General features: G+C 39.1%; 2 protein-coding genes and 1 pseudogene across 4 annotated transcripts; 2 read left to right on the top strand and 1 right to left on the bottom strand.

The window, feature by feature from the left end:
* Window positions 1-2,213: 2,213 nt before the first annotated feature.
* On the bottom strand, window positions 2,214-105,214 carry Trpm7 (transient receptor potential cation channel subfamily M member 7). Of its 3 annotated transcripts, none has more exons than XM_028892731.2 (39): window positions 104,927-105,214; window positions 80,692-80,771; window positions 74,925-74,963; window positions 73,825-74,023; window positions 70,844-71,057; window positions 68,579-68,703; window positions 67,389-67,560; window positions 64,740-64,914; window positions 63,229-63,352; window positions 61,116-61,188; window positions 56,414-56,514; window positions 53,975-54,109; window positions 52,197-52,250; window positions 50,531-50,671; window positions 49,547-49,681; window positions 48,153-48,433; window positions 46,063-46,291; window positions 44,397-44,552; window positions 44,176-44,319; window positions 42,141-42,269; window positions 39,215-39,493; window positions 38,062-38,236; window positions 34,422-34,548; window positions 32,000-32,184; window positions 29,366-29,498; window positions 27,533-28,245; window positions 24,823-24,890; window positions 21,814-21,907; window positions 18,046-18,113; window positions 15,468-15,502; window positions 14,047-14,072; window positions 12,199-12,249; window positions 12,054-12,119; window positions 10,584-10,867; window positions 10,376-10,458; window positions 10,033-10,238; window positions 6,750-6,801; window positions 6,544-6,650; window positions 2,214-3,641 (listed from the first exon to the last, which is right to left on the bottom strand). In XM_028892731.2, the coding sequence occupies exons 1-39, from the start codon at window positions 104,927-104,929 to the stop codon at window positions 3,511-3,513; spliced, it is 5,592 nt and encodes a 1,863-aa protein (XP_028748564.1). In that variant the 5' UTR covers window positions 104,930-105,214; the 3' UTR covers window positions 2,214-3,510. The 3 variants fall into 3 exon arrangements, 2 of the variants coding, with proteins under 2 accessions (XP_028748564.1, XP_028748563.1); XM_028892730.2 differs by having other exon boundaries at window positions 18,046-18,116; XR_003736881.2 differs by lacking the exons at window positions 2,214-3,641; window positions 6,544-6,650; window positions 6,750-6,801; window positions 10,033-10,238; window positions 10,376-10,458 and adding an exon at window positions 13,207-13,255 and having other exon boundaries at window positions 10,726-10,867; window positions 18,046-18,116; window positions 104,927-105,196.
* LOC114709086 (guanine nucleotide-binding protein G(I)/G(S)/G(O) subunit gamma-5-like) lies at window positions 37,284-37,721 on the top strand. The gene has a single exon (XM_037205198.1). The coding sequence runs from the start codon at window positions 37,284-37,286 to the stop codon at window positions 37,488-37,490; it is 207 nt and encodes a 68-aa protein (XP_037061093.1). The 3' UTR covers window positions 37,491-37,721.
* Window positions 83,260-87,673, top strand: LOC114709084 (annotated as a pseudogene).
* Window positions 105,215-126,051: the final 20,837 nt, after the last annotated feature.

The raw sequence follows: 126,051 nt of genomic DNA on the forward strand, positions 1-126,051 counted from the left end.
CAGTCACCACATCCACAGTCATGCAGGAGTGACTGCCCTGTGCTCAGCAGCCCTCCTACTCTACAGAGTCCAGAGCCCCAGAGCAGAGAACGGCTGGAACTCCCACATCAAGTAAGACAATCCCCCATAGACACGCCCAGAGGCCAACCTGAGCTAGGCAATTCTTCAGCTGAACTCTCTTCCCAGGGGGTTCTAAGTTGTGTCAAAGTTGACAGTTAAAAGTAACCATCAGCCTCGCGGCAGTGGCGCACGCCTTTAATCCCAGCACTTGGAAGGCAGAGCCAGGCGGATCTCTGAGTTTATGGCCAGCCTGGTCTACAGAGCAAGATCCAGGACAGGCTCCAGGCACCAAAACTACACAGAGAAACCCTGTCTTGAAAAACCAAAAAAAAAAAAAAAAAAAAAAAAAAAAAAAAAAAAAAAAAAAGGAACCATCAATGATTATTGGGTTTGACAATCAGTACAGGATACTGCTTAAAGGTATGGGAAAACTAACACAGCTACAGTCTAAAAACTGTATAGTAACCTTGATTTCTTCTGCCTACAAAACAGACTAGCATCTACTTTATAGGACTGTGGCAAGGATTAAGTACAATAACAGACATGGTGTAATGGGGAAGGGTGCTGGCCACTAAGCAATGGGACCACAAGGGGGAAGGAGAACTGACTCCTGTAAGCTCTGAGGTTAGATCCCCAGAATCCACGTGAAAGCCAGCTGCAGTGTGCACCCGTAACCCACAGTGTACTACAGAGAGACGTGAAAGCCAGCTGCAGTGTGCACCTGTAACCCCACAGTGCACTACACAGAGACGTGAAAGCCAGCTGCAGTGTGCACCCGTAACCCCACAGTGTACTACAGAGAGACGTGAAAGCCAGCTGCAGTGTGCACCCGTAACCCCACAGTGTACTACACAGATGTGAAAGCCAGCTGCAGTGTGCACCCGTAACCCAGAGTGCACTACAGAGAGACGTGAAAGCCAGCTGCAGTGTGCACCGTAACCCCACAGTGTACTACACAGATGTGAAAGCCAGCTGCAGTGTGCACCCGTAACCCAGAGTGCACTACAGAGACGTGAAAGCCAGCTGCAGTGTGTACCTGTAACCCCACAGTGTACTACACAGAGACGTGAAAGCCAGCTGCAGTGTGCACCCGTAACCCCACAGTGCACTACACAGAGACGTGAAAGCCAGCTGCAGTGTGCACCCGTAACCCCACAGTGTACTACACAGAGACGTGAAAGCCAGCTGCAGTGTGCACCTGTAACCCAGAGTGTATTACACAGAGACTTGAAAGCCAGCTGCAGTGTGCACCTGTAACCCATAGTGCACTACACAGATGTGAAAGCCAGCTGCAGTGTGCACCTTTAACCCAGAGTGCACTACACAGATGTGAAAGCCAGCTGCAGTGTGCACCTGTAACCCAGAGTGTATTACATAGAGACTTGAAAGCCAGCTGCAGTGTGCACCTGTAACCCAGAGTGCACTACACAGATGTGAAAGCCAGCTGCAGTGTGCACCTTTAACCCAGAGTGCACTACACAGATGTGAAAGCCAGCTGCAGTGTGCACCTGTAACCCAGAGTGTACTACACAGAGACTTGAAAGCCAGCTGCAGTGTGCACCTGTAACCCAGAGTGCACTACACAGACGTGAAAGCCAGCTGCAGTGTGCACCTTTAACCCAGAGTGCACTACACAGATGTGAAAGCCAGCTGCAGTGTGTACCTGTAACCCATAGTGCACTACACAGACGTGAAAGCCAGCTGCAGTGTGCACCTGTAACCCAGAGTGCACTACGGGAGAGATGGAAGGAAAAGACAGAGTAATCCCTGGACACATGAGGGCCAGCTGCCCTGTGCACACAGTGCTCAAAGCCAAGAGGCCCTGTCTAAACAAGGCTGAGGCAGCTGGCAAGGCAGCAGCAGGTAATGCTTGCCGGAACCCAGTTGTTTGATCCCTGGAACCTACATGGTGGAAAGAAAGAACCGACTCCTGCAAGTTATTCTCTGACCTCTACATGCACACCATAAGATGTACATGTCTCCCAGCCAAAATAGATAGATAAATGTAAAAAAAATTACTCTTAAGGTGAAAGGAGAGGACTGACCCCTGAAGTTGTCCTCTAACCACACACAATCCATGGCAAGCCACATGGACACACCCACACAAACTGACACTGAAAAAAAAATCACGCATTTCATAATGAGTAAACTCATTCAACATCTGTAAACAAGAATAAATTTAATTTCTTTTAAAGATTTAATGATATACAAAATGTATATGGTATAGTATCTTTAAGTAATACACTTTTTCTCTCCACATCAACATTAAACACTATTTAAACAGCTTATCTCTGCTTGCCTTGTCTGTATCTATGAGATACACTATTGAATACAAATAAGCTTTACACTGCTCCCTTCCAAATTAAAATTAAAATTAGTACCTAGCAAATGAAAAGAAAGAGAAAGCATAAAACTTGAGACAAATGATAAGCTTTTCTTGTTGGTGAATATGCAAAAATATCTGGGCAATTAAGTTACATTTTCTTGGCATAAAGTTGGATTGTGATCTCCTTATACTGTATAAGGATAATCCAACAACTGATTTCTTAAATAAGTACCAAAAACAGAATTCACATTGACACATTCCTACACAATTTTAATGTGAGCGCTCCCACGACACTCTGATTGGATACACTACGTCAGTAAATCTTTGGAGATGTATGCAGCTGCAGGTTGTTACAACTGTGACCTTCCTCACAGGAGACACCCATTGAGCAGTGGGCTAGTTCTCATTTACCATGGCTTTCTTTGACTTAACATTGATAAAATAATGTAAAAAACCCTTTTGCACAATTCAGGCTTTGTTTAACAAGAAACTGGCTGTATCCATAAACAGAATCTAAAGTTGATTCTTAAATAAAATCCCTCTTACAAAACGGTCTTCATGAGGCCCTGGATTTGATACTCAACACTAAGGAAGGTGAGAGGGAAGACACATGGTTGTCAGTGCAGGCTTTTTAAGATGCCCGGGAAGCTAGAAGAGTCAGGAGTCATTTTTCCTGTGGCCACAAATTTAGTTGAAAGCTAGTATCATTACCATGCAGCACACCAAACTGAGGAAGACTTCTGCCATTTAACCAAAATGCTGCGTGATTTCCTTTCTTTAGCTGAATGGCTGTAACCGAGCAGCCAATACAATTCAGAGACACTTGACTTTGGTTAATAGTACTGCACCGAGTGACAGGGAATCACTACCCTTGACAGGAACAAAGTTTCAGATCCCCTGCCATAAAAGCCCTTCACCAGTTGAAAGCACTAACTTTCTATCACTGTTAACATTTCCCAGTTGCAGTTGTATCAAGGCGCTTTTCAATGAGAACATTAACCTCTAAACTATGTGTGGGCCAGCAAGCTCAGTTTGCACACACATTTCTTAATCATCAATTCCTTCCTGAAGGAAAAATGACAGTCACACTTTTGTGAAGTGTAGGCAAAATCAATAATTCGGTACTATAACATCAGACGTACAGAATTTGTTGCTTCTGATTCTTTGGTGGAATTTCCAGACTGAAGATTCAAATCTGATGACTCATCCTGAGGAAATATAATCTTATCCGGTGTATAGTCATTCCTCTTCAGATCTACATTCACAACCCCAGCAGGGAGGAAAAAGTCAGTATATTTACAAATGAAAAGTTAAGAACATTTTCTACATCAATTTTCCTCTAACCATGTCAGATCTATTTCCTTTAATCTTATACTTAATAGGCATACATTTCTATACAGTTATTACATGAGGACCACAAATTAGTAAACCACATAAGTATGACAATACAGTAATGAACACAGTATAAAAGGTCCTGCTTTTGTGAAGCTTGGGAGGTCCAAGTCTTATACCAGAAAACCTCCCATGCTCATGGACTGTTATGGTAAGATTGCAAAAATGGCTATCCTACCAAAAGCTATCTACAGATCCAATCTGTAATCTCCATCAAAATTCCAACACAGTTCTTGACAGAAACTGAAAAAGAATCTTATTTTTATTTATTTACTTATTTTTGGGTTTTGCATGTATGTCTGTGTGAGGATGCCAGGTCGTCTGGAACTAGAGTTACAGACAATTGTGAGCTGCCATGTAGGTGCTGGGAATTGAACCTGGATCCTCTGGAAGAGCAGCCAGTGCTCTTAACTGCTGAGCCATCTCTCCAGCCCAAAAAAGAATCTTAAATTTCATAGGGAAACATAAATGAGAGCAAAACCTTCTCCTCCTCTACCATCATGAGAAAAAAAAAAAATCACCCTCCAGATTTCAAGTGATACACTACAGAGCTATAGTAATATAAACACCACGGGACCAGCACAGACCAGACCCACAGATCAATGGACACATTTAAGTGTACACTCCTATAGTCACCTGATTTTTGACAAAGAGGCCAACAAGACTCACTGGAGAGAAGAGGGCATATTCAAAAAATGGTGCTTTCAGACTGGATAACTACATGTAAAAGAATGAAATTTGATCCCTCTCTCTCATCCAGCACAAAACAACTCCAAACCGAACAAGGAGCTCAACAGAAGACCGGATGCCCTGAATCAGGTATAGGATAGAACTGGGAATAGGCTTGAATTTACTGGCACAGGACAGGACTTTTCTAAACAGGACCTCAGCAGTGCAGACAATAAGACCAACAATTAATAAATAGGACTTCATGAAATTAAAAAGTTTCTAAAAAGCATGAAACATCATCATTCGAGTGAAGAGAGCCAAAGAATGGGAATTATCTTTAACAATTACATATCTGACAGAGGGTTGGTATCTTGAATACACACACACACACACACACACCACCAAGCGACATAATACATTGTAGAACAAAGGGCTAAGACTTTAAAAGCCAGAGGAGGTGGATGAACACAAGGAAATGGTGTCTGTCACATACAAAAGAGCAGCAGCATGTAAGAACTCATGGGTTTGAACAATATGCACAAGCCCCATGCAGACTAATGTCAACAGGAGAGGGGAGGTAGCTATCCAGGTCTACCCAGTCAAGGAACTATCTGAGAGTCAGTTTTAAAAAAAAAAAAAGAAGAAGAAGAAGCTGTTTCTGGGTTGCAGAGACGGCTCAGTCAGTAAAATACTTGCCACATAAGCATGAGGACCCGAGCTCTAATCTCAGAACCCACATAAAGAAAAAAAAAATCAGTCAGATGTGGCTGGGTGGGAAGCAGAGGCAGACAGATCTCTATGAGTTCAGGGCCAGCCTGGTCTACATAGCAATTCCCAGAACAGCAAAGGGTACAAGTGAGAACCTGACTCCAAAAATAAATAAAATACAGTCCCTGGTGAGTTAACCATACTTCAGGGGAAGGCGACACATCCAGGAATATCTGGGTAGCACAAACAGACTTCATAGGTTAAAGAAAAAAGGAAGAGGACACACAGGCAGGAGAGAAGGAGGTGAAGGGCAGGCGGTGGGGAGTGTGATCCACAGCCACTGTGTGGAACTCTCAAAGAACAAATAACCTCCCCTTTGGGAGAGAGGGTTTATGTAGCCTTTGTTAACCTGGAATTCCCTGTGTAGCCCAGGCTGGTCCTGAACTCAGAGACCCACCAGCCTGTTTCCTGAAGGCTGCTGGGATTAAGGTGTGCATAACTATGCCTACCAAAACAACAGTCTTAAGAAACAAAAAGAAATTTTCTCAATCTAATCCAAGTGCAAAAATACAGTTAACATCTTTAATATAAAATTTATTTTTTAAAAAATAAAATCATTTTCTCCCTCTAAGCCTTGTTTACTTTTGTGTGTGTACAACAAGTGTTTTGCTTGTGTGTATGTATGTGCATTACATGTTGTGTCTGGTGCCCTGTCCTTCCTTTGGAACTGGAGTTATGGATAGCTATAAGCTTATACATGCTGGTGTTGAGAACTGAACCTAGGTCCTCCGCAAGACCCAAAGTCTTACTACTGATGGACAGCCTCTCTAACCCCACTTAACATTATCTTAATATTGGAAAACTCAATGCTTCCAGGACCAAGGTAAGAGATATCTGTCCTTGCAGTACCCATCTTAGCACTGCACTGGAAAGCCTAGTCAGTGTAAGACCTCAAAGGTAAAAACAAGGCACACAGTACAGAAAAGTAATGAAATTATCTTTATTAACTATACAGATCATCTCAGAGTGTGAATCAAGAAACAATTCACGACTTTACCACCAAACCTAGAATGATTTCTGGCATTCTTCAGACATAGTAAATAAATGAAATGGATGAGCTTTGTTTTTATAAGTAATGAATAGGAGTTCATGTGTGTATATATATAAGGAGCTGCCATAGGAATTCCAGACCAATTAACCAAATCTTTCTACCTATAGCCTTATTATTGTAAACAACTCAAATAACAATGTATATGCCATATGGACTAAAAACACACAAGCCAGGGACAAATGTATAATTACAGTACCCCAGAGATTAAGGCGATTGAATCACCAGTTCAAAGCTAACTTGGACTACATAACAACATAAAAGGAGTGAACATTCTTACCTGGAAGTTTCAGTTTTCGACAGCAAGAATTACAGTGATGTTTGGCTCTGAAGTTTTTTATTGCATCTTCTCCTAGATTGGCAGGGCCAAAAACCATGTCACAGGATCTGCAGAATTGGCAAGTAAAGAAGGGAGGTTATTCAAGTGGAAACATGGAGTTTAAAAACAGCAAATTATACCTCAATGAAATGGTTAAATCTTCTTACCTTTTTTCTTCAGCTTTTATCACAGATGGGTCAGTCAAGTTTTCACCCACACCTTTAAGTGTAGACATAAAAAAGACAACATGTATTACGCAATCGATATAAGCACTTATGTTTACATAATAAAAAGGTTTGGAGAGTTTTATAGCATCATTCTTAATTACATTGTTAAATTATTCAAAGTAGTACTTTTCTCTCTTGATATTTCACAACTTAATATTTTAGCACTCCACCACATCTGAGATATGCTTAAAATTACATCTGAGTGGGTGAGGTGGGCACAATGTTGATATTTGAGATACTTGATTACACTGTGTAAAGATGTGTCACTGTGACTCGCCTAATAAAAAGCTAAATGGCCGATAGCTAGGCAGGAGGTACAGCAGGGACTTCTGGACAGAGAGAGCTCTGGGAAGAAAATGGAGTCGCTAGTCAGACTCTAAGGAAGCAAGATGGGCAGAGTGGAGATGAGGGAGGAGTGCGTGGAAGAGCAGATAGAGCACACACAAAGGCTCTGGTGGTTCCCAGCATCCCCACAAGCTGCCTTGCGCTCACTTCTACTAGTAAAGTGTGCTTTGCTACTTGAAGGCTTTTAAAAAGTCCTATGGAACATTTATTTGGCATTTAAGAAAAGTTTTGGTTTTTTATTTTTACCTTCAGCCTTCCCTAGAGGTATTAAAAAAGAAGTTGGTTGAATCTTTTAAAAATAATCACAAATACGTAAACCCATTACAGTGAAACCCAATTAAAATGGTCCAGTTTTACAAGTGGAAAATCTAGAATTAAAACTTGATACCAGGGCTCAGCTGGTAGAGTGTCTGCCCAGCATACACAAATCTCTGCATGTAAGCCTCAGCAATGAATAAACTGTGAAGGTAGCACACATCTGTATTCAAGGTCATTCTTGAACACAGTGAATTAGCCGTCAGCCTGGGATAAATGAGACCCTATTTCACAAACACAAGTAACAAAATAACAGGACAAAAAAAGCAAAGCAAAACAAAACAAACACCAACAATATATTTCTATTTTATAAAAATGTTCTGAAGAACATTTAGAGTTTGTGTAAATATGTATATGCTACGGTGCATGTACAGAGGTCAGGCGACAACTTTCAGAAGTCAGTTCTCTGTCTCCACTATACAGATTCTTCAGATCAAAATCATCTGTCAGGCTTGGCAGTTCAGTCATCTCCTGGGACCCCAATACTGCTACTTTTTACCCAATGGACTGGAAAAGACTGAAAATGCTCAGTACTCTATCAATAGTGGATAGATGGACCTAGAACCTTTTATGAAAGTAATCTGGTAGTGCTTGACTGAAATCAAAACTGCACTAGTCTCTACACTAAGCCAGTTTAGTCTACCGACGTAGGCACACATCATGCACCTCCACACTTCAAAACAGTAATCATCTGTGAGCATAGATGGGAGAGATGAGTGGCAGTTTCTGTATGTCTTCACAAGAGCAACCCAAATGGGAATACCTGGGTCTTTCTGTCTTCTGTATCATGAAATTGTCCTAGTAATCATCTAAAATATTATACAAAAGTGGCTCAGTTGGGCCTCAGGGCACAGGACTGTAATCTCAGCTACTTGAGTTGCAGAGGCAGAAGAGCGCACAACTCAAGGCCTAACTAGACTAAAGAATGAGCTCACGGCCAGCTTGACAACTTAGGGAAACACTATCTAAAAGGAGAAATAAAGAGATGGTGCAGCAGTTAAGAATACTTGCTGCTCTTCCAGAAGAACTGTGTCTTTATAAACTGAACCAGGGTTCAGTTCTCAGCACATATACGGGAGTTTACTACTGTCTGTAACTCCCAATTACAGGAGATTCAATGACCTCCTCTGACCTCCACGGACACCAGGAACACATGTAGTGCTTAGATATCATGGAGGTAAAACTCATACACATAAAACAAAAATTAAAAATCTTTAAAAATTAAAGATAAAATGGGTGTCCATGATGGGGGACCAGCAAGATGGGCTTAGGAGTTTGCTACCTGAAGATACAAGCCTGAGAACTTCAGTTTGATTCCAGAATCTGGGAAAAGACCGAGGCAAAGAACCAACTCCACAAAGTTGTCCTCTGACATGTGTGTCGCCACACACACACACACACACACACACACACACACACACACACACACACACACCACTCAGATGGTGATGCACACCTTTAAGCCCAGCACTCAGAGGACAGAGTGTTCCAGGCTAGTTAGAGGTTCACAGTGAAATCCTGTCTCAAGAAAAACGAAACAACTCAAAAAGTCTAAACACATATACACACAATTTTTAAAAGAAGAGTGGTAATTTGCTTAGCATGTTTTGAAAAATCACATGTGAGGGAGAGAAACCGGGTTGAAAGAATCTCGAACAAACTCTTAGGAGTTCTAGCACTCTACCACTAGGTGTAATGGTGTGCACTTTTAATTACAGCCCTCGGGAAGCAAAGGAAGGTGGAAAGGTGGATGGATCTCTTGGGTTTAAGTTTGTAGACCAGTCCAGTCTACACAGTGGGCTCCAGGTCAGACAAGGATATAAGTACAAGGATACATAGTGAGTCTGTCAAAAAAACAAACAAACAACTAGAACAGGGAAAGTTTGAGCTTTTTCTCTTGGTAAAAGCAGCTGCCCCGCAAGAAGTCAACTACCTAAAACCATCCTACTAAAGGAAAGCCCGTGCCACCACCATCTGGCAGAAAAAAATTTTTATACCTAGGATAGGAAATACTAAAGGCTGGACACCTTGTAGTATAGTAGTAAGAGTTCACAAGAACATGCATCACCCCAACAATTATTAAGATAATCAGGCTGGGTGTGGTGACACGTCCCTTTAGTCCCAGCACTCAGAAGACTCAGACAGGAAAAATCACAAGTATTAAGCCAGCTTGGGATGCAAAGTAAAACACCACCTTAATAAAAGGAAAGACAACTAGATTTAAAACCCCAATGACTCCGGGCGGTGGTGGCGCACGCCTTTAATCCCAGCACTGAGGAGGCAGAGGCAGGCGGGTCTCTGTGAGTTCGAGGCCAGCCTGGTCTACAGAGTGAGTTCCAGGACAGTCAGGACTGTTTCACAGAGAAACCCTGTTTCAAAACAAACAAACAAACAAACAACAAAACACCAACGACTAGACTGCTATGATTGTGACTTATTTTACACTTCCTATCAGCCTAAGATTTTAATTGACCAGATTTCTGTATATCATGTGTAATATATGAATAGGTGAGAACCTACCACACAATTTCACCTTAGTAATTCAATCAGTAATAGATTTTACCTTGTAAGTCAAGTACCAGCAACTCCCCTCTGGTATATTCATACGTCCAGTGGCTAAAGGCTAGCATGATCTCTTCCAGAGTATTTGTTGGAATGATCTCATCACCATTATTATTGTTGTATTTTCTAAATTCTCCAGTCATGCATTCTTCTACAGCAAACCACTGCCCTGCTGAATGGCAGTACAGTAGGAAAACCTCAAGGAACCTTATAGAAAAGTCACAAACATCACCAGGAAATTTGTCAGTAAGATTCTAATTAATAAATACTCAACATCAATAATGAGTGCCAAAAAAAGACTGCTATCTAATAATAGTAAGTCTTCACCAAGTGTTAAGATTTACCTCGGAGAGTAAGGTATGGACTTGGGTTTCATCTGATTGAAGGCAAACGTGAGCTTTTGCGCTGCTCTCTGTTGTTGTATTTCCTACAGGAGAGGAGAAATCTCTCGATTAGTATTTAAACTAAGATTGCATTTGGTTTATTCACACTTTAAAAGTTAAAACAGCAAAGTCAGACCGCAGCTTCAGTCACGTGTTTACTCATACTTACTCGAAGACAGAGATGCAGAACTGTGTCTTCTTTATAAATACTGGACCATGTGTTGACCACCTCAGGAAGGAAAGACTTGATGATATAAAGATGCCCTGATTTCAGGATATCATGCTCTGACCAGGTACACTGTACTTTGACTGCTCTTCGTAAACCTCCTCCCATTTCCTCTTTACTTAAAAACTCTATTTTGGCACAGAGGCCTAGCTGAGACCAAGAAGACATGCTATTATTCAGTATACTGGGAGAACTCTCCTCCAGACGATACACTGTGACAGGCTCACCTGCAAGATGAACGGACACAGTTTTAAGATTAAAGTATAACAACAAATTAAAATAAATATTTGTAAGTATCTATGGTTAATATTAAGCAAGGAATAGAAGATAAAACCAAAGTTGCAATTTTATAAAAAGTGATAAATAACAGGAAACAAAAATACACTTCTTTGAGAGGGGATGTGGCTCACAGCTCACTGGATAAAATCATTGGTGGGGCAATCATGAGGGAGGTCCTGAGTGCAAACCTCCAGAGCCCATATAAAATGCCAGTACATGGGCACCTGGAACCCCAGTGCTACTTAGAACTCTGGGCTCTGTGAGCTGCCAACCTCATTCCAGGTGCAATGGGATCCTGTCTCACAGAAATAAGGCAAGGAATAATAGAGTATAACACCCAACGTTTTCCTCTGGTCTCCGTGGGCGCGCACGCACACGCACACGCACACACACACACACCTCACAAACATTTATTCGAACTAATAAACTTAGAAACCAATTCAGTGTCACTGAACTCATGTTGAAAGACGCATGTTTCAAATTAAAGATATTTTAAAGACAAACTGTGTGGGGGAGTACATATACACATGAGCAAGTGGGTGCCAGAAGGCAACTTGATTATTAGGCTATAATTTCTCAGCAGCCACCCACTTGACTTCTTGGAGCAGGGTCTCTCCCTGGCCTGGAGCTCAGTGATTAGGCTACACTGGCTGGTCAGAGTGCCCCAAAATGATAATACATGCTGGCACACCTGGTTCTTCACATGGGTTTTGGGGAATGAACTTATCTTCTTATTGACTGAATCATCTTCTTAGCTCTCAAGGATACATTTTTAGAAAGCAAGTAAAACTTCAAATAGTTCTACACAGGAGGTTAGAGCAATCTGTCTCACATGCTCTGATGTCAATTTTCCTACACATCTGCTACCTGATCAATGTTTCTGAAATAGAACGGTTTCTTCTAATGCCTGCCCCTACCTCACTTGAGTATACCCTGCCCTTCTAGTCTGAATGAAAACAGAGCATGGTTTCTAGTGCTCCCTCCTATTCAGTATACCTGCCCTTCTAGTAGGCAAAGAAGGTGCATGAAGCTGTTATTTCTTCATAGGAATCCTTCTCAATCTGTCCTGACCCATGTTCTAAGTTATGATTAGACATCACTGAGTGTTGCTTCATATTTATTTTTGGGATTTACCTCGTGGAGGTACAGGCACGAAGGGAATACTCTGTGACAGCCTCATCAGGTTATTTCTTTCCACAGCTGCATTGAAATAGAGAGAAATCATGAAATCTCTAATGATTCAAATATCAGTAAATTTTGTTTTTTCAGTATCACTGACCTGAATAATAGTAATTTGTATCCATAACGGGCTTAAATGGAGAAGCAAGACCTAAAATTGTAAATAAATTATACTGTTTAAAAAGCACTTGTGCAGCATAAATTTATGCTCAGACATTCTCAAATAATAATCTTAAATTTCTTTCATAACCTCTCCTAACCAAGGAGGAAAAAAAGGGAAGGTAACAAAACTATTAATACATATCACATGACCCCATTTCATTGAGGCAAAACAGTGGCCGCTGTGCCCCAAACACCTGGGAAGAAGCACATGATGCTCCACTCTCCAGCTCTTGACATAAATTGCACCTTCACACCTGCCACTCAAAAAGAAAAAATGTTCTGTTTCTGGCCTTTTGGGTTGGGGACAGTAACTACCTAACCATTTTAGGTGACCTAACGTGAGAAGTGAGATTCTGGAATGTAAAGAGACTCCAGACCCTCTCCTCTGGTATCTGTATTTTACGTATTTATCTATTTTGAAGATTTTTACTTTTAACAATAGGAAGAAGAGATGGGAGAATAACAGATCTATGATGTGCTAAGTTTTAGAATATAAATGAGAAGGAATCTACTATTACATAGGGAATAAAAGCCAACAGTTTTAGCACTGTGTTACTATAAAAAGATATACAGACACCTATACACAAACACTTGCATCATGAGGACTACAAAGGAGGGTAATTAAGGCTGCCTGGTTAATCAGGGTAGAGGCTACCTCACACGGGGGAAGAAACAGCAATCTGCAAGGCAGTGGATTTTTAGGGATACATGTACAAAAATATCTGAAGTGCTATCGTACATGCTACATTTGAGAAACCCAAGGCAGTTTAGTATGAATGACTACTTAAGAATACAATCAGTATAGTCTGTGGAGCTTTCTGAACATCACCCACTGATACTCCATCCACAATATCTAATTCCACAGGTATGTGGTATCACAGATGACTCTACAGTGATTTGATATGCAACCAAGATTGCAAATTAACGAGCAAGAGCATAAGCATACCTGAAGGAGGTGAAGCTACAGAAGCAGGCAATATCAAATTGTGAAGAGCCTAATATGTCATGCAAAGAAAGGACACTGCATTTTACTGAATGACAATGGGAAAAATGTAAAGCAGAGGAGTGGCAAGATCAAATCTTTCAGAATTATTTTGGTGGCAGAAGACAGACTAGCAGTTAACTACAGGCAGGAAGTCAGCCTGGAATAACTACTCTGAAAACCTATCTGGCAGGCAGTAACTACTGAATATGAACATATGCATAAGCTATGACCCAGCAATTCTACCCTTAGGCATATAACCAATGGAAAGCAAATTTATGTTTACCAAACAACATGAAAAAGAATGTTCACAGCAACAGAAAGCATAATGGTTACACATTGGAAGCTACTGAAATGTCCATCAAATAGAATGGATAAATTCAATATATTCCAAAAAGAAAATACTATGAACTACTAACAATGCACAAACTACACTAATACAATACAATAATACTGATGAATCTCTGTATAACAATTACATCTCTATGACTCCATTTATATTGTACCATAAAGTAAGCCACTGTGTTAGTTAGGATGGAGGCCACAGCAAGAGCCTGGCTTATTAGCAATTTTCTGGTTTTGGGTGCTGGTTAAGTGGGGAGTGGTGACAGAAAAGTGGCCATCATAATTCACAGGGTGGGTCATGTGTTTGTAAAACATCAATACTAAAGATAAGGGAACAGTTTTCCAACTACCTTGGCTTTTTAATATTTGAAGTCTAAAATGTCTTGCCTATGATAATGTGGTAAATGGTTTAATTATGACCTTTTAATTTTTCATACCAAATCTACTACATGGACTCACCATTTAATGTTCCTCCTTCAGATGGCCTAAGGAAATAAAAAAATAATATAAGCTGTGCAACAACCTTAGTTCTGAGTATCATTTAACTTGTGATTTTTTATAAGGTTACCATACTTATTTAATGAAATGCAATTAAAGGAATAAAGATATTCAGATCTGTATGTCTGAATACTTGCCATTCTCCTACTCCATATACAGACATGCATATATTTACATGTACTCATGTTACCAACAACTTGTACCTATACTTTATGGCTACATAAATATTATTTTGGAGTCAAAATGATGGCTACTAGATCTAAATAGAATAATATTTTATCTCATGGCTCAGTATTTGTGGAGACTCACTCAGTACTGTGACAATGCAGGGAAATGATTTTCTATGATTCTAGAAGTATTCACACGGACTGATAGGAAAAGGACTGAGGCATTATTTTGCAAGATTCAATATCCAATCCATTTATTTATAACAAGTCTTGATTCCAAGTGGGAGTTCTTTGAATTCTAAGGATTCCTATGCAAATGAGATAGATATAATAAAAAGGGGAGTGGGATTTGACCAGGATGAATTCCAGGCTTAGTTCTCCCACTATGCAGCTGAGCCTCACTTGCGACCTAAAGTTCAAGATCCAAAAGGACCCTGTAAACATAGAATGACCATGGCCTCTTCCCAGTTCCCACATTCCATATGGCCCCAAAAGTTATCTTCACTTTAGTAAGGTAAAGATATTTTTGTAAGGAATATTTTGATCCAGCATTATTCACTTTTCTGCTGCTAGCGAGTCACTCTTTTCTCAGTACTTGACTCAATCCCCAAAACCAAAAGAGAAAAAAGAAAAATCAAAAACAAAAACAAAACTTCTTCTGTTTTTATCTCCTAAAGCTTTGGTTATAAAGACACAATCCCAGAAGGGGATTAAAAATAGTTAAGTCTTAATTTATTTATGCCAACACCATTTACTTTCCTCTGTGTTCATACCTACTTCAGATTCACAAAGTGGAGACCCTGATATGTGTTGCTTGAAAATGGCCTCTCTTCCCCAGTCGTACTTATCTGGGTGCACTGACAAATGGGGGTCAGCCATTGAGGGGCAATTACCCATCAGACTGCTTTTTGTTTCTCTTTTGGTCCTGGAGTTATCACGTTCATTAAATAACTTTTCAGTACCAAAGCTTTCTCAAGTATACTGTGTACTATTGCTCTAATCATCAAGGTATTTTCCAACAGCAGTTATAATGCTTAATTAGAATGACTGACAAATATGTTAATATTAACCAAGTTCCTCCAATTTCCTCTCTGTAAAAATGGGAAATGCTACAAGTATCTTAAAAGGAGTATAAAAGAGGTAAGACAGAGAAGAACAAATATGGTACTCATTAATTCAGATACTTTTCAGGCCATTAAGAAAAAACTTACTTACATTTCTCTGTTTGATGGTCTATCTCGTAACCAATCCTTTAGTCAAAAACAAACACAAAAATTTAAATATAGAAGCAGTTCTCTAGAGGCAATGTTAACTATTTAACACTTTTTTTTTTTTTTAAAATTCTTTAAAAATGAAAGGCTGAGAACTTAATATGAAGTCCTTGTTTCATACAACTAACTAAATAACCACAAAGAGGAATAAACAAATTCAGGAACGTTATTTTCTCCAAGAGTTGTGTTTGTGTCTCTCTGTGCACCCATGTGGGTATTATCTTCCTTTAACCCATGCTTGGTTTCACATGGCTGCTAGTAATCTGAAACCAGGCCATGAGGCTTGTACAGAGAGCACTTTACCTACTGACTCAATGCCCCAGCCTCCAGGATTTCTAGTTCTTCAAATTCTTTGTTTCTGATGACAATCTTATTCTCCGAGCATGTGTCTGATTCTAAAAATAATTTGTGCTTCTTGCCAAAAGAACATCAAAGTATAAATAGAATTAAAATCACACCAAGTAAATACAAATAAAATGATGGAAACACAAGCATTAAGACACTGCAGCCATTTTATACACCCATTCATATGGCTTCTATTCAGTAAATTTAGTCATGTTTCTAGACATATTTAGCTTCCCTAGACTGGGATTCATATTTTCTGAATTTGAATTTTTATATATTAATTTTAAAAATCCAATTCATTTACAGTTCTTCAAATTCTACTTTCTCACAGTCAATTAATTAGATGTACTTCCCTGGTCTTTTTTTTCTTTTCCATCTAAATGTACTTAATCTGTGCTGCATTCTGGCCTTACTTAGTAAATCTCTCTTCAGAGTGCCTCACCTGTTACCCAACAGAAACATCTGGTCTTTAATCTTGACCATCACTGTGTAGCCAGGAAAGGTGGTCTGGAATTTGCTAACCTTAAACATGCTCCCTCTAGTCTTTGTCCCCAGGTACTAAGATTACAGGCATGTGTTCTATACCACAAAGTATTTGTTGTTGCTGTTGTTTTCTTTTTTTGGTTTTGTGAGACAGGGTCTCATGGTGTGGCCCTGGCTGTTCTGGAACTCATTTTGTAGACCAGGCTGACCCTGACCTCCCAGAGATCTACATCTGCTGAGTACTAAGATTATAAGATGTGTCAACATGCCTGTTGACTATTTTACTTCTTTCTCTACATATTTTTGAAATTGCTAATATTTTTGAATAGTATCTTTTCTTTACCTAATGTTTTAGTATTATAATCATTTTTTTCTATTTTTAGTAAGAATAATTGAGGTTGAATAAAGTCTCTGTAGTTAGGAAATCATCTTAATAGAACTTTGTTGCAGTATTGTACAACTTAGATTCAACAGACTCCTAGAGAATAGGACTGGTCACAGTGAAATTCTATTAACAAACTCTTTTTCCTAATGATACAACTTTTTTTGTTTTTTTTTGAGACTAACCTCAAACATGAGATCATCTGCCTCAATATGTGGATTATTGAGATTACAGTATTGGGATTGTAGATTTGTACAAAAAAAATCAAACAAACTGTGCTTAATAACATGCGTTTTGTTTGTTTTTTGTTTTGCAGTTTTGCAAGACAAGGTTTCTCTGTATAACAGTCCTGGTTTTCCTGGAACTTGCTCTGTAGACCAGGCTGGCCTCGAACTCACAGAGATCCACATGCTTCTGCCTCCCAAGTGCTGGGATTAATATCGCCTGATTTAATAACATGATTCTTAACAACCCGACCATGTAAGTTATAGTTCTATTTGTATGAGCACTGATTTCTAGATACTTATCTGCCTTTGCCTAAGCTAGTGGTCTTGGTTGTTCACCTGCTTTTAAGGAGAGTTTACAAAAACCAAACATACCACAAGTGGCTGGGAATGAATTCATGTAATTAGCTTCAATTCAAACAAGAAGTCTTGCTTTTCCTCTGTGTAAACTTTTTGAATGTTCATAACAGGATGTGGTGATATTTTGTTTGTACTCTAATCAAATAAAAGTTGCCTGAAGACCAGAGGACAGAGGCAGCTTAAACATAGAGGCAAGACAATGGTGGCACACACCTTTAATCCCAGCACTTGGGAGGCATAGACAGAGATCCATCTGGATTTCTGTGAGTTCAAGGCCACACAGAGCTACATGAGATTAATCCAGTCTAAAAGAAGAGCCAGGCAATGGTGACACACACCTTTAATCCCAGCACCAGGAAGGATGAAATAGGAAGTGATAGTCTGGGTGGAGAAAGGAATATAAGGTGGGAGGAGACAGGAATTCAAGCTCTTTCAGGCTAAGGATTTGGTGAGGTAAGAGGTGGTGGCTGTGGCTTGCTATGCTTCTCTGATCTTTTAGCTTTCATCCTGATACCCGGCTCCAGTTTTTTATTAAGACCAATTAGGATTAATGCAACAGCAGGAGGAGACTCTTAAACTGCCACCATGTACTGAGGTCAGTTTTCTAAGGAAACTGTTTTTAAGGCTTGATATAATTGCCCATAAAATACTACTCACAACTTTTAAATATTCATTAGTAAGTATGTATATGTTCTTGCCAATATGCTACTCAACTGAAATATACAAACCGGTAACAAAGCTGCTTTGGAATCTACTTCCGGGGAATCTTCTGTAGACATTCTTCTACTACTGCTTTCTGCTACGAGAATATAAAAAAATAAAAATAAAAAAAACCATTTGAACTAAATTTTTTTTTTCCGTTTTTTTTGAGACAAAGTTTCTCTCTATAGTCCTGTCCTGGAACTCACTCTGTAGCCCAGGCTGGCCTCGAACTCACAGAGATCCACCTGCCTCTGCCTCCCGAGTGCTGGGATTAAAGGCGTGCGCCACTATTCCCCAGCTAAACAACTAACAAAGCAAAGTGCTTCTAGGTAGAGTATAACCTCATAAGATGGTTTCTTCTCTTCAACAAAGCTGAACCCAAGAGTTATAAGAGGCCTATAAATCTCTAAGCCATAAAATTTATTCTAAGTAAATTATTCAATTTATTGTGAAAACCCAGTAAGAAGCAAAATATACAACAAGTCCTCTCCTATTCTCAAATCACCCCTATTGACAGCCAAGGTTATGTGTTTCTTGTGCATCTCTGGAGAGTGTTTCAGTTAGTTTAAGTATGTACTAAATAGCACCTACCACTTTACACAAACTGCAGCATATCACATACTTTGAGGGTACCTTTTTTGTTTTAATGGTCAGGTGGTCTTGTTTTCAGATATGAGTGTCTGTGCATGATGCCCAGGCTGTCCTGGGCTTAAAAAATGACTCTGCTACCTCTGCCACCCAAGTACCCGTAACTTTTGGTTGTGATACTGTGCATGGTTTGGTTAGGGTTTTTAACTTTAAGCTCAGAGATGTTCCATGGAAGTACACAGGGTTTCTCTATTATTATTTATTATTATTATTATTATTATTTTAGAAGGGGGTCCCACTTTGTAGCCTTGGCTAGCCTGGAACCTGCTATGTAAAACACACTTGCTTCCCAGAGGTCTACCTGACTTTGGTCTTATTATCATTAAATTTTTAAAGATAATTAAGATTCTCTGAGGCTGTTGTTACATATGGTGGTGAGCCAATATGTGGGTTCCAGAAATCAAATCTGGATCCTCTTAGGATCACCCAGTGCCCTTCATGGCTGAACCATCTCTCCAGCCCACCTATTTTTTTATATTAACTTTAATTTCACAGTACAGATGTATAATAACAAAGCTAGACAAACTACTGGTTGACACTGCCCTGTTCCTAATGCTTTACTCTGATAATAATAAAGAGTGCTATATTATTCTTCCCACTCTTGACTTAAGATGATGTCCTTGTTGTCACAATCCTAAATGAACTCTTTTTTGAAAGATCAAAAAATGAAAAATCTCAGAAAAAAAGTTCTGTGCCAAAAGCACAGAGAACAGTTAGTCATGGCAGCACACTCCTTCCCTTTCAGCACTTAGGAGGCTGAGCCAAGATGAATGAAAGCCTTGAGTTCAAGGGCCATAAGAAGACCCATTCTCACAGGAAGGTGAGACATATCCTAACACTCAGGGGAAACTTTTTAGTAACCTGAAAATGATAGAATATATGTTACTCTGAGTCTCTCAAAGAAAATTCAGTTAAGTACCAAAGAATTTAGGATGCTGATTTAAATAACCTCGTGACATGACCACACTATTAGGAAAGAGTGAAGGCCTGTGTATTTGTGTGTATGTATTCAGTCTGGAAATGGTGGAAAAAAGAGAGTATAGTCTACGCTTAGTTAAGAAAGCTAAGAGCTAGGCATAGTGGTGCACACCTTTAATCTCAGTTCTTGAGAGGAATGGGCAGGAATTCCTGTCAGAGGCCAACCCAGTCTAGATCTATATAGCAAGTTCTAGGACAGCCAGGGATACATAGAGAGACCCTATCTCAAGAAACAAACAAACAAATAAATAAAATAAAAAAGCAAGCAAGCAAACAAGAGATGTGACATAAAATGAAATAAGACAGAGAACATAATTGTTTTATTTTTAGAAACAATACACACATTACCCTAAAGTACTATCTGACAGTTTCACCTTTTCCTTGATAATTACTTCCATCATTTCTCTTACTGACTTTATTTCCAGGACTAGAATATAAAATATACATAGCTACAATTCATTTTTGATACGTTTTTACAGATTACTTTTATTGTAATTTAAAAACTCCATTCTTACATTACTAAGTTTTATTCATGAACAGATGGCTCAATTTTATCAAATGCCTTTTCTGCAGCTATTGATATAATTTTTAGGCTTGAATCTGCTACTATCACTCACTGTAGTAATTATTTGGTTGCCAAGCCAACCCGAATTCCTACAGTAATATATACTGTTGAACTCAGTGACAGAAAGAGATTTTAAAAAGTGATGGTGAGGGGACAAAAAAAAGCACTGTTTTTAAAAGGAAAGCTTCACTGCTGTGGGTCTGTATGTCAAATGCTCTGATTGGTCAATAAATAAAACACTGATTGGCCAGTGGCCAGGCAGGAAGTATAGGCGGGACTAACAGAGAGGAGAATTGAGAGAACAGGAAGGCGGAGGGAGACACTGACAGCCTACACCATGACAAGCAGCATGTGAAGATGCCAGTAAGCCACATGGAAAGATACAGAATTATAGAAATGGATTAATTTAAGATGTAAGAACTAGATAGCTAGAAGCCTGAGCCATTAGGCCCAAACGGTTTAAACAATATAAGTCTCTGTGTTTACTTGGTTGGGTCTGAGCGGCTGTGGGACTGGCGGGTGAGAGAGATTTGTCCTAACTGTGGGCCAGGCAGGAAAACTCGAGCTACACTTTACAATTATTCAACCTTTCAATTATAGGTATTTATATAAAAACAAAACCAGGTATGGTGGTATGCACCTGTAGTACAAGAACTAGGGACACTGAGGCAAGAGGACTACTTGAGTCTAAAAGTTTGAGACCAGCTTGGGCTACAGTGAAGTCTGGTCTCAAAAACAAGGATGCTAAGCATGGTGACCTATCTGTAATCCCAGCCCTAGGAGGCTGAGGCAGAAGAATTAGCAATTCAAGATACCCTCAGCTACACAGGGAATTTGAGGCCAGTCCGGGAAACATGATTTTGTTTCAAACAACCAAACAAACAAAAAAAAAAGAAGAAGAAAATATCTGATATGGAAATATCACCATGATACAGAAAATGAAAAACTAATAGTAGAAAAGTACAATATGCTATTTTTTGTATAAATTATGAGAAATAGGAAAACATATATTGTTATAAATGACTGCATAAGCATAAAGACTAGCAGACACGCCCACCTTTGACACTGAGATATAATGTAGTCATTTGCCAAGTTCATGTTTAAGAATTGCATAATTAAGCTAAAAAAAAAAAAAACCATCAAAACTCTTATGCTTTACTATTTTGTGTTGGCCTGTATTTGTAGCTATCCATGGCTGCATATGACCTGCAGGCCACAAAATGGATATAATGGCTAAACACAGATAAAAATAATAGTGGTTCCATGTGTGGTTGGGTGAGAGGTAGTAATTGTTCAAAGTATATTTTAATTTCAACAGAATTTAACCAAGTTAAACTAGAAAAATGTGTTGAAAACTGATACATTCTGCAAATGTTCAAGTTAGATTCAAAAGACCTTTAAATTTCATCTGATCTTTTCATCTGATTATATATTATATATAAATGTAAGGATTATATTACTCATTTCCAAGGTTATATTAACTATTATCGACCAGGATTTTCACCTTTTGACTCACATACCATTTACTACTAAGGTACTTGGCAAATATATACTTAAAGCTTAGTATGTTTGCTAACAGATTTCATAAGGTCAAAACACTCACCTTGTTCTGTGTGAAGAGAAGTGGATGTCTTGTGACACTCACTATATCCAGCAGCACTTACATGTTTCAAAGTGTTTTCAGAGGGAGTATCAATCTGTATAGATTGTATATATACATAAATTTAAAAAACAATTGAATTTCAGGTCATTGTTCAACATAGAAACTCTTGATCTACTTCAATATGCTTTATTCTACTTCAGCATTAAAAGGTATGTAACAGAGATCTGGTTACTTAGTGTGAATCTCAAAAATACTTGAAACTACCTACTCATCAGAATGAATCCTTTTTATACTAATATACATTCTCAAGATGTTTGGGAAAATATAGAAAATTGGGGAAAAACAAACAAAAACCATTATTACTTTAAAAAGAAAAAAAAGTAGACACCACCGTGGTTTAATACATACTGCTTTGTAGGAGGTATGTGTCAAACCTTAATTTCTCTTTGAATTTGTTCTGACACATGGATACAGTATTTTAATCTCTCTGAAGCCTTCCTTTTGTTTTGAATTACTCATACCTTTAAAAAGGCCTGCTGCTTTTCTAGGTTAATAATTATTTTACATTTTTATTAAAATTTTCTATGATTAGATTTTTTTATATTTAGCTCTGGAATTCATCCAAATTTATGAAATCATGATGACATACGTCTTTTTGAATTTCTACCCAATTCTCCAATTTATACTAACAAAGCACTTCCTTCATCAATTTCAAATTCAGCCCTCCTACTAAATTGCTTTGTTCAAGATTTATTTCAACACCAATGACATTTCATTAGATATTTATGTTTCAACTATTCTAGCTACAAAATACTTTATTATCTAACAGCTACCTCTCTCTGATTTTCTTCTTTCCAGACTAGTGAGTCACATTAAACAATTTGGGAAAGGCATCACACCAATTTTTTTTCAAGATTTATTTTTATGTATGTTTCTATGTACATGCCATATATGTGGCTACACACAAAGGCCAAAAGAGAACATGGGATCTCCTGGAGCTGACTGTGATATAGGTACTAGGATCCTTTGGGAGAGCATCAAGTGCTCCTAACCAGTGAGCAATCTCTCCAGCCCCATACTGTTTACTTTATCAACTACAACACTATTGTACAACCTTTAAACTATTTCCGAACCTTGACCACCAAAACATTACTGCTGCAATAATCTACTATTTTCAATTAAAATATTACCTCAAAAAACTAAGCATCTCTGGCTTTGATGCTGCACACTCTTCACACTGTAGCTAATTTTACACAGCAATGCTGTGAGTCTTGATTTAGGTCTTATAGTCTGTGTTATCTTACCCTGAACTTCATGTTCTACGTATAGGAAGTGCTTCAAACAGCAAAATAATGCCATATAACTACATTAATGTAATTTATTTGCATATATGAATAGAAAATATGACAAGGAAATATACTAATTTTAAATAATTTCAGATTATAACAGCTTTCCTAAGACTTATAAATATCCATAGAGTACTTCATTTACATAAAATCCACTTCAGCTGGAACCGGTTCAATAAAAACCTTAAATCAAGTAAGACACAGCACATGGCATATCTTCCACTACAATAATTCTAAAATTAGCTCCAGTAATCTATTTCTTGTGCTCTTTCTCTTTTCATTATCATGTGCCAGCTAAGGCTACCTAAATGAATCCAACCCACTTACCTAACTTTCTCCTTCAAAATCATCACATATAATAAAAATATGCAGAACTTTAGAAGTATGCCAACAGAATTAAAATGGATAGAAAATACTGTGCAAAGAGGCTGATGTGATAGCACATGCCTGCAATTCAGTTCTTAGAAAGTAGAGGCAAGGCAGCTAAGGATTTAGAAACCAGCCTGAGCTTAGGCTATGTGAGGTTGTCTCAAACTACCATTAAGATTTAAAATGGGGGTGAGGAGGGACTGTGAGTAAAAACAGTCTCAGGGCTGGTACACTAAACTTACAGATTGCCTCATTTAAAGGCTTATGTGAAGACTAAGCTGAGCTTCTGACTCCTGTGCACTAATGAGTTCTTACTGGATATCCAGGCACCTCTGAATACACCATGATTATGTTTTAGGTATCATCCCACTGTTTCTCCTTTGAAGCAAGAAAATCATACAACTATTTTCATACTTGAAAGGCAAATAGAAAACAAGTACAGAATCATCACTTCTCAATGTGCATATATTCACCAACTATATTCTAAGTTGACAGCATCTACTTAGTGCATGCCATGTCCACCATTTTCGTACACTGCATCTGAGTCTGACTTCAATGCAGGCAGTATACAACATGCCTGACATCAACGACACAGTTAAATTTGATCGTATGAGGACTGAGGACTCAGAGAGCATGTCAGTTATTATATCTTTGGGAGCAAATCTTGTGTCCCTGTATTTGTCATTTGATCATTTCTAAAATGTAAGTTCACTGAGGGACAGAGGAGTTAAAGCACTTCAAAGCTCATGGTGTAGCTACATCACTGTTCTGGAGGTGATGAGTAGCTACAGGCAATTTATGAAAGCAACAGAAATAAAAACTAATTTTCAGGCAAGAAATACCTTTAAAAAAAATTTTTTTGCCAGTTGTTGCATATACTCATTAGACATCATAAGAATTTATTTAATCCTCTACATATGTACATTATAAATAGCTTTTTTACGTCTAGATTCCAAGTTCTTTGAGAGCAAGGATCACGTTCTAATAAACTTTGGATCCTGAAGAAAAGTTAAGCTCATTAATTACTCCATAGAAAAATGGAACAGGGAAAAGCATTTTTAAAAAGAAAAATGTTAAACATTTTATTTTAGTTAACAAAAATGCAAGCTAGTTTGAACTTTTTCATGTTTCTCTGTGAAACATAACAGTTTCAAGTATCTGGGGTAATCATAGCAATGACAATCGCTGCTAACCTATACTTTTTACTGAAGAAAAATAAGTTTAGTTCTATTTAGAAGAAATGATCACAAAAGTGAAATTACATTTAATTGTGCTGTTATAAAGTGTCACTTACGGATAACAGTTCTTTTATTTTGTTTGATGTTTCTTTAAACCTCTGTAAATCCATACTATCTCTGTGTCCTTAACAGGGGAAAAGGAAAAAAGGTTACAATGAAAATTTTTTCTTCCCTAATAGATGAAGTAAAAATCTTAGAAACAAATGATCTTTCAAGTAGTTTTCAGGCTCTGAAAAACTTTCCTTTAGTTCTTTTTATAAGTCATACTGAAAATATCTACCAAGAAGGTATCTAATGGCAAACAACAAAGACCTCCTTTTGAGAACACCACAAACAGTCTAAGTCAACCTCAGAATGAAAAGGGGACACTTTACTCTTCATAATGAAATATACAATAGATGGAGCCAGGCATAGTCGAACACTGTAACCCCAGCAGCTGGGAGGTGGCGGCAGGAGCAACACGATCTTCAAATATGCTGGACTTCGTTAGGTTGGGATAGATTTAATGGAGGAAATGTTATTCAATTCTCCACATAAGCTAATAGTAAATATCAGTAATCTAATACCTAGATAACATGCCAGGTTGGACTTAATATGGATATTCTACATGGTCTTATTAACTGATTCTCCAGATAATCATTAGTGTCCACAACTAGGTAAATTTGTAGGCTGGGAAAGCTAGAAAAGCAGTTAAAGACTACAGTAGGAAGCCAATGGACAAAGTCAGATATGAAAAGGCAAAAGGCCTCAGGCAGGCCTTGTAATAGTATAAATATAATTCTAAAAGAGGAGATTATTACAAAAACCTCTCTAGTTAAATACTTTCACACTCTATCAGGAGACAATTAGACGACTATCCTCTCCCAAATCACAGAGTTCAGCTAGCCCTATGATACTCTGGCTCTTCAGTTCTTTATTCTCCTCTACGGCATGCTGTCAGCATTTAAATATGCTTAGGTCTATATTACCATTTAAAACAAAACCATCTGCCCAGTATGACAGACTATGCTTATAATAATGCCAGACTGGGGAAGCTGAGGCATGAAAATTCCAAGTTCAAGGATAACTTAGGCTATACAACTAGATCCTGTCTCAAAAAAAAAAAAAAAAAAATCCAAATAAAACATCCTAAGCATAAAAAACCAGTGTCAGTTACAACTCTTCTTCCTGTCATGATCAAGCTTTTCAGGGAATTGTCCAACTACCCTTTTATACTCTCCTCACACTTAGGTTTTATTACTAAAGTCTAGCTCCCCATCACTTCCCTGGCCAAATCATTTTCACAAATGTTATTAACATGATCACTGTCGAAACAGGTTTTTTTTTTCTCTCCCATTACTTTACTCAAACTATCACAAGTACAAGACTTTTCTTTTGTACCATTCTTTTCTGGTGTAATACTGGCATGATTGTTATAGATTCAAGTGCTTTCTAATGGACCTGAGGCTTGCTCCACAGACATCCTTGCCTGATAGTGTAAACCCAGGTCTGTTACTTTGCTAACTGTTCTAAATGTCTGTCTGTACCCACAGACCTGGGCCGCCCTCAACCGTGGTCAGAGAAGTGTCTTTTTGCAGTGGGCAGCAGTCAGTGCAGAGACTCCTAACTAGTTAAGGAGCTGAGAATACATGACTGTGAGTGCTAACCTTAAATGAGACATGGTATTAACCCACTAGCCAATAATGATCAGGGAACAGTGTGGAAAAGGAGGTGCAAAGAATTTAAAAGGTACCTCCTTTGTGCTGGTTCTTTAGTGCACAAGAGGGCTGATAAAAGTAGGAAAGAGGGCTGGAGAGATGGCTCAGCAATTAAGAACACTTGTTGGGGGCTGGAGAGATAGCTCAGAGGTCCTGAGTTCAATTCCCAGCAACCACATGGTGGCTTACAACCATTTATAATGGGATCTGGTGCCCTCTTCTGGTGTGCAGGCGTACATGCAGGCAGAATAATGTATATATAATAAATAAATAAGTCTTAAAAATAAATAAATAAATCTTTAAAAAACAAAAACAAAAAAACACTTGTTGGTCTTGAAGAGGATGCAGGTTCAGTTCCCAGCACCCACGTAATGGCTTACAACAATCCATTAACTCTGCTTTCAGGGAACCTGATATCCTCTACTGACCTGTGGGCAACAGACACACACCCATGGTGCACAGCCATATATGAAGGGAAAAACTCATACACATAAAATAAAGAAAAATTAAAAAAAAAATGTTTCTAGAAATGTTCTCATCTTGAGATATGTAATTAAGTAGACCACAAACACAGACACAGTTTTTATTAAACAGCTTTTCATAGGATCATCATATTGCCTAGTGTATCATTGTTAACTAATGAATGAACTATAATCCTAACGTAATGACTTGTAGTGCGTCTCTCACTTTCAACACTGTCCTGGTTTATATACAAAATTACACATTGGCCCTATTCATATTGGTGTCTGTATGCAGCTTCTAACCTCCCTTGTACCTCTTGACTTTTACCCTAGCATCTACTACTCATGAATCACTCAGATCCTTCCAACAGTTGACCAATCCAACTGAAGATATATTTAAATTCAATGGCACCAAACAGGTATATAACAATGGAACTCTTACAGCCCAATTCAATTATTTTCGACTGCTTCTGATTCCTTTAGAAGACTATATGACAAGACCATCTGTTATACCGTATATTTTCATTAATTAGCTAATTACTTTTCTAAGGTAGTGTTTCTGACATCAAAAGCAACACTAACATGCAGTAAGAGTTTGCCAAACTTACCCACAAATGCTCCAAATTCTATGTTATCTCCTTCTGCAGCTTTATAGAAAACAGGTTCTGGATCTTTGGTTGCAGATTCCAAGTGGCTTTTGCAACTTGGCTGGGATGGAGTACTCACAGAAAATTTGGTTGGTGGGGATGACATATGTGGTGAACTATTAGGCGAACTTCCTAATTTCTGATTTTTATTAAATATTTTTAAGATTTCTACCCCATGTCGTCTCTGTCGTAATTCTGGGGGAGAAATAGCACTTGGGAATAAGGCACCACAGGAGGAACCAGCCTCTGGAATGTTGAATTCTTTTCTCTGGGGTATCACAGGCAAATCTTGACCAAACAAGTTATACTGGGGGTCTTTTTCATCTTTCATAGAAATGTTACAAAGAAAAGGATTACTACTTTCACGATCACCTTGAGGAAGAGAGGAGCTCAGTGTATTTACAACGCTATGCTTCTTCCACACTGATCTCATAGGAACGTCATCAATAAGATTCTGGGCCAAGTGTTTGGAAATACTCAGTTCTCGAGTGATCTCATTATGGACTTTGCTAGCTTCTGAAGCTTTCTGGGCTGTAAGTGTTTTTAATGTATCTACTGTCAGGGCTGAGAGATCTTGCAGATGACCAATTTGAGAATCTAAAGACTGTAATGATCTTTTTATGTAGTTGACACGATCTCCAACTTCTTTAATCTGAATGCACATCTGCTCCACTCTGTAGGGCAATAAAAAGGGCATTTTACAGATGTTAAAATTAATGTAGATGGGACAGGGAGATGGCTCAATGGAGACTGGAGTTCAAGCTCAGGAACCCAGTCAGGAGAGAATGTTTCTGACAAGGCTGTCCTCTAATGTCTACACTCAAGCCACGGTGCATGTGCTACCCACATGTCATGCAAACACAGGGAAAATAATTTTTTTGTTTCTAAGACAGGGTTTATCTGTGTTGTTCCGGCTGTCCTGGAACCGGTTCTATAGACCAGGCTGATCTCGAACTCACAGAGATCTGCCTGTTTCTGCCTCCCAAATGCTGGAATTAAAGGCGTGTACCACCATGCCTGGCTTAAAACACCAAGTTTTACAAACAAATTTTGTTCCATAGGCTATCTGAGTCTACTCCGGACAAAATGTATATAGAACTACATATACAAAGGACTACCATCAGTGTCATACACAAATACCACATGCTTCTAACATGAGATAGAAACAATGTAAAAAAACAAAAGCTTTAAAATAGTTATGATAGCTTTATTTTTACCTTCTTGCATAGTTAAGAACACCAATTCTTCTCTCCTTTGTAACTATGTCAAGACAGTAGTGCCGAGGACTAGACTCAGACGTATAAGCACTTTTCTAGTAAGTGTGAGGTCTAAACTTGACTCCCAGCACCACTAAAGAATAGTCAGGGGCTAGACAGGTGGCTCGGTGGTTAAGAGAACTTAGGGTTTGAATCCCATCAACCCCATGGCGGCTCATAATGTCTGTAACTCCAGTTTCAGGGGATCTAATGCTCTCTTCTGACCTCCACAAGAAACACGCATGTACATGGTACACACACACACACACACACACACACACACACACACACACACACACAGGCAAAACACTCATACACATAAAAAATAAAATAAAATTTAAAAATATTTATGAAAAGTAAAATAAAAGCTTGTAACAAGAGATCTACTGGATTACATGTAATAAATGCAAAGAACTAACCTGATTTTTCAATGTGTAATATAAAACTTTTTGGTAAAATAAACTGAACAGTGAACATGTATTAACTAACAGGATCCATTCTAACATATAGTTAGTGATAATTAAAGAGCATTATCTACCTTTCAAAAGTGACACGGATTCTCTCTTCACTCCCAGAATGGAATTTGTCGTCCTTTTCATCAAAATACATCTCAACACACTGCTCTTCAAAGTCATGGAGTTTCTTTTGATCTTCTTCTGTTAAGAAAAGTTCTAAGGAGGAGAAGGCCAAAAAGAAATTAGAACACAATACAATGAAAGCTACCCACCAGGTTTTCAAACTTCAGCTCTTGCGTCTTTTTCTCTTTCTACTTATTTATTTTTATGGACAGTGCCCCTCCACACAGCTTGCATATTTATTTGTTTATTTAATAGACAGGATCTGTAGTGGGTACCTGTTCCACATATGAACTTGAAGTTCCAGCTCCTAGGGCATGGCCTCGGGGCTAGCTTAAGCTGAGGGGCATGTAAGCTTAGCCCACTTGCTCCCTTGTGGGCTTGGTGGGTGTGGACTGACTCAGGCAGCAGGAGCCGCATAGGACAGGACACTGGCCTTCCAGGACCCTACCACTTTGCCTATTCTGTTTAGTGAGTTGTTTTCTCCAATTTATGTCCTAATAAACTGCCTATACCCCTTAAGCAGACTCTCTTGGATTTCTCAATATAAAGGTCTAAATAAATATCCCTGGAACTCATAGACATCTCCCTGCCTCTGCCTCCCAAGTGCTGGGATTAAAGGCGTACAGACCAGGCCTATCAAGTTTTAGATATTTGGTCTCCTTTTAATTCCTTTTTTTGTACTATGTCTTTTCTATTTCTTGCTTAGCTCTCTTGTCAAGTACCTTATTGGAGAAATTTAAGGAATAATTTTATGAGAAATAAAACCATAAAAAATTTAAGCACAACTGAGGTGATTTATCTCAGGTTATATAAAGATGCATTAATTTTGTCTGTTTATAGAATGTTAAGAATGGCTTCTTGGGGTTGGGGGTTTAGCTCAGTGGTAGAGCTCTTGCCTAGCAAGCGCAAGGCCCTGGGTTCGGTCCTCAGCTGGGGGGGTGGGGAGAGGATGGCTTCTTAGGGGCTAGAAAGATGGCTTAGAAGTTAAGAGCACTGACTGCTCTTCCAGAGGTCCTGAGTTCAATTCCCAGCACCCACATGGTGGTTTACAACTGGATCTGATGCTCTCTTCTGGTGTACAGATGTACATGCAGACAAAACACCCATATACATAAAATACATGAAAAAAATCTTTAAAAAAAAAAAAGAATGGCTTTTTAGAACAGGTCAAATGACACAGCTTATATAACCATTTTAACAAGAATAACAAAAACGCCTAAGTGCCATTCCCCAAAAGAAGTTAAATATTAAATTGATTTTTATGTATCATACTATTTTGCTTTTAATTGAATGATCAATAGTTTATTCTGAGGCCAAATATGAATTACCATGGCCCAGAAATAGAGATTTAGATTATGCAAATTCTATGTTCAAACATGGAAGCTGTTTCATGAAGTTACAGAACAGAGAAAGTCATAAACCAAGGCACTTTTCAAATATACAGAACAGACATCTCATCTATGTGATCTGATGACACTTAGCTTTTTGATTAGTAGAAAGTTAGAATGTTGTTAAAGTTAACACATTTTTAAAAGTTTTATCTGTAGTCAGGATGTTAGGTCCAACACAGGGTGGAAAGTGGAGGGGGGCTGCAAGAACAGCTACTTAGTGAACTAAAGATTGCCCAAGATAAATAAATTGTAATTAGGCTCTGGACCTGAACATTCAAACCTCTGTACAGTCACCGAGGTTTTAATCAGTCAGTCAGTCCTTGGAGATACCACCTCTTTCCAGGAATTCTCGTTCACTGTCTGCTGTTGTTGATACATCACATTTTGTGCACATGGAAAGGTGGTCATATATCATTATTAAATATAGCCATAAATTCCCACATAACTAGGAAGGGGTATTCATAATATCTGATATAGATGAGGCTGAATAGTAGGGAAGACAGCAAATCCCGATCCAGGTCTGACTTTTTTTTTCTTTTTGGTTTAACTAGAGTTTCTCTGTGTAGCCCTGGCTGTTCTGGAACTCACTCCATAGACAAGGTCGACTTCAAAGTCACAGAGAGCCACCTGCCTCTTGCCTCCCAAGTTGAGGGATTAAAGGGATGAACCACCACACCCAGCTGAAAAAAACCTTTTGTTCTCTGTATTTGACATAATATTTATATGTGACATATAAAAGGACTACTATACTTGAAATTAATCAAGAACACTGTTTGGCCTAATAAAGTGAAAGTAGCACATGAGGAGTAGGTACCCTAATCAAAATATCCTCGACACGGGTCATCTTACTCTTTAACCAAACTGATGTGTCTAGTTATTTGCACTTTATGAAACATTTGCTGTTTGAAGCACTTGTAATGATTTACTACTATCTTTTAATTCTGGTCTTCTTCTGGCCAGTTTGATTTCATAGCTATCACTTTATATGCTTGTTCTAATTCTGAAAAAGACTGGTTTTTAATATCCAAATTATCATAGTTCTTATTTGCAGACTCAAATTGTACCTAAAATTGTTTTATGTTGAGGCAAATTTTAAGTTTTCACAATAACTAATCCAACAGGCTGTCTGTAAAATCAATACTAAGCATTCAAGTTCAATATTGAGGAGCAAGAAAAACATTTCCCAAAATTTATTTTACTTACTTGGTCCATCAGAAGTCTTATCTTTCTTTCTTCTTTTACATACACAGCAAAACAGAGAAACTATATGGCTAAGAATGATAAGTGGAGGAGGCAGAACTGGTTTTTCATGATAAGCCATGATAAAATGATAACGCTGATACTTCCATACAATATTGGAAATTGCCTTCACTTGTAAATATACATTACTAGAATAATGAACAAAAATAAAGCAAACAATTATATCCTGAAAATTTAAATGCTAAATATTTCACTTTAATTTTGCACTACATACTCCAGTACACTTTCATTGAAGAAAAGTAAATGAATAACTATAACAAATTTATGCCACACAAAAGGTTGATATTGTTGAGGACCTTAATAAGGACCTCAGAAAAATGGGAAGGAAAGGAGTAACTTGAGGCTTTTACAAAATTTTATGTAATGGAAAAAACATTTTTTTTGATAGAACAGTCTTTAATTCTAGCACTTGGGAGATAGAAGTAGACAGATAACTGTGAGTTTGAGGCTAGCCTGGTTTACATAGTTCCAAGACAGCTAAGGCTATGTAGAGAAAGACCTTGTCTCAAAACATGAATTTAAAAACAAACAAACAAAAATACTTGATATGCAAACATAAGAACCTGAGTTCAAATCTGACACCCATGTGTAAATAAGGTGTGGCTGCGCATGCATGTAACCCCAGTGTTGTGGGACTGAGAAAATGCATCCTAAGATTGTACCAGTCAGCCAGTCTAGGTGAAATGGTAAGCCTCAGGTTCAGTGAAAGACCCTGTCTCAAGGGAGTAAGATGGACAGCTATGTGTGCACAGACCAGAACACATGCACATACATACACATACCTCTACCCCCAAAAATTAACCTTAGTCTGGGCTACATACAGACACTCTAACTTAAAAAATAAATGATAGTTAATACTAATTGAGTAAAAATAAAATCTAGATTCTTTTATATTACCGTCAAAATTGGAAACTAATAAGAAACAAATTGGATACAAATAAGAAATATAATACTAAGTATCAGCAGGAAGTTAGGGATACAACCTTATTTTGATTTAAAGCCAAAAGCCCTAGAAGTATATATATATCCTCAACAGTTCTGAACATTTAGAGAGACAGGGAAAAATACATTTTGAAGAAATGTTTTGTAGCAAAAAATTATAATCTAATTGAGCAGTTTAATATACTGGCTTGAAATATGGTCTAGATCATAGAGAATGACATACATTAAGAACTATTAAATAAACATGAAGTTTTGCTTTAAAAAATATAAAACTGCCAGGTGTAGTAGTGCACACCTTTACTCCCATCACTTGGGAGGCAGAGGCAGGTGGACCTCTGTGAGTTCCAGGACACCCAGAGCTGCAGAGAAACACTGTCTCAAACAACAACAACAACAAAAAAAAAAAACCCAAACAAACAAAAAATAATACACACAAAGATTATTTTGAAAACCACAATTTATACATTCACCAAAATGGTTTATGGATGTCACCTAGATATCAATTGTAATTACTACTGATAAGTACTGTGTTTTTCTATAATTCTCTAGCAACCTAGGAAAAAAATCTCAGGTAAAAATTAAAAAATTTAAAACTTTTTTTCCCTATGTGTGTCATGCACAGCTGCATGCACAGAGGTCTCCTCACCATGTAGTTCCTAGGGAAATGTTCAGGTCATCGGACTTGTTAATAAGTACCCAGTCTTTTGTCTTTTTTGTTTTCCAAGAGATTATATTTATAAACAAAGTACATGTTGAGAGGTGAGATGGCAGACCACACAGGCTCACTGGCTAGCCAGACTGACCAGACTGACAACCTCCAGATTCAGTGAGACCTTTTCTTTAAAAATAAGGTGGAGGGCTAGAGAGATGGCTTAGCAGTTAACAACACTGGCTGCTCTTTCACAGAGTTTGGTTCTCAGCACTCACAAAAGTTTGTAACTCCAGTTCCATGGGATCTGATGCTCCCTTCTGGTCATTGTGGGCACTGCATGAATGTGGTACTGACACACACACACTCGAATTTTTTGTTGAAAATAATAAAACCTAACCTTTAAAATTCCTTTGATTTGAAAATTCATGTCTTATTTGTAGTTTTTAAAAAATAATTTATTACTTTAAGTTTCAATAAAATTGAGATTTTTAAAACTCAGTATTTCGCCGGGGGGTGGTGGTGGTGGTGGTGGTGGTGGTGGTGGTGGTGGTGGTACACGCCTTTAATCCCAGCACTCAGGAGGCAGAGGCAGGCGGATCTCTGTGAGTTCGAGGCCAGCCTGGGCTACAAAGCAAGTTCCAGGAAAGGTGCAAAGTTACACAGAGAAACCCTGTCTCGAAAAACAAAAAAAAAATAAAAAAAAAAAAACTCAGTATCTCATTCAAAGTGTGAACTGTGTACCAAATAAATATAAGTGAATAAAATTCTTACTTGAAAAATGCGATAAGAAGATTAACCATAATGATATACTGTACAAAGAGGTAGACTGCTTGAAGAAATGGAGTCAACCATGTGCCAGGACCACAGATTTCCTTGATAGTGGAATCATTTGCACACACTTTGGGAAGAGAGAAAAGAATTTTAAATATAATAGTTCAGTGTTTCAGGTTCTTTGTCTCAACAGAAAATGTTGAGCGCATGCAAATCTGCTTAAGAGTTTAAATGACAAAAATAATAAACTTATAAACTCAAGTTCCAGTTGCTTTTGGGATATTATCTTACAAGGACTCCAAGTACAGTATGGCTCGTTAAGGAAGGGAATGGCTCAGTTGCCTTTAGCCTACTGGCTATGGGTGAGATAGGACCTCTGTTGGTCTTTTCTTTATCGAACACACAGATTGCAAGCCCAGTGCCACTTTGAGATCTTTGGCAGCATTTAACCATGCAGCTCACACATGATTGAGCCTGTATGATAATGAGTATTCAGAGACGGGTAATGCCTGGGGGGCACTCACTCACCAACCTAAGACAGAGCACCTGTGTGGCCTTGGCAGGCGTCTCCATGATGGGTAAGGTGACTTGCTGACGTCCCACGCAACCCAAGTCAGAAGCTCATTTTTTAATAAAAGGGGGACCTGCAGGGCCCTGGCCCCCGTTTTGGGTAACTGTTGCCTTGCTTGCGGACCTTGACCTTGATATCCTCCCAATGCTAATTCCCTGCCAGGTTCCACCCTCCTGAATGCTTAAGGGAAGTTAATTGTCTGTATATCCTGAATAATGGGCATTAACAGCTTAGATGCAAGATTGTAAAACATCAGTAGCGAACTTCTGCCCTCCGGGGTCCTCCCATTGTGCTGTAAGCCTGTATTTAACCTCCTACCCCTTTCAAGAAATGACATTCAACATTTAAAATTTTATATATATATATATATAATTGAATGAATACTGCGAATGTAATCTATGAATACCACAAATGTGATTAATATCATGAGTGGAAGTAATGAATATCATGAGTGTAATTTAAAAAAATTAAAAAAACAACAAAAAAGAAGTAAAAAAAGAGTTTAAATGACAAGGATCTCTGAGATGTGGCCATTGGAGCTCTGCTTTACAAGCACTCTGACACTGAGGGCTATGGGGTCTTCTGTTCTGTCACAACGACATACAAACAAGGAGTATTACATGTTATATCTCTCCTAAGGCAGGCTTAGACTGAGGGTAAAGGCAGATAAAAACCCCTAGATACAGTGAAATTTTAAATTTACATGAGAAAAATATCTAACCCTAAAAAGTATATGACAGATCTATAGTAAACCCTATGAAGTTACAGACTTCACTGTGTCTCCAAAGAGTACTAAAATACACTTTAAATATAAAATTATTAGATTTGGGATCTGGAGAGATAGATAAATGGTTAAAAGTGAGGATCTGAGTTCAGTTCCCAACACTCAAGCTGGGTGACTCAGAACCACCTGTAACTGCAGCTTTGAATGGATCCCATGTTTCTGGCCTTCAGAGGCACCTGCACTTAGGGGCACATTGCCCACACACAGAAAAACAAATATGTATTTTAAAATGACAAGATCTGAATTCCCTGTTTTCCATTACTTATACCTGAAATCTTTTCAAAACTACGACATAGCTAAACACAAGCAAGGAAAGGCACAGTTTTAATATCCAAAACAGTTACAATAAATAACACAAAATTTAATTGGGTAGGGAAGGGATGAAACCATCAAGAATTAGAGATAATTCTATATATATAAAATTATAGTACACTTACAGTTAATATTTAGTCACTATTTTAAAATGTGTATATAACTGAGGTTCTCATCATCATCACTATGTAGACGAGGCTGGCCTCAAATTCACAGATATCCTTTCTCTGCCTCCCAAGTGTTGGGATTAAAGGTGTATTACAGCCTGGCAGTGGATTAAAGGCGTGAGCCACCACTGCCCAGCATGGCACACACTTTTAATCCCAGCACTTGGGAGGCAGAGACAAGCGGATCTATAAAACAAGACAAGCCTGGTCTACTGAGTAAGTTCCAGGACAGGCTCCAAAGCTACAGAGAAACCCTGTCTCAAAAAACCATATTTTATAACAACCACACAGTCAGACACCATTAGAGAAACAGCAGGCAAAAAAACCCTGAAAAATGACACTGAACGAGAAGCCATTAAATAAACATTTTGACAGGTATGCAAAGCATCACTATTTTAGCCACTAGGGGTGTGTTGAGAGATATAAGTGTGGGACAGGGAAGAATGGGGGAGAGGGAGAGGGAGAGGGAGAGAGAGAGAGAGAGAGAGAGAGAGAGAGAGAGAGGGAGAGGGAGAGGAGAGGGAGAGGGAGAGGGAGGGAGAGGGAGGGAGGGAGGGAGGGAGAGGAGAGAGAGAGAGAGAGAGAGAGAGAGAGAGAGAGAGAGAGAGAGAGAGAGAGAGAGAGAGAACGAAACACAGTGCACTCTACATCTCAGATGCAGAGGTCAGCACACCCTGAAAGCTACTGCCAATCAGCCATGCTCAAAAATTATCTCACAGAAATGTGTAACAGACATAATGCTTTTACTAAGAAGGGGTTGAACAGAGAGGGGTGCTTCATTTATTAGTTTACTTAGGCTTTCAAAATTTTGATATAAACTTGAAAAAAAAATCAATTATCCCCTTCAAAAGCTATCATCATGTAAGCTTTTTCATGTTCACACAGGACCGTTACTTTTGTCAGTAACACTGTGCTTGATCCAACACCAATCCACCCTAACTTGGTCTAGATACCCTCATCCCTTGAGAGGTAACCTTTGAAGAGATAAGTCAAGAGTCGAAGGAGTTGGCACGGCTGTCCTGAGCGCCATGTCGGATTCTTCCAGTGTCACTGCCATGAAGAAGGTGGTTCAGCAGCTCCGGCTGGAGGCCGGGCTCAACCATGTGAAGGTTTCCCAGGCAGCTGCAGACTTGAAACAGTTTTGTCTGCAGAATGCTCAACATGACCCTCTGCTAACTGGAGTGTCTTCAAGTACAAATGCCTTCAGACCCCAGAAAGTCTGCTCCTTTTTGTAGTCATGTATCTTGAGGTTTCTCAAACCACTTTTCATGAACCAGTGGATATTCAAGAGAACTAAATTTGGAGTCTGTACAAAAGCTTCTCTATAACGCGTGCCATAATATACAATCTTCTACTTGTCAGATCTTAACATCTACCTCTCTGAATTTTCATGGATTTCTGTTTCACAAGGTTTAACTATTTTATATACACTGGCTGTAGCATACAATAAAACAGCATACAAATTAAAAAAAAAAAAAAAGTTGACATAAACTAGTAGGATGGAAAGACAGGTTTCTCCTCTAAAGAGATTTCTTCCTCTATGAGTCCTTAGCTATGAATAAACCAACCCTAAACACTACTCTACTTCTGAAACTTTCTATTTATGAGTTAATAATTATCCTCACTGTCTAAGAATTTAGGACAGATTCCTACTACACATGGTTGAACAGCTTTCAAAACACTTTTCAATCCATATTTTGCTTTTTCTACTGTTAACTATTGTAAGGAAAATATGCAATACTTTTAGAATGCAATTCTGACTTTATAAGATAACCAAAAGATGATTTTGCAAACAAAAATCCTTACCATCAATTTCATATGCATAAACTTCACCAAAAATCATCCAGTATGGATGAAAAACTATATCTTTAGCAAGAGACCAAGATGGTGCTTCGTGAGGATAAAGTATTGCCTTCCTGGGAACACCAAAACTAAGTAATACAAGAGCCATTATCACTACAATGTAGAACATATTGGCCACCTGTTTAAAAAAAAAAAAAAAAAAAGACAAAAACAAGGTCACTGTTAAGACACAAGAGAATTTAATTCCTGTAACAAATTTCATCCTAAAAAGTGTTTCTAATGTTGTATTAGATAGTAGAATATTTGAGTTTCCATTTATTGCTGATAATAGCATTTAGGAAAATGTTATTGCTACATAAACCTTATGAACGAGATTGTATTTTAAAATGACCAGTGAAGCCAAGCAAGTCACAGGCGTCTTTGTCTCTATAATAAACTGTATTAGTAGTTCAAAATATACCCTATCTGACAAATATATCAAAAAACTATAGTTACATGGATAAATTTGGAGACTTAATTTCAGTAAATGCCAACTTTTAAAGCTTGTCAATTAACAATGGAGATACAGACTTTCTTCTACGTTGCCTCATATATCTGTACTTTGCTCACGTCACAGAAGGTGGGACTAGAGACATACCACCACACAAATCTTCAAGAGAAAGAAATGTAAAAGCCCCTGTGAGTACAGTATAGATAAGAGGCCAAGAACATAAAGCTTAAATGTAAAAGATGCGAATCTATAATTATCTCAAAATTAAAGAAAAATGGCAGGAGCAGGACAGAGAGAGGGAGGAGGAATGGATAGAAGCTGCATAGGAGAGAGTGGAGGGAAGGAGAGAAGGAAGGGAAGAAGAAAAGGCTTAGTGTCAGTGAGAGCCCTTGTCTGCAAGGAGTAAGATGAGGCGAACACAAGATATCTACTGTCATCTTTTGTCCACTACGTATGTGCATATGCACACCCACACGCCACAAACCCACTCTACATAAGCATACACACACATTGATGAAGTATGCTTAAGAAATGGCAGATTCACAGTATGAGGCAAATAAACCTAACTAAGAGATCTTTGTAGGTCCAAGTAAAGCTATATTAAAATGTTTTTATAATTTTAAAGAAACAATTAATTCATGCATATCAGCAGACATTTCAACTTACCATTTTTCCAATCATCATTACATAAGGTCCTGCCTGTTGATTTACAGCTAGAAAATCTAGCAAACGCACATACCAAAATATTATATTAAGACAGTAAATTAATCTTCCAGCCACAAAAACATGATTATCATATGCATTCATAAAGTTCCATTTTGCTCCAAATCTTAGTCCAAATCCAATGAAGAAAGAAACTATGGCAATTGTGTCACTGACGTTGAAGTAGTCACTAAACCACACTTTGATCTTCTGGCTGATTTTCCCAGCTTCAGACATAAAGACCTAAAGGTTTAGCAAGGAAAAAAATTAAATTCTTCCTATTAAAACACATATACACTCCAATTATAACATCAGAGAGGAATTTTAGCTATGTTTTAGTTTCAAAGTATCTGAGATCTCTTGTATCTGAAGATGTACTTAATAATAAAACAGTACAATAACAGATAAAAGACTCCTTACAGGGTCAGGCATGGTGGCAAATAAATTTAATCCCAGCACCTAGGAGGCAGAGACAGGCAGAACTGGCAGTCAGGGTTATATAGTGAGAGCCTGTCACAAAAACCAAAAACCACACAAACAAAAAAAGACTTCTTATAAATGAATGACTTGCTCAACAAGGCGATATAACTAGGAAGCTGGAATGTGAAATGTTTTTGAAATGTTCTTTTCAAATCAAAGCAGTATTTGAACACACTGGTAGTACATTCCAAAGATGCCTTATTTGCAGAAAATAAATAATTCAATGGTTGAAGTAGCTGTGTATATCTAACTTATTAAAAATATCTACTGCCCAAGTAATTAAAACAATTACCTTTTGAGTAATGTATTCATGGCTACAAAATAAAAGTGTTCCCCAACAGTGAAGCCTGCTTTTTTGCTTTCCTCTCAGGCAATTTCCCTTCCCAGTAAAGGCAGATACAAATAGTACTATATTCACAAATACATGCAAAAAGTGTTATGAATATGTTATCATGAAACAAATTAATTTCAATCATGCTGACAAAATAACAGATTTCAAAAACACATGCAGTAGCAAAGCAGGAGGGAAAATACTATGCCTAACTACTTCTTCAGACATGGAATAACTTAGAACTATTCACGAGTGTGTTACAAGAATATAGCTGCTGTAGGATGTTCTGTATGTTCCATGGGAGCCAGTTCTTGGGTTCCTCGTGGCTTTACCCAGCAGGTCCCAATAGAGGATGATTAGGACCACGGCCTGAGTGCAGGTGTCTGAGATGGTCTGCACTTGGCTGTGCTGGGGGATGGTCTGTATGGCAAATGTGTTGCTCTGATTGGTTAGTAAATAAAACACTGATTGGCCCGTGGCTAGGCAGGAAGTATAGGCGGGACTAACAGAGAGAAAAGAAAGAACAGGAAGGCAGAAGGAGTCACTGCCAGCCACCGCCAGGACAAGCAGAATGTGAAGATGCCGGTAAGCCACGAGCTACGTGGCAAGGTGTAGATTTGTAGAAATGGACTAATTTAAGCTATAAGAACAGTTAGCAAGAAGCCTGCCACGGCCATACAGTTTGTAAGCAATATAAGTCTCTGTGTTTACTTGGTTGGGTCTGAGCGACTGTGGGACTGGCAGATGACAGATTTGTCCTGACCATGGGCCAGGCAGGAAAACTCTAGCTACATATAGCTACTAGTTTAAATAGAAAATACTCAGGCATGAACATAGTACATATTCATATATTACAAACAAAACACTCATAACATAAAAAAAGAGTCTTTTGGGCTAGAGAGGTGGCTCAGTGCTAAAGAACACTGGCTACTCTTCCAGAGGACCCAGGTTTGATTGCCAGCACCTACATGGCAGCACATACCTCAAACTCATCTAGGAGATCTGATGCCCTTTTTTGGCTTCTGTGGGCACCAAGCACACACATCATACACAGACCCAAGCACAGTTAAAACACTCCACACATAAAATAAAATAATGTAAATAGCTAGGCGGTGATGGCACATGCCTTTAATCTCAGTGTTTAGGAGGCAGAGGCAGGCAGAACTCTGAGTTTGAGACCACCAGCCTTGTCTACAGAGTGAGTTCTAGGACAGGCTCCAAAGCAACACAGAGAAACTTAGTCTCAACAAACAAACAAACAAGTAAATAAATTGTTTGTTTTTATTTTTTAAACAGGGTTTCAAGTAGCCCAGATAGGCCCTCAAATACACCTTACAGCAGAGGATGACCCTGCACACCTAAACCATTGAGCCTGCTTCCCAATGCTGAGATTATAGATGTATACCACCATTCCTCACCTTTGGGTTTTTTTTTTTTTTTTTTTTTTTTTAAAGGAAAGAACCTCCCTCTCCCAACTTAGGGTGTTATAAAGTTGACAATTTTAAAGTGGAAAAATAAGAGACACAGGAATAAACCCAACTGGTGACTTAGGGCAACAAAGGACACTTGAGTGGGTATACAGCATAAGTGCACAATGGAAACCTACCTTTTATTTACCTGACTACTGACATGCATAGTCATTATTTCTGAGGAGTGTCAGAGATCATGTGAAACTTGAGAAAGTAAGAAACCTATGCTTTGTTTCTGAGACAAACTATTATATTTGTAATGGTGGCAAAGTGAACATAAACTAGTAATAACTACTTTGTTTATTTTTCCGAGAGAAGATTTCTCTGTGTAGCCATGGTTATCCTGGAACTTCCTTTGTAGGCCAGGCTGGCCTTGAATTCAGAGATTTGCCTGCTTCTGTCTCCAGAGTGCTGAGATTAAAATATGTACCACCACCACCCAGCTGAACCACTTTTTTTTTAAAAACCATGGTTTTCATCATGGCAAAATAAACATGCTCCAGACTTTTATGTATCACTATTGAAATTACAGTAACATAACCACACACAACAAAATTAAAGAATCCTGCATACATACGTAAGTTACTGGTAAGAAAAACTGTAGACATACCTCACGGACTTTCTCAATAGCATAGGTAAAAATATAAGCGATAACAATCCATTCTTGAACTGAAGGTAACTGTTCCATTTGTACAAGAACTACAAATGTATAAAGCATCAGAAATCCTAAGTATGCCAACTAATAAAAAAGAAATAAAAGTTACATGAATAAAATTGATTACAAAATAAAACATTATGGCTATTTTTCATGTACACACAAAATCTAATTTGAGCTATGGTAGGCTAGAGAAATGTAAAGACAGCTATACATGTGGCAACCTGGGCTGGCTGTTTTAAGCAGCCACTCACATAAATGCAAATGTAAGCAATTCTCATTATTTCCATTAGTGGGGCAGAATTTGGGGATCAGATAATAGAGGTATTTGCATTATCTGCATCTAGAAGGAACAAGAAATTTTCATATACAGAAGAAATGCAATAAATTAATCTCGGGGTAATAAGGTGTGAATATGAATAAGAAAGCAATGAACAAACTCAAATATTCTTCCTAACATGAGACCATTTGTCAACTCTGGCAAATATCTAATACTGATAAATGTGAACAAATACCATTACTTTGTTTTCCTGGGAAAGGCAATAAAAACTCACTCTCTCAAGCAAGGTACAGTGGTACATGCCAACATATACAAGCATCAGGAATTTCTAAGCCCAGCACTTGTGAGGTAGAGGCAGGAGAATCAAGAGTTCAAGGCCAGCCTTGTTTACATAGCAAGTTCAAGATCAGTCTGGCTACATGAAGCCCTCCCTGTTTCAAATAACCCCAAATCATCTTCTCAGACAAAGCCTGTGGTTTGAAGGAGAAGCTAATTTCATGTGTTTCTTCAGACATGTTCCTTCCTAGAGGATGCCAACAAGACAGTCAACTAGATGTTCCTAACTAGAGAACCAACAATGAGTAAGAACTACATTTCAACATATGGATACATTCTTCTATGGATTTATGCTTTTGTCAATACATTATTCCTACAGATTAAGAGAAAGGCCAATGCAAGAAAGCAATGGAGCACATGACTAAAGAAATGGCCACTGTAAATAAAGCCATGAGAGTGATCATCTGGATTACTCTCTGCCTTCCATTTTAAAGCAGCAGACTTATTATTTCTGAACCTTTCTGCTATCTGCACAACACTAAAACACAGATTACAAAGTTTTTTTGTTTTGAGTTAACCTTTCAGGATTATTTTTATTATGATGTGTGTGTATGTGTCACACAGTGCACATGTGAAGGTCAGAAAGCAACACTGTGGATTTGGTTCTTCACTACCTTTACAGCCATGTTGCCAGCTATCAGCATTACTTTAGATTTTTCCCAACATCCATCAAGTACTGGAGGTTAAACGCAGTGTCTCACACATACTAAGCATATAGCTCTACTACTGGGCTATATTCACAACTTTATTTTTAGTAGAAAATTTTCATTTGTTACCTTCTTTTCGTTTGTTTTTTGAAGACTGTCCTGAAACTTTCTATGTAGACTAAGCTGTCCTTGAACTCCCAAGGATCCACCTGTTGGGATTAAAGGCACGTGCCACCACAATCAGCTTATACTTGCTCTCTTTTAGAAAGGTGTATGCTTATTACATTATTTAATAAAATTTTAATTTCTAATCCGAACTAAAATTTGTTAGTGCTTATTATTCTAGACATTGGCAGCATACATGAAGTAAGCCAAATGTAATGCTCTTTTAATAAGGAATGTATTTTCAGTGACCTAAATTATATGAAGATTAATATGGATTCCAGACTAAAAGTTTTCTAAAAAGCAACTTTTGGCTGGGCAGTGGTGGTGCATGCCTTTAATCTCAGCACTTGGGAGATAGAAGCAGGTAGATCTCAGTTTGAGGCCAGCCCTGGACTACAGAATGAGTTCCAAGACAGCCAAAGCTACACAGAGAAACCCTGTCATGAAACATCCCCGGACCCCAAAAAGCATCTTTTAAAAATACCATGCTTTCCCCAGAACTAAAAACAAATCAACAAACTCCACCAAACCAAACCATGAACATAGCAATTTAAAAACATACCGTGTTAAACCAGAACTTTACAATTGGTGCATGATAAAAGGCATAAAACTTTCGTGTGATTGGAAGTTTTTTTGATTTAATATGTATCTCCATTTCATTCTTTCCTTCACTGTTGTCCAAAATTCGTACTTCTTTAAACACTTCCTAAAATTAAAAATATGTATTTACTTTCTATTTACTCATAACAAACTTACATCTGCTCTGAAGTCTTCCACCCTTACCATGGGTATCTCTTCTGTTATGTTGTGGAAATTGTTTTCGCTGTCCTCCATTGTCATCTGATGAGCATCTTGAGATTGTGGGATATGGGACATTTCAGCTTTGGTTTTATACTCTAGCATTAATATGGCAGGTGGAACTAAAATGCTTAATATGACCTAGAGTTTTTAGAAACAAAAAGTTTGCATTTTAAAACGTTTGAGACTAAAACAGCAAGTTATGCATTAGATATCTTTCGATTGCTACCCATTTTGCCCTAAAAACTGTAGGGAAAAATTAAAAATTCATTTTTCTTTACATACTGTATCATCTTAGCATTATGATAGTGACAGCATAGGTTTAATAACCTATGTACAAACTGGTCCTTTAAATAAAACCATTATAAGCCGAGTGGTGGCGCACACCTTTAATCCCAACACTTGGGAGGCAGAGGCAGGCAGATCTCTGTGAGTTCGAGGCCAGCCTGGGCTACAGAGTGAGTTCCAGAACAGCCAGGACTGTTTCACAGAGAAGTTCTGTTTCAAAAAACCAATAAACAAACAAACAAACAAACAATCATTATAATTTGTTAAGAAAAATATCTTTAGCAAAACTTCAGCATTATGAAGGTGCTGTTGTTATTTTACCTGAGATCTCTCTTTAAGTGCCCTATGCTATAGCATGATGATTCATTATACAACTATAAACCACGACTGGAGAGACTGCTCAGCGGTTAAGAGCACTGACTGCTCTTCTCGAGGATCTGGGTTCAATTCCCAACACTCACATGGCAGCTCACAACTGTCTGTATTTCCAGTTCTAGGGGATCTGAAATCCTCACATAGACATGCAGGCAGGCAAAATACCAATGCATATACAATAAAAAATTTTAAAAATCACTAAAAAACAAAAAAAAAAACAAAACAAAAAAAAACTTTACATATCATTCTTATCCAACCTTCTGCCTTCTAATTTTTTACTGTATTAAAAGATGTAAGAGAGAATAAAAAAGGAAGTTTAAAGTAGTATCTTTTATACAATGACAAACTAAAAGGAATAGCCATTTTACCCAAATTCTTAACCTTAAATTCTGCATAAATTGATACACTAATCTATACTATAAACTAGGCACATGGATACATGTATTCAGTATACTTTAGTAACACATTAAGTTAGTAGATGATAGCTCTGGAATTTTACAAATTAGTAATCACTCATTTCATCATGTTCTAATTGCCTTCTATTATCCTTACAGATCATTTTACTACGGATGTGTAAGCTAATTTGTTCATACTTTTGTGGAAGCCCACAGTGGTTTCCTAGTGAGATCTGAGCTTGCTTTACCAACAGGGCTGCATAAAGGGATGATTGGATCACGCGCCTGGGTACTAGGTGTTTGGAAGGGTCTGCACTTGGCTATATCTAGCAACAGTGAGGTCTTTTGAATCACCCAGTGGCATTGTTATAAAAAGCCATTTTGAATAAAGCTCTGGGCCGTTGAATATTGATCCAAGTCCTCCTGAAGCTATCCTGTGTCTTTTTTCTTCTTCTTGGCTAGGCCTATCATTCTATCTATCATTCCTTATTCCTCTCACATCTTCATAGGAACCCTGGAAAAGGTGAGGGTGGGTCCCCCATATACTTTGAATCTCATTATATACTTTAAATCTAGTTATTTTTAAGATATACCTTATACCAGGAGTTTTTTCTCATATTCAGCCGTCCCATCCACATATCAGATAACAACATCTGTGTACAGGTGTGAGCCACAAAAGGTCTGAGTCTTGAAGAAACTGCTAATTTAAGGCAGGTTGAATTACTCCAGTTTTTCAGTTCATACGTGAGTAATTTCATAGCCATGGTTTCATCTTGCCTGAAGGACTGTTCCAATAATTCAACTGCCAGTTGGCCAAAATCACTACAAAACAAACAAACAAACAAAAACCCACTAAAGTATATACAGGTAAAGAACCTATAAGGCTATTTTGTTTTTGTTGAGAATCAAACATCTTTAAGCATGTTAGTTGGAAACTCTAATACCCTCTCCAAACAAAAGAATTAATAAAATATAATTTAAAAAATTAAGAGCTGGAGAGATGGCTCAGCAGTTAAGAGCACACTAGCAGCTCTTCCAGAGGGCCTAGCACCCACATGATGACTCACAATGGTATGGAACTCTGTCCTAGGGGATATGACACCCTTTTCTGGACTCCTTGGGCATCAGGCACACAAGAGGTATACAGACATATATGGAAGCAAAATACCCATACACATAAATTGAAAACAATATTTTAAAGATACTCTACTACTGAGTTTACACACACACACCCAGTCTACAAGTGCACTTTTAACCAACTACTCAAACTACCCTTTAACTTTATTGTTTTAATATTGATTTTTAATGTAATTTTTATAGGTATGTGTGTGCCTAAGAATATGTATGTGCACTGAAAGTGAGCAGAGCCCACAGAGGTCAGAAGAAAGCATCAGATCCCCTGGAACTGCAGTTACTGTGGGTGCTGCAAACTGAACCCAGGTCCTCCACAAGTGCAGACAGTGCCCTTAATCACTAAGCCATTGCTCCAGCCCCTCTACATTGTATTTCTAAACTTGGAAACAGGAACAATGTATCTAGGGTCTACTTCCATCATGAGAAATAACATGAACTGTAAATTCCCACTAAGTGGAAAAAGAATCCCTATGAGAGTTTTCAGCAACAACTGTTAATTAATCTCTTCCAAAACTGGCTTTACTTGGAGACAGGAAGAAGAACTAAACATCTATTATAAAACTTCTAAAAAAAATTAGCTTTCCAGATTGATATGAACACTATCTCCCAAAGCAAACTATAAACTTGTAAACTATTTTATTCTTTAGTACTTGTGATTCCATCATCCAAAATGGATTCCCTGTTTAAATTCAGTTCATTTCTCTCTCTCTTTTTTTTTTTTTTTTGGTTTTTCGAGACAGGGTTTCTCTGTGTAGCTTTTCCTGAACTCACTTGTAGCCCAGGCTGCTCGAACTCACAGAGATCTGCCTGCCTCGCCTCCCGAGTGCTGGGATTAAAGGCGTGCGCCACCACCGGCCGGCTTAAATTCAGTTCATTTCTCAAAAACACACCTCAAGCGAGGTGTTGGCGGCGCATGCCTTTAATACCAGCACTTGGGAGGCAGGGGCAGGCGGATCTCTGTGAGTTCCAGGAAAGGTGCAAAGCTACACAGAGAAACCCTGTCTAGAAAAAAACAAAAAAACAAAAAACAAACAAAAAAAAAGAAAAACCACCTCAAACCAAATATTCTTTTTAAAAAAAAATTATTTTTATTTTATGTACATTGGTGTTTGCCTGTATATATGTCTGTATGAGGGTGTTGGATTCTCTGAAACAGGAGGTATAGGCAGTTGTGAGCTGCCATGTGGGAGTTGAGAATTGAACCCAGGTCCTCTGGAAGAGCAGACAGTTCTATTAAGTGTTGAGCCATCTCTCCAGCCCCTCGTTCTTTTTTTTTTTATATTCCAAACAGAATTCTTAATGTAATTGCTACTATGTATACTTATTTAACTTCTCCCATTTATTTCTTGATTTCTGAAATTTTTAACACATCAAATAGCAAATTTCTTTTCAAATTTTAAAAGTACATAATGCACCTAAAATATTTTTGTCTTAGTTACACCAATAAACTCAATATGCCCCTCAACCCTACATACATCCCTGTTAAAGACATAGCAGCACCGGATGGAGCATGCAGACAAACACTTTAATGTGTTAAAATGTCACTCACTTGGAATACTGTTTGAGTTCCTCTGAAGTATCATCTACCAGGTCACTCTGCTTTGCTTCGTAAGCCATGGAACGATAGATCTTACAGGCAACTAAGGCTTTAGCCATTGATTCTTCACCATGCTGCCATAGAAAGCGGGCCATGACCTGCCTCTTCATAAGGCAAGCCCAAATTAATAATTCATTAAGAGGATAAGGAAAGCGCTTGGTTTCTGGATCATCAATATCTACAATTTCATCTTTGGTTCTTTTCTTCTTCCCTTCTTCCATAGCCGTATCCATCTTCAAGGGAAAAAAAATACTGTAAGACTCATAGTAAGGCCACATGAGGAGGCTGGGGACATAACTCTGTGGGACACAGCCTGCCTACTAGGCAAAGAGGTTTGGACCTGACCTCTAGCATCTTAAACCAGTAGTGGCGGTAATAAGAAGGCCATATGACAATTTTCTTTGTGTAGCCTGGGCTGTCCTGGAACTCGCTCTGTAGACCAGGCTGGCCTCAAACTCACAGAGATCCGTTTGCCTCTGCCTCCCTGAGTGCTGGGATTAAAGGCATATGCCACCACTGCCTGGCTTAGTGAAGCTTTTAAATAAATATCCTTTACTCAACTCATAATATAAACTTCATAAACTTTATTTTTTTATTATAATTCATAATTCATCTTATAAAAATGTCAATTCAACAAAAAGGCTGAGGCATGGTCATAATATTTGAACTAATATCTGGTAAAATATAAATTTAGTAAAAGTTTAGATAATACTTTTTTTTTTTTTTTTTTTTTGGTTTTTCGAGACAAGGTTTCTCTGTGTAGCTTTGCGCCTTTCCTGGAACTCACTTGGTAGCCCAGGCTGGCCTCGAACTCACAGAGATCCGCCTGCCTCTGCCTCCCAAGTGCTGGGATTAAAGGCATGCGCCACTACCGCCCAGCTTAGATAATACTTTTGTTGTGTATACTAGAATAAAAATTAAAGTCAGTTAAAAAAATTTTAAATCTGGCTATTATCACAGCTAAAATTGGACAAATTTAATAGAATCATAATTAATAATTCTCTTTCTTTGTGGAAAAGTGAAGTCAAAGACATAAAAAAAAGTCCCAAACCAAAAGATAATTCTCACTAAATCCAAGTTTTTACTTAATAATACTAATTAGTAAAAAGCAAAATTTAGAAAGGAAAATATTTCCATCTTTAATATGCTTTACAAACCTTCTTTGAGGGGAGGGTTTTCAAGACAGGATTTCTCTGTGTAGCCCTGGCTGTCCTGGAACTTGCTCTGTACATCAGGGTGGCCTTGAACTCAGAAATCCACCTGCCTCTGCCTCCTGAGTGCTATTAAAGGTGTGCACCACTACTGCCGGCCCAAACCTATTTTCTTTAAAGAATAAAACAACATACCTTTGGTCTGTAGGGTTGGGCTGTTTTAATGAAGTGATTGTGTCTCATTTTTTCCTTTTTATCAGCTCTATTGCCAAAAGTTTCGTGACTCTTTCTCAACTGAGGAGTGCTGCTGGAGGTGTTTCGACCTGATCTCTGAAATGAGAGCTTAATTTTTAAAAAAAAATTTTAAAATGCTGATATGTTACAAAAAATTTCAGGATGATTTATAAACATTTATAAATGTTTGTCTATGTGTAAAAATAGTTGGTTTAGGATTTCTTCCCTTTGTTCTTTTGAAATATCTGTCTCACTATGTAGCCTAGGCTGGTCTTGAACTTGTGACTCTTGCTTCTGGCCCCAAAGAGCAAGGATTACATGTGTATCACAACAAATGCACTCATCCAGCCTCTGGCTGTAGTCTCCTTTCTTTCTCTGACAGAGCTCTCTCTAACATTGCCAAGCTTGGCTCAGCCACCCAAGCAACTGGTACTACAAGTACGTACATGCTACTTATCCATGAATGTCAGGTTTAGTTTTATGACATAAAGTAGCCCTGGCTGGCCTGGAACTCTTTGTAGATCAGGCTGACACTGAACTCACAGAGGTCCTCCTGCTTCTGCTGAATGAATGCTGGGATGAAAGGTGTGCACTGTTATACCAACTGATATCTCACATTCAAAGACAATTATCACTGTCACTATTCTAATAAAACTAACACTTTGTCCTTTTTATGATGCTGGGCGTCTAATTTAGGAAGTGACTGATACAAACTAGGGAATCATTCTACCTTGGAAATCCCCTTAATTTTTTGGTTGTTGCTTTGAGACGGGGTTTCAGCTGCAGTCCTGGTTAACCTATAACTTACTAGGTAAACCACGCTGGCCTAAAACTCATAGCCAGCCTCCTGCACCTGCCTCTCAAATGCTAGGATTATAGGTATGCCCCATCAAACTCAGCTCATATACCTAATTCTTAACATTTAACCACCAAAATTATACATACCCGGTTATTCCCTCCAAGACTATTATATATTAATCGAAAACGTTTTCGTGTGTATGTGCATCTGTAGGTTCCTCCCATGAGATATTCAATCACAAGTCCTATATCAATTAGAGTGATCTTGTATCCTGGAGGAAGATTACCCTGGAAACAAAATATTAAACAGACAGGATGGTATGAGTCAGTCTAACCTAACAAAGAAAGACACCTTGTTTTTACAACCTCTAATATTGCATACACAGGGGCTATAACTATGAAACCAAAATACAGTACATATCACAAACTGGCCACTTCTTTAAAGTTTAAGTTTTTCCTATATTATTACATAAAACCACATAATTCCTATATTATTACATCAAAAACCACAGAAATGACATTTTTTTGTTTATGAAGTTTGGTTTATTGCCAAGTATGGTGATAAACACCTTTAATCCCAGCACTCATGAGGTAGAAGCAGGTGGATCTCTGAGTCCAAGGCCATTCTGGTCTACATAGTGAGTTCCAAGAAAGCCAGGGCTATTTAGAGATTCTTTCTCAAAAAGAAAAATGATTTATTAATAGTACACTAACAGAACATCAAAGTTTGACAAAATAAATTTTAAAAAGTATTTTAAGCTGGATGTAGTGGCACATGGCTTTAATCCTAGCACTCAGGAGGCAAGAGGCAGGCGGATCTCTTGTGAGTCCAGCCTGATCTACATAGTGAGTTCCAGGACAGCCAGAGCTACATAGTTACACCCTGTCTCAAGAAAACAAAATCCTAGCACTCCAGAAGCACAGGCAAGCAGATCTCTGTGAGTTTGAAGCCAGCCAGGCCTACAAATCGAGTTCCAGGACAGCCAGAGCTGTTACACAGAGAAATCCTGTCTCAAAAAACATAACAATTAAAAAAAAAAAAAAAAAGGAAAGGAAGAAAAAAAAACGTATTTGACACCAATAATTTGACTCTAAAATTAGTTGACAAACAATTAAAATGACTAATTCACAAAGAACATCAAGAGAAGAAAGGTATCATGCTTCATATATCCAGGGTGACAACTGCTAGCATGAATGTTAAAAGCACTTGGCTTTTCTTCAGCTCTGAATATCATCACCGTTCAGTGTCCTTTAACACTGAGACATATTTCTAGGTAAGATATTTCTGATAAGAGAAAGATGATATATCCTATCATTGACCTTCCTCTTCTAGATCAATTAACATTATAAAATATATTGTGTTCTATCTGCTATGAGTAGAAGCTTAGGAAATTGGGATTCATTTCATGTTTTCTTTTTTCTTGGTTTGGACACAATAAGTTCTTTATTATAGAGTTTTTTAAAAATTTATGTGTATGAATATTTTGTCTACATGTGTGTCTGTGAATCACATGTGTACGTACTGCCCAGAAGCCAGAAAAGGGACCAGAAGCCCAGGAACTGGAGTTACAATTAGGCCTCATGTGGGTGCTAGGAAAAGAATTTGAGTTCTCTTCAGTGCTCTTCTAGCTGATCCATCTCTGCAGTTCTAAGTTATTTACTTTTATGACAAAGATAGTTCTTATTTTATCTTGTACAAAAAGCTGTTGTTTCTATTCTCATTTTAAAAAACCGGACTTAGGTGTTTTGAGGGCAAAAATAAAGTGCAAATGACTAAAAGGTATAGTTTTCCTATAACAGAGATATCTCTTACCTGTTTGACATCTCGAATGAGATGGAACAGCATTGGATTGGTCGGACCTTGTTTCTTAAGGAAAAACAAGAGGAAACTATTAGCTTTGGTCTAAAATAAATAAGCTCCCTTTTTGTTACTTATAGTACTTACTGTTACAGTACTTACAAAGAGCCTCTTGAACAAATTCTAAAGACTTCCTTGCTAATGGGTTCAATTTTAATTTTTACTGTTTTATTTTTGGTTTATATTTCAGGGAGAAACTTATCAACGAGTAATCCTTTTAATTTTTACACCAATTAACAAGAGACAGGACACAAATAAGGTTCATGGTAATTATACTAGATGGTAATAATGGATAAAACCAAAATAAGGCTATAAACTATTTAAAGGAAATTTATAACCCATGCGGGAAGATACAATTCCTCTTAACTAGTCTAGATTTATTGAAAGCTATGGGATATGTGAGCTGCTTTAAGCACAGAATAAAATTTCAATAAATGAAGACTAGATAGGCAGAAAAACGCAGACCAGCACATTAAGTAATCAATGCTTTACTAAGTAGTTTGTGTGTTAAGAAAATGGTAGGTAATATACTCAGCATACACACAGCATCTGAGGTTGGAGGTACCACATGAAAAGACTAAGTAAGAAAGGTAGGTAGGGTGAAAATATGGCTACTATCTAGCATAATGACATAGGCCTTTAACCCTAACTCTCTAGAGGCAGAAGCAGCCCAACTTTTATGAGTTCTAGACCAGCCTGGTCTATACTGAGAGTTGCAGGTAAGCCTTGTCAACATAGTAAGACCCTGTATCAGAAATTTAAAATCACCAGTGTCTATTTCTGAAAACAATCAAGCTATATGGTGAGGATACTAAACAGCACCAAAGATTTCTAAACTACAGAAACATATAGCAAAGTATGTTATTATAAAACCTAAAGAATTTGATCAAGGAAAGAGATTAAAGAAATATAGATAAGAAAATTAAAATGATGAACAGTGGTAGTGAACTCAATTAAAAATGACCAAGTAGTACAAAGCTATCAGGAATAAAAAAGTAGTAGAAATTGATGAATTAGTATTGAGTTTTCTAGAAGTTATAAAGCTTGGCTTTGTTCAGTATTCCTCATAGCATAGCTCAATTAAATTTGCACTGGATCCACAGAAAACTATGAGGAAGTGTTTACCCTTCCCAGTGGTACTAACATGAAATAAAAAGAGAGAGAGAGGGGGGTGGCGCAGCTAATCCAGCACTGGAGCAGAGAGGGATCTCTTGAGTTCGAGCAGCTACAAGTAGCTCAGAAAGCGCAAATACGCAGAGAATGTTCGAAAAAAAAAAAAAAAAAAAAAAGAGAGAGAGAGAGAGAGAATATTAAGTTTTTACAAGAAAAAATTCACCAAAAGAAATATACCAGAAGGTCAACAACCATAAATTTAAGAAATAAGAAAGAAAACTATTATGTACATTTTCCAATAATGAAAAAATAAAAAACCAAACTAAAACATCATCCTTTAAGTGAGAAGTGGATCCTATGCTTTTAAAAGGTAAGAAGGGAAAGAAAAGATGGGTTATGATGTCAACATCACTTTTTCCACATGGCTACATCAATAGAGAAGGGCTTCTAAAACCGGAGAGTGGTTTCAGACTGTCAAACAAGAATCCATAGTAAGAAACTGCACTTCTCCCCCATAGCAACTAAGACACTGAAAACTATCAAAAGGAGTGCATATTTTCAGATAAAATGACATTTTCAAAGACAATGAAACAGTGAACAAAGATTTTTATCAGACTTACAGTGTTATAAAGTTCTTCCAGTCTCGGAATGGTAAGGAATTTATGCATGCTTACTCCATTTTCAATAAGAAGTTTTACAAATGAAACTCTATCCATTACAAGAGCATCAAGCATAGCTTGTTCCAAGGATCCAACCTAGAGTATCAAATTAATAAATACATTTCACATGTTCCAACTATCAATTCCTTAAATACAAGTCCTTATGACTTATACCTAAATGTTCTCAAAGTGTGGGAACAAAATGAGATGCAAAACAGTTACCTAAGGTATTTAGAGAATGTATAAAAAGACCCACCTTACACAGGAGTCCCTAAATAATGTTGCATAAATGCTCTATCTGTAAGACAGCAAATGTTGTATGGGGGTGGGAGAAAGGAGCTCCGAAATACATCACCAATTAGATTGAGAAAACAGGGCTGGAGATGCTCAGTGGGTAGGTGCCTGCTTGCTGCCTCCAGCTCGAGAGCTGGAATTACAGAAGCCTGTCACCCACTCAGTTTATGCAGTGCTGGAATGGAACCCAGGGCTTCCTACAAACTAGACAAGCACTCTACCTACTAGACTACATCCCAGTTCTACTTTTAATACTACATCATTAGATGCTTAAAAAGAACTCTTTGTAGTAAAAATTAATTTGGAAATCACCATGTTTACATTGCTGTTTTAATATTGTTCTGATTCTGTCCTCAAAGGTGTACCACACAACTACACACTTTCCCTTCTAGTATCACTACCTCCAATTCAGCCTCTGTTCTTTACCTGGAGAAGGCTATGGTCTCTAATATTTTTTTTGTTTTTTTAAATGATTTTTTCCCCCTCTTTGGTTTCTCAAGACAAGGTTTCTCTGTGTAGCCTTGGCTGTCCTGGAACTTATTCTGTAGCCCAGCTGGCCTCAAACTCATAGAGATCTGTGGTGATATTGTGTTCCCCAAAATATTGTGCACCCTAATAAACTTATCTGGGGTCAGAGAACAGAACAGCCACTAGATACAGAGGCCAGAAAATGGTGGCACACACACCTTTAATCCTAGCATTCCAAAGGCAGAGATCCATCCAGATCTCTGTGAGTTCAAAGTCACACTGGAAACAACCAGGCATGATGACTCAAGCCTTTAATCCTAGGAAGTGATGGCAGGAAGCAGAAAAGTATTTAAGGAGTGAAAACCAGAAACTAGAGCCTGGTTAAGCTTTTAGGCTTTTGAGCAACAAACAGTTCAGCTGAGATTCATTCAGATGAAGACACAGAGGCTTGCAGTCTGAGGAAACAGGATCAGCTGAGGAATTGGTGAGGTGAGGTGGCTGTGTCTTGTGCTGCTTTCTGATCTTCCAGCTTTAACACCAATACCTGGCTCCGGGTTTGTTTTAATTAATAAAACCTTTTAAGATTTGTGCTACAGAGATCCACCTGCCTACCAAGTGTTGGGATTAAAGGCATGGGCCACCACTGCCTGGCCTCTAATATACTCTATTTACCTAGTAAATACACATATTTGCTATACATGATGAAATTTCAAGACAGAAGCAAGGTTTTTAAAAAAATACTTTTCACTACTCAGTTTTGTGACAAGAAAAATATTTTGATGTTACATTCAAAAATAAAGTCAAACATACAAGAATGTAAATTTTTCTCTGAATTAACAGCTTATAATTTATCATGGATGTTATCCCTATTTAAGTAAGATTATTTTCTATCACAACATACAATTATGTTATTACTTAATAGAACATTTACATTCTAATCTATACCATTTTCCCTCTGCTCTATTCTACACATTATATTTACCCTGTCTCCCTTGTAATTAGACAGTTTACAGGCAGTGAATAGAGTAGAGGGTATCCTAAAAAATACTCTTGCCCTCACAAAATTTATTTTCTAGGAGTAGAAAGATAAATCATGAATAAACAGTAAATAGAGGGACTGCACAGGAACCGGACTAAAACAAAGGCATGTCACAGTGAGTTCTGTACACAGAGCAAGAGTTCCAAGACTCTACAGATATTATTAAAATACCTTAATAAAAAAACAAAGTTATTAAACAAATACACCTTACTAATATTTACACTTGGGGCAGAAAGGTAAAATGTGAGTATAAATCACAGTCCCAATATATACTTTCTTACACTTTTTCCTTTCTGCAGTTGGAGGGACTAGTTCCAAGAATATCTTGTGATACAAAATTCACAGATGCTCAGCTTTTGACAAAATGATGTATGCTGTCTATGGAAACACAAATATCCTATCTCTAGATTACTCAAAAAATTTAATAGAGCAGATATTAACATTATATTGATTATGGAATAAAAAAGGAAACTTCTATACAGCCTAATTACATAGTACTCATTTTGTGGTTGGGGGAATCCATGGATATAAAACCTTTAGCTACTAAGTGTCCATTGTAGTTAACTTCATTATATGGTGTACTTAGATTATCCACATACCAGCCACTGCTGTCCATAAACAAATACATGATTTTTGGCAATATCAACTCTGTCCCATGCCAGTGTAAGGATAAGCTGGTCAAATGCAGATGCATTAGTACCTAATTGAATAAAGAAAACAGTTGGTGAGTATATCTCTATCACTTTGTAAGCATTTACAAACTGTCCATAGAACCCTTTAATTTACACAGCTGGTGTCTACCACAATGGAGCATTTGTATTTTCAAGTATAAAAACTACATTGCCTCAGAATGTAGGAACCGAGGAACCAAAGATGATTTGTTTCTACCACAGGCATAGTACTTCAACGATTCTGAAAGATGTTTTTACGGGTACTTTTCTGCACATATATAAGTATAGCCATATACTTAAAATTACTAAGAAAGGAATAGACAATACATTAGTAAGTGGGATCTGAGCTGGGGAGATGGCTCAGTGGGTAAAGATACCCACTCCCAAGCCTGTCAACCCGAGTTCTGTCTCCTGGTCCCCATGGTAAACAAGTGTTCTCCAACCTCTACACGTGCATCACAGCATCACAAATGTGAGTGGGTTACACACCACACATAAATAAATAAAGAAATGTAATTTTTTTTAAAGACTGAATAAGCAGGATCAGGGATGAGAAGATGGCAGAGTAGATAAAGTATGTGCTCTGCGAACATGAAAACCTGGAGTTCCGATCCCTATCACCTTTGAAGAAAAAAAATGATGGTGAATGTAGCCTTATGGCATGGATGAGGAGAGAGAGAGACAAGTGGATTTCTGGAGTTTGCTTGCCAACTAGTCTCAATGGATCAGTGAACTAAACACACATACATACATACACACACACACACACACACACACACACACACACACAGAGAGACAGAGAGACAGAGACAGAGAGAGACAGAGAGAGATGGGGTCAGAGATGAGCATGACATGTAACATCTGTAATATTAGCATTGGGATGCTGCATCAGGAGGACTGCAATGAGATTAAAGCCAAGTAAATCTACAGAGCAAGTCTGACTAAAAACCTAAGTTTAGTAGCTGCCTTATGAGACTCACTCTACATGGCTTTCTTAACAAAATACTGTGGTGGTATTGTGTTCCCCAAAATACTGTGCACCCTAATACACTTATCTGGGGTCAGAGACAGAACAGCCACTAGATACAAAGGCTAGAAAATGTGGCACTCACACCTTTAATCCTAGCACTCCAGAGGTAGAAATCCCTCTGGATCTCTGTGAGTCCAAGGCCACATTGGAAACAGCCATGGTGACTCACACCTTTAATCCCAGAAAGCAAGCGAGCCTTTAATCCCAGGCAGTGGTGGTAGAAAGCAGAAAGGTATGTAAGGCGTGAGGACCAGAAACTAGAAGCATTTTGGCCTGGTTAAGCATTTGGCTGGTTAAGCTTTTAGGTTTTGAGCAGCACAGTTTAGCTGAGAGCCATTCGGATATGAGGACACAGAGGCTTCCAGTCTGAGGAAACAAGACCAGCTGAGAAGTTGGCCAGATGAGGTTAGCTGTGGCTTGTTCTGTCTCTCTGATCTTCCAGCTTCACCCCAATATTTGGCTCCAGGTTTGATTTTATTAATAAGAACTTTTTTTTTTTTTTTTTTTTTTGGTTTTTTGAGACAGGGTTTCTCTGTGTAGCTTTGCACCTTTCCTGGAGCTCACTTGGTAGCCCAGGCTGGCCTCGAACTCACAGAGATCCGCCTGGCTCTGCCTCCCGAGTGCTGGGATTAAAGGCGTGCGCCACCAACGCCCAGCTAATAAGAACTTTTAAGATTCATGCTACAGAATACTTTACTTTGTATGTAATAATCTTTAAAGTATGAAATAGTTAAAACATTCTAGTACATAGATATTTAGGTTACTCTGAAAATTTTCAAGTATATTTTAGTTCATGTTTGATTATTTAAATACAACGATTCTCTAGAGGCTAATTTTCTGGATATAAGAATATGACTTTAAACGAGGTGGTGATGGGGCACATCTTTAATCCCAGAACTCGGAAGTCAGAAGCAGGAGGATCTCTGTGAATTTGAAGCCAGCCTGGTCTACAGAGCAAGTTCCAAGATAGCCAGGGCTTTACAGAGAAACCTTGTCTTAAAAAACAAACAGCCGGGCGGTGGTGGCGCACGCCTTTAATCCCAGCACTTGGGAGGCAGAGCCAGGCGGATCTCTGTGAGTTCGAGGCCAGCCCGGGCTACCAAGTGAGCTCCAGGAAAGGCGCAAAGCTACACAGAGAAACCCTGTCTCGAAAAACCAAAAAATATATATATATATATCACTTTAAAGCTTCTGATACATTCAAGAAGCTTGTACCATTTACATAGAAGATCTGTACTTCTCTATGTGGGAGGAAAGGTAGTGGCATTTACTTAGAATTTATTTCTACTTTAATTTATTATTATTATTATTATTATTAATAATAATAATAATAATTTTGAGTTTTTGAGACAGGGTTTCTGTTTATCCCTAGCTGTCCTAGAATTTGCTCTGTAGACCAGGCTGGCTCTGAACTCAGAGATCTACCTGCCTCTGCTTCCGGAATGCTGGAATTAAAGGTCTGCATCACCACTGCCCAACAAAGTTTGTTTAGATAACATGTTGCCCAGCAAAGTTTGTTTAGATAACATGTTGCTGAGGTTTCATGTGGCAACCCTGTCATAGCTAGACGATATAATATCACAGCAGACTTCTTGGTCTCCTGGCTTACAGTCCTCTTGCAAAATGTTCCTTAGGTGTACATTGGTGTTGCAAATGTAGCAACTGGGACTGAGCACCCCACTGCAAGTTGTTCTCCACATTTTCAGCAGCTGTGGTTTTTGTAAACGTCCCTATCTTACATTAAAACAAGCTTCTCTGATGAGGAGTGAGAGCTACATTTATCAGACTAGGTCAGCACACAGAATGCCTTGTTTCTATTTTTATACAATAATATTGAAATATAATTCCATTAATCATGTTTTTGGATTCTTCCTCAAATAGTCATACTCATTTTCTCCATAAGATATTCATCTTTTTTTTAAATTTACAACCTTTAATTTAGTTATTACTTGTGCGTGTGTGTGGGGGGGGGGGGGGGGGGGGGGGGGGGGGGGGGGGGGGGGGGGGGGGAGGGGGAGAGAGTGAGTATGTCTGGGTGTGTACATGCCACAGCAATCATGTGTAGACCAGAGGATAACTTTCATGAATTGATTCTCTCCTTCCACTATAGATTCCAGGGACTGAACTTATATTATCAGGCTCGTGTGGCAAGTGCTTTGATCCGCTCAGCCAGCTCAATGGCCCAATATAGCCGTTTTCAAATTCCTTCCTTAGTTTCTTCCTTTTTAAGATGAAGAAAAGATTAAAAAAAAAGCAGGCCACATAGGATGACTGGCTAGCACACAGAATACATATGACAAACAGCACAGAGACATACTGTTCTATTGTTATCTTATGTTGTGATATCTGTATCATCTCTCTTTTTACTATATTTATGGCTTCTGGGTTTCTTAATACTTATGCATCTCTTGATCACAAGAGGATATATACTTAACTATGTTATTGTTTACATTTAAAAACATTATATTATTTTTAAAAACATACTGGCAAGTTGTTGTGGTCTAATATTTGGAACATCCTTATGGATAACAAAACGCCAAATATGTCGTTTTCAGGTACCCAGACAAGACACTCTTCATTTCTTATTTTTGAAAATATTTTTCATTGTGACATTTTTTCTATCAGTGGATATGTTTGGTAAGATTTTGAGAGAAAAACAAAGTACATATGTATCAATCCCTTATTCCTAGAAGACAACAATAGTTTTCAAATTTTCTTCAAATGAAAACAGCATATCCCACACCTTGCTTGAGATGGAGCATCTCACTACCTTAGAGTACGCCCTTTCAGGGGCGCTGGCCGACAGTGTGGCGCTCTGGAGTCCCAGTGCTGAGACTGCAGCTGCACAGCACCACCTGACTTTATATACAGGGCCATACAGCAAGCATTTGACCCACAACTCACACCTGTTGTTTTTTTAACTAAAAAACTGCTTTTCCATATAATGTATTTGAACAAGTTCCCCTCCTCAATTCCGCCCAGATCCATTCTACCTCCTTAACGTCATGTTCTCTCCCTATCAAGCATGTAAGCATTCATACACTCACACACACAAAACCAACCCCAAAATGAAAATCAAAACAAACAGAAAGGCAATAATATAAAATAAAAAAAGATCAAAATGAAATAAAAATCCTCCCCCTACAAAAATAAACCACAGATGCCAGGGCAGCTCCCATGCCCAGGAATAATTGGTCAATACAAAACCTGTTACAAGTTTAAGGAGATAATTGAGTCTGGAGGCATAAATTTTCAAAAATAAAAATAAAAGTTTACAGGACAGAAAACTACAAATCTACAAAACTAATTTGTTGTTAACAAAAAAGTAATAGTGTCTTTCATTTAAAAAAACAAAAAACTATTGAAAACCCACTCACTCCTTAACCTTTAGCTAAATGAAAAGTTCTACCTTATATAAATAAGAGGTAAATTAAAGATTATAAGATTTTAGAATCTTACCTTTTTAGACAAGCATGGTGGCTCAGACCTTAAACCCAGCACTCAGGAAGCAGAGGCAGGAGGATCTACATGAGTTCCAGGACAGCCAGAGCTATGGCAAGACTATGTCTCAAAAAACCAAACAAAATAAAAAACACTTACCTTTCAGCAGTGCAGTAAGAATGGCCACATCTATATCTTGATGTTCCTCTGATCCAATGTGGAAAACAGTGATCTAGTTCAAAATATATTAATAGTATGTCTTTATTTATAAAGCTAAGGTATTATAAAACAAAAAACAATTTCAATTACTACAGAGAAAAATGTCTTTATGTAGATTTATATAGAAACATATCTGCAGGACTGGCAAGATGGCTAAGTGGGTAAATGTGCTTGCTTGCCATATGTGACGATTTGAATGAGGATGGCCCTATAAGCTCATGTTTGAATGCTTGGTCCTCAGTTGGTAGAACTGGTGGGGAAGAATCAGGAGATGTGGCCTTATAGGAGGAGGTATGTCACTGGGAGTAAGCTTTGAGGTTTGGTAAGCTATAACATTCTCAGTTAGCTCCCCTCCCTCGTGGTTGTCTCAACATGAAAGCTCTCAGTTACTGCTCCAACTCCATGTCTGCCTGCTGCCATGCTCCCTGCCATGATGATCATGAACTCACCCTCTGAAACTGTAAGACCCCATTAAATGCTCTTTTGTAAGTTGCCTTGGTCATGGTGTTTCTACACAGCAAAAGAAAAGTAATTAAGACACCATACAAACCTGACAACTAAGTTCAGTCTCCAGAAACCATGTAAAGGTGGAAGGAAGGAACTCACTACACAAAGTTGTCCTCTGACCTCGATACATGCATGCCCACACAATCACACACACACAATATTAATAATGTTTTTATACAGAAATAAATTTTTGAAGTCACTTACAGATTATTAACTCTATACACATAATTGATCTAATATTTCTTTTCTTTTTTCTTTTTTTTTTTTGAGCTGAGGATCGAACCCAGGGCCTTGTGCTTGCTAGGTAAGCGATCTACCACTGAGCTAAATCCCCAACCCGTAATCTAATATTTCAACCCTAAATGAAACAGAAAATTAAGATTATCACTAATCAAATGTATCATCAGGCATATCCAAAAGTAGTTTGTTTCATATAACAATCACTTCTTTTTAACTATCTTATGTCGGCAGGAGAGATGGCTCAGAGGTTAAGAGCACCGACTGCTCTTCCAGAGGTGCTGAGTTCAATTCCCAGTAACCACATGGTGGCTCACAACCATCTGTAATGAGATCTGGTGCCCTCTTCTGTGTATATAATAAATAAATAAATCTTTAAAAGAAATCTATCCTATGTCTGTCAGCTGACTAAGCAGTTTGTGGGTAGAGGTTAGAGATTACTATCAGGACAAATCATGTTGCTCTTTCTACAGAGTGAGCATTTATTCAAGTGATTAATGTATTCCTTTTTTTTTTTTTTGCAGAAAATTCCTGCAATGTAGGAAGCTTTTACCTAGGTACTTTTCAAAAAGTAAAAGGTAATTACTACACAAGTACAAAGTGTTCAACTACCTTCATTTCATGTAGAACAAAGCCTGCAATGAAACACAATGACATCAACACGTGATCAAAGCCAAAGACCAAGAAGTGACAGCAAGTCTATGTTCCTATCTACTTACAAAACTTACAATTTTATCTCTGAAAATAAGCCTATGTTTACATGTATGACACGAAGCACACAGACCTTTAGTCTAGTAGTCTTCAACAGAGGAAAAGGCTTGAAATACTTTCCCAGACATCTGTTAGAGAAGCCACTAGCACCTATAGGTCTTCTTCTCCTTTGTGGACGTGTGTGCAGGGGTGGGGGGTGGGGGTGTATGTGTGGTTTGCACACAGCATCCACATAAAGGCAAAGGGCAATTAGCAATAGGTGGTTCTCTTTACACCAGGTAAGTTACAAATTCAGGTCATCAGTTTGATGGCAAGCACCTATAGCCACAGAGCCATGCTGCTTATTCCTCTGCAGTCTTCTTAAATACTAAGCATAGTCAGTGGAGACTCAGTTATGAAAATTCCTTTAGAAGAATAAATACAATGTCTCAACACTATATAAAAATTAGTCTTTAGATGCCATCACTCAGCTGGAGATCAATAAGTAAATGACAGAACAGTTTTAAAAACTTAAAACACAAACTAAAAAGTTATATATTGTATGAATCAGACGTGCTTTAAAAGAAATAAAATATTTATTTTGCTGAAATCTACTCACAAGCTCTTTTTTTTTCATGCACTCCATCAATGTTTGAAATAAATGAACTGCTTCACTCTGGCCAAAGTTAAAAGTTTTTTTGATAGTTGATATAATATCAGGCTCTGCTGCATCAGGAAGATTCCTGGTAGAAGAAGAAAAACAACTTACTTCACTTTTACCTTCTCTATAGGATCAAAACAAAGTACAGGTAGACCCAAGCAAGGCTTCTGAAGGTTCTATAGTAATACTAAATAGTAACTTCCTGAGACACTCATTATTAATCTATGGCATAGGAATGGAGTATTTTCACTTCAAATTATTTTGTGAATGTTTTAAACAAAGTATGTGATATAGTATTAGTACTCAAGATTTTACAAGGTATCATAAGGATAATTCTATATTATGACTTATAAAACAATTTACCAAGGTGTCTTCAACATGGACACATTTACACAGCTCAAAGTATCAAAATGCACAAGTTCATGATCAAAGTCTCTGTTGGCCTAGTTTCACTTCAGTTCTTTTCAGGAATCACAAAAGTCAACAAATGTGATGTTCTGTGGAATATTCCTTTACGCTGTGTGAATATATGTCGCTGTGATTGCTTTAATAAAGAAGCTGACAGGCCAATAGCTGGACAGGATAAGGTTAGACGGGAGAACCAGACTAAGGACATGGGAAAAAGAAGGGTGATGTCAGTGGAGTCACCAGCAAGACATGGAAATGAAACAGGAGATGCAAGATGAAAGAGAGGTAAAACCATGTGGCAAAAAGTAGATTAATATAAACGGGTTAATTAAAATTATAAGAGTTAGCTAGTAACAAGCCTGAGCTATTAGCTTGAGCATTTAGAATCAATAATAAATCTTACTGTGATTATTTGGGAGCAGCTGCCAGGACACAGAAAAACTCCACCTACAATGTTCTAAAATCTTTTTCAGTAATTTGAGTTATTTTCTTCTTAAAAGTGAAAATTCACAAGTTCCTGTGTCATCCTGGCATAAAGGGCATACTACTCTCTGCACATGCCAGTTTGGGTATATGTGCTGCCATAGGCGAGCACAAGTATCTCCTCCTCTGGAAACAGACTCATACATCTTCTGCCCATTTAGTTAACTGCTAACGTTCAGAAATTTAACACACAGGTTCCATCTTTACTCAGCTATAACCATTCCACTATACAGATATGCCAAAATTTATTTATTTAGGCTTCTTCTGGTAGATGTTACACTATGTCCTTTTCTTGTACAAATCACCCTACAACAAGAAATTCTATACAAGTGTTTCCCTGTAGAAACCATTACATGAAATTAAACTATCAGGTCAAAGGTATGTCTCCAAAGCAATCATGGTTTTCTAAAGATGACCACACTTTAGTTCATTCCAATAGTGTATGACACAAGCTACTGCCTTAGATCTGAACAAAGTATTTTATTCAATCTGAAATTTTCATGTTCATTAGACAAAGGAGTCCAGTACTGCTTAAAGTTCAAAACTCTAATATAAAGTCTGCTATACTCTACACTCACCCTCCTTCTTCTGTCTGCTTATGGATATATGCTAGTAAATCGGCAGCTCTGCCTGTCCCTTCACACACGACAACTGGAACAGGGGGGCTTTCCTGAAGGTACTCCAGTACTGTAAGGATGACATTTGGCCCGCCTTCAAATATCAAAGCCACCACAGGAACACCTTGCCCAATTCCTGAAAATCATAAAAGTTTAATTAGTAAATCTGACAAAACTTAGTAATTTAACCTTATTTCTTATGAGACAGTTGGCTTTCTTTGATGCACTGGATGTAGTCAGTCTCATACAACGGAACACTAAACACTTAATCGCTGAAATCTGTTCTGGGTGATAAAATCAGAAATTCAAAAAATGACTTAGTGCCAATGAGAATGTGCATATTTACTGAAAATAAACTTTTATGTATTTATTAATTGAGCTCTTGGCACGGTATATATTAGGATTAATTTGTGGCTTAGTATGCCTAGTTTCTTTGTTTTTTTCTTAGTTTTGAAAGTCTTGTCATGTAACCCAGGCAAGTCAAAGATCCTCCTGTCTCAGCCTCCTGAGAGCTGTGATTACAAGCAAGAGCACCATGTGGGGCTTGTTTTACATTTTAATACTGTATTGGTTGAATTTCTAATATATATCTACTTTTATTTAATTTTAATAAGAATCTAAGACCAGGGCTGGAGAGATGGCTCAGCAGCTAAGAGCACTGACTGTTCTCGAAGAGGACCTGGGTTCAATCCCCAGCACCCACATGCTTAAACTCATCTTTAACTCACAACCTGCTTTAACACCAGTCCTAGGGGATTTGACACTCTCTTCTGGCTTCTGTGGGCATCAGGCATGCACACAGTGCACAGACATATGATATAGGAAGATGAGACAACCATAAATGTTAAATAAATAAATAAATAAATAAATAAATAAATAAAATAAAATAAAAAGAATCTAAGACCTCTACAAGATAAAAGAAACTAGTGAAGAATACTACTTTTCATTTTTACAACAACCTAAAGTGTGGTGACAAAACATAAAATACTTTTTTTTAAAAAGATTTATTTATTTATTATGTATACAGCATGTATGACTGCAGGCCAGAAGAGGGCACCAGATCTCATTACAAATGGTTGTGAGCCACCATGTGGTTGCTGGGAATTGAACTCAGGACCTCTGAAGAGCAGTCAGTGCTCTTAACCTCTGAGCCATCTCTCCAGCCCCCAATAAAATACTTCTAAGTATAGGTTTATAAAACATCACTAGTTCTCAGAGTGGGCAAGACGGCTCAGTGAGCAAAGCAAAGCATCAATGAGTTCAACTGCCAAGTTCCACAGAGGATCTTGAGAATCAGCTCCTAGGAGCTATCCTATGACCTCCAGACACCCCACATTGGGAGAGAGGAAGTAATAAAGTAGAATAATTGTATTTATTTAAGATGTCCTTTATGTGTATAAGTGCTTTGTCTGCATGTCGGTCTGTGCACCACATGTGTGCCTAGTATCCTCTGAGGTCAGAATAGGGCACTGTATCCCCTGGAACTGTTGTTATGGACAGTTGTAGGCCACCATGTGGGTGCTGGGAACTGAACTCAGGTCCTCTGCAATAGTAACAAGTGCTCTCAACCACTGAGCCATTTATCCAGCCCAAGAATATTTTTTAAATTACTGCTTTACACAAACGTTGTGACTCTACTATGTATGCTCTTCTGTAATTTTTCTATTTCTATATCACAACATCAGAGTTCATCTTCTTGGTGTACTAGGGTTATAGAATTCCTTCTACTTGTAATAAAATATAGAGGTTGAAGAAGAAAGTTCAGTCACAGTTGGAAAGGAAAATCTGTTCCAAGAACATCAGCTTTGAAGACTCATTTGCCAACAGCAATATAGACTCATTTGATAAACTTTAGGCAAAGTTCATTCTTACTGGTATTGCTCCTTTTACATCACTATTGCCTCCCTACTCCCCCACCCCCACCCTTTTTTTCCCCTTTTTTCTTCATGACAGGGTTTCTCTGTGTAGGCCTGGCTGGCCTCAAATTTACAAAGATCAGTCTGCCTCTGCCTCCAAAGTGCTGGGATTAAAGGCATACGCCACAGCTACATCACTATCTTGAATGTTGAAGATACATATACATATTAGAATCACCACACATGCCGGGCATTGGTGACACATGCCTTTAATCTCAGCACTCAGGAGACAGAGGCAGGTGGATTTCTGTGAGTTCGGGGCCAGCCTGTTCTACAGAGTGAGTTCCAGGAAAGGTGCCAAAGCTACATAGAGAAACCCTGTCTCGAAAAACCAAAAAAAGAAAACCATAATAATAATAATAATAATAATAAATAATAACCACACATTAAGGCTGTTAGTTATTAAGTACTTTGAGCTATAGGGGTTTACAACAGCAACAAAGTTTAAAAACAAACGAAAGTTTTTCTTTTTGGATTTGGCCTTGAAACCTAAGTATGCAACTTGGCTTGAGACATCTTTTCTTAGGTCGTACCATTTTGTTTAAGATCAGCCATTTTTAGATGCTTTGTAGGTTTTCTTGCTATGTAAAAAAAGGTGTACTTATTTGAAAGAGCATGCTACTTTTCAAGTATGCTGCTGGCTATTAATACAGCTTTGAATAATTAAACAGTAACAAATCTGTGAACTTCTTACTAGCATGAATTCTTTGCTGATTGATGGTTTTTTCAAGGTCTCGTCTCAGTCTGACTTCTGCCCCATACTTCCCAACAGTGCCATCATCCACCAATATGAAATGGGAGTGGAGATTATTTAGAACGTTCAATTTGCTCAGGGGATTCAATAGGGTTTGATAAGGAGCAACCACCTAAACAAGAGCAAAAGAAGAGACGGTGGAAGGCAGCTGAATGTAATACAGCGTAAGTTAAATTCTAAAGTGACCCACAAAAGGTATCATTCTATTTTCATTTAGATATGAAGAAAAAGCATAAGCTTTTAAGTATTTGAAGATGAATAACAGATTGAACCACATAATTACATATTCCTACTTTCTGCAAAATTATGCTTTTTATCATCACATGCAAATGGAGCGGTATGGAAGTATATATACAGTGCTAATACACTGTAAGGTTATTTAGTGAGTAAAGTACAATACAAAAGACAATAAAAAAAACAGCAAAATATGATAGTGTTATTTTCCAAAGCATAAATACAACCATTTCAAGCTGACATTAGAAATTTAATAACACTCGAAAATGATCTCCATAATTCAGTTGTTGTTGTTTTGTTTTTTGAGACATGATTTCACTATATAGTCCCAGCTTGCCTGGAACTTACCACATAGATCAAGCTAGCTTTGAACTCAGAGACTGGCCTGCCTCTGCCTCCATTGCTTCATGATGGCATTAAAGGCCTGTGCCACCATGCCCAGCCAGTTTTATTTTAATAGGCTTGTGATGAATATCTATAAACCAATTCACATCTTCAACCTATTCAAATAAAATTTGATTCCTAATCTTAATGACAAAATTAATCATTAATGTTATAAACAGAGGGCCGATCTCTAAGTTCGAGGCCAGCCTGGTCTACAGAGCAAGTTCTAGCACGCCAGGGCTCTCAAAATACAAACAAAAAAAAATCAATTACAAATATTAATATGATATAGAAAACATGTTAAAATAACATTCTACATGAAAGACAGAAAACAAAAAGTACCAACACTATTATAAGCATTTATACTGATAAATGCATTTTCCAAAGGATCAGAAAAAGGCAACTGGAACTTTTGTTTTAAACTTAATGTGAAAGTATAGTATAGCCTATCAAATCGGCCAACATTATTTCTGTTTAAGCTCAAATTTAAGACATACAAAAAGCACTCTTACATCTCTCCCAACAAGATCATTTCTGTTTTCTATCACTCCCCATGGAGCTATTCCAATAGTGCAAATCTTTCGAGATGATCTGGAAGCATGTTCTTTGAGGGCATCACCAACATGTTTTGCCACACCTGTTCATACAAAATTTATTCACCATTAGAAAAACCCTGTATTTACCTTCTAACATTACAATTTATGATGTTTCTTTAAATAGAAGATTCTAAGGCTATAAGATCCTAAGCCAAGCTTACAAAAAATGTAAAATAACCAAATAGATTAACAAAACAAAATCCCACAATATCAAATCCACTGCAACTGTTCAAAACACATGTAAACTGAATCCTATCACATTGGTAGGTAGGCCTAGTCCTAACCAACTGATGTATCTTTTAGTTTGCTTCTTGTAACATATTAGATCCCCTCTTTCATATAAAACATAGGAAATAACATCTTCACTGATCTTTTCCCACTGTTTTCCTCACTTACAGTCCATTTTCAAAACACATTCAAGTAATCTTTGTTCTTACCAATTAGCACCTTAAGAAACCTTCACTTCTTATTCAAGAAGCAAAGACACAATGTTTGTAATGGCTTTTAAGACCTTAAAAAGTTATCAGTCTGTGCTCCACTGCACTTCCATATCACCATGCTTTACCATGTCCCAAGAACTTCTGACCAACATTCCTTGCTTACTTCCCCTTATGTTACAATACACTACTGATTTTTCTCATCTCTCAGTGCTCTGCTCTAAGTTTTTCTGTTTCTTTGTTTCCTTTCATCTTTCTTGAAATGTCATCCTATCAGTAAAAATCTGCTTACTCTTGTCAACTTGACTGAATTGAAAAGTGAAGAGACTGGTAAAACTCAGGTATGGGTGTCTGATGTTTCCAGACACATTTGATCAGGGAGGCTCTGATGTGATGAATGGATTCATAGTACAATGCCATTATTTAGAGGTCATGAAGGGAGGAGGTAGGGCCAAGCTGAAGGAAGCAGATCTCTAGGGACATGTCCTTGCTCCTTATATTTCCACCTCCCTGCTTCCTGGACAATATAGCATGAACTTCTCTACCCTGCCATGCTCTTCCCACCATGGCAGACTGACATTTCTAGAACCATGAGTCAAAATAAACAGTAACTCTCTTTAAAGGTGGTTTTTCTCAGGTACGGATAATGTAAGGAGACAGATATAGTAGTCTATCATTCTGTGAGATGGTGCTTCTTTATCCCATGTTTCTGCATAGCACTGGTCATCTAATATACTATATATACATATCTAAATTATCCTCCTACTGCATACATATCCCCCACTATAATACTGAAAGTGTCTATTTTAAAGAACAATATATATCCTAGAGCTCAAAGAATGCATAACAATGAGGCTCAATAAACAATTATCAATAATGAATCAATGAGATACTTAAGGTGATTTAAATAAATAATTATGTTTCACTTTAATCATTAAAATTAACCCATCCTCCTTCAATTCAAAGTTTAAACATTATACAAAAGATCTTGAATGAAAGGGGAATAATAGATAAAAAATTTAATTTTTGAAGGCCATTTTTTTCCACAATTTTATTTTTATGTGCATACAAGTCTGCCTGCATGTATGTATGTGAACCATATACGTCCCTTGTGCCTGACAAGGCCAAAAGAAGGTGTCAGATTCCCTGGACCTGGACAACTGTGAGATGCCATGTGAGTGCTGGAAACAAAATTCATCCTCTGCAAGAGCAGCCAGTACTCTTTACTGAGCCATCTCTCTTGCTGGCAAAGGACACCCCTTTACCACTACCAAAGGAGCAGACTATCACTCTTCTACCAGTCTATCAGTAGTCAGAAAATGATAACACTTTGCTTTACAGTAGAGTCAGCAAATAATTTTGTAAAGTACAAGCAAGTAAGCATTTTGACTGTGCTGATTATTAACTTACTAGTCTTTGTTACAATTATTCACCTTTGCTATTGTAGCACAAAGAGATAAACAAATGAATGTGGTTATGTTCAAATAAAATTTTATCCATACGAATAAAGATTAACTAAACTGGATTTGGCATACAGGTTAACTTTGCCAACTTTTGCTCTAAAGTGTGTATTTTAATGGCCTGAATGACAACCAAGCAGATTAAGTTATTTTTACCAGTGATATTACCAAGGATTATAGATTAATAGAAGAATCAAATGTATTTATAATTTATTATTTCAAATGCCTAACTGATATGAAAGACTGACAAATATATTTAATAAAACTGACAGTGTTCATATTACCTGTGTTTACTCCTCCAGTTAAAATCCAAGCTCCAGTTGTAACCGCAGCTTTAATAAGACCCTTTCCAAGCAACTGCTTGATTCTTGGATGAAGCTCAAATTTCTGCATGCCTCCGTGTACAGAAATAACAAGTTTGGGTAACTCCATTTGCCATTCTTTAAGCAGAAGTTGCAGAATGATTTCAGGTTTGGTATCATATGACAGTCTCACATACTAAAACGAACAAAGGGCCAAAATAACAATGTTCAGAGATTTAATAATGCAACATTATCTGTTATTCAAAAAAATCTACTTGCCTAGGGTTGGTGGCACATGCCTTTAATCCTAACATTTGAGAGACAGATACAGGCAGATATCTGGGAGTTCGAGGCCAGCCCAGTCTACAGAGTTGTTGTGGGATATTTGTACACTGTAAAGGTGTACTGTTGTGATTGGTGTAATAAAAAGCTGAATGGCCAATAGCTAGGCAGGATGTATAGGCTGGATTTCTGGGGAAAGAAAGGAAGAAGAGGAGGATAATAGGCATGAAGGAGAAGCCAGGAGACATGGGAAGGAAACAGGAGGTACCAGATGGAAGAGAAGTAACACCATGTGATAGAAAATAGATTAATATAAATGAGTTAATTTAAGTTCTAAGAGCTAGTTGAGACAAGCCTAAGCTAAAAGCTACACTTTCATAATTAATATAAGTCTCTGTATAATAATTTGGGAGCTGACTGGTGGGACAGAGAAAGACTTGTTACATATGGGGCCCAACTTTCAGGCACATATTTCCACGTAAGGCCTGAGAAAACTTTAAAAAAAAAAAAAAAAAAAAAAAAAAAAGCAGCACACGACTTCCTAGTAACCCAGTGCTTGCGACTTACAGAGGTGGCTGCTGACCAGGGAGCACTGGAGCAGCTGTCGCGCTAAGCACAAACAGCACAGGCTCAGCAAAGTCCCAGAGCTGCAGATGCTGCTCCCAGCGGGTGCTGTAGACATAAGGCTTGGCTCTCACAGACCTGAGCAGAACAGAGCCAGTGGCCAGCTCAGAGCCACGCAGCAAGCGGGTTTAAGGCTTGGCACACACAGTCAGAGAAGGCTGCAGATGTACAGCAAAGCAGTCCAGACCAAGAAAACCTCTAAAACAGGTACAGTAAAAAATGAGTATAGACAGTCATAGGGAAAAAAAAAAGGTTAAAAACAGTAATAAAGTCTTTAAAGAAGGAGTAAAGTAATTATATTAAAGTATTAATATATATCATATAATAATGTATATTAAAGTTTTATACATATGCTTATGCGCGATGTAAGGGTGAAAATGCACAGGGCATCTGGATCCTGTATGGTGCTTTCAAGACTTTAAATTTTTTGAATGCTGATGAGATAACAGCAGCTGCTGAGAGACACTGGATTATGAAAGGAACTGTTAAAGTAAAGCAATCTATGTATTTTAAGAATGTCTTAACTTTAAAATGGAAGTCAAAAAATATGTTGCATTGGGGGAGAGGTTATGCCAGATTTCTCGGGAAAGAAAGAGGATGAAGACTATAGGTACATGAGAGACATCAGAAGACACAGAGAGGAAACAGGAGGTACAAGAGGAAAGACAGGTAATACCACATGATAGAATATATATTGATATAAATGGGTTTATAAATTTAAGTTATAAAAGAGCTAGTTGAAACAAGCCTAAGCTAAAGGTCGAGCTTTCATAATTAATACAAGTCTCCCTGTCATTATTTAGGAGCTGGCTGGCAGGACAGAGAAAGACTCCTTACACAGAGTGAGTTCTAAGCTAGCCAGGCCTATACAGGGAAACCCTATCTCAAAAAACAAAAAAACCAACAAAAATTTACATAAATTAGGTAACATTTACATTCCTAGAAATATAAAATAGCAAATGGCTTTTAAATTTTGAAAATTTTTTTGTGATATATAGTACTAGCACTATAACTCACACAAATTAACAGATATCCATTTATCTATTTATACTCAATTATTAATTAATTCATCAATAGCACTTACTGCCCTGTTTAACTATGAGTACACAAAGAGTAAGAAACATTAAGACAAAGAACATATGTTTTAGAAACCAGTCAGCTAAAAAGCAGTAAGAACTTATGGGATTAAATAGGAAAACTTGGAGATGAATATGTACTACTTTTCCTAAGACAGGGAGGAGGAAGAACAATGCAAAGTTTATAAAATGTCAATGTAAATGATTAACAATTACATTACAGAACTCTTAAATACACAGAATTTAAATTCCTGCCAACAAATGCATATAAGTCATAAGAGAAATAATGCAGTTACAGATATTCTGAAAGTTCTTACATTGTAGAGTGGTAAAAATGAGAGATGGTTAATTTTTAACAGAGAGCAAGTTTTAAAAACTGTGTTTATTACAAGATCACACTAAAGAACAGATAATGTATGAATAAAGGAAGCCAATAACAAAAAAAATTATTTAACAAAAATAAGACAGGGGGATAAGGAAAAATAGGGAGACAAGCAGATAGCTAATACTATGATAGTTAAACTCAAATACAAAGATTTAATTTTAAAAAATAATCTATACAAGCTACTAAAAAGATATTTTTGGGGAACTGATTTTGTTTAGCAGACAGGCTTTTCCTATACTACCTAGACTGATGCCAAAAGTGGGCTCAAATGATCCTTGTACTTTGCTTTCTCAAGTAACACTGTGACAGGCGCATGTCACAATGCCTAGAAAATGATGTCTTTTACCTTAAGAAAAGTTTAAAAGGGAAAGGAAAGAAAGGAGGTTTAGCTCTCCTTTCAGAAAACAGATTCTTTCAACAGAATTCAAATAAGACTTTTTATAATGATAAATGATTTGATCTATAAAAATACAATAATTCTGCATTTATGTCAACCTATATAAATAACTTTAATATATGCACTGAACAATACTTTTTTATTGCTACACATATTACAAGATAATTGAAATAAAAAATAAATCAAAAAAGTGACATACCTTAGCTCTGTAGGAATGAGAACCCCCTTGAAAATTGATGACTCCGTAAGCATCTGTTGGGCTCTGTTCCGTGTGCTTTTCCACAGACCATTCTTCTATTGCCTGATTAAAATGTTCACCCAATTTCACATCTGAGTATTTCATGGCAAGACTTGCAGTAAAGCAAGCATGTTGCTTGACCAGACGACCACAGAAACACCTAAAGAGAAAAGGCAAGATCATATAGCACCCTTTCACCAGGCAACGGTGGCACACTCCTTTAATCCCAGCACTACTGGACGCAGAAGCAGCCAGATCTGTGAGTTCAAGGCCAGCCTGGTCTACAAAATGAGTTCCAGGACAGCCAGGGAAATTCTGTCTTGAAATATAAATAAATTAAATTAAATTAAAATAGAGACCTTTCAAAAAATTAAGAGTGATTGGAAAGGGGTAGGAAGGGTAACAGAACCCCTGTGATACGACAGTAACAGAGGAAAGACTGGCAAGGGAAGGGCTAACGTGGACATGGGGAACAGGGATATGGGGGAATAACCCAAACTGTGCATGTCTGAAAATGCTGTAAAGAAACCTACTCATTTGTAAGCTAATCAGAAAGTAAATTTAAAAATTAAGTTACTGAAAAACTGGATTAAAGTGAACATAAAAAGTTTTGACTTTTTGATTCTAGGGTTTTTTTGTTTGTTTTTTACCACAGACTATGAATAGAATAAGTACAATAGTATATGATAATGAAAAATTTAGTGTAAGCCATTTATAAATTGTGGTATATAAGAGAAATAATATTCAGCTACAGAATGAGATGAACTTTGAATAGACACGATATGAATGAAACACAAAATCATGCCGCCAGTGACATAAGCCAAACACCACAATGAATTTATTTACACGACTCCAGGCACACAAAATTCAAGAAAATGCAAACTAACCTATCTTTTCAAAGGGTGATAAATGATTGCCTGTGGCAGGAGCAGAAAGAGTGATAGTATGCTACCTAAAACTACTCTAGAACATGTGAATTTTATCCCACTGTGTTATACCTAGTGAGTGTTTCTCATATATCAGTTATTCTTCAAAATTTCTGCAACGCATACTAAACGTACCTGACAAGCTGCTGACAGATCTGACATCCTGGAAGACATCTATAAAATGCAGAAAGGTAAATTATTACTTCATGAAAAAACATTTATTTTAAAGTAAACTACATTAAATTCATACAAAAGTATGAAACAAAGGCAAACTATATTATATAATTAATTTCAGTGAAACCATAGATCATGTACACCTTGGGTTTATACATTCAAATGACCCTTTTTAAATTTTCATAGATTTATGTTTTAAGTATTATTAATTTTGAAATAAAACTAAGCAGCTACAACAGAGTAAAATGACAAATTTAACTACATAAAACTACATTTACATGTAGTAAAAATCTGCAACTAATAAGATCTAAACATAAACTTTTAAAACAAGTTAGTTTCCCCAATATATAAAGAGCTTCTTTAAATCAATTTGCAAAAATCTAACATAAAAAAATGAAAAAATATGAACAGAGTTGACAATAAAAACATATATAAAGATTCAGTTAGGAAAGATTTTAAAAATATTTGAATAGCTTCATGAACATATAGAGAAGTTTTTTATCTGCTGGTGACCTATATTTTGTGAACTGTATTTTTATGAAAGACAATTTTATATTTGTCAAAATAAAAAATACCAATTCCTCACACTCTATTTCAAGTTCTAAAAGTATGGACCAGAACTGGAGATGTAGCTCAGTGGTAAAACACCTGTCTAACAGGCATGGCACCCTGGGTTCAACTCCTCAGCACGGATAACAATAAAGCATTTTGAAAATATGTACTAAAGTCAGTCTAAAGCATTTGAAGTGTATGTGAGAAATGAAAACTGTAACACAATACATTATAAGCATTTTGAACATCAAAGAGAAAAACAATATAATTTAAATGTTCACCAATAAGGTACTACTAAATGATTCAGACATAGAACTCAGAAATGCAACAAATGAGAATAAAGAACTAAGCTGGGCTATAGCTCAGTGGTGGAGCCCCTGCCTAGCACATGCAAGGCTAAGAGTTCTATTCCTAATACCGCTTAAAAAGTTTTCAGTCTAGTGTGATGGTGCATATGGGAGGCAGCAGCATGGCTCTAAGTTCTAAATGAGCCTAGTCTACATAGCCAAGTCTCAGGTCAGTGAGGGCTAAACAGTAAGATCCTGTCTCAAAAACAAACCAAACAAAGTGAAGCGATGATCTCCAAAGATAAGTCAACACAACAGATAAAACAGTATATATGTTAAAGTTGGGAAGAAGGTTATACATACATCTGCTTGGACATGCAAAGACTATTTCTAAGAGGTTTGGAAGGATATGCTTCCTTGATCACTTCAACTTGGTTTTCTCTATATAGCCCTGGCTGTCCTGGAACTCACTCCAGAGACCAAACTGGCCTTGAACTCACAGAGATCCACTTGCTTCTGTGTGCCCTACCATGGCCCAGCTCCAACGTATTAATTTTTTTAAGATTTATTTTATGTGTGTGGGAGCTTTGCCTGAATTTATGTTTGTGTATCAAATGTGTGTAATGCCCTTCAAGAAGAGGGAACCAGAACCCCCTTGGACTGGAGTCACAGACAATTGTAAGCTGCCATGTGGAAGCTGGGATTTGAACCTAGATCCACTAGAAAAACAGTCAGTGCTCTTAACCAGTGAGCCATTGCTTCAGCCCTCCACATTGTTTTTTGATTCAGGATTGCTTTCACTGAACCTGGGAGCTGCTGTTTCAGCTAGATTAGCATGTCAGCATGGCCCCTGGACATGCCTGTTCTGCCTACCACAGTGCTAGGATTACTGTGTACATGATACCACACTCAGCTTTAGATGAGTGCTAGGGAGTTAAACTCATCATTCACTGCTCTTTATTCAGGTCTCTCTGGAAGGTATATCAAGGAATGGACAGTGCCAGAATATTGTGTTGAAGTGAATTTATGGCCAAAGAATAGTAGTGGAAAAAAGAAGAGTTTCATTTAAAGTATTTGATAACAACTTGTGGTTTCTTTAATGTCTGATGAGTGCTTATATTATTTCCACTGCAACAAAACCACAACAAAGTCCTTATCAATAACAGAATCTATTGATTTTGTTTGAGAGGGGAACAAGGTCTCACTATGCAAGCCTTGTCTGGCCTGAAACTCAGAAATCCACCTGTCTCTGCCTCCCATGTGCTAGAATTAAAGGCTTTCACCACCACACACACCCTGCCAAATCTATTGGTTTTTGTTGTTGGTGGTGATGTTTTGGGAGGGTCTTGGTAGATTTTGTTTTGTTTCTCTGTATAGCCGTGGCTGTTCTGTAACTCGCTCTGCCTGGAACTTGGAAATCCATCTGCTCTGCCTCCCAAGTGTGTCACCACTCTTGGCTCTGAATCTATTGTTTTTAATAAAGAAAAAAAAAAACCCACACTTTTCTGGGAGAAAAATGGTGTCTCAGAACTAGTATGGTAAGTTAGAATCCTAAATAGGAAGCCCAGAGTTAGGAACTATTCATCATGTTTCCCTGTGATATAACAACAGAACTCTTTAGTAAGCTATAAGATATTAGAAAAAAAAAAAATCACAGAATTTCGTTCTTTCAAGCGACATTAAGGTTTTATAATGACTGAAAGAGTTAAAATCCTTTGCAGGGTCTGGTAAGTTGCCTCAGTCAGTAAACTGCTTTCCACCCAAGCATAAAGACCTGAGTCTAGATTCCCAGCATCCACATTTAGGAAAGAGAAATGGGGTGGGGAGGACTAGAAACAACAGTGCATGCCTGCAACCCCAATACTGAAGGGCTCCCTAGAATTTGCAGATCATCTAGCCTGGCCACTGGGTGAGCTGTTTCAAAAGGTAAGATGGAGGGTTGCCACATGAATGCACACATTCTACATAAACACACACACCCATACACACAGGTACTCTCACACACACACATATATACACACACAAAATTAGAGAAAAAAATTTTCAGAATTTACTAAAATCTGGAGAACATTTTAAAATATATTTTCTCTAGAGTCATCAACTAAATTCAAATTTATAACATACACTATTATGGCCAACTAAAAATCAAGAGGCTGACAGTTTCAGCAGTCCTGATAAGCAGAGGACTGAAACGGTATCACCTGAGTTCAGGAGTTCAAAACTAGCCTGGGCAACACAGCAAAGTTCAGTGCTAAAACAAAAGAAAAATGGGCTAGGAGATGGCTCAGCAGTTTAGAGCACTTAAAGGATCCAGTTCTGTTCCCAGCAAACACATGGAGGCTCACAACCACTTGTAACTCTAGTTCCAGGGAATCAGTATTATCTTCTGGCCTCCATAGGCATCATGCATGCAAATGATACACTTAAATGAATGCAGGTATACCCATACATATAAGGCACATTTAAAAAAACAAAACAAGGGGCTGGAGAGATGGCTCAGAGGTTAAGAGCACTGGCTGTTCTTCCAGAGGTTCAATTCCCAGCAACCACATGGTGGCTCACAACCATTTGTAATAAGATCTGGCACCCTCTTCTGGCCTGCAGGGATACATGCAAAACAGAACACTGTATACATAATAAATAAATCTTTAAAAAAAAAAAAAACAACCCTTCCAGGCATGATGGTGTCCACTTTTAATCCCAGATAAATCTGAGTTCAAGGCCAGCCTGGTCTTCAAAGTGAGGTCCAGGACAGCCTGGGCTGTTACACAGAGAAACCTTGTCTTGGAAAACAAAAACAAAACCAACCAACCAACCAACAAAACCTTTAAAAAAAAAAAAAAAAAAAAAAAAAGGTAAGAGAGTGAATGGGGGGCGGGAGACGGACATGGAGAGGAGGAGGGGGAGAGGGATGGGGGGGAGGGAGAGAGAGGGAGAGAGGGAGAGGGAGAGAGAGGGAGAGAGAGAGGGGAGAGAGAGAGAGAGAGAGAGAGAGAGAGAGAGAGAGAGAGAGAGAGAGAGAAGCAAATGGGTCAAACACTCCTTTCCTTTAATCTTAGCATTTGGAAGAAGAGGCAGGCCAGCCTGGTCTACAGATCTAGTTCCAGGATGGCCAGAGCTACAGAGAAACCCTGTCTTGAAAAAACAAAGAGAAAAAGAACAGCACACTTCAAAAAATACTATTCTCCATTTATCACTATTTCTTAAAGATAACAGAATCCACTCTCCTAGCCAATATTCAAGCATTGTATTAGCTGCCAGTCATAATTCAATCTCTTACAAATCATTTGGCATTACATAAACAGTGGAGTCCTTAAATACCAAAAACAACAACAAAAAGTATTATTGACAAAAATCTTTCAGGGGGGGGGGTAGATCAAGCCCAGTGCTTCCTGGTAAAGAGGTGCTGATCATTTAGCAATTTTTGAAAGAATTATATACCTAGCTAGGTATAGTGACCCATGTCTGTAATCCCAGCACTCTGGAGGTTGAGGAGGGAGAAAGGGAGGAGAGGGAGAGGGAAAGAAAGAAGGAAAGAAAGAAAATCACATATCCAAGAGTTACAGAGCAGGTAATCTGACAGAGAACAGGGTCTAATGGAGAGAAAGGGCAAGATCCAGTGATCTTCTGAATCAGCAGTTCTCAACATGTGGGTTGTAATCCCTTCGGGATAACCTCCATATCAGATGTTTACATTACAATTCATAACAAAATTAGTTATGAAGTAATAACAAATTAATTTTATGGTTGGGGGTCACCACAACATGAGGAACTGTACTAAAGGGTCAGAGAGTTAGGAAGCTTGAGAACCAGTGTTTTAAATGCTTGCCATGTTTCTTCCCTTATAAGATTAGGGAATGACCTTTGATTTGTATTTTTAATTTATTCTTTACTAATTTTAGGCTTCAGAAAAAAATCTTACTAATTACTAATTACTTTTTACAGTTTACTAGTGTGTGTGCACACTATGGCATGCACACAGAAGTCAAAGGACAGCTTTCAATGGTCTCTCCTCCAAGGTCATCAGGACTGTACAGAAAGCCCTTTTACCTACTGGGCCATCTCTCACTGGCCCAAGAATGTTTCTTTTAAATTTTTATTTTATTTATTTGTAATTCTGTGCATATGTGTGTAACTGTGGGGGGAGATGTATACATGAACGACAGCAGAGTTCAAATGAGTGTGTCAGATCTGGGGCTGGAGTTATAAGCAGTTGCGAGCAGCCTGATGTGGATGTTGGAAACTGAACTTGGGTCCTCTATAAGTTATAACTTATGACAGTAAGCACTCTAAACTGTTGAGCCATCTCTCTAGTCATATTATTTCTTAGATATTTCTTTCACAAGGTCAACTTTTTCTATACTTATAATGTCCTCAACTGTCAAATTCCTTTCCTCTCAAGGCCATTTTAAAGATCAAAAAGGCAATCAGATAACTATAATTCTCTGGTGACAGTTTTTCTAATAAATATTAATCAATATACATAAACAGGAATACGAGAGGCCTTAGGTTTGATCTCCAAATAAGAAGGCAGAGGAAGTGCCTACTGAGTTCATATTCTTCAGCATCAACCGTAACATGTATATTAAGATGCCCAATAAACAAAATCTGAAATATCTTTTTGTTCTTGGGATGGGGGTGGTAGTGGCAAGAGCTTCATTGTAGCTTCTACTGAGATTAGACAGTTAGGATTCAGAGACAGGTAAACGGTGTAAGGAAGAAATTCCAGCACACTGGTACCTTGCTTAGTCTCCCTTGCCATTCTCAATAGAAAAATTAACAGTGACCTTAAATTATTATGTATGTGACTTTTGTTTACTATAAGCAAATAACAATAAATTTACATCTAAGTTTCAAGAAGATACAAGAAGAAACCAACGTGTGCTTACCTGTGAGGGTCTTTGGAGCTTGGTATAATATACACACACTCCCTCTTGGTCAAAGTGCTCTCTATCCAGGATTTCTGGGACTAAAACAGAGTTCAAAGATGGTTTACAATTTCACAGCCTGCTAATCTAAGGAAATAATTTCACAACACATACACAAAAATGTGTGTGGTATTTAATTTTGTTTTAATCCACTAAATATGTGCTATATACTATTCTCAGTGGTGGCACACCTAAATCATTAAAATAATTCCACTTAAATCCAACATGATTTAACAGCACTGTGCCAAAGGAAACAAACCAAGTGTGAGACTCATAGTAAGCCTCAAGAGGGATTAATGTGATCCTAAGCCATTTAAAAGAGCCAAAAGTGACAGTTACATTTAATTTAGAGAAAACAAAAGCCCTAAGCTATCAGGTATTTCTAGAAAGCTAAAGGGCACATAAATGGCTAATGGTACAGCAATACAAAAAGACAGAAAGCAAAATTCTAGTCAAAGGAAAGATAGCAGGAAAAAATGTTAAACATCAACAGAAATAAAGGTTATCTATGATCTACTCAGAAAGCAGTCAATCTCATCTGATCTTGGAAGATCAGATGGGAGATACAGTAAGTTATTAACTGATTACAAACATTTAATCTACCAAATTTATGTAGATATATATCTTTTCTGTAAGATCAACCACATCAAACAGATTTTAAAAAAAAAACAAAAAATCGATGAGGATAATTAAACAATTCTAGAGCACATACATTTATCACATTTCTCTCTATTCAGGAAAGGTATTTTTAAAAGTTTTAACTCAATTAACAAGTTCAACTTGGTGAACACATGCCTATTTCTGCATCCCACATAAGACCCATTCACTTTCTTCAAGCACACATAGGAATTTCACAAGAAAATGACAGTATATTTATCCATAAAAGATGAATCAACAAATATTCATACAATGTATACTTGTAGAACATACTGGCTGATCACACTGTAATTAACAAAGCACAGATAAAATCGGCCCTCAATATTCACAATAAAATACTTAAGAATCAAAACAAAAGTCACAAGTATCTACAGTTCTTGGAAGTGAATGATGGTCAGTCTGTTCTAGCTTGCTTCCTTGTGGTGGTAGTGGTGGTGATAAAATAAAACACCTCGAGGAGGAAAAGGTTTGTTTCATCTTACACTTCCAACTAACAGTTCATCACTGAGGGAAGTCAAGTCAAGCAGAGCTCATGAAGAAATACTATTTACAGTCTCACACAGCTACCTTTCTTTTTTGTTTTGTTTTGTTTTTGTTTTTTGAGATAGGGTTTCTCTCTCTAGTTTTGGAGCCTGTTCTGGAACTCACTCTGTAGCCCAGGCTGGCCTCGAACTCAGAGATACTCCTGCCTCTGCCTCTGGAGTGCTGGGATTAGAGGTGCCACCACCCAGCTACCTTTCTTACATAGCCTAGGCCCACCTGCCTAAGGACAGCACGACCTACAGTAGGTGGAGCCTTCCTACATCAAGCAACAATTAACAACGTGCCGGCCAGGTGGTAATGGCACATGCCTTTAAACCAGGTTCTCTTGAGTTTGAGGCCAGCCCAGTGTGGTCTACAGAGTTCCAGGACAGCCAGTGCCACACAGAGAAACCCTGTCTCGAGACACCCCTCCAAAAAAAAAAAAAAAATACTCAAGTATCATTTGCTCACACATACAGGCATACACATAAACAATTATATAGTTTCTTTTAAGCCAAGCATAGTGGGGTACACATGTAATTCCAGTACTTGAGAGACAAGAGGATGGAGCATCTTGAGATCCAGGCCAGCCTGGGCTACCCACTAAGACCTTGTTTCAGGAACACAGACAGACAGACAGACAGACACACACACAGACAGACACACACACACACACACACACACACACACACACACACACACTCATACACACTCCAAGAAAGAAAAGATAAAATTAAAAAACATCACTGAGCCAGTAAGATGGCTTGGTAGATAAAGGTGTTAACCTGAATCCAATTCCTGAAGCCCACATATAGGAAGAGAGAACTAACTCCCAAAAGCCAGCTTCTGACCTTCACATGTGCACGGACATACACATGCACCAAATAAATAAGTGTAAATAGTAACAATAAAGAAGAAAAAACAACAGGAAGGAGAACTAAGGCTATCAAGTTAAGTTATAAGAAGTTCCCTAATGTTGAGTAATTAAAGATTGTAGAACCACAGCTCAGTGTCTGAGCAATTCTTAGTATGTACAGTCCCTGAGTTCAATTTCCAGAACTACGTAAGAAAAAATTTTTGTTATATCCTATGCACACACATACATACACATACACACACAAGCATGCAGACATGTGCAGACACACAGAAACAATACAGAAGGATATATTTCTAAAGGAAAACTATACAAGAAACAAAACTAGGAGTAAAGGTCAAACACCCCAATGATAAATCTTAATTCATCTCAAACCCACTTGTTTCCAAAATTCAATCATTCCGACTTCGTTCAAATCTCCATTTACTGCTAGGAAAGGTTCCTTTGAATGCACTTACTTAGACAAATATTATACCATGGCCCTCAGCCACCAAAGTCACAAGTGAGGCCCTATGGAATTTAGGGTCTTTTCTCAACATTTTTTACACAACAAAACTCATTTTGCATAGTATTTCCAGAACCTTCTTAGTCTAACTAAAATCTGGTTATCTGCTGAAGAATGTGTTTCTCTTCCATCACTCAGGAAAGAAAACACGTGAGGAAAACTGTGGCTTCACTACCCTGGCAGTCTTTTTAGAACACCTGAAACCTGATGGATTGTTTTGTTCCTTAGGTATACCTGCATTTCTTTCCGAAACTCCCACCTTGCCATCATCATTCTGTCTCTTCTGCCACTACTGAGAAAAACTGAAGCAGGCAGAACAGAACTGCAACAAACTCCTATTAGAGCTGGCAAGTTGGCTCAGAGGGCAAAAGTAGGTGCAGGACAAACCTAGTAACTTGAGTCTGATTCCTGGAAAAAGGCCAGAGGAGTATTATGCATTTTGTGACCAGCCTGGGCTACATAGTCAGACCCAGTCTCAGTAAAAACAAACAAAAGAACCCAAAACAAAACAACAAGATTACCTTCCTACTGTATCAACACAGTCACTTTTCCCCATGTGACAACTATGTTCTCACTCAAAGCCAACCACTGGCCCTGGACCCCATACCAACATTTCCTTTCACCATAATCTCTCTCATAGGTATTTTTCCAACTCTTATTTAAAACTCTGTGCTGCCCATTTACTCATCAGGCACCTGCCAGTCATATTAATCTCCAACTCTTTAAAGACAAAATACAAACCTTTTCTTGACTCCACTTTTCCCTCAAGCTAAACAGTTCATGTTTCTCCCTCTACTTGATACCACAAAGGGCACTAGAACAAAGTGTTGGTTTTACTTTCTTCATCTCCTCCAATACTTTCTAGAATCTACTGTATATAGTCAGGTTTTTTCAAGTCAACTTTCCTTGTGTAAGTTTCACTGTTATTGAAACAGAGTCTCGCTATGTAACTCTGGTTGGCCTGGAACTATAAAGATCAAACTGGCCTCAAACTCAAAGAGATCCACCTGCCTTTGACTTTAGAATGCTGGGATTAAAGTATTGCACCAATACACCCATCTCTGAAATACGTCTGACAGACCACCAACTAACATTCTTTAGATCCCCAGGTCAATTCTCAGATTTTGTTCTCACTTATAAAAGAAAAGCACTTAATAAAGTAGATCATTACTGACTGTTGCTACATGGTCCACTCTTCATTTCCTTTCCCAGTTTTTTTGTTTGTTTGTTTTGTTTTGTTTTCTAAGGTGGGGGTTGGTTCTCAGGGACTGAATTCCGGGACATGCCCATAACTAATGACGTTCTACCACTATGCTATATACCCAGCCCTCTCCAGTTGTTTTTATTTTCCTTCCGTGAGGGAGGGAGGGAGGGAGGAGGGAGGGAGGGAGGGAGGGAGGGAGGGAAGGGAGGAAGGGAAGGAGATGAAATGGAAATGAAATGACAAGACAAGTCTCACTATGCAGACCTGGCTAGCCTAGAACTCTAGGGCTGAAATGCAATGGTCTGAAACTCAAGAGATCTGCCTGCCTCTGCTTCTATGCTGAGATTAGTAGCCCCATGCCCAACCTTCCATCTCAATCTTTTAATGGCTGGTATATTAATTTTTTAATTTTTTAAAGATTTATTTATTTTTTATGTATATAGTGTTCTGTCCTCATGTATGCCTGCATGCCAGAAGGTACCAGGTCTCATTACAGATGTTTTGGGTTTTTTTTGTTTGTTTGTTTTTGTTTTGTTTTGTTTTGTTTTTTCGAGACAGGGTTTCTCTGTAGCTTTGGAGCCTGTCCTGGACTAGCTCTGTAGACCAGGCCGACCTCAAACTCACAGAGATCTGCCTGCCTCTGCCTCCCAAGTGCTGGGATTACAGGTGTGCACCACCACCACCCGGCTACAGATGGTTTTTGAGTCACCATGTTGGTGCTGGGAATTAACTAAGGACCTCTGGAAGAGCAGATCTCTCCAGCCCTTTAAAAAGTTATTTCTACATTCCATCCCAACACTGAAAAAAAAAAAAAAATTGCAGGCCAGGTGTGGTGGTGCACACCTTTTTGATCCCAGTACTTGGGGGTGAGTTCAAGGACAGCCTGGTCTATATAGAGATCTCAAACAAAAAATTGTATTTCAATCCAAATCTTCCACTTAAACTCTTATATCACATATCAACTGCCTGGCATTCAGCTCTTTTGAGACCTAAAATGCACCTCAAACTTAAAATTGAACCTTCATGCAAACACTCATTCTTCATGCAGTTTTGCCTATCTCAGCAAATGGCAAATTAATTCTCTCAATAATGTAATGACTGAAATACAGCTCTCTACTGTGGAGATTACAAGAGCCATCAAGACCAGAATCCAAGCAAAGTTATAAAGAGAAATCTACATACACCTAAAATGCTTCCCTCATATGGACTGTAGGTAAGTCTGTGGTTACTAATGATTGACACAGAAAAGCCTACCACACTGGGGCCAGTGCTATCTATCCCTGAAAAGGAGGTCCTGGTTTGTATAATATAGCAGATGAGCAAGCCATATGATCAAGCCAGGAAGCAGTGTTCCTCCATGACTTCTACCTCAATTCCTCCCTGTAAATTCCTGCTCTGACTTCTCTTAGTGATGGTGGAGTGTGACCTGAGAGCTGTAAGCTGAAATAAATCCTCTCCTCCTCAGTTTGCTTTAGTCATAGTGTTTTTCACAACAGAAACAGAAACCCTACCTAAAATAGAAATTGGTACCTACATTATATGACATTTCTATAACAGATCTGACCATGTTTGGGGATAACTGTCAAAAGACATTAGAACTTTGGGCTGGAAAACCCACTGAGTGTTCGTAGTTTAATGAGCTGCTGTGGGAACTCAAGATAATGCTGAGAACAGAGCAGACAACAGAGGCCTAGCTTGTGTCATTTCAGAGTAAGTTTGAGTTCCTTATTAAAAAATTATATGGGAACCATTCCATATACTGAATTAAGAATCTGTGGTTCTGGTCATCTGGAATAGAAGAATCAGCTTTCGTTAACAAGAGACCAGAACCACTAAAGTGAAATCTTTGCTTTGTTGGGACAATCCATACTGGTCAACAGGGGCTGAAGAATCAGCTATGATTAAGAAAAGAACAGCTTGGGATAGAGAGATGGCTCAGCAGTTAAGAGCACTGGCTGTTCTTCCAGTGGACCTGGGTTCAATTCCCAGCACCCACATGACAGCTCACAACTGTCTGTAACTCCAAGATCTGATAAACATACATGCAGGCAAAACACCAATGCAAATAAATTAAAAATAAATAATTTAAAAAAGAACAGAACAGCTTGCCAGATGGTGGTGGTACACTCCAGCACTCAGGGGGCAGAGGCAGGCAGATCTCTGTGAGTTAGAGGCTAGCCTAGTCTACAGAGTGAATTCCAGGATAATCAGGACTGTTACATAGAAAAACCTTGTCTTGGAAAATAAAATTAAAAAAAAAAAAAAAGGAAAGAACAACTCTTTTCATGGCGCCTCCTAGGCAGTCAGCTGTGTCGAGGTGAAGCTGGATATCTCCTTCCCAGCCATCAGCTGTCAGAAGCTCGCTGAAGTGGGTGATGAACGCAGACTTTGTACTTTCTGTGAGAAGCACATGGCCACAGAAGTAGCTGCTGGTGCTCTGGGTGAGGAGTGGAGAGGTTCTATGTGGTAGAATCAGTGGTGGGAACAACAAACACGGTTTTCCCATGAAGCAAGGTGTCTTGAGCCATGGCAGAGTGTGCCTGCTGTTGAGTAAGGGGCATTCTTGTTAGAGAGCAAGAACTGAAGAGAGAAATCACAAATCTGTTCTGGGATGCCTTGTGGATGCCAATCCGGACACTCTCAACTTGGTTATTGTTAAGAGGGAGGTGGAGAGAGAAAGGCAGAGGGAAGGAGGGAGGGAAAGAGTGCATGCATGTGTGTTTTCCTGGACTAACAGAGAACTACTGTGCCTCAAAGGTTGACAGATACTACTGTAGCTCAAGGGTCGGGCCAAAAGAGCTCACAGAGTCTGAAAGCTTTTCAATCTCTTTAAAGAAGATGATGTATATCAATATGATATCAGACAGTCCTTGAACAAAGACTATAAGGAGTCCAGGACCAAAGCACCCAAGATTGAAATCTTGTTACTCCATATGTCCTACAACACAAACGCCAACATATTACTCTGAAGAAATAATACAAGAATAAAAGCAAAGAACAGGTTTCAGAATATGCTAAACTTTGGACAAGAGAATGAAGGAAGCCAAAGAAATGTGCCAGGAACAGATTGCCAAGAGACATAGATGTGGACTGTCTGAAAGCTTCTACTTCTAAATCTGAGTCCAGTCAAAAATAAGTCTTTAAGAACAACAAATAGGGGTTGGGGATTTAGCTCAGTGGTAGAGTGCTTGCCTAGCAAGCACAAGGCCCTGGGTTCAGTCCTCAGCTCCAACAACAACAAAAAAAAAAAACAAGAACAACAAATAACCCAGGAGTGGTGGCGCACGCCTTTAAACCCATCACTTAGGAGACAGAGGCAGGTGGATCTCTGAGTTCAAGGCCAGAGTGAGTTCCAAGGCAGCCAGGGCTACACAGAGAAACCTTGTCTCGAAAACCCAAAAAAATTAACAAATGATCAAAACTTGAAAAAAACTAGCCAGGCAGTGGTGGCGCACACCTTTGATCCCAGCACTCAGGAGGCAGAGCCAGGCGGATCTCTGTGAGTTCAAGGCCAGCCTGGTCTACAGAGTGAGATCCAGGACAGGCACCAAAACTACACAGAGAAACCCTGTCTTAAAAAACAAAACAAAAAAATTTGAAAAAAATTAAGAGGAGAACAGCATCACTGAGGCAAAATCTTCTGGGAAGTGTTTCCTCAGGGTTGGTACATAACAGCTGTGGTCCAGAGGGGGCCAAAGCTGTACCTCGTGTTGGCAGCCAAACTTGGTGATGTATAAGAGTGATACTTGGTTCTAAAGGCATGAAAGAGTCAAGGAGAGCAGCGGGGGCCTGGCACTATGAGAGATCAGGAGAGGCCAGATGCAGCCTCAGGTGCAGCAGAAGGTCCAGGAATGAAGAGGCCAAGCTGAGGCTTGGAACCATGTGGCAGGGTCAGAGTCCCTAAAGAGAGCCCGAAGAGGCTACTGGTAAAGGTGCAGACTAGTTACAGCAGAGACTCCAGAATTTTGGAGACATGGGGCAATCACCAAGGATAGCAATAGCTATGAAATGGAGCTGGCCTGAGCCTATGAAACATGCTATGTATGAAGAGACAGAGAGGTGGAGTTACTCATGCCCTTTAGAACCCAGAAGATTGTGAGTCCCAGATGGCTGACACTTAGCTTTACACCAACAGACCTTGGTTTTCCTTTGATCTGAATGTAACTGTGCCCTGGTTCTTCCCTCTTGGAATAAGAAAGTATTTAACTTATTTTAGGATTCCACAGGAACCCATAGTTATGAAACTTTAGTTATTTTAGAGATTTTGAAATTTTTTCTTTTGGGGGATTGTTGTGTTTGTTGTTGCTTGTTTGTTTCTCAAGACAGGGTTTGTCTGTGTAACCCTGGCTATCATGAACTCACTCTGTAGACCAAGATGGCCTCAAACTCAGAGATTCGTCTGCCTCTCCCACCACTGGTCCAACTGAGACTTTGAACTTTTAAAGTGTTTTAATTCTTAAAGACTGTTGGACTTTAAAAAAGTTGGAATGAAAAAAAAAAAAGTTGGAATGTTTTATACTGTGATATTAATATGAGATCTTGGGAATAAGAAAGACAGTTGTGGCTTAATAGTAATGTAGTGTTGTGTCAAGCTGACAAGGGGTCAGTTGTCTTGATCATTTTGTCAAGTTGACACAATCTAGAGTTACATCTGACAAGATGAACCTCAGAAAATGCAAGTCTGAAAAATATTTTCTTGATTAATAAATGACCGATGTTGAAGGGCACACAGTTCACTGTGGGTAGTGCTACCCCTGGGCAGCTGGTCCTGAGTTGTATAAGGCAGGCAGAGCAAGTCATGAGGAGCTAGCCAACAGGCAGTATTGCTCCAAAGTCTCTGCTTTAGTTCCTGCCTCTAAGTTTCTGCCTTGAGCTCCTGTTCTGGCTCCCCTCCATGATGGAGTGTGACCAGAGTTATCAGATGAAATATACCCTTTTCTCCCCAAGTTGTTTTTGGTCATAGTGTTTTATAAGAGCTAACTAAAACTCTTTTTTAAAAATGATTTATTTTGATGGGCTGGGGTGGCACACGCCTTTAATCCCAGCACTCGGGAGGCAGTCAGATGGATCTCTGTGAATTCTAGGCCAACCTGGTCTACAGAACAAGATCCAGGACAGGAACCAAAACTACACAGAGAAACCCTGTCTTGAAAAACAAAAACACAAAACAGAACAAAAAAAAAGATTTATTTTTATTCTATGTGCACTGGTATTTTGTCTGCATATATGAATTGTGCGAGGGTGTCGAATTCCCTGGAACTGGAGTTACAGACAGTTGTGAGCTGCTATATAGGTGCTAAAAATTGAACCTGGATCCTCTGGAAGAACAGCAAGTACTTTTAACTGCTGAGCCATCTCGCCAGCCCCTGACTAAGACACTTACTAGCCGGGTGGTGCTAGCACAGCACTGTAGTTTATTCTTAGTACTCAGGAGGCAGAAGCAGGCAGATGTCTGTGAGTACAAGGCCAACCTGGCCTCGGGGTGTAGTTCTAGGACACTAAGGTTATACAAAGAAACCCCTGTCTTGAAAAAGAAAAAACAAAACAAAACAAACAAACCCATTTTTTGTTGTTGTTTTGTTTTGTTTTTTGTTTTTTCGAGACAGGGTTTCTCTGTGTAGCTTTGCGCCTTTCCTGGAACTCACTATTAGCCCAGGCTGGTCTTGAACTCAGAGATCCACCTGGCTCTGCCTCTCAGTGCTGGGATTAAAGGCGTGTGCCACCACTACCTGGCACAAACCCATTTATTAATGAAACTTCAAATTATAAAGATTAAAAACAAATAAAATTACTTTAAAAATAGTTTATTTAGGGTATGTCAGAAGTATTCTATGAACTACTACAGTAACAAGTTATAAAACACCTCAAGGTTTATACTGGTTTTGTTTGGTGTACCAACTTAGGGCTCTAGAATTTCCATAAGGCCTAAAAGAGTTGAAAAAGGGCTTCTAAATACACAGTAACAGAGCCAAAAACAGCTTTATACTTCATGTCTCATGCAGGTCGAGATATAGAGACGCCAAGGTACAAAGACACCGTGGCATATGGGCTTGAGTGCAGCATGTCGGATTCCTGCTACACTATGCAGAGGTGTCTGCAACTGCGCAGCATGGTGCATGGTGAATATAATTTTTGCTAGTACAGACAAAAAAAAATGTTTCTGAGCTACACTCTGTTTTAATGGAGGCATATACCCACTGCTTCTGAGAGTTGGTGGTACGCATGGCTCCCAAAGCTTATGGTAAATGTACCAGCGCCATACTGAAAAGCTGAAGTGGGCAGAGTCAGCAGCCAAGGCTTCTGCTTCAGTGTTAACTAGCCACTGCAGTTTAAAGCAATAGATTCACAATAAGACAGATTCAGATGGAATAAAACTTTAAATGGTTTACAGTGTGTGTAAAAATGTACATAGGCTTAGAAGAGAGAAGAAAATGAATATAGACAGTTATATAAAGAAATAGTTTTTAAAAAAGTCTTTAAAGAAACAGTAAAGGTAACAAAAAATAAGCCACATAAAGATGGATATCACACACAGAGTCTGGATTATAGTGTCTTTGGGATTTTTAACTGGAGAGAGACATTTGATTATAAAGGCTGCTAAATTAAACCAAATATGAATTTTAAAGGTATCTTGACTCCAAAATTTGGATCTAAGGATATGTTGCTTTGGAAAGGAGGCTCTGCTTTTGTTTCCACAGGAAGCAAGAGGCTATGGATTTGTTCCAGGTTAAGATGGATCTGATTTGATCAAGTGAGACCTCCTGAACCTTGACAGATGGTATCTATCAACAAAGATTATAGCTGGTCTTCCCAGGACTTGACCATAATTCTTAATTTTCTCAGGATCCCCATAAGAATACAGCATCCTCAATCATCAGGAAGTAGCCTAGAAAACTACGCCCACATTCCCAAAAACTGGATTATGGATATTTGTCTTTGTTTAGAGATTGGTTACAAATTGTTATTGGTCATAGTAGTCAATATCTTTCTAAAGAAAAAAGGGGGCAGGATATGATAGGATGAAAGGGTAGATTATTGAATCTGCTTTTAAAGAGCAGCAACTTGTGTAAAATGTTTTAAATTGCTATAGATTTTGGTTTCTTTTTCTTTCTTTTTTTTTTTTTTTTTCCAAGACAGGTTTCTCTGTGTAGTTTTGGTGCCCGTCCTGGATCTTGCTCTGTAGACCAGGCTGGCCTTGAACTCACAGAGATCCGACTTGCTCCCCCTCGCGAGTGCTAGATTAAAGGAGTGCACCACCACACCACCACCCGGCTAGATTTTAGTTTTTTACAAATTTAAAGTTAATTTTGTTTTCCTGTATGTATATTTGTACTCTTGTTTAAGGTATTATGTTTGTAAAGCTCATTTGAAATTGTGTAATTAAGAAATACAGATTAATAATTAGTTATCCATGATAATCAAAGTTATAGTCATGTTAGTTACATTTTCTAGGTATACATATATATATATATATATATATATATATATATATATATATATATTTCAATTAGGTAGGTAATCTTCAAACACTTCAAAGACCTACAGAATATGGCATTTAAAATTATTTAAAAATTTAGACTTTCTGGACAATGAGACACATCTGCTCCTGGCAGCACCAATTTACTTCAAAGAGAAAGATGGGCGTCGAAGACACTCTATATATGAAGTTCTTCTTGGCAAAAATAGCCATTTGGGCAAGAGACTATTCTTGCCTGGACTGCTTGACAAATGTTGTATTGACTACACATGCAGGACCCACAGGAAGGTAAACTCTGCAAGATGAAATGGTCCTTCAGGTTCCTGCTTTGCAGAGGAGACTGCCAGACATTCTACAGGACACAGGAAGAAGAGAATGAGAAACTCTAGGCCTGTAGGCTAAAGAATGGATGCCCAATCATTACAGAGGAACTATAGGTGACTGTCCAGGCAGCCAGCTGTTGCTATCATTCTAGATTTTTAGAAGTTGCTTACAATGTATTTCCTACCTACTTAGGTAATATAGTCTTCTGGAGTCTTTGATGTAATTTAAGAGTAGATAGTTATAATTTCCTTGGTTATGATAAAAGATAAATTAGATATGAAACTTTAGACTCATAAATATAGGATAGAATATTTTCTTTAATTTTGCCAAATACAAATAGACTAGCTATTATAACTGTAATTCCTGCTTGATAACTGTTCTATTATATATAATTTTACTATGTTAAAGGAAAAAAGCCTGAGCTAATGGCCTGAGCAGTTTTAATTAATATAAGCCTCTGTGTGATTTACTTAGTGGATGTGAGTGGGAGAAATCTGTCCCAACCACCAGCTGGGACACAGGAAAACTTCCAACTACAGTTTCGTATGCAAGATACCTGAAGATAGTTTATTATAATTTACTTTATAGAGCCATGAATACACACCTGTAATCTAGCACTTAGGATGCTAAGGCAGAAAGGCTCACTAATACAGTCAGATTTTTCTTTGGGTTGCCAACTCACAAATAATGACACAGAGACTTACTATTAATTATGAAAGCTTGACCTTAGCTTAGGCTTGTCCCACTAGCTCTTATAACTTAAATTAACCCATATTTTTATTAATCTACAGTTTATCATGTGGCTTTTTTCTCTATCCCATTGTGTGTATATGACTTGTTCAGTGACTGGCTGGCTTCTCCCTGCACCAGATTATTTCCTCCTACTTCCTTTCTCTGTCTGGAAGTCCTGCCTATACCTCCTGCCTAGCTATTGACCAGTCAGCTTCTTATTACACCAACCACAGCAATGTACCTTCACACAACGTACAAATATCCCACAACACACTAGTTCAAAGCCAGCTTGGACTATAGTGAGCCCAAGTCCAACCTGAGCTACAGAGCAAGATCTTGTTCCAAAATAATAAAGTATGTAAATAATTGCTTTATATAATAATATATAATGAAGTCATGGGAGTACAAAAACTTACAGTGGTAGTTTGAATAAGAAATGTCCCTGACAGACTCATGTATTTGAACACTTAAACCCAGTTGGTGGTATTGTTTGGGGATTTTATGTAACTTTTGGGTGGAATCTTGCTGAAGGAAATAATCACTGGGGGCAGGCTTTAAGGTTTTATAGGATAGCCCAACTTATTCTTTCTTTGCTTGCTCTATGCAGATGAAATTTGATTTCTCTGTTTCCTGACTGTCAGGTATGACTCATACACCTGCTGTCGGCCTTCCCTACCATGATAGAGACTCTATCCCTCTGAACTGTAAATCCAAATATACCCCTTCTTCCCTATGTTGCAACAGACAAATATCTACTACATCTTCCAAGGAATCTTCCTAGACCCAACGAAAGATAAGGACTTCAGAAAGTCACAGATGGTGCTGGAGAAATGGATCATTGGTTAAGAGCACTGGCTGCTCTTCCAGAGGACCTGAGTTCAATTCCCAGCACTCACACTGTGGCTCACAACCACCTGAAAGTCCAGTTCTAGTGAGTCTGAGGCCCTTTCTAGCCTCAACTATCATTGCTTACACATGGTACACAAACATACATGCAGGCAAAACACCCACACATGCAAAATAATAAAAATCAAATAATTTATTTTAAAAAAGACCACAGATTATCAACAAGTCAGCATCAACTGTTCCTCTCTGGTGAGAGTTCTTAGATCAACCATAGAGCAGATAAATCTAATCCTACTTTTTTGTTCTTAGAGGGAGAGAAAAAAAATTCTTTCTTTCTTTTTTTTTGGGGGGGGGGTGTTTCTAGACAGGGTTTCTCTTGTGTAGCTTTGCACCTTTCCTGGAACTCACTCTGTAATCCAGGCTGGCCTTGAACTCACAGAAATCTGCCTGCCTCTGCCTCCCAAGTGCTAGGATTAAGGCGTGCACCACCACCACCACCACCACCACCACCACCACCACCACCACCACCACCACCACCCGGCTTCTTTCTTTTCTTTTCTTTTTTTTTTAATAATTTATTTAACTTTATTTTATGTGCATTGGTATGAAGGTGTCAGATCCCCTGGGACTGGAATTACAGACAGTTGTGAGCTGTCATATGGGTGCTGGGAACTGAACCTGAGTCCTCTGGAAGAACAGCCAGTGCTCTTAACCTCTGAGCCATCTCTCCAGCCTCTGAAAAAATTTATATCTTTACTGATGTATAACTGACTAATAAGAACTATATGCTTGGGGCTGCTCTTCCAGAGGTCATGAGTTCAATTCCCAGCAACCACATGGTGGCTCACAACCATCTGTAATGAGACCTGGTGCCCTCTTCTGGCCTGCAGTCACATATGCTGTATACATAATAAATAAATAAATCTTAAAAAAAAAAAATAAAGTGTAGAAACATAGTAGATGTTAGTGTAGAAAATTATTAAAAAAATAAAATAAAATAAAATAACTATGTGCTTCTAAGACAGCCAGGACTGTTACACAGAGAAACCCTGTCTCAAAAAACCAAAATAACAACAACAACAAAAAGAAAATTAAGAAAAAAGAACTGTATGAATTATCTAGGTGTAGTGGCACTGCCTGTGATTCCAACACTTAGTAGGTGGAAACAGGAGGATTGGGGGTTTGAGGTCAGTCTGGGCTACACAAAGTTCCGGGCTAACTGGGTTGTAAGCCAGACCCAGTTTCAAAACAAAACAGTAAGAAAAGTAGTGTATCTTCAAGGTATGCAATCTGAAACTGTGAAGCAACTGTAATTAAACTAATGTATCTATTATCCAAATATACTCTCAGCAGATTTCAAGTATACAAAACATTATTCATCATGTCAATTAGTTTCCAGATTGTATTCCTCTTATGAGTATAAATTTAAACACTTAAGCCGGGCGTGGTGGAGCACACCTTTAATCCCAGCACTCGGGAGGCAGAGGCAGGCGGATCTCTGTGAGTTCGAGGCCAGCCTGGGCTACCAAGTGAGCTCCAGGAAAGGCGCAAAGCTACACAGAGAAACCCTGTCTCGAAAAAACCAAAAAAAAAAAAAAAATTTAAACACTTAAACATTATCCCTGGATTCTCTCCTAATGTTATAGGTGTGGATCTGAGTCTAAAGGTTCTTGCCTAAGTATTTAGGTTCTTACGTCCCACAGCAAAGAACTGGACCCTGTAATACATGATTAGAAATAGGAATAGAGCCAGGTGGTGGTGGCGGTGGCGGTGGCGGTGGCGGCACACACCTTTAATCCCAGCACTCAGGAGGCTGAGCCAGGCGGATCTCTGAATTTGAGGCCAGCCTAGTCTACAAAGCAAGATCCAGAAAAACCAAAAACCAAAAACCAAAAAAAAAAAAAAAGGAACAGAGACAGTTTCAGAAAGGGAAAGCATCCTGAGACCAGGAGTGGGCAAGTGATCTGAGGGGAAAGCCCCAAAAGTGCTGAGCCACACAGAGTATATGGCCCTTTATAAAGCATCTACCTCTCGCACCTACCCTATAGGCTCTTCTGGAGCATCATTCTTCCATATGAAGACCAGGTAGGCAAGGGCTTTCAGTCTTTATCCTGACACTCTATCATCCTACTCCTAGTAACCACTGTTCTGTATTCTGCTTGTTTTTGACTTTTTAGATTCCATGTGCTTTCAGTCAATAAAAACCCTAACTACATTACATACATTCACATATATTATGTAATTTCTGATATGTTAATTTTAGTTACCTTAAAATAAAATTTAGTTAAAAAAAAATTTTTTTTTTAAAGTCTAACAAACACCCTCGAAACTGCTAGACAGTGAAATTAGCAACATTGCTTATAGCTGATTAGACATTGAAACTCAGTAATTTTCCTGATAATAGGTAGTAAAAATCCCAAAGGATGGGTGGGCAACAATTAAGGTTCTGTTTGCCAATCTAGCATCATGATTTCAGTCTTACACCCTCCAAGTAGCTGGAAAGAGACTATGGAAGAAGTGAGCTTGCTGAAAACACGAAGGGTGACCCTTTTGGCCTGTGTTGGCTGAGGCAACACACATGGGTCTGAGACTGAAGCGGAACTCAAAGGCTTTGGGATGAGTCAGTAAATGAGGCAGGACCCACAAGAACTGGAATAAGTGAGTCCAGAATGCAGCACTGGGTAGGCATCAGGAACTAAAGGGTTTCTTCTTGGCTTTCAAGTAGTTTAGCTAGGTTTAAAATGTCAGGGTTCTGAGCCAGACACATTCCAACAGTGTTGCTCCAAGTAAATCCAAGCCGGCCCTGGATTACAATATGGGTGGGGAAGAAGAGGGGTGTCACATATAAATACTTTAAGAAAATTAAAAACCACAAAGCAGCTAGAGCAGGGTTCTCAACCTTCCGAATGCTGCAACCCTTTAATACAGTTCTTCATATTGTGGTGACCCCAACCATAAAATTATTTTCATTGCTACTTCATAACTGTAATTTTGCTACTGTTATGAATCGTAATGTAAATATTCTGGAGGCGGAGGTTTGCCAAAGAGGTCGAAACTCACAGGTTGAGAACTGCTGGGCTAAAGGGAAAGCTCACTAGTTAATGGCAAATACAGCATGTTTAGTTACTTTCCTGTTGCTGTGATAAAACACCATGAGCAAGGCAACTTATAAAGACTTCACTGGGGCTTACAGTTTCAGAGGGATAAGAGTTCATCATGGTGGGAAAGCGGCAGAAACAGGAGACTAACACCCTTTACCATAAATATGAAGCAGAGCAAGAACTGGAAGTAGACTAAACTTTTTAATCTCAAAGCCCACCCCCAATGATATACTTTCTTCAGCAAGATCGTACCACCTAAACCTCCCCAAACAGCACTGCCAACTGGGGACCAAGTATTCAAATGCCTGAGATATGGAAATATGTCTGCTGTGGGATGTCTTTCTGTACACTGTGAATATGTGTTGCTCTCATTAGTTAATTATAAGGCTGTTCAATGGCAAGGCAGAATAAGGTTAGGTGGTACATTCAAACTGAAGAGAGACAAAGAAGGGTAGAGTAGGACAGATGCCATCCTGCTGCCCAAGGAGCAACAAGATGCCAGCAGACCGGTAATGCCATGGCCATGTGGCAACATACAGATTAATAGAAATGGGTTAATTTAAGATGAAAGAGTTAGCAAGAAGCCTGAGCCATTTACAGTTTGTAATTAATATAAGCCTTTGAGTAATTATTTTATAAGTGGCTGAGGAACCATGGATGGGAGAGATTCGTCTGGAGAAACCTCTGGCTACACATGCTCATTCAAAGCAGATGCTTAGAGGAAGCTTCTCTTAATAAAGTGACTTTTTTCCTAACAAAACAGCAGATACATCAAATAAATGTATACACCCACCAATAGCCAAGGATAATATTTGGGTATATAACAAAAATTATTCTGAAAAGGGGAAACCTAAATAAATACAGAGGCATTATCTACTAGAAAGCCTGGTTTTTATACTATAAGCAAATGATATTAACACATGGTCCATTTCTGAGTATTTTCATAGCTCTTTACTGATACATACATGTTTCTCAGTCCTTAATACAGAATTTACTCTCAAAGAATCTATTTAGTTTAGTAGATGACTTTTCCAATCTACTAAGAATCCCTCACGTAGTTTAAGTCTGTACTTTGTCAAAGTAAAATGAATAAAACTGAGTTGCATGTAACCTGTCTACATGTAAGGAGCTTAACAATAAAGTAAATTCTACTAAGTTTCATGTCACTGGAAGAAATTATGGTATAATCAACAAATATACCTGCCATCTTTAATCCCAGCACTACAGAGGCAGGGGCAGGTAGATCTCTGTGAGTCCAAGGCTAGCCTGGCCTACAGAGTGAATACCAAGACCAGCCAGAACTACACAGAGAAACGGGGGCGGCGGGGGGGGGGGGGGGGGGGGGGGGGGGAATTTACAATGATTTTACTTTTTAAAAACAGAGATTTTTATCTTTATTATGTATATGTGCCATGTGCTTGTTAATACTCTCAGATGTCAGATGTCAGCCCCTGCACTGTTCAGCTGATTGTGAGCTGCCCAATGCAGGTGCTAAGAACCAAACTCTGATCTTATGGAAGAGCAGCAAGTGCTCTTCAACTACTGAGACATCTCTCCAGCTTCCAATCTTACTTTAAAACAAAACAACAACAACAACAAAAAAAAAAACCTTAACACCTTTCATTTGAAATCTCACAAGTATACATCTCCTTAAAACCAAGCTCTAGCTAGGGGGTGGTGGCTCATGCCTTTAATCCCAGCACTCAGGAGGCAGAGCTAGGCACATCTCTGTGAGTTCAAGGCCAGACTGGTCTACAGAGTGATATCCAGGACAGGCACCAAAGCTACACAGAGAAACCTTGTCTCAAAAAAAAAAAAAACCAAGCTCCACTCCCAGGCACCTTTTCCACCATTCAGTAACTTGGGAATCTTTAATAAGTAACTGTGCTTATCTTCTTGAGTAATTAATAGAGAAATAAGTGTTTATTCATACTTTTCTTCAATGATTTATAAGTGGCATATGTAAAACATTCAGAACAATAGCCACATCTAATCTACTAGCTAATCATATCAAATTTTGTTTCAAGCCTATTATATACATACAATATCCTGTGTCTGTTATAGTAAATTATATTCTTAAACATTATGAAGACTTGATTCACATGTTAAAAGGTAAGGTGAAGCTCTCTTTCTCAAATAAAAAAGTGCTTCTCCAATGGTCTCCTCATAGTAACAGCTTCTTGGCCACCTTTTCTTCTATCACTTTTGGCACACTAACAAATTGTCAGAAGAAAGTGGGTAACCACACCTGTTAAATTTCACTTTGTTCATACTTTTACAATATGTAAACTTGTCAAGGTTGCTAAATTCTCAATATGACTTGGCTTAGGAGTCTTTTGAATTCCCATGAGTAAAGAAAAGGGTTAGGTTTCCAGCACTCTGGAATTTGGATAGTTGAGGTTTCAGGTTATTGGTGTGTTTGAATAATGGTAGGAGAGACGTCAAATAGAGAAAAATGACCGTCTACCTTTAGAAGTAAATAATGATAGCACGCTGTGACATTAGACCAGGTGGAGCAGCATACAACTACAGTTACAGTTATTCAGGAGGTGGAGGCACAAGGATCCCTTAGGCCTAGGAGATGGAAATCAGCCTGGGCAAAACAGCCAGACCCATTCTTAAAAAGAAAGAGAGAAAAATGATTTTAATCCGATAAAGATGCTCAGTAAGAGCCAAGTCTACCAAAGATGAAGAACTGCTCACCTTCGCACAGAAAGACTTAATATGTTCTAAAAATTCTAAATCTTCAGGAAACTGAGCATACTAACCAAAAATGTTAGCTAGATAACCATTTTCTAAATATAAACGAAACTGAACCAGAGGATCAATAAATCTCTAAAAGCACTAATCCACTTCAAATTAGAATCAGTAACTTTTAAAAATAAACTGAAAGGTTCAATTCTCTAATTCATTTGTATACATGAACCATCCAAACTAGTTTAATAGCTACAAAATACCATTTAAAGGTGACACACTGAGCCAGGCATAGTGGTGCACCCTTTTAATCCTAGCAAATGGGAGGCAGAAGCAGGTGGATCTCTATGAATTCAATGCCAGTCTGGTCTACACTGCAATTTCCAGGTCAGCCAGAGTTAGTGAGGCTCCATTAAAAAAAAAAAAAAAAAGTGACACCTGGGACCGGAGGGATGGCTCAGGAGTAAAGAGTACATTCTCTTCCAGAGAATCAAAAACTGATTCCCAATACCCCCCATCAAATAGCACACAACCACCTGTAACTCCAGCTTCAGGGGGATCTTATAACAGCACCTGCACACATGTACATATACATAGACAGATACACATGCACTCACGTATGCACTCACGCATGCACTCACGTGCTCTCGCTCTCTCTCTCTCTCTCTCTCTCTCTCTCTCACACACACACACACACACACACACACACAAATTAAAAAAATAAAATGACACCCATCTAAGTTCTTATAGATCACATAAACAGGGAGTTCAAATCCTCATGATGGTTATATCCTAAGCTAATCTCAAGTATTCTGAAGTTTACTTCCAGATACCAAATTTAAAACATACTTTTAAAAGAGAGAAACACACACACACACACACACACACACACACACACACAGAGGCAACATACTCAGTGCTGAAAGTTCCCCAAAAAGAAAGAAAAGGGATCAAGACTAAATAATTATCAACGGCAAAGATCATTAACAACTACAACAAAGTATTATGTGAATGAGTTAAGGGAAATTTTAAACTAAGGCTGGTAACAAATCCACTGGTCAATCTTTTTTTTTTTTTTAAAAAAAAAAAAAAAAAAAAAAAGATGGAAGTATGTAATCCAGCGTTCAAATACAGAACAAAAATATAAGGGTACTGTGTCAGAATATCTCTATCTAGAACATTCCAACATCAGCTTTGCACGTGCTTACTTTGGTAAACCACTTCAAAACTTTTATTTACCCATCCCTACTACTAGAAGTTGAACGAAGGCATCACACAAGGCATTCAATCTGCCAGAGAACTATGTACCCAGTTATAAGCACTTTTAGCTTACATTTTAAGTACTGCTTTCAACCATTATACCTGCACATTTTAAACAATGACCAAATGCAAGATGGCTTCATTTTATAGCTGGTTATAAAAAAAAAAAAAAAAAATTTAGAAATATTACTATACTCAAGTGACCTAATTCTTTCATTTTTTAAATATTTTAAACTTTTTTCCCACCTTTACCCAATAAACCATCTCCACGTCCTAGAACAGAGTCTTATGAGTTGCTCTCAATTTAATGACACACCAATTCACCATCTAGTGTTGCCTTCTGTAGACTCCCAACACCTCCAGAGGAATACAAACTCCACTACATGACATGTTACCTTCAGAAATCTGCTGCTTATCTTTATAACATTCCCACCATGATTGCCTATCTTGCCACACTGTACTCATTCAAACCATGTCTAATTTTGTACAATAGTGTTAGCAAAGGATGCCCTTCTCTTCTAGAGATTAGTTCCCTTGTACTAAAATTACCAATTCAGAAACTCATCTATTCCAGGTTAATTCCTATTCTTTTTAAAGATTTGTTTTCTTTGTGTGTGTGTGTGTGTGTGTGTGTGTGTGTGTGTTTGTGTCTGTGAGAGACAGAGACAGAGACAAAGAGAGAGAGACAGAGAGAGAGAGAGAAAGTCATGTATATGCAGGTGCCCATGAGACCAGAAGACAGTCGTGCATCCCTTGGTGCTAGAATTACCAGTGGTTATAAACCACTGGATATGGGTACTAGGCACCAAACTCCAGTCTTCTCTAGCTCTCAGCCACTGAGCCATCTCTCCAGTACCAATTCCTATCTTTGTTTTGTTTGTTTTTTTTAGCCTTTATTTTTATGTGTATGGGTATTCTGACTCCATGTATGTATGTGTATCACATACATGCAGTGCCTATGGAGATCAGAAGAGAGTAATGGATTCCTCTGGGATTGGAGTTACAGATGGCTGTGAGCCGCCACATGAGTGAGTGCTGGGAATCAAACCCCAGTCTTCTGGAAAAACAAGCAGTGCTTTTAACCTATGAGCTATCTCTCCAGCCCACCACCTCTATTCCTATTCTTTACTTCAATCATTATTTCCTTTACAAGCCTAATCAAAATAATCCTTTCTCTCTTGGGCAGTCCTATCTACGTATATATATCATAGTAATCCAGGCAATTGTATTAAACTCTCCTTTTATGTTATGCATACTTATATTGCCCTTCAAGGTTATTATCATAAGAGACAATAAATATTTGTTTCATGAAGTAATATATCTTTAATTGGACAAGTAGATTACTTCATAACTAGTACAATATGAGCTGTTTAAAGGTAGATTTGTCTATAGGGCAAGGGATGCAGCTCAGTGTTGAAGCAATCGCCTAGCTCCCTGGAGACTTTGGGATCTAGTCCCATTAATGCAAACAAACAAACAAAAGTGACTAGAGGGAGATGATTCAGCAGCAAAGAGCACTTGCTGCTCCCCCAAAGAGGATCCAAACTGGGTTCCCAGCACCCAAGTCAGGTGGCTCACCATGGTCTATAATGCCAACTCCAGGGAATCCAACACCTCTGGCCTCTGTGGGCACCAGCACTCAGGAGTACATACCCAAAGGAAGATACACATCTATACCTAATTTAAAATAATAAAAGTAAATCTGGAAAAGAAAGTAGACTTGTCCAGCCTATCTTTGTCACTCCAAAATATCACAGTACTTGGACTACATAACTAAATAAGCAATGACTATCAAACAGTAAGACAAGTTTCCTGTAGTTATGACAGATAATTTTGTGGTAGGGTTTTATGTGTGTATTGGGGTGAGGGGGTTGTTTTTGTTTTTGAGACAGGGACTCACTACGAAAGCCTTGGCTGGCTAGAACTCAGATATCTACCTGCCTCTGGCTCTGGGACTAAAGACATGCACAACTACTCCAGACAGTTGAATTTTTTTTTGTTTGTTTGTTTGTTATCTTGTTACTTTTTTGGTCAGATTAACCTAAATGGTGAGGAAACTGAACTGAATTATTGAATAAAGAACCCACCTTTTAGCCAGGTGTGGTGGTACAAGCCTTTGATTCCACATCCAGGAGGCAGATCTGAGTTGGAGGCTAGGCTGGTCTACTGACAATCAGGGCTACACAGAGAAACCCGGTCTTAAAACAAAAACAAAATCCATATTTTAAGTTATCCTAAAGTTTCACTATAACTCAACTGCATATTGTGATGTTAACCATCCAATTCAAGAAGTCAGGATTTAGGAAGTATTTAAGAAAATAAGAAAATTAAGACTCAATTTCAGCGGAGTAGTGGTAGCCACATCTTTAATCCCCACTCCCAATCTCTGAGTTCAAAGCCAGCCTGAACGAGCCAGAGCAAGTTCCAGGATGGCAAGGGGTTACACAGAGAAATCCTGTCCCGAAAAACAAAAACAAAACAAAGGACTCAATTTCAAATGTTAAAGTGAGAGTGTTCTCTCAACAAGTTTATCCATGTCCAAACAATATTAATTAAGTTCATACTATTAATATTCGCCATATACGGTGAATTACTTACAAAGTAATTTTGGGGGCAATTTCATCTGTTAATGAAAACTTTTTTAAAATATTGAGTCAGTATGTTCAAATTTATGCTATTTACCATCTAAAATGAAAAACTAGATATGTTCAGTATTTAACGATTTGCAAAGCACTTGGATTCAATTCACCCGCCAGTAGAGTCCTTTACATCAAAGCCACTGAAGTACTTAAAACGAAATGATTTAGCAGAGGTAGAAGAATTTGAACTTTCCTTTCAGGAAATAGGAAAAACCAGGGATGGTGACAAACAACTGTAATCGCAGTGCTCAGGAGATCAAAGCAGGAAGACAAGAAACTCACTGGCAGTCTCAGGATTTGAGGTCACCCTGGGCTACAAGAGACCCGGTCTCAAACAAACAAACAGAAAACTCATCTTCACTGACACATTACAAAAGAAGGTGGAAAATGCACTACTTATTCAAAGTTTAACTCACAGTAGTTTATAAGTAAAACCCTGATTTAAGTTTGGTAAGGCACTTCTAAATCTAGCCCGGCGTGGTGGCGCACGTCTTTAATCACAGCACTCGAGAGGCAGAGAGGTAAGCGGATCTGAGTTTAAAGGCCAACCTAGTCTACATAGTTGAGTTCCAGGACAGCCAGGGCTACATAACGAAACCTTGTCTCAAAAATAAAGAAAAGAAAGGAAGAACACTAAACCTGTCAGACTTCGCCAAAGGGAGACCAGTTTGCACAAAGCCTATCAAGTGAAACTACTGACCAGGAATGCCTTCCCTGCTCAGGTCCTTGATCTAAATGGCTTTCTTTGTAAGAAATCTCCAAATCCGGTTCCTGGCCTTAGCAACAACAAAAGCTCTACCCAACGCTGCAACGCACCGACTCCCTCTTGTCTGCACCTTCGCTTCAAACTGTCTGGGACGAGAGATGAGCGAGTTCGACGCAGACCTGGCAACGCACTGTCTCAGGCGCCCAGGAATTGTCCCTTCCCCGTCCCCTCACTCTTGCTAAAGAAAAGCCCGAGCCGCATCACCGTCTACACCATCAAAATCAATAGATATATAGATATAGATAGACACACACACACACACACACACACACACACACACACACACACACATATATATATATATATATATATATATATATATATATAGAGAGAGAGAGAGAGAGAGAGAGAGAGAGAGAGAGAGAGAGAGAGAGAGAGAGAGAATGTACCTGTAGAGCGCTTGCGGGCACAGCCAACAAGTCACAGCTCGGAGCCCGCTCCCTTCCCCTTTCCGTTAACACGCCCGCCCTCCCTCCTCCGCCGTGTCAGCCCGGCGGCCCCTCTGCGAGCGACGGCGCCCCGGAGGGCCGCAGAGCTCCCCGGAGCGCCGCGCAGGCTCCCGCGAGGCCCGCCCGCGCCAGGCCCGGCTCCATACCATTCTCCTCACGGGGCGGACTCCGGAAGGGCAGCGGCTCCTCCTCCTCCTCCGCGGCCTGCAGCCATCTATCGGAAAGCGTCTCCGGAGGCGGTGGCACGGGCCACCGAACAAGGACAGCCCCGGGAAACCTTCTCAGAACTAACTCAGCTCCGGCGCTAGCAGCAGAAGTCGAGTCTTTCATAATTGTGCGACCAGCTCCGCCGGGTGACTGGCCACAGGGACGCGCCCGCGCCCGCCTCCGCCGGAGACGGGGCCGAGGCAGCCACGTGACGGCCGCGTCGAGTGCGTCGCGCGGAGGGCGCGTCACGTGAAGGGCGCGCTCACCGCGGCCCACCCCCGAGGCCCCGCCCCCGCCGCCGCCGGCCGGGAAGGGCCGAGCGGCCGCTTTCCCGGGTGCTGCGGGCTTCGGCTTCCCCTGCCTCCGCCAGTGAGAACTTGTTCCGCTTGAAGGACAAGACCCCAGGGTTCGCCAAAAATAGCTCCCGCCGCCTCGCACGCCTGTCTCTTGTGCTCCCGCACCGGTCGACGTTGGTTACTAGTGATCGCTTCCCGCACGTTATCTTTTCCCGTCAAGGGTGCAATCTGTGTATTATTTTTATCACTGTTATTATGAGTGGCTTGTTTTGTTATTTTTTTGTGCATGTGTGTCTTGCCTGAATGTATGTATGGCTTGTGTTATCATGTGTGTGCAGTGTCCTCAGAATATTGCGCTGGATCCCCCTGGAATTGGAATTTCAGATAGTTAGTGGTTTTTTGAGTCTCTTGTAAGCCCAGGCTCTTGGCCCAAAATGACCTTGAATTCTGGATTCTGCTTTTAACTCCACAGTGCTGGGATTGCAGGCGTTTGCCAGCCTGAGACAGTTTTTTTTATGCTAGGAATAACGTAGCATACCTGTAATCCCAGCACTCAGAAGGTTAAGGCAAGAGGACTGAAATAAATTCTAAGCTAGCCAGTTAGTGTCGTCGTCTTAAAAACAAAACCAAACCTGCTTTTGACACGTCTTCTTTCTGCTCTTAGAGACTTAAAGGCTCCTCATCTTGAGGCTCTGTTCCAACTCTATTTCTCTATTTTCTCTCTTTAATTTTTTTCTTTTAATTATAAAGCCAGACGTGAGGATGCACTCTTTTAATCCCAGCACTCGGGAGGCAGAGGCAGGCAAATCGCTATAAGCTGAAGGCCAGCTTGGTGTACATAGCAAGTTCCAGGCCAGCCAGGGATACATAGTGAGACCCTGTCTCAAAAAAAAAAACAACAACTTTATTGATGAATAACTGATACATTTAAGTGTACAATTTGATAAACTTCGACATGAACTCATCGCTACAATCAAGGCAATGAATGAATTCATTAACCCCAAGTCCCCAGCACTCTTGTTTGTTTGTTTTTTCCTGACTATCACACCCTCTAACTGCAGCTGTCTCTAGGTGTCTGCAGGAAATTAGTTCCAGGACTCTCCATACCTGTAATAAAAACCAGCAGACGTTCAAGATCCTTTTATAAAATGGCATATGTTTGTATATAACACACACCCTCGAGTATGCATTAAATAAATACATGCAATACCTAACAAAATGCAAACGTATATTTCTTTAGAGATTAATAAAATGTTCAGTATAGATACAATTTTATTTCCAAATATTTTGGAATATTTAGAAATTTTGGTTGGAGGAGTCCACAAATGTGGAACCCAAGGATGAGGAGAGCCGACTGCGCTGGCCAGCTTTGTCACTACAGATGTACTCTGTGCAAGCTGAAGTATTGTACAATGTGCACATAACTTGTTTTGGTCTAGTTTCTTTCATACTGCATAATTATCTCCCAGGCAATAAGGACCCACAGTTCACTGAAGCAGAACCTCTTCAACAAAACTGACCCAAGCACTGTTTCTCTAACAAGTTTTGAGGCGCTAATAAGCAAACTTTAGGCACTAGGTACTCTCTCCCTATCTTGCAGGACTAGGAGGAACAGGGTTTTTAAATGTTTTAATTGCTGGCCATGGTGGCACATGCCTTTAATCCTAGCACTTGGGATGTTGAGGCAGCCACATCTCTGCGCATTCAAGGCCAATCTGGTCTACATATCAAACTCCAGGCCAGCCAGGACTACATAGTGAGAACCTGTCTGGAAAAAAAAAGTTTTAATAGATTTCCAGGCAAGATTTCAGAGATCTTAACTAACTTATGCAATCATTCAATAAATATCTTTTTTATTTCAACTGGATCTATACATTTTGTGCCTTTAAAAATCAAAGTATAATGAAATGAAAGTACTTTATTTCTTGGGAACTTTGTCACTATGGTCTTTTTGTACCTGTAGCAAATGTTTCTCTCTTTTCATGGATGATGTAGAAATAAAAGGGCAAATAAGCTTCCGAAGTCTGATAAATTTAAAAATATCAAGTAAAAATGGTGAGTGGAATAACCTTTAGTTGAACTAACCAAAATAAATTTCTAATATTCAGATATCAGACAGCCTTGAAGTTTATGCATGTTTACCAAAAGTCGTTCTGAAGAATAATTTATTAAATAACAAATATTTATTAAGTGCCTAAGAATGAGCCAGGCACAGCTGGGTGCAGGGGCACATGCCTTTAATCCCAGCACTTAGGAGGCAAAGGCACTCTGTAGGCAGAGGCAGACAGATCTCCAAATTTGAGGCCAGCCTGCACATGTCAGGCAGTTGTATTTAATGTCAGTGACTGCCTTAGTTAAGGTTTTATTTCTGTGATGAAACACCATGACCAAAGCAACTTGGGGAAGACAAGGTTTATTTCACTCACAGTTCCATAGAACAGTTCAGCATCAAAAGCAGCGAGGGCAGGAACCTGAAGGCAGGAGCTGATGCAGAGGCCATGGAGGGGTGCTTGTTAGGATTCTGCTGCCACTCCAGCTGCATGACAGCACATGTGCAGTTCAGGAGCTAAGCAAGGGGTCTTACATCTTACCCATGTGCTGCATGACTGCACAAATGCATGCAGCACAGTCACACAATCAGCACATGCGTGCATAGCTCCGTAAGTAAGCACACCTGTGCATGTGCACAGGCATCCTTAAAAAGCCAGACACAGACTCCTCTGTTCTCTCCTTCCCCCCACTATCTCTCTCTCTCTCTCTCTGCTCTCTGCACGTGCTTCTTCCCCAGGTCTGGTTCTTTTGTCGTCCCCCTCCCCCAGTAAAGCTCTGACGCTGGGTTTTGTTGTGTCTCATGATCTTTTCACCCTGTAACAGCACTGCTTATTTTTAAAACAGTGCTGCTTACTGGTTTGTGCCACATGGCTTGCTCAGCCTGCTTTCTTATAGAACCCAGGACCACCAGCCCTGGGATCCATGGGCCCTCCCCCATCAATACCAATTAAGAAAATGCCCTACAGGCTTGCATACAGTCTGATCTTACGGAAACATTTTCCCTTTTCTTTTCTTCTCCTTCCTTTTCTTTTCTTTTCTTTTTTTTTTTTTTTTTTTTTTTTTTTTTGGTTTTTAGAGACAGGGTTTCTCCGTGTTGTTTTGGTGCCTGTCCTGGATCTCCCTCTGTAGACCAGGCTGGCTTTGAACTCACAGAGATCCTCCTGGCTCTGCCTCCTGAGTGCTGGGATTAAAGGCATGCACCACCACCGCCCGGTTTTTCTTTCTCTCTCTCCCCCTTCCTTCCCTTTTTACAATTTTTTTTTTTTAAATTTAACAATCTCTTTATTGATTCTTTGGAAATTTCATGTCATGCACCCTAATTTTCTAACCTCTCAGTTCCCCCAATCCTCCCCTCACCCTGCAGTATCCCCCAAAAGACAAATTAAAACAAAAACAAGACAAGCAAAAGTCTTCACTCTTCCATCTTTCCTGCCTCTCCAACACCTCTTCATTGACCTGGTGGCTTTGGGAGCCGAGGTGTATCACACAGTCAACCCTTGTGTTCAATCAACTTTACTTGCAAATGTTCATTGCAATGAGTCATTGGTCTGGTTCAAGGCCTCTGGTTTCTGGTACGCCGTCATCACTGGAGCCTCACTGGAACTCCTCTCAGATAACTCCAGGTATCTTTCCACAGGACCAGTCCCTTCACAAGCTCCACTAAGTCCTAGATGGGGTAGATGTTAGGGTGGGCCAACCCCAGGCCTTGCTGTGGGCTGGGGTGGTAGCTGAGCCAGTCAGTCCAAGCCACTGGGGCAGGCCCCCTCGGTGAGGGGTGGAGCCAGCTCCTACACCCATGGAGGCATTTTCATAATCGAGGTTCCCTCCTCTCAGATGACTTTAGCTTGTGTCATGTTAACTTATAACTATCCAGCACAGTGATGAACAAGACTTATAAACTGAGTGTTTCAGAAAATGTTTAGTAAATAGTGGTGATTCGGTGGTTAAGAGCACTGGCTGCCCTTTCAGAGGACCTCGGTTCAATTTCCAGCACCCACACGGCAGTTTATAGCCACCTGTAACCCCAGTCCCAAGGGATCCCATTTCCTCTTCCGGGCTTCATGTGCACCAGGTACACTGTGGTACACATACATACATACAAACAAAACATTCATACACAGAAAATAAAAATAATAATTTTTAAAAATAGGAATAAAGCAGTTTAATTCAAGAAACTTTTGATGGCAAAATGGTTTAGTGAGTAAACGCGCTTGCTACAGAAGCCTAGAGATCTGAGTTCCTTCCCTGGACCCAGTCTTAAGGCAGAAAGAGAACATACACTAATAATAAGAATTTTAAAGATGAGTCATCTCTGCAGCCCACTCCTTATCTTCTTGTACTACAATAATAATCATAATAACATTTTTAAAGGTAGTGTTCTATGGGAGATCTTTAGGTCATGGGGTGGGGGCACTGACTTTTGGTTACCTGGAGTGGGTTATTGTAAGGGTGAGTAGTACACAAGAGTCCACATTCCATATAAGATGAATGAACCAACAGTGAAGATAAACACAGCTGATACCTTATTAGCTAGCCTTGACAATGCCCTCAGTGTTTCTCATCTTCCTGGTATTCCTACTTACTCTGTGGTTGACAATCTCACATTGAATAGGGCTAACCTCGTGTTCTCAGTGGGGTATTGTAGAAATAAATGACAGTGTGTGACTTCTGAGGCTTGATCACAAAGAATGCTTTGGCTTCCATCTTGCTCATTTAGATCACTCATTCAGAAAAAGCTAGCCACGAAGCTGCCCTTCAAAAAGTACACGTGACAAGAACTAAGACCTCCTGCCAACAACCTTTGCCTACTTGCCTGCCACGTAGGTAAGCCATTGTGGAAGGTTTCAGCACCCTCATTAACTCCAAAAACCTCTGAGAGGAAATCAGCTAAGCCATTCCCAACATTCTTATCCTTGGGAACTGTGAAAAATACTGTTTACTGTTCTTGTAAGCCTCTAAATTTTGGGATAATTTATGTAGCAATATCTAACTGGTAAAACTGCGGTCTGACTAAATCGTTATTTCATGGTAGAATCTAATCATGGGGGATGTTTGGAAATCATCAACGCAGTTGAATTACAATTGAGTCTTGTGAAAATATACAGAAAAAGGGCATTCCCAGACAAGAGAATACTGCAGAAAGACATAACCAACCCACATCAACCCTTTCAAGTGGTAAGTGGTCTGGGATTCTTGTAATGAGACCAAAAGAATTACCCAGAATTCATGTAATAAGAATTGCACTTTAAGTCACTCCTACACTGAAAATCCTTCTGTGGCTCTTTGAGCTAGGCATAAGTGATACACTCCTTTAATCCCACAGTTTGGGAGGCAGAGGCAGGAGGATTTCTGGGAGTTCAAGGCTAGCCAGGGCTACATAGTGAGACCCTGTTTCAATAATACATATACACACATACATACATAAAAATGTCCACTTGCCTTAAAAATCTTTTCATTTCAGCCTTGCCTCTGGATACTTCTAAACACTCTTCTATGAAGAGTCCATTATTAGTGCAACTTCATAAGGTCCTTAATTCGAGAACTGGTAGCCCTCCCCTCAAACACATGCAGTTTGGGTTAGGAGCCTTTTCTGGAATGTCCGTTCCCATGGCATACTGTATATTTTCTACTAAACAATTTATCTTTTAAAAAGAGACTTTTATTTATTTATTTATTTTTTTTTTTTGGTTTTTTCGAGACAGGGTTTCGCTGTGTAGCTTTGCGCCTTTCCTGACTCACTTGTAGCCAGGCTGCCTCGAACTCACAGAGATCCGCCTGGCTCTGCCTCCCGAGTGCTGGGATTAAAGGCGTGCGCCACCACGGCCGGCCCGAGACTTTTATTTTTAATTATGTGTGCATGTGAGTGCAATTGTCTGTAGAGGTCACAGACATTGGATCCCCATGGAGCTGTAGATACTGGCAGTTGTAACCCCACCACCACATGGGTGCTGGCTGTTGACCATCCTCTGGAAGAGCAGTATGCGTCTTTAGCTGCAAGCCATTTCTCCAGCCCACCAGTTCTTTCTCTGCTCTAATTATCAGTTTATTTGTCAGCTGCCTCTACACATTCAACTGAATGAGGATCCTAACCTTAGCCATCTTCACCAGCCCAGCACTTAATGACTCAAGGGCATTTGTTTAAAAACAAAACAATCCTTAAGGGCTGGCTGATCCTCCCGTGAACCAGAACTCAGTTCTCCGTAACCATATCAGCGGCTCACAATTGTTGGTAACTCCAGCTCCAGGGGATCCAACATCCTTTCTGTCCTCTGAGGGCACATACACATATGACACAGGCACAGACAGATAAATACACATATACGTAAAAATAAACAAACACCATCATAGTATATAATTTAATATGTAACTCTGTCCTCCACACAGAGCATTGTGTCAAATTGAGATAAGAGGCTGGTCCTTACATAGTAGAGGGTAACGTGAGGCAAAGTCCAGCCTGGAAATCTATGTTCTACAGTGCAAAGTGAATTCATCAGCCATTACACATGGGTGTATCAGCTTGTCTGGGGAGCTTCCACAGAAACCACACCCGGATTTGATTCCCAGAACTAGAATAATGAAATTTAGTTTCCCAAATGTCCATGGTTTCTTTATGTCTCTAATTTAACTTTGTAAACAAATATAGACAATACACAGTGTTACACTTTCAGTTTACAAACTTTCGGAAGCACACTTTGTCGGTTTAATTCATCAACAGCTGCAGCACAGATAAGGCCATTGTAGAGCAACCATTTATTTGTTTTTGTAGTGCTAGGAATGAGACCCGAAGCCTCACACATGCCAGGCAAAAGCACTATGACTAAGCTACACCCAAGGCTATTGGGTGACAATATTCCCAGGGAAATGTCAACAAATATCTCTCATCCCAGACAGGCCAGAGGAAGGATACCAGCAAAGTCCAACTTGGTGAAGCAGCTCATTTGATTGGGGTTCCTTGTAAGAGTGTGGATGAGAGGTTGCTCACAGCGGTAGAAATGCCTCAAAGATAGTTTCATCAAAATGTCATCCCAGAGCCAAGCATAGTGGCGCACACCTTTAATTCCAGCACTTGGGAGGCAGAGGCAGGCGGATTCCGGTGAGTTTGAGGCCAGCCTGGTCTCCAAAGTGAGTTACACATAGAAACCCCTGTCTCAAAAAACAAAACAGGCCTGGAGAGGTGGCTCAGAGGTTAAGAGCGCCGGCTGCTCTTCCAGAGGACCTGAGTTCAATTTCCAGCACCCACATGGTGGCTCACAACCATTTGTAATGAGATCTGGCACCTTCTTCTGTATACATAAATAAATAAATAAATCTTTAAAAAAAAAAAAAGCCATCCCAACATGGGTGATGGCTCACAAAAACTGGGAACCTGAGCACAGCTTTCAGGCAGGTCAACGAGTGGGAAACAGGAGACTGTCTCCTTCAGGTAGCTTGTGTGTCTGCGCCTTTTCTAGGCACTCAGCTTGTCTAAGAGTCTCTCAGCAGTCCTCGAAGGTTACATGTGCTTGGTGAGGGAGGGACCCAGAGTCTGTGGTCAGCCTCAGGGACTTCCTGAAGCCTTCCAGCTGTTCCACCTCAGATTAGAATGTCCTGTTGTTTTTACCCCCTTTTTAACATCCTGTGTCTTAATGAGATTCCCTCAATGATAGATAGGTCTTACTCTCAGGAATGGCTACAACAAATAGACCCCACAGCAGTCATTTTAAACATTAGAAAGTTTCACCAGGGAAAAGGTATGGAGTTGAGGGTCCGGACACTCAGCCTCTGGAAACACAAGCCTTTCTGAGGGAGAGGTTGGGTGTTGAACATCTTAGGGGAGACTGTTCTTGTCTTGGTGCCCATCTAGCACCAGCAAGCCCCTTTATGCACCATAGCTGCTGCTGGTGCCTGGTGGCCTCATCTGCCCTGACTGAATCCACACAGAACCTGCCCTGCCCTCGTGTTCCTGAAACCTGACAGCTGATGCCACAGAAGAGAACAGTTGTGAATTTGGCCCAATGAATTCTTATGCATAATGTGGCATTGGTGGGTTTTAAGTTGTTAGCACACTGATGTCGTGCCTCTAGATATGTTTAAATGCCACCTGCAGGTGGCCCTTCCAAAGAACAAGGGCATATTTAATGGATTCTTGCTTGTACTGAAACAGAATGGTATTCTGGTTTGGCTAAGGGACCGGCTCCAGATCATTGGCCAATCTGTCCAAGTCTGGATTTTTGAAATTTCAAAGGAGCGTGCTTGGTGAGAACAACTAACTCTGGTGCACATTGTTGGTTTTGACTGCTGCTACTAGTGCTGAATTCTTTCCTGAAGTTGACTCGGTTTCTATGGGAGCTGATAAAGTTGAAATTCAAACCTTTCCAGAACATGCTAACAATTTGATGCCGCTCCCAAAATATATAGGAAAGAAGATCTAAACACATTCTACAAGGGCGTTGCTCTTCTGTAGATGACATAGACATCACACTCCATGAAGAAGTTCACCAGCTTTGAACCTACTGTCGAGGCATTGTACAAGTCTGTGCTTCCTAAGTCTCACAGAGAACACACAAAGGCAGAGCAGCTGGCTGGGACGCTTGTGGCCAAATGCACACTGGAGTCCTCTGAGCAATTGTTTCTTCCCCTGGGGGAATCCAGAAGGTCTGTGCTGAAAACAGAAAGGTAGTAGTGCTTCTCAGTTCCTCCATAGGCTTGACTTGAAAGGTGTCTGGGAGGGAGGACCACCTGCCTGGAGCACCATGACAGGGAAGGAGGATCACCTACCTGGAGCACCGTGACTGGTACCCTGCCCTGCAGCTCCTCTATGACGAAGCGAAGCTTTATTTCCCTCACTCTCCTCCACCTGAGATGCCAGGGCATCAGAAGCAGCCCACATTATCTCAGGAGATATGGTAACACAAACATGAATCTGCACGCTGGTCAGTGTTGAGGACACTACGAAGGGGACTGTTGTATATTTGACAGTGTAGGTAATTCTCAGCTGGGATACAATTACTACAGTGTCCTTGCTTTTCTAGATTTACTGAAATTGTCTGTCTGCTCATGAGAAAAGTTTTTCTTTTTTTCTCCTTAAAGTATTGATTAATAGTCTTAATTCTAGATTTGAAATTTAACTAAATTAATCAATTTATTTTTGGTGCTGTGGATTGAATTTATACATGCTAAGTACATCCTCTGCCAGCAAACTTAAACCCCAGCCCCAGAAAATACATTTTTAGGAACCAGTAAGTTAAAAGTATTACAATTTGTGATTACAAATGTCTTACTCTAATCAAGTTTTTTGTTTATTTTGGTTTTTGGAGACAGGGTTTCTCTGTGTAGCTTTGTACCTTTCCTGGATCTCACTATGTAGACCAGGCTGGCCTTGAACTCACAGAGATCCACCTAGCTCTGCCTCCCAAGTGGTGGGATTAAAGGCGTGCGCCACCACCACCCAGCTCTAGTCAAGTTTTAAAACTTCCTGAAATTAGCCAGGAATCAGGCAGGTGGAGCACATCTTTAATCCCAGCACTCGAGAGGTAGAGGCAGGTGGATCTCTGGGAGTTCAAGGTCTACAAAGCGAGTTCCAGGACAGCCAGGACTGTGACACAAAGAAACCCTGTCTCAAAAAGACAACACAAAAGTAAACCAAAAAAAAAAAAAAATTTCCTGAAATTATTTAAAACTGCTTCACAAATCTTGACAATATAGAGATTTACTTTCAATGTAAGTAAAAGCAGGATGGTAAAATAATTTGAAAACAGAAGACTCCTGTCTTTATGCAGCGTTAGCTGGCATTAATTATATGGTTTCTTCTAGGCCTCTGCTGTTCTGATTACTCAATATTAGCTCATTAAGTTCTTGTGCCTCTACGAGTCACGTGTTATCGTTAGCCTTATTGAACAGAGGAATTGTCCAGAAGGCAGAGCCAGTTATTCGGGTACTGTGTTGTCCCTTCCAGAGTTTGTCCTCAAGCTGTGTGCTGTGTCCCTTTTGTGATAAAAAGACCCAGCTGAGAAACACCTGTAATAGTATAAAACAGAATATACATGTTTCAGTCTTTTACAAAATCTTTCCCTATTCTGTTTAGTCAGTCAGATTGTTGGACTGTGTGATTATTTCCACATTCATCATCCCTCAGACCTCTCTCTGGATGGGACTGCCACCAGTACATCTCTAGTCAGTTGAGAGGGGACCCTATATATTAACCACTGAGGTGGGGGTGGGGTGAGCCAGCCCAGAAGCAGTGACCAAGGGAGAGCTGCCCCCACTACTCATCTGTCTGGAGGTGGCACGGGCAGAGAGTTGACCTCTCTACGCTGCCCATCAATGCCTGGGGCAAGCGAGAGAGCTGGTCCTGAGGTCATAAGAGCAGGAGCGCTGCCCCTGCCCCCCACCAGCTGCAACACGCAGGAGAGCGCGCCCTGCACCTCTCCAGCGCAGCACAAGAGAGCCACGCCTCCTAGCGCAGGTGTGGGTGAGCATGGGAGGACTGTCCCCATTACCCATCTGTCTTGTGACAACATGGGCGAGGGAGAGTTGCCCTCCTCTGTCTGCCTATCAATGCCTAGGGCAAGTATGAGAACTGGCCCTGAGGTCACAAGCGCGGGAGAACTTTCTCTGTCCCCCACCAGCTGCAACCCGCAGGAGAGCAAGCCCTGCGCCTTACCTGGGTAACACAATAAAGCCAACCTTGTTGGCAGAGGTGTGGCCGGGTGAGCCAACCCTGAAGTTGTAAGCATGGGAGAGTTGTCCCCACTACTGGTCTGTCATGTGGCGATGCGGGAGGGTGAGAGATGCCCCCCTTTACCCCTCGCCACTTACCACCTGCAACAGACTAGAGAGCTGACCCTCCCTCTGACCAGCTACAGCACTCAGGAAACAGGCCCTGCCCCTCACCGAGGCAGCACAGCAGAACTGTCCGGTGGGTGGTTGCAAGTGAAGGTGATCTGTAGATGAATTCCTAAATGGTCTTATTAAATAAAAAACACAGAGCTAAATATAGGGGTGAAAGCCTTAGATCAGGGAAATTGTGACAGCCACCGACCTTACCTCTCCAGCTCTGCAGTTAACAAAAGAGGCTACTTCCTGTCTAACCTGTGCCTTTATTGCTTTGTTATTCTGCCCTTTCACTGGCTCTTAGCCCAGCTACCTCACTTTCTTGTTACTGCCTGTCTGTACAGACCTCCAGGTCTCTATGGTTGGTACTTGGATTAAAGGCGTGTATCACTACGCTTGGCTGTTCCCTAGTGTGTCCTTGAACACACAAAGACCCTGCCTGCCAAGTGATCAGATTAAAAGCACGTGCTACCACTGCCTGACTTCTATATTTACTTAAAAATGACTGGCCTTTCCCCACTGGATCTCCAGGCATGCTTTATTTATTAACATGCAAATAAAATATCACCACATTTCAGCACAAATAAAACATTACCACAGTACTCCAGCCCGGGCATTATGAGCAAAGGCAAGCTGGCCCCATTACTCATTTGACATGGTAGCATGGGCAGAAGAGAGATGCTCTCCCACCCATCAACACCTGAGACTCATGGAGGAGCTGGCCCTGAGGCCATAAGAGCGGGAGAGCTGTCCCTACCCCTCATCAGCTGCAGTACTCAGGAGAGTGGCCCTTGTACCTCACCTGGGCAACACAATAGAGCTGGCCCTAATGGTGCAGGTGTGGGAGAGCCGACCCTGAGGGGATAGGAGAAATGGCCCCATCCCTCAATCATAGCTGCAAGAGGCGAATTAGCCGGGGCAATGCTGGAGAGCTCACCCTGGTGGTGAGGACAGGGGAGAAAGGACTAGTGAACTAACCCTGCAGCTGTCCAGGCCCAGATCCAGGGTTATGACTTGGCCCACCCCACATCCACCCCATCTAAGATCCGCTGGAGCATTAGAAGGGACCTGACCCACAGACCCAAAGCTGTAGGATCTCCATAGCACAGGGCAACATCAGGATATCAAGAAGAGTCCTAGTGAGGGCCCAACATCCACAGTGTAGTAGAGACCAGAGGCTCAAACCAGCCCAATGACCCTTTGCAACGAACACTTGCAAGTAAAGATATGGACAAAGTGGTTTACAGCATGACTCACTGTGTTACACTGCAGCTTCCATGACGAGATTTTTCCCCCTTTTTTCTCTTAAATTTTGTTTTATTTGGGGGTGTGTGTACAGGGGTGGAGGGTGGATACAAAGGGACGGGGAAATGAATGGGATCAAGATACATGATGTAAAAGACATAGAAAAAAAAAAGAAATGAATTAAAATGCTGACATCAAGTAATTTAAATCAATTAGAACACCAAATAGAAAGGAAGCCAGTATATGAAATATCCAGTTAATGTAACATTTATTACTTAAAGTCTGATAGTCAGAAATGTCTGGCAGTCAGTACAGAATCGTTTCTATAAACAGAGGGTGATTAAACCACTTTCAACAAATTTTGCCCTGCTTTAGAGAGATTAGTGGATTTTTAAAAGATACTATTTCAAAAGCATTACCCTCAGTCACAAACAGAAACTTATTAAATGCCAACTACAAGTAATTGGAATGTTTTGAATTAATCTTTAATACCAGTACCTTAGTGCCATTGACATAAAAACACAACTCTCACGTCAAAGTGTATAGGAGATAGTTTATTCTGGAGCCCAATATGATTGCCCATGGCCCAGTTTAGGCTACCTCAAATTCCATGGTCCAACATGGAATCAGTTTCATGACGTGTTTATAATAACAGAAACAAAGTCATAAGTCAAAACATTTTTCTTTTTCTTTTTTTGGTTTTTTTGAGACAGGGTTTCTCCATGTAGTTTTGGTGCCTTTCCTGGAGCTCCCTCTGTAGACCAGGCTGGCCTCGAACTCACAGAGATCTGCCTGGCTCTGGGATTAAAGGCATCTGCCACTGCCACCCGGCAAAATATGTTTCAAATCCGTCACTGGGTACGTTGTGTGGCTGGGTTATAGTACTGGGTAGAGAGGAGAAAACCCCACTACAGGCCGAGAGCTTAACCCTTTGATTGGTGGAAGAAGGTTTATTAAGTTAATGCATTCCAAACGGTTTTTATCTGCTAGTCAAGGATGTTAAGTTCGACTTTGTTAGTCACAGGTTGTCATGTCCAACCAGACAGAGATGGGTGAGGAATGGCACTGAGGGGGCTCAAGACAGCCTAAATGTCATTAGGCTCTGGACCTTCACCTTCCATTTTTTCCACATCCATGAAGTTCTATCAGTCAGGCTCTGCAGACAGCTGCGCCCAGGATTCCCACTCACAGCACAGTCTGGCATGCCATAAGTATTCAGTAACTATTTCCTGAATGACTTAAGAAGATCCAAACACGTCCTTTTCATCCATCCGTCAATATGCTAGTTAGCTATACAATATACAACTAAGACAATGCATAAACTTTTATTCTATGTGAGTGTGTTTAGACATATTTATGGAGGGAGGCTACGGATAAGCCCAGGGCTTTAGGAATGTCACAGTAGTGCTCTACCACTGAACTGCACTTCAGGACCCTCAGGGTTTCTTTTCTTTTTAAAATTACTAGTGTGTGTAGGGGGGAGTGTGTGTGTATGTGTGTATGTGTGTGTGTATGCGCGCACACACAACGCCAAAAAGTTGGGTTCTCTCTTTCTATCTGCACATGGGTTCCAGGGATCCAACCCAGACTTGTGTTGCTAGCTAAAGAGCACAGCTACCCACTGAGTACCTCCCCGCCCCTCCCCCCAGTTATTTTTATATGGAGAAACGCATCTTTTTTTTATTTTGCCGTTTTGGTTCAGCGTTGAAGATTTCTCTCAGGGACTCACATATGCTAGACTTGTTCTCCATCACCAAGTTACCCCCTTGGCCTTCTCCTTAAAGTTTTAAAAGTCTTCCTTCAGTGACAAGATTTAGACAAAAATCTAAAACAAATACCAGAGCTGGATGTGGCGGCACAAGCCTTCAATCCCAGCACCCTGGAAGCAAAGACAGACAGATCTCTGTGAGTTCCAGGCTAGTCAGGGCCACACAGTGAAGCCCTGTCTCAATAAACAAACAAACAATCAAACAAACAGAATTACCAGTAGCCATACAGAGAAATTTCCCTTCAAATTTAGCAAAGCTTCTATGTTAATTGTAGAGGCAAAAAGATAAAAGGCCAAGAATAAAAACAATATCCCTCATTCTCCAGTAGCTGGACCCTAACTGCTGAAGGCCTGACTCAGTGACTTGAGACGCCTTATGTAAACAATTCCAGCCCTACGGTCCCTAGAGGCTGCATCCCAAATGGCTGGTCTCAGGACACTTGGTGTTTACCACCTCAAGATAAACTCTATTCAAGTACGACATCACACAAATGGCCCAGAAAGCAAGACCAGGTAACTACTCTTACAGGCTCTCTGTGAGAACCCCATTATTTTCTGAGAGGTTCTTCTCACCCTCCACCCCCCACCTATTGTTCTGCAGCATTTCTGCCCACCCCTTCCATTGCTAGGAAAACATTTGTGTCAGTTCTGGCCTGTATTCATCCCTGGGCCTTGGTCTCACCACATTAATGAAGAATATTATTGCTGGGACTGTACATTGAGTGTACCATGAATGAATTATTTTGACTTATTTAGAAGGGTCAAAGACATCACCCTATATAAGCTATAGTATTTTACTAGTTTTAATGATGTAGCTATCCCTCCATAACCTGATATATTTCCTGAGAATTGAAAAAAAAAGACCCAAAATCATTTGTGTAATTTTTGTGTTTTTGTTTTTGTTTTTGTTTTGAGACAGGGTTTCTATGTGTAACAGCCCAGGCTGTCCTGGGACTCACTTTGTAGACCAGGCCAGCCTTGAACTCACAGAGATCCCCCTGCCCCTGCCTCCTGAGTTCTGGGATCAAAGGCGTGTGCTATCACCACCACCACCCACCATTTGTATAAAATTTTAGTCTATATTTAAAATACCTAAATTTCAGCCTGAAGCAAAGACTTAACTTCTTAAAAATGAGGGATGCACAATCATAAATAATTTTTTTTTTTTTAAAGATTTATTTATTATGTATATAGTGTCCTGCCTGCAAGCCAGAAGAGGCACCAGATCCCATCATAGATGCTGTGAGCATCATGTGGTTGCTGGAATTGAACTCAGAACTCTGGAAGTGTAGTCAGTGCAGTGCTCTTAACCTCTGAGCCAATTCTCCAGCCCACAATCATAAATAATTTTAAGACATTAAGAATCAAGAAATTGCCGGGCAGTGGTGGCGCACGCCTTTAATCCCAGCACTCGGGAGGCAGAGGCAGAAGGATCTTTGTGAGTTCGAGGCCAGCCTGGGCTACAGAGTGAGATCCAGGAAAGGCGCAAAGCTACACAGAGAAACCCTGTCTCGGAAAAAAAGAAAGAAAGAAAGAAAGACAGAAAGAAAAATCAAGAAATTGTTATTGATTTTTAATTTTCACTATTTTTAAATATTTATCTGTAGTTCTAATAGTAAATTGTTATTTATCATTTTAACACATCAATGTTTTTGAAAGAACTCAGGAATAAGACAAGTCTGTTTAAACTTGATTATCTGGCTTTACACTTAATGCCATTTAGTCTGGTAAATTATTCTGGATTGTTTTATTTTTATTATTTACTTATTTATATTATTATTATTATTTTGTTTTTTCAAGACAGGGTTTCTCTGTACAGTTCAGTCTGTCCTGGGAACTCATCTGTAGACTAGGCTGGCCTTGAACTCACAGAGATCTGCCTGCCTCTGCCTCCCAAGTGCTGGGATTAAAGGTGTGTACCACCACTGCCTGGCCACACTACATTTAACTGTTTTCTGCCATGTACCTTTCAACCTTCTATAGGAAATATGAGTAAACCAGTTATTTGTATGAATACTTTTATAACAGTGCTAAGGATCAAAATGCACAGCCTAGTTCTGTACAAATTAACACCCCTAGTCTAACATGAGTACCTTAATTAGGAGAATAACAATGGACTTTTATGATTTGTACTTTGAATACTTAATAGAAGCATAAAATAGAAACTGCAAAAGGCCACCTGGATCCAGGCAGAGGAGCAAAGTTCTTCTTCCTATGCTCTAACCATCTCTTTTTCTCTCTGAAGTACTCTGTATCTTTCCAGATACTTGGACCAGTGGGATGAGGTTCCTCCCTATCAAGAGCATGCATGGAAGAAAAGCATTTTCTCATCATTTCAAGACTACAGACACACATGTAGGCCAATCTCAACCAATACAGTACAGGGCTGAGGATGTAACTCAGAGAACCTGCCTGGTTCCTAGTGATGGATCTCAAGTTGCTACAAAAAAAGAAAATACTACAATAGCAACAGGGAGAAACACCTGGAATGTTCCTAAGAGATGAGATTTTTTGTTTTGTTTTGTTTGTTTGTTTTTTCAAGACAGGGTTTCTCTGTGTACCTTTGCGCCTTTCCTGGAACTTGCTTTGTAGACCAGGCTGGCCTTGAACTCACAGAGATCCGCCTGGCTCTGCCTCCCGAGTTCCCAGATTAAAGGAACCATTATGTAGTCAATTGTGCCACCACCGCCCTGGCTCCTATAATCTCTTAAATTACTTGGGAGGTGAAGGCCAGACTGACCTATAGAATGATACATGTAGTAGATTATTTTAAGGTGTGTTACTTTTATTTATGTTGCATTTGTTTAACTGTGAAGCTGTGTTACTGTGCCTGTCTAAAATACCTGATGGTCTCATAAAAAGCTGAACGGCCAATAGCAAGGCAGGAGAAAGGATAGGCAGGGCTGGCAGGCAGAGAGAATCAAGAAATCTGGGCCCAGTATTGAAAAGGAGGAGCCAGAGAATGAGGAGGATATCAGGGGTCAGCCACCCAGCTACACAACCAGCAGTGGAGTAAGAAATAAGATTTACAGAAGTAAGAGAACGGGAAGAGCCCAGAGGCAAAAGGTAAGTTAGGAAAGCTGGCTAGAAACTAAGCCAAGCTAAGGCCAGGCATTCGTAATTAAGAATATGCCTGTCTGTGATTTATTTAGGAGCTGGGTGGCAGCCCCCCAAAAGGAGTAAAAAATAACAGTAACAGGGACACTCACAACAAACAATAACAAAAAGATCCTGTGGGGTATGGTGGTGCAAGCCTGTTTCTCAGGAGTCTAGAGGCTGATGCAGAATCTACACATTTTGTTTGTTTGTTTGTTTTTGAGACAGGGTTTCTCTATGTAGCTTTGAGCCTTTCCTGGAACTCACTCTGTAGCCCAGACAAGCCTCGAACTCTCAGAGATCCACCTGCTTCTGCCTCCCAAGTGCTGAAATTAAAGGCGTGTGCCACCACCGCCCGGCAGGAATCTACACAAATTTAGTAATTATTTGCTAAGTACTGTTAGGTATCAACATAATTTCCAAGTAAGTCTCACCTATGGAATCTGGGTTTTAAAGATAAATTGTCACCGGGCGGTGGTGGTGCACACCTTTAATCCCAGGAAAGGCACAAAGCTACACAGAGAAACCCTGTCTTGAAAAAAACCAAAAAAAAAAAAAAAAAAAAAGATAAATTGTCAAACCTGAACAATCGTAAAAATTCATGTTGTTCTTTTTTGTGAGTGTACATAATATATGGACATAATGCCTTTGGTTCATTTTTGATGATTTCTTTTGCCACACAAAATAAAACAAATTCAATTTTTTATTTTAAAATAGAATTTATTTAACACTGTAGTAAATTCAATACACTAAAAGTTGTTTTTCTTATCAGAATTGGCACATGATGAAGAGAGCTTAACTTACTGAAAAATTAACACTCCAAAAATGTAAGTCTTAAATCATGTTCCACAAAAAAGTAAAGCCTAGTAGTGTTATAAAAGTATCAATTTACACTAACTTACATAGAAAAGTATTAGAAAAAGAGTAAACGAGTCCCATATACAAACCAATCACCTAAGAAGTAAAAATCCAATTATGTTTCTTAAAAGGTACAAGGGGTAAAGAGACAAAGGCTATGAATTTACACTCACTTGTCCTACTGGGAAGCTGCAGGCTAACCAGACAGACTTTAGGTACTTTTTAAAATGTATGTCTCAAAGGAATAGCAAAGCTGTTTATAATATTTTTGTTTGTTTGTTTGAAGACAGGTTTTCTCTGTGTAGCTTTACACCTTCTTGGAACTCGCTTTGTAGACCAGGCTGGCCTTGAACTCAGAGATCTGCCTGCCTCTGCCTCCCGAGTGCTGGGACTAAAGGTGTGTGCCACCATGGCCCAGCTGTTTATAATATTTTTAATGCCTAGTCAAAACCATTATGTAGTCAACTGGCCATGTACTACAACCTTGAGTTGATTCAACCTATTTTTCTTATTCATGGAAAACTACAAAAGCTTCTTTAAGTACTGTAGTCTATCAGCCAGGAAGACAACTCGCAGCTCTGAAAGTTCAGACTGGAATCAAGCCAAAGTTCTAGAGAATCAGCTTAAAAGATCAGCTATGTTTTCAAGTGTAACTATAATTTCCACTTCTACCTGGAGCACAAAATGAGGAGCTGGCCATGCTGCTCAGTGGTACAGCACTTGCTCAGAGCATGCAAAGCCCTGGATCAGAGCCTATGACTGAAAAATAGCTTTAAAAATGTGGACATTGGCTGGGCTGTGGTGGTGCATGCTTTTAATCCCAGCACTCAGGAGGCAGAGGCAGAAGGATCTCTGAATTCCAGGACAGCCTGGTCCACAGAATGAGTTCCAGACACAGAGAAACCCTGTCTGGAAAAACAAAACAAAACAAACAAACAAACAAACAAAAAACTGTGGACATTGAAAGAGCAAAGAAAACTAGAAAGATCACTAGTATTTTTTAAAAATATGCCATTGTACCAGAACCTGACTGCACATGTAACTAAAACACATGAATGCCAGCAGCACACGGAACAAAAGTATCTTCCTTCAAAAGGGTATTAAAGTACATTCTACTATAAAGAAATTGCTTATTCAAAGCAAAACTTAGAAGCTGGAAGAAAACAAAATGCATTTAAGATCAATGATTTCTATTTGCTAAACCACCAATGTGGAACTTTCTAACAAGTATTTTTTTTTTTTTGCAATGTGCTAATAAGTACAATATATTTTGTTTTTAAAGCATGTTGCGGGGGGGGGGGGGGGATTCCAACTTCCCTACCTCTTAAAAGTTACTGGTGTCAGGTAAGCAAGGGAGAAGGAGATGACTAACTTTCAGAGTCAAATTTTCATCTCTGGTATCCAATCATTTTTATTTCCAAGACCCAGTATTTGTGTAGCTTACTTTCTCTAAGGAGCTATTCTCATCTGTGTGGCTAAGCAGGCTGTTTAAGTACATACGACATTGGCAGTAAGGCTAGAGAGACTCTAGGAAATTCTTTTTGTTATTTATAGCTACTCGTCAGTTGTTGTATTGGCAGAGCTGGAGTAGGCACTTGGAACACGGGAGACAAGTACTCCAACGCTGAGCTACACCCCAGCCCTGGGTAAGCTTTAATCACAACAATATGATGGTTGGGTAAAATACACTGAGTTTCAAATAAGTCAGAATTCAGTTTTGTAGATGTGTTAATGGTTTTTTTTTTTTTTTCTGGAGCAATGGTTTAGATGAAGAAATATTATTTACAAATTAATAAAACTAAATTATTTTTGAGAAATTGTGTTATTTCAACATAGCTTTAGGACTAATTTTTTTTAACATTCTTCATAATTTGTAATTAGTGCTTTTGACTGTCACAGACTTGAATGAGGATGCAGATGTCAGTAAAACAGCTGTATTTTGGCAAGCATTTTATTGACATTGGAAGTGAAAGTACAGTTGGAATTGTAAAATGGCACTTCACTCGTCTCTCATCAGAAAGACCCCACTCCTGGACTCAGTAGAAAGAAGAAGCAGCCGTGGTACAGCTTCCCTGTCATTTACTCAGCAAAAGTTAACAATTAAACAAAAGCATCAAATTGAACTTGAGTTCAAATATCAAAGGTCTAACCCATTTTTTTCAATCACTAGTTTTTACCTTTGAATAAGCTGGATTGGCCTTAACATGAGAGACTGGGTTTGTGCACACAGCGTGTGCATTATTTACACAGAAAAGCAAAATCCTGAGCTTCTGTAACAACTTGTCACTTGGTACATTGTTAAAGAAATTAAAATAATTTGAAAGATAATTTCACCTCTAATTTCTAGAAAAACACCTGAGATTTTGCAAAGAATGAGAAGAAAATTATTTTTTTCAAGTTGCAAGTTAGCCGAGTGATAACTGCTCGAACCACTCATTTTGGAGGTGAGAAAACTGGCAAACAAAAGTACATCTGTACTCTGAACAGCACACATCCCTCCATGGTCAGCAGTGCTCACTTATGGGAAAAGGACTGGAAACTGGCGATGGGGAGATTGTCAGGATGGTCGAGGCAAACAATAAGTTATAATATCTAATGGAATCAAATTTCAAAGATCAGAAAACCAAAATAAAACCTAGAGTAAGTACAGAAGTTTAATCCTTCTTCAAGTAAATGGTGTACTGATATAAACTAGATTCAGTTTCTGTATCCTTCTAATGATTATTTCTATATATTACGTTTCCTTCTATCTAAAAAATAGTCTAATATAGTACATATGCAGCCTGAAGTAATTTAGGTCCTCAAGTTTAAAAAAGGGTTACAAGTTTTTAAAAACTTAAAACTACAAGGCTGGAGAGATGGCTCAGCATTTAAGAGCACTGGTTGCTCTTCCAGAGGACCTGGGTTCAAGTCCCAGCACCCACATGGCAGCTCACAG

The sequence above is a fragment of the Peromyscus leucopus genome, chromosome 4 (assembly GCF_004664715.2).
Source record: "Peromyscus leucopus breed LL Stock chromosome 4, UCI_PerLeu_2.1, whole genome shotgun sequence".
NCBI classification, from domain to species: domain Eukaryota; kingdom Metazoa; phylum Chordata; class Mammalia; order Rodentia; family Cricetidae; genus Peromyscus; species Peromyscus leucopus.

Coding starts and splice junctions, on each gene's coding strand:
- LOC114709086 (XM_037205198.1), top strand. CDS start 37,284: ATGTCGGATTCTTCCAGTGTCACTGCCATGAAGAAGGTGGTTCAGCAG.
- Trpm7 (XM_028892730.2), bottom strand. Junction 64,915..67,388: donor TCAGCAAAGAATTCATGCTA/GTAAGAAGTTCA, acceptor TATGATTTTCAG/GAATTGGGCAAGGTGTTCCT. Junction 34,549..38,061: donor TTATGCATATGAAATTGATG/GTAAGGATTTTT, acceptor CTCTTCCCAAAG/TGTGTGCAAATGATTCCACT.